General features: G+C 41.7%; 2 protein-coding genes, 2 long non-coding RNA genes and 1 pseudogene across 8 annotated transcripts; 4 read left to right on the top strand and 1 right to left on the bottom strand.

Moving 5' to 3' along the window:
- The first annotated feature begins 16857 nt into the window (after window positions 1–16857).
- Ocrl (OCRL inositol polyphosphate-5-phosphatase) lies at window positions 16858–68884 on the top strand. Of its 4 annotated transcripts, none has more exons than XM_070039753.1 (24): window positions 16858–17038; window positions 17311–17392; window positions 20934–21013; window positions 22648–22686; window positions 32435–32545; window positions 32927–32992; window positions 33640–33760; window positions 33847–34008; window positions 35674–35775; window positions 36757–36871; window positions 38446–38562; window positions 38662–38849; window positions 40458–40569; window positions 44708–44817; window positions 46139–46274; window positions 52636–52746; window positions 53473–53638; window positions 53894–54129; window positions 60749–60772; window positions 63717–63833; window positions 65086–65170; window positions 66088–66215; window positions 67481–67592; window positions 67793–68884. In XM_070039753.1, the coding sequence occupies exons 1-24, from the start codon at window positions 17002–17004 to the stop codon at window positions 67915–67917; spliced, it is 2682 nt and encodes an 893-aa protein (XP_069895854.1). In that variant the 5' UTR covers window positions 16858–17001; the 3' UTR covers window positions 67918–68884. The 4 variants fall into 4 exon arrangements, with proteins under 4 accessions (XP_069895854.1, XP_069895852.1, XP_069895855.1 ...); XM_070039751.1 differs by having other exon boundaries at window positions 32903–32992; XM_070039754.1 differs by lacking the exon at window positions 32927–32992.
- Window positions 68885–81339: 12455 nt separating this feature from the next.
- Window positions 81340–85864, top strand: LOC138839362 (uncharacterized). The gene is made up of 3 exons (XR_011375955.1): window positions 81340–81398; window positions 82864–83061; window positions 85520–85864. It is a non-coding gene; the product is annotated as an uncharacterized lncRNA (long non-coding RNA).
- A 5558-nt stretch (window positions 85865–91422) lies between these two features.
- On the top strand, window positions 91423–97334 carry LOC138839363 (uncharacterized). The gene is made up of 3 exons (XR_011375956.1): window positions 91423–91476; window positions 94237–94375; window positions 95652–97334. It is a non-coding gene; the product is annotated as an uncharacterized lncRNA (long non-coding RNA).
- Window positions 97335–114516: 17182 nt separating this feature from the next.
- Apln (apelin) lies at window positions 114517–124018 on the bottom strand. Of its 2 annotated transcripts, none has more exons than XM_070038938.1 (3): window positions 123600–124018; window positions 117685–117852; window positions 114517–116975 (listed from the first exon to the last, which is right to left on the bottom strand). In XM_070038938.1, exons 1-2 carry the CDS (start codon window positions 123664–123666, stop codon window positions 117686–117688), a joined length of 234 nt encoding a protein of 77 aa, XP_069895039.1. In that variant the 5' UTR covers window positions 123667–124018; the 3' UTR covers window positions 114517–116975; window position 117685. The 2 variants fall into 2 exon arrangements, with proteins under 2 accessions (XP_069895039.1, XP_069895038.1); XM_070038937.1 differs by having other exon boundaries at window positions 114517–115781; window positions 123600–123738.
- A 4709-nt stretch (window positions 124019–128727) lies between these two features.
- Window positions 128728–128827, top strand: LOC138840520 (U6 spliceosomal RNA; annotated as a pseudogene).
- Window positions 128828–134759: the final 5932 nt, after the last annotated feature.

Below are 134759 nucleotides of genomic sequence, written 5' to 3'. Positions count from 1 at the left end.
GAAGCAAATACCATCCGAAGTAAAAACACATTATTATTAATTTCACACAGCATATATTCCTAAATTATTAATGTGAAATGTGATGCAGTTTCTGCAAACAGCAGGATAGTACATAGTTGATGCCAAATAGGTATTTCACACACACACACACACACACACACACACACACACACACATTCATATCCTAAATTATTTTAAGTTTTAAAACTTTGAAATCTTAATATGAGAAAAAAAAACCTTCTGACTTTTCTTTTTTAGCTCTTTATGGTCATTTACACCTTGGTGTGAATGAATATTAGATCTTGTACACAGGCTGGTTTTGAACAGAGGAAAAATAGGCAGTGGGCAAAACCCAGGGGATTGAAGGGTTGTGTCCATGAGAAAAGAAAGTAAATCTGGTGGTACTAGCTTGCTTCTGATTTTACTTTCAGTGCATTCACATTTACTTTAGATTCCCCTGCCCTCCATTGCTCAAGTTTCTCAGGTTATAGTGCAAAGATGTGCTATTCAATGAGCATAGTGTCTCAGCATAAAAACAGCTAATATCTCTGGAGTGTCAACTTCAGGAAAAAACAAGTAGGATAGAACTAAGTCACTTAACTGGTTGTTTGAAAATTATTTTTTCTGTTAAATTTGCAGATCTGTTAAGGAATGAACTACAAAGTGTGAAGTCTCTCCAAAGAAAATCTTGAGTATCCCAGATAGGCAACCTATCCATTCTTAACCATGTGTGCAATTGACTTAGGACCAAGGGGTCTTTACTGGACAAGTTGGAAAAGGACAGAGTAGAAGAATACTGCAACATGTGTCACCTGACTTGACTGGAGAAGGGCCCTTTCAGGCAGCAACAGTGGGAGGATTTCTTTTTGCACCAAATAGAAGCTAAGGAAAGATAAGCTTCCCCTCCCTACTTCTTGCCTGGGATCTCAAAGTACAAGGGCATGAGAAATATTTGTTGTGTATTTCTGTTTTCCTCTTTGTAAGGTTACTTTGGGCCACTGTATTTCTCGTTGCCAGTATATAGTGTCTTAATTACAGGTTTAAATGCACTTTTGTGAGGAAATCTAGAAAACTCATATACCTTTATATTTTCTTTTATGTGAAAACATGTCCCCCATTCCCAAAAGAAAGAAATTTACAAGCTGACTTTTCAGACAAAACATATTTATCCATTGACAATTTTCCATATACATATATTGTGGTCCTTCCTTTTCAAGAAGACAGACTAAAAGTACTACAGAGTATGTGTATTTGGCTGGAAAGGTCTATGCTTAGTCAATAGACCTTGCTAGAGGATCCATGTAAATATTGCCCTTTAGCTTATGGCTAACAGCTGCTATTTACAGAGCATGCACTATCCTTATTTACAAATCTGCCTGAATTCATGATCTGTAGACTTTCTTCCACTAGCCATTCTTTTTCTGATCCTACTCCACACCTTGCTACATCTGTTACTACTTTACCCTGCCATGTTTTTTCATTTGGAATAGTCTTTGATTGCCCTACCCCATTGGGGTTGGAGAACAAAGCAAATATTTATAAAGAAGCTCGAGACCATACGTGGGAATTTCAAGATTAATCTCAGTCTTTTTACAATGTATTTGTTCTTTTTGATAACTTTTGAGCATTGAAGATATGCAATAGTTATTTTGACATAGCCAAACTTGTTTAGTAACTATGAGAATGCATGTCCATTGGTGATATTAAACAATTTTATGAAGATTAGAAAGGCAAAGCCAAGAACTTGGTGTTCCTTCTCTAATCCTGTATCTGAAACTTGTCATTGAAACCAAAGTATGACTTAAAACCACGTTGTTATCCCACAAATCAATGTTCTTGAAAAGCTGGTACAAAGAGTCTGGTCACAGTATCTTGCTTACAGTTATAGTAGCATTCTGCTTATGTCACTTATCTCTCTCAATATTTTTTTATTTTAAAAGGAAAATGAACAACAACAAAGAAGGGAGTAACAATTCTCAACAAGAAATATACTCATAAACTTACTCATGTAATGATAACCCCTCTTTACAGCATCTTTACAATAAAAATATTTTCAAAAAGGAAAATGAGCTGATGTGCATGCCTAAAATCCTATCTACTCAGGAGGTTGATTCTTTTTTTTTTTTTTTTTTTTTTGGTTGGTCGTGGGGCCTGAACTCTGGGCCTGAGCGCTGTCCCTCAGCTCTTCAGCTCAAGGTTAGCACTCTATCACTTGAGCCACAGCATCACTTCCACCTTTTTCTGCTTAAGTGGTGCTGAGGAATCGAACCCAGGAACTCATGCATGCAAGGCAAGCACTCTACCACTGAGCCACCTTCCCAGCCCCATCAGGAGGTTGAAATCTGAGGATCACAGTTCAAAGCCAGCCCAGGTAAGAAAGTTGTTAAAACCCTTATTTCCAATTAACCAGAAAAGAACCAGAACTGTAGGTATAGCTCAGATGGTAGACTGACAGATTTGAGTGAAAATGCTGAGAGACAATGCACACAGGCCCTGAGTTCAAGCTCCAGTACCAGTATAAAAAGATACAATAGTGGCATCTTTGAAAATATTTTCTTGGTGCTGTCTAGGTAGAGGAAAATGTAATGGTGTGTACTGATTCTCTAGCACCTACTAATGTAGCAGATACTATGCTAGATGAGAAAAATGTAAATTTAGAATGAATAGATCATTTAAGATTCCATAGCTAATAAGGAACAGAAGCCACACTGGCTACTGAATTCACAGACTGGCTTGGAACTCATTTTCACACTTCATGTAATCCAGCTCCCTGTTTCTTCATAGGGCTTCTGACTGTACAGTGGAAATCCTAATGAGAAAATGACTGAGAAATGTTTCTCATCTATAAAATAGGGACACTAATATTTCATGAAATTCTTGGGAGGTATAGCAATGTCACAAGCTAAGAAACTAGTACCAAAAACCAGAAACAAGAATATTTTTTTGCTTGTCCTGGGACTTGAACTCGGGGCCTGGGTGCTATCCCTGACCTCTTGTGCTCAAAGATAGCACTCTACAACTTGAGCCACAATTCCACTTCCAGTTTTTTTGTACTTTATAGGAGATCAGAGACTCATGGACTTTCCTGCCCAGACTGGCTTTGAACCACTATCCTCATATTGCAGCCCCTGAGTAGCTAGGATTACAGGCATGAGCCACCAGCACTTACCTAAGAATATTCTTGGTAACTGTTATTTGTGATATCCAATAATGGAACCATTATATTTATCAACTGGAGAATTAATTGTGATATATTCATACAATGAAATAATATACATCAATGAAATGAATGGCATATATATGCTAGTACATATGTGATATAACATTGAAATAAAGTATAAAATAGTATGTATTATATGTTTCCAAAAAGACCATATCTAGACTATATTCATAAATGATAAACAAATGAAAACAAAAGGATGTCTATCAAAACACCATGATAGTGGCTATGTTCAGGAGTGGTAGAAAAGAAAAAATAAGCCGGGAGCTGTTGGCTCACACCTGTAATCCTAGCTACTCAGGAGGCTGAGATCTGAGGATCGCGGTTCAAAGCCAGCCTGGGCATGAAAGTCCGTGAGACTCTTATCTCCAATAAACCACCAGAAAACCGGAAGTGGCGCTGTGGCTGAAGCAGTAGAGCGCTTGTCTTGAGCTGAAGAGCACAGGGACAGCGCCCAAGCCCAGAGTTCAAACCCCACTACCGACAAAAAAAAAAAAACCTTTTCCTGTGGTGCCAAATATCAAATACATAGCCTTGTGCATTCTAAGCAAATTCTCTACCACTGAGTGAAACCTCCACCCCAAGCTTCAAAATGTCATTGTACAGGGGCTGGGAAGGTGGCTCAGTGGTAGAGTACTTGCCTTGCAGTCATGAGCCCCTGGGTTCGATTCCTCAGGACCACATAAGCAGAAAAAGCCAGAAGTGGCACTGTGGCTTAAGTGGTAGAGTGCTAACCTTGAGCTGAAGAGCTGAGGACAGTGCCCAGGCCCAGAGTTCAAGCCCCACAACCAACAACAACAAAAATGTTATTGTCCAGTAGGGCACAAACCTTGACCAATTGAGAGACAGAATTTTTTTTTCTGCTGGCACTGTAAATTGAATTCGGGTCCTGGATGCTATTTCTTAGGTTTTTTGCTCAAGGCTAGTATTCTACAACTTGAGCCACAGTTCTGCTTCTGGCTTTTTTGGTGGTTAATGGGAGATAAGAGTCTCACAGTCTTTCCTGCCAGGGCTGGCTTCAAAGTGCAATCCTCAGATCTCAGCCTTCTGAGTAGCAAGGATTACAAGCATGAGCCAGCAGCACCCAGCCAAGTCAGAAGCTTTTTATGGAATTGGAGGTGAGGATAGAGTGCCAGAAAGGGACAACATCCTGGAGGCCCTGAGTTCAAGCCCCAGTGCTGCCATGAAGAGATGCAGTAGGAGAAAAAGGAGGGGGGTAACAGTGCTCCATAGGAAATGTACTCATTATCTTACTCAAAAAACTGTAACCCCTCTTTACAGCATCTTTACAATAAAATAATATTAAAACAAAAGAGATGGGAGAAAGGGGAAGAAAGGGGGAGTGAGAGAGGAAGGCTTCTATAACTCATCAGAGAATGCTGGCCCAATGCCAGCCCTGGTTTAATGAGAGAGGTGCCTTCCAAAGTGCTAACAATATTTGATTTCTTGACTAGGTACAATTTACATGAACATTTGACAAAATTATTTGTTAAATTATGCTTATCTCTTATGCACATTAAAGGAAGGAAAATGTGGACATACTACAGGAAAATAAGGACAGATGTTTTATAAACATTTACAATAAAAAGTGTGACTATAAAGTGCGGAGTGATAAGAATGATCAGACCCATCATGCTCCTTTATTCTGTAATAATATGTTACAAAATAGACCTTGAGAAGTTTCAAGATGTTTTATAAGAGGTACATCAAGATCCTGTTGTTCAGAAGAGGAAGCATTGTTTTCCACATGAGAGGTATCCACATGAGAGAAAAGCTTCAAAGAACAAGAGAAATTGAAAAATAGAGGTGAGCAATGAAGAAATACATGATTCTAGCAGCTGCAATCACAAGAGACTGGGAAAGACAGATCAACATTAACAAGGAAGACATAACATTTGATTAAGAAATTAAATTGGAAAAAAAAGAAATTAAATTGGCCAGGCACCAGTGGTCACGCCTGTAATCCTAGCTACTCAGGAGGCAGAGATTAGAGGATCCTGGTTCAAAGCCAGCCCAGGCAAGAAACTCTGTGAGACTCTTATGTCCAATAAAACTGAAAGTGGCACTGTGGTCAAGTGGTAGAGTGCTTGACTTGAGCTGAAGAGCTGGGACAGCACCCATGCCCAGAGTTCAAGCCCCATGAAAGACAGAAAGACAGAAAGGAGGAAAGGAAGAAAGGAAAGAAGGAATTAAATTGGTTGTTTACATTCCCACCAACAATGAAGTAGTGTTCCTTTTGGCTACATCCCTTCCAACATCTGTTGTTACTAGATTTCTTGATTATAGCCATTCTAACTGGGGTGAGGTGGAATGTCAATGTCTTGATTTGCATTTCTTTTATGGCTGGAGAAGATGTGCATTTCTTCTTGTGTCTATTGGCCATTCTTATTTCCTCTTCAGAGAAGTCTCTTTAAGCCTTTAGCCCACTTATTAATTGGGCAGTTGTTTCTTCTTTGTTTTTTAATTTATTTTTATTTTATTTGTGAACATATTGTATAGAGGAGTTACAATTACATGGGCAGGATAATGCGTACATTTCTTACCAAGCATTACAGCCTCCTCCTTTGTTTACCCTTCACATCCCTTCCCAGCCTCCCCCCTCCCCCCCCAGTCCCAATCCTTCTCCTTCCCCACCCCCACCCCCGCCCCCAAACCGACGTTGTAAAGCTCGTTTTGGACATGACAACTTGTACTTCTCATTGTTGCAACAGGTCCTTATCCTTAAACAACTGTATCCTTAAACAACTGGTTTTTCCCCATCTCCTCCACAAGTTATACTGACATCAAATATAGTGAAAGCAGGGGTTATACTGTGGGGGAGGGACATACAAAGCAACAAAGAGATAATCTTATAAATGCGTTAGAAACACATGCATGAAAGAAAAAAACATTAAAATACACATCTAAGGGTTCATTTTCCTGACATCACATTATCTGACCTTTTCCGCTTGACTCATACATATACTAGATATTACAAATAAGGGAAACCATGGGACCTATGTTTCTTTGGGCCTGGCTTACTTCACTTAATATAATTTTTTCCAAGTTTTTCCATTTCCTAACAAATGGGGCAATGTCATTCTTTCTGATGGAGGCATAGAATTCCATTGTGTATATATACCACATTTTCTTGATCCATTCATCTACTGAGGGGCATCTGGGTTGGTTCCATATCTTAGCTATGGTAAATAATGCTGCAATAAACATAGTTGTGCTGGTAGCTTTAGTGTGATCTTGTTTGTAAACATTTGGATAAATGCCCAAAAGTGGGATTGCTGGGTCATAGGGGAGTTCTATGTGAAGACTTTTGAGGAACCTCCATAATGCTTTCCAAAGTGGTTGAACAAGTTTACATTCCCACCAACAATGAAGTAAAGTTCCTTTCTGTCCACATCCCCTCCAGCATCTGTTGTTGTTAGAGTACTTGATTTTTGCCGTTCTAACTGGAGTGAGGTGATATCTCAAAGTTGTTTTGATTTGCATTTCTTTTATGGCTAGGGATGATGAACATTTCTTCATGTGTCTATTGGCCATCCTTCTTTCTTCTTCAGAGAAGTTTCTCTTTAAGTCTTTCGCCCACTTATTTATTGGGCAGCTGTTTCTTTGCGGATTTGTTGTTGGGGGGTTTAATTTTTTGAGTTCCAAGTATACTTTAGATATGAGACCCTTGTCCGTTGTATGGCTAGTAAAGATCTTCTCCCAATCCGTGGGTTTTCTATTGATCTTGCTAGCTATGTCATTGGGCAGTTGTTTCTTTGAGGATTTGTTGTTAGGGGATTTAATTTTTTGAGTTCTAAGAATATCTTGTTCAAACACTTTGGAAAGCACAGTGTCCTGGGTTCAATTCCCACTACCAAAAAAGAACAGACCAAAACACTTTGGAAAGCAGTATGGAGGTTCCTCAAAAGACTCCACATAGAGCTCCCCTATGACCAGCAATCCCGCTTTTGGTCATTTACCCAAACAATCACAAACAAGGTCATACCAAAGCTACCAGCACAACCATGTTTATAGCAGCATTATTCACCATAGCTAAGATATGGAACCAACACAGATGCCCCTCAGTAGATGAATGGATCAAGAAAATGTGGTGTGTGTGTGTGTGTGTGTGTGTGTGTGTGTGTGTGTGTGTGTGTGTGTGTGTGTGTGTGTGTGTAATGGAATTCTATGCCTCCATCAGAAAGAATGACACCACCCCATATGGAAAGACTTGGAAAAAATTATACTAAGTGAAGTAAGCCAGGCCCAAAGTAACATAGGTCCCATGGTTTCCCTTATTTGCAATAACTAGTACAAGTCTAGGAGAAGCAAAAAAGGTCAAAAGCTATGTACATATGACCATATAAGATAATGTTAAGCAATATGAACCCCAAGACAGGGACACAAGTGGTTTTTTTTCTTTCTTGTTATTGTTTTTAACGTACTTATAATGCAATATGTGATTCTCGTTTCTTTTATATGTTCTTCCTCCATGGTATAAGTCCTGTTTTCACTGTATCTGATTCTGGTGTCCTGCATCGTGTGTGTGTGTGTGTGTGTGTGTGTGTGTGTGTGTGTATTTATTTATTTATAATTTGGGGAGCAGAAGGGATATAACAAAATACTTAAATAAGGATACAGGTTGACCCATTGTAACAATGAGATGTACAAGATACTATGTTGAAAACGAACTTTACAATTTGGGGGGCAGGTGGAGGAAGGAGTTGAGGAAGTGTGGAGGGAAGGGATGGATGGTAGGGGAAAAACAAAGGAGGAGGTAACGATGCTCAATAGGAAGTATACTCATATAACTGTAAACCCTCTGTACAGTATTTTTTTTGCAAATTCTTTATTGTGATTAAGTAATTACATAATTTCACAAATTTTACAGTATTGTGGGATAGTGATGTTTAGTTAAATTCACAAACACATTGTAACTTTCAAGGGGCAAATTGTCTATCGCGGTCTATAAAGTTTATGAGTTCTATGAGCCTTGACAATACAGTTGTTTCTTCCACATCATTCCTTTCCTTTTATTTTTACAATAAATATATATATATATTGGAAAAAGAAATTAAATTGGAAAGTCAGGTGCCAGTGGCTCACTCTTCTAATCCTAGCTACTCAGGAGGTTGAGATCTGAGGATTGAGGTTCAAAGCCAGCACAAACCATGAGACACTTATCTTCAATTAACCACCAGAAAACTGGAAGTTTTCTGTGCTGTGGCTCAAAATGGTAGAGTGCTAGTCCAGAGTTAAAGCCCCATAACAGGACAACAGATATAGATAGATAGATAGATAGATAGATAGATAGATAGATAGATAGATAGATAGATAGATAGATAGATAGATAAATAGATAGATAAAGAGAGAGAGAAATCAAGAGATAGAATTGGAGCTAGATGCTGGTGGTTCATACTTGTGATGGTCAGGAGGCTGAGATCTGAGAATCACAGTTGGAAGCCAAACCTGGACAAAAAATGTCTGGAAGACTCTTATCTCTAATTAAGCACCATTTGTAAAAATAAAATGTTGAAATTGGAACTGTAGCTCAAGTGGTAGAGCACTAGCCTTAGGCAAAAAAGCTCAAGGACAATGACAGGACCTGAGTTCAAGCCCCAAAATCGGCACAAAACATTTTTGATTAAAAATTAAATTGATCAGAGTAGTACTCACCTAATTCATAACTTTCTATAAAGGATGCATTCCACAAGTACCAATGAAATGCTACTGTTGTGTATTTCTCACTGTTATGGCAAGACAGAGAGTTCATAGGCACTTTACACTGCCAGTTGGTATCTGGACTTGATTTGAGAGGCACCATTTGACTTGAGAACAATGATCTAGACTTGTCTATATAACACTCAGTCAATTCAATATTTGGAGATCTTTTGTAATTTCATATTTAAATTCAAAAGATTCACCATATCCTCCTTCATAATCCTATATTGACTTTGAACTCCAGGATTCATAGAAGACTAAAATAACAGCGGTAGAGAGAAGTCAACTTATATTTTTGATATAGTTGGCACTGACTTACCCATTCACACCGCTATCCATTAAGAGAATCAAATCCTTTTCATGTAGAGGGGAGCATGGATATTGCTCTCCAACATAACTTCATCTTGTTAGGATCACAAAACCTTCAAATTCTGTTATTTTCCTCTTTGCCTCCTTCTCATCAATTCTGAGACATTTATCTGTTGGACATGGAAGGCAGCCATGAGAAACTAATTTGAATTTTTTTCTGAGCCAGTAATGGGACTTGAACTCAGGGCCTTAGCCCTGTCCCTCAGCTTTTTCACTCAAGGGTGGCACTTTGTCACATGTCCTACAGCTCTGTTTCTGGCTTTTTGCTGGTTAATTGGAGATGACAGTTTTTCTGACTTGTCTGCCTGGGCTGAGTTTGAACCATATTTCTCAGATCTCAGTCTCCTGAGATGCGAGCATTAGGAGTGAGCCATTGGCAGCCAGCCATAACATGTCTTGATCAGCAAAGACTCTTCTCAGATCTTCATAAATCATCACACTGTATCCATCACAGTGCTGATTAAACATTGCTAGACCCTGCAGCATTTATAGACAGAAATTGCTCTGAGGACCCGATGTTTGGAATTCTTCAATTCAGTGCTTTAAAAACATTGCATTAATCATTTTTTATGTTTTGTTTCTAAATGATGATATCTCTAATCTCATCATTTTACTTTGCACATGTGAATAATTTTTATTCCCAATAAGTGAGAAAGCAAATTGAATTTAGCTCTAACTCTGGGTTTCCAAAGTACTTGAGAAATTTTTATGTGCTACCTAAGTATTTTGATCAGCTTAAGGGTCTGATGAGTATCATCTTGAGACTTTGTAGACTTTTTATCATTTATGCTCTGAATTTCAACATCAGTATCTATCTGATTCTTTGGGGATATATATTAAGCATCTTATGGCCATTTTTATAATTTAATGCTGTATGAAGGTCAAAAGCAAGTGTTGAGGTGATCAACTGAGTACCCATCAGGCTGCCACTAACTACTGCACATGTTCAATGCCAAGAGGAATGATGAACAGAGCATAAAATTTGCAATAAATGGTCTTATGGGATAACTCTGGGAAAATGGAAAAAATATATTTGTGGGCTGGGGATGTTGTCAGGGATAGAATGTCAGACTAGCATGCACAAGTCCCTGGGTTGTTTTGTAAGTCCCAGCATACGCACATGCACCCTCGCACTCGCGTGTGTGCGCGCGCGCACACACACACACACACACACACACACACACACAAACATATTCAAGACAGATATTTGGAACCTAAAAGACCAGGATGACTCTATTATAGTCTTTCAGTTCAGCATTTCTAGTTTGTGAAAAAAGGAGGCTGACAGATCTTGGATTCACTAAATAGAAAGAAGAGTCTCATCAAGGATCTAAGAGTGAAGAGTAGAAATAAAGTAGCCAGGACCGGGTGCCAGTGACCCACCCCTGTAATCGTAACTACTCAGGAGGCTAAGATCTGAGGATTGGAGTTCAAAGCCAGCCTGAGCAGAAAAGTCCACGACACTCATCTCCAAAAAACTACTGAGAAAAAGAGGGAAGTGGTACTGTGACTCAAGTGGTAGAGCACTAGCCTGGAGCACAAAGAGGCTCAGGGACAGTACCTAGACCCTGAGTTCAAACCCCAGGACTGGCAGTAAAGGAAAAAGAAAGTAGCCAGCGTAGGAATACAGCGGGAAATGAGAACTGAAAGCATCTTAAGGAGACTACTCCTGTCTGTTAGGCCTGTCACTAATTTACCAGAATAGGTAATATGCTATGGTTCTTAAGTAATGAGCATTTCTCATTGCAATTTTTTTCTAGTCCTGAAGCTTGAACTGTGGACCTAGCCACTGTCCCTGGGCTCTTTTGCTCAAGGCTAGCACTCTACTACTTGAGCCACAGCACTACTTTCAGCTTTTGCTGTGATTTAATTGGAGTTAAAAGTCTCACAACCTTTCCTGCCCAGGCTGGCTTTGAACTGTAATCCTCAGATTTCAGTCTCCTGAGTAGCTAGGGTTACAGGTATAAGCAACCAGCACCTGGCTTCACTGCAAAGATATTTTTTTAGCTAGACTCTGGTGGCTCACACATGTAGTCCTCACTAAAGTGGAGCTATGGCTCAAGTGGTAGAGTACTAGCCTTGAATGAAAAAGCTAAGGAACAGCTTCCAGTCCCTGAGTTCAAAAAAAAAGACAAGAAAAAATATGTAATTAAAATAGAAATGTATAACTCAAAATACAACACCAAAATGTAAAACAGGATTATTAAAATAAAAACAGCGCTTTCTTCTTTATGCTGTTTTGCATGGAAAGCAATGTCAGTGTTGGATTTGTTTACTTTTCAACTAGTGGTAATTTTAAAAATCGATGAATCATTTATGCCTCTACTCAGCCTACCTTCCAGCAGCCTCTAAGGGCCGACTCACCTATGTGAAATCTTCCCAGCATCATCTGTGTCAGGCAAGCTTGGTTTTGTCTTTGCAGGCCCAAGTGCTCTCACTCGTGTAGGCTTCAGCCAGCATCATATTAAATGTATTAAAATGCATCCACATTTTGCATTAAACTTTTATGTTTTGTTATAAATTTTTGAAAGGGATCTGGTAATTTTGCTTTGGAAATTATTCGTCTGTGCATAACTAATTGCATTTATAGTAGCTATGATTTCTCTATAGTAACTATGCAGTTTTGGGAAGTGAAAAGATTCAGCCTAAAATCTATTTGCAAATATCATGAGCTTTAGGGTTGGAGGTATACACAGTGCTTAGCTAATGTGAGAGAACCAAATAAATCACAGGAAAAACACCAGAGTACCACAAACAATAAATTCATAAAGAATGGGGCTGGAAATAAATTAAACAATAAATAAACTTGGTATAATATCCTGTTTTCTTTCCATTTAATTAAATTTGTTTTATTAATTTTTGACTTTTTTTGGCAGTACTGGGGTTTGAACACAGGGTCTATACTTGCTAGGCAGGTGCTCTACCTCTTGAGCCATGCCACCAGCCAGAATTGTTATCTTTGAGTTTCCCATTTTGTTAGTATTTGACTGCCTTGAGAGGTTAAAGATTTATTTATTTATTTATTTTGTTTCTGTGCTGGAGATCAAAGTCATGGCCTCCTGCATGCTAGCCATGTACCTAACCACTGAGCTATGTCCATTGCCCAAGATTTCATTAAAAAAATTTTTCTCTGAAAATACTGAAATTCTTGATATTTGATGATAGTTGTCTCATGGATCATATACAGGTACTCCACTTACGGGGAGGGTCGTAAATGTTAGGAAACTGAGTCATGAAGGGATTAGAATATAGAAAGAGCAGAAAACGACCTCAACTGACCAGATAAACTTTAATGGAAAGTTGAAGAGCCAAGGTGACCTGAGGAGAGTAAGGAGACGTGAGGCATGGTGTAATGGCTGCAGGAGTGGAGGGGCTGAAGTAGGGGTAAGGGGTGAGGAGTGAGTTGCACAGTCCCCAGTAGCTAGCTCCTGGTTTCAAAGAGTCTCTAGAGTTCATGGCCCTAGCAACCTACTGTTTGAGCAAACCTCCTGTCCTATCTCTCTGGCGCCAATCACCTGTGATGGTGGGGGAATGGTCATTTGTATTTAGATTAAGATTCTGGGCTGGAGAATTTCAGGAAGGTCCCCTGGGGGAAAGGTAGTCAGTGGACCTAGCCCTTGGGAGCAATATTGACTTATGAGAACAAAGCAGATTCCCATCAGTGAAGGTGATGTGATGCATTGTTACTTGAAGTTAAAGATTCACCTATTTACATTTTATTCAATGACCATTTAATTCTTTGCACCACATGTTAAATGTAATTATCATTTCTTTTGTGAGAGACCTCAGTGTATTGTAACCTCACCTCAATATGTTTTAATTTCTACTACACAATCTCTTGTGTTTCACTCCAAAAAAAAGGCCAGGCACTGTTTTAGGTGCTGGGGTGATACCTTAGGCTTGGAGGAAGAAGTAAGTAACTTTTTCTCTGATGCTGATTCTTCCATCTCCTTGGAACCTTGTGCTTCCCTACTGAGGGAATTTGCTGGCTACCTTTCAGTCTCTCTGTTCTAGCATCTTAAAAGGCCCTCTTTTGTTGACTTCTTCCCCTTTGCCTTAAAGTGGCTTCGGGCTTTGACCCTTCTTATTAATTTAATTAAAATCGTCTTATGCTCCTTTTTATTTCCAAATGTCTTCAATGTGTGGTTGCTTATCTCTGATTTCTCACAACACAGTCCTCTCCTCCATTCTCTAATCTGCTTATTGAAACCACATATATTTAGTAGGGCCACAGGAACATCATGATAAATCCAAAAACATTTTCTTCACCTTTATTGTTCTTGGACTATTATTAGTATTTTATACTGCTGGCCCTCCCCTACAGCTTCCTTCTTTATTTTACAACTTAATTGATTGCAAATGATTCCTAATGCAGAAAATCACATGAAATAACAACCCAAATACATATCCCAATCTTGATATATCAACTTCAAGCTATGTTTGAGGAAATAACAATTACAGATATCCTTGATATTCTCTGTATATTCTTCCTCAGTCTCTGTCTATCCCCCTCTTAAATTTAGTCATCATGCCCTATCATGTTTTACATCTGTAACTATAAATCTATGTAACTATGAGCCACAAACAATATTTTCAGACTTTATGACGTATTTTATGCTACATTTTCTCCAACTTGCTTTTCCTTAACATTACTTTTGAGATTTAATTCTATTATTTGTAGCTCAAGTTCATTCATTTTAATTTCAAAATAATATTTAACTTCATGAATACCATGACTTATCCATTCACCTGCCAACAGGCATTTGTTTTGCTTCCATTTTTTGAGATTACAAATAGGGCAGCAATGAAAATGGTTCGTCTCTTTGTGGACAAAGATGAGTTTTGCCAGGGTACATACCTAGAAATGGAATTTCTGGTTGACAAATTACTCTACCAACTTTCTTTTTAGGTTTGGATGAGAGTTTAATCTTCTCTGCACCCTAAACATATGTTATTTGATTTTAAAATTTTTGCAAAATAAATGCTTATAATTTCTCATTTTATTTTTAAATTTCCCTGACTAATAATAAAGCAAGACATACTTTTATGTCTTTATTGCCTGTTTAGGTCTCCTTGATAATGAATGTTTATTCCTATATTTTGTGAAATTTTCCAAATTTTTCAGGGGAGGGGGTGTTGCTGGGGATCAATCTTAGGGCTTTGTATGGTCTAGAAAAGTACTATGCTATTCAGCTACAGCCCTAATCTTTACGGGGTTGTTTTTTGTTGTTCTTAGTATTTGTTAGTGTTGGTTTGTATTTGAGACAGCATCTCTCTAATCTATCCCATGCTAGCTACAGATTTCCAATCCTCCTGCTTCTGCCCCTGAATGCTCCACTTTTGGCTTTTTGGTGGTTAATTGGAGATGAGTATCATGGACTTTTCTGCCTTGGCTGTCCTCAAACAGCGATCTGATCTCAGCCTCTTTAGTAGCTAGGATTACATATATGAGCCCTTGGTTCCTGGCTGATTTTTAATTTTAAATAAAATGGGATAGGAAAGCCTCACTAAATAAGTGACCTTTGAGCAACGACCTAAAAGACCTGAAAGTAAATGTAGTGGAAACAATCATAAGGCAAAAGATAGTGTCTGTCAAGTCCTGGGTAAATTAAGGAGCCAGTAAGACAAAGAGCAGGTTGCAAAGAGTGACAGGAGAGAATAAGTCAGAAGGCCAAAAAATTATAAATTAGATAACTCTATAAATTATGTTTCATTGAAAATTATCTTCTCCCAAACTGGAGAAGCCCCAGTTTGGAGCTTGACTTTCTTTGGCCATACTGGGCTTTGAAATTGGGGTCTTGCGCTTGCTATGCAGGTGCTCTACACTGAGCTAAGCCTCCAGCCTCTTTTTGTGCTGGTTATTTGCTTTATGCCCATACTGATCTTGGCTGTGATCCTCATATTGTGCTTCATTGTTTTACTGGGGATGACAGGCACTCATCACTGCACCCAGCCATTGGTTGAAATGGAGTCCTGAAAACTTTTTTTGGGGGGTCCAGTCGTGGGGCCTGAACTCTGGGCCTGGGTGCTGTCCCTCAGCTCTTCAGCTCAAGGCTAGCACTCTACCACTTGAGCCACAGCGCCACTTCTGGCTTTTTTTCTGCTTATGTGGTGCTGAGGAATTGAACCCAGGGCCTCATGCATGCAAGGCAAGCGCTCTACCACTGAGCCACCTTCCCAGCCCCGGAGTCCTGAAAACTTTTATGTCCAGGTAGTCTTCAAACCTCTAGTCCTCCAATTTCTGCCTCCCAATTATCTAGTGTTACAAGCTTGAGTCACTGAACCCAATAAATACATACATTTTGAAAATCAATGCAAATAAATATATCACATTTCCTATTTTAAGATTATCAAAATATTCTATTTTCTCCTTTTCAGTGCTGAGGATAACAGCTAAGCATGTGCTCTGTGACTAAGCTATGCCCTCAGGCCTCTGTTCTCCCCTGTTTTTTTTTTTCTGAAAGCTGTGAATTTTCACTTTTCACAATTAAATCTTCGGTCTACCTGGAATTGATTTTTCCAAGTATGCTGTGATGTAGATTTCTAATTTTATAATTTTCCATGTGGAAAAATCAATGTCCCCAGTGTGATTTGGTGAGTAATGTATTCTTTCTTCACTGGTTTGAAATGTTACATACACTGACTATCAATTTTCCATAGATGTGTGGGTCTGTTTTGAGACTCTATATTCTGTTCCATTGGCCAAATTACAGTGTTAAATTACTGCAGGATTAAAGTCTGTCTTAGTAGGTAGTTTACATTCTGGAGCACATGAATAACACAGTTGAAACATTATTTGGAGGGCTTGGGGATATTTTGTGGCTGCTACCAGAGTGAAAAATGATAGGGAGATTAAAGCAGAAGGATATAGTTGTGGGAAAATACGGTAATCCAGATAGTATATCGGAAGGACTTACGATATTGAGGTGACAGAGCAAAAGAAATTGGGAAAAAAAGAGTCAAAGAAAATTTTCCAAGATTTGTTGGTTGGTTGGATGCAGAAATTAAGTCCAAGGAGAAAACATGTGGGTTTGAGGCTTTAAGGCTGGGTGACTGAGATGATGATGTAGATGCAATGCTACTTGTTAATAATGGCTTCTATTAGGTAAGACTTGACTATCTCGGGTTTGAATAGAGAGGGGCTATGCATCTGGGATTTGCCTGCTTGGATGTAACATGGACGCGATGAAAAGGCTAAGCAAAGACCTGAGCTTTGGGTGCTTTTCTGATTAGAGGATAGAAGAAAGGAGAGAAGAACATCTGGCTGGTAAGATAACCAACACACTGTAGCCGTAGTAAGGAGGGTTTTTTTTTTTTGATTGAATGAAGTGGTTCCTATTGGTCCAACACATTTGAGTCCTCTCATAGGTATGGTTGTGGTTTGTTTCTTGGTTCTAACTTTCATAGTACAAACAGTATTTATTTAAATGTGTTTTTGGTTGGAGTTGGTAGAGACAGCGCTAAGTCGTTGTAGTTCCCTAGTTTGGTCGCAGGGGGCGGACTCTGCGGCGGCCTGGAAAACCGGTGGGGGCGAGAGGAGCCGCTCTCTCTCTCGGGTCGGGATCTTGTCTCCCCGCTCCCTGGTTCCTAACGTTAGGCGCGGAGCCTGTTCTCTCCGCGTACCTCCGGGCGGGTGGGTGTCAGAAGGTGGGAGGCAGAGCCGTTGAATTGGACCTCATTCTACAGCCTTGCTGAGCCTGGAGGCCGCCGGGATGGAGGCACTGCTCCCGGCTGGAGCTCAGCCCCTAACTGTATCCGCCTGAGATAAGGGGGAGGGGAGGCCGCGTAGGGCAGGGGCTTGCGGCGGGGCGGGGAGCTGGGGGACTGCAGAATCATGCATGCTGGGGGGCACCGCGAGAGTCAGCCATTGAATACCGCGGAGGAAGAGGCCGGCATGGGAGGCGATACTTGGAGAGACTGGGGAGGACAGCGTGGGGAGGGCAGGAGACTCCCTACGCTGGGCACCGCGTCGCCCAGCCCCAGCCGCACTTCCAAAAAGGAGACCCTTGACTGGCGCTCACATACTATCGAGGGTTTGGAGATGAGAGGTCCTCTCCGGGAGCCCTGTTCCCTCACCCTAGCCCAAAGGAACGGACAATACGAGTAAGTAACTACCTGATTCCCACGGAGGAGCGGAGCCTGCCATTACTTCCCAAGCCCAAACTGCTCTGAGCCACCACTGTCCTCTCACTGAGGCCATGTGGGCAACAGGTTCATTCCCAGGTGTGAAGTGCTAGTACCCTCCAACAGGGCACTCGGACCCCTCCCCCCCAACTTCCAACACAGTACGTTGCTCCCGGCATTGTGGGTTTAGTGGAAGGACTCAATGGGCGGAGAATCAGGAAGCCTGGGTTTAGTTCCCGCACCCTGAAACTGACAATTGTTGCGTAACCTCGAGCAAGTCAATGAGGTTTGCTGGCCTTCGTTTCCTCTTCAGTTAAATTAAAATTAACTGCCATAATTTACACCTTTTGGAGTTATAGAGAGTAATAAATGTAAACGTGCCCCCCCCAAAAAGAAAAACTGCTGAGGAAATACTTCATTGTTAATGTTACAGACTTTCCTTAACCCCATTCAGCTGGACTCCCCCTCTCCATTTTACTTGCTGGAAGGCAAGGCCATAAATTTAAGAAAGCGTGGGTAGAGGCTAGTAACTCAGTCACTTGATTGTTGGAAGAAAAGCTAATGACATGGATAGAAATATAAATGACCACTTGGCATTTTATCAGTATGTGTCACGACTTCTCCCTTGGGTACAGGAGCTCAGTAAGAAACTGTTGATTGATTCAGCAAAAGATTACTTTGATAAGTTATCACCATGGTCCCTAACCTCGCTGCCTTGCCACTGATGCCTCATCTTAAAAGTATCCATGGTAACCATTACATGTCTTAGGCACCCCTGTGTCCCAACCCTTTCCCTTGATTTCACTGATTTTTTTTTTTTTGGTCGGTCATGGGGCTTGAACTCTGGGCTTGGGTGCTAGCTCTGTGCTCTTCAGCTCAAGGCCAGCGCTCTACCACTTGAGCCATGGCACCACTTCCGGTTTTCTAGTGGTTTATTGGAGATAAGAGTTTCACGGACTTTCCTGCCCAGGCTGGCTTTGAAACCTGATCCTCAGATCTCAGCCTCCTGAATAGCTAGGATTATAAGCGTGAACCACCGGCGCCCGGCTTCACTGATTTCTTGAAGTCAGTTTTTTTCCCCATTTGAAAAGTTGCTGAGCACTTAAATCCTACCATCTCTTAACATTAGATACTACCTAAAAGTAGGTGTTTTATTACTCCCTATTTAAAAAAATCTGTTTCAACTCATTTACATAGAAGAAATTACCACTATCATAGCCTTAGTTTCCTCTATAGACTATAGACACCATAACTCAGTGTCAACTGATTCTGTGAAGTAGCTCTTTCCTAGGTTCTGCTTGTCAGTTCTGTTGATAGGAGAAATTCATATGGTTTTCCCTGGATTTCATAAAACCCAGGAAGACCAGTTTTAATAATAAAACTAGATTTGGCCAGGTTCATGCTTACAAGTCCTCTCTGGAAGCAGAGATCAGGATGATTGTGGTTCAAGATAAGCCTGCACAAACAGGTCAAAAGACCTCATCTCAAGAGAAGAAGCTGTGAGGGTGGTGCACCCTGTTACTGCAGCTACAAGGGAAGCATCAATACAAGTTTTTACCCAGGCCCTATTAAAAAAAACTGTGACAACAAAATGGCTACTGGTGTGGCTCAAGTGATAGAGCACTTGCCTAAAATGTACAACAGCCTGAGTTCAAACCCTATACTGCCCCCTGAAACCCTAAAGCAACCAAATTCAAAAGAACAGTGATTTGAAAACTCCAAAGGTTAGAATGGTTGGAGAGCTGGGACCCTTGTATCTTGGTTTTCTTCTGTAAAAACAAAGTTAGGACAATTGAATTAAATCGCCACATTGGGCTGGGCACCAGTACCTCACACCTGTAAACCTTGGCTACACAGGAAGCAGAGATCTGAGGATCAAGGTTTGAAGCCAGTCCCTGCAGGAAAGGCCATGAGACTCTCATCTCTGCTTGACCACCAAAAAGTCAGAAGTAGCACTGTGGCTCAAGTGGTAGAGCACTAGCCTTGAGCAAAAGAAGCTTAGGGACAATGCCCAGACCCAGAGTACAAGCCCCAGGACCAGCAAAAAGAAAAGAATTGCTACATTGCTCAAATGACCACACCTCTACTCAGGTAATAAGGGAGTGAGCAGCTGGCCTAGTGATAAATGCCTCATCCTATCTGGATTTTGTTTCTTAGCTTTCCTGTTTGGCTACTATGTTTTTTTCAAGCCCCATACTGGGGCTTGAATTCAAGGCCTGGGGTTCTCACTTGCCTTTTTTCCTCAAGGATAGGACTCTAGCACTTGAACCACACCTCCACTTATGGCCTTTAGGTGGTTAATTACCTATAAGAGTCTCACGGACTTTCCTGCCTGGGCTGGCTCTGAACCATGATCCTCAGATCTCAGCCTCCTGAATGGCTAGGAATACAGGCGTGAGCCACCTGTGCCTACCTAGGTAGTTGAAATTTAGAATGTTGTTACCCAGTCACTTATACCTTAATTCTAAGCTGTTAAGGACAAGTAATTAAAATTTAATATTTCAGGAGTGCATATTGGTTTAGAATCCTTGCATTTTATACCAGGGAGCTAAGTTCACTCATATTTGTATAGAAATGCCAGCATGAAGTTGGAAACCAGAGTATAAACACAAGAGATATGAAGGCAATCTGATTACAAAATTTCTTCATATATATATATATATATATATATATATATATATATATATAACTTATTATATAAATATATAACTGGAGTTATTTTCATTGGTCAAACTGTCTAGCCACCCACTTTTTATTCTACCATGAACTTCCATACTTATTTGAAGAAATAGAACCATTCTTTGGGGAAATCAATGAGAATTTACTTGGAAAACAAATTACTTTTCTTCTTAATAAACACATCAGTGGCAGTGGCTCATGTTTGTAGATACTCAGGAGGCTGAGCTCTGAAGATCACAATTCAAAGCCACCCTGAGCAGGGAAGTCTTTGAAACTCGTCTCCAATTAAGCACCAAAAAATGCCAGAAGTGGAGATGTGGCTAAAATGGTAGAGCACTATCCTTGAGCAAAAAAGTTCATGGACTTTGCCAAGGCCCTGAGTACAAGTCCCAGGACTTGAACACACACACACACACACACACACACACACACACACACACACACGTGCGCACGCATGTCAGGTTCTGTACTACAATGAAAAGATAACCATAATCCCTCTTGTAATGGAGTTTACAGCTAGCTGTTACTTCTGAACTCTGATGTATATGCTATTGAGGTATATAATCTGTAATGCATGCTCTTAAATTTGCATGTTTTTTGACTTAGATTATGTTCTTTATGGAATATTGGACTGTGAGTATGAGATATTTGATCATAAAGAACATCCTTTTAGCCATTGAACAGTATCTAGTCATAATGCTCAGATCTAGGGAATTAAATGCAAGTCTAATAAATGTATACTAGGTTAGGGTTAGGGCTAGATTTGCATGGCAAATTGTTTTGTTATTAAAGTTTTGGAATTCTCAGTAGCTATTCATTGATAAATTTTTCTATTTCCTAGGTTAATAATCCAGTCTCAGGACAAGGAACAGCACATTCAAGATACCATTCCTATAAATAGCCACTTCAGATGTGTTCAAGGTACTACCTTTAATTTTATTTTTCCATGTTCATTATTGCATTATGTACTGCCATACATATTAAAATTTATCACTGCATGCAAAATAATATATGTTACTTTCTGCATACCAAGTTAATATTACTGATCTAGCACTAAGAATGTGGCAGGTGTTTTGTCTGAGGGAGTGATGACATTGACAGGTAGTTCCTTCTCTAGTATTTTATTTTATTTTGTTTTGCTTTTTTGCCAATCCTGGGGTTTGAACTCAGGGCCTGGCCACTGTCCCTGAGCTGCTTTTGCTCAAGGCTAGCAGCACTTGATCACTGGAGCCACAGTGCCATTTCTCGCTTTTTCTGTTTATGTGGTACTGAGGAATTGAACTTGGGATTTTATGCCTACTAGATAAGCACTCTACCACTAAGCCACATTCCCAACCCTCTAGCTATTTTAGTGCACACATAACAATTCATTGTATGCTATAGTCACCTTGTTGTGCTGTGAAACATTCTTACTCATTCCTCCTATCTTCCCTCTCCCATTGCTTCTACTATCTTCTAAAATATTTCACACTGCATTTGTATGAACTCAACTTTGGTAGCTTTCACATAGAATTGAGAACACAATATTTTTTTCTTAATGGCCTCCAGTTCCATGCTTGTTGTCACAAATGGAGGGATTTTATAGCTGAATAATTGTATATATAAACTACACTATTTTGTTTTTCATTTGTTCTATTTTTGTTTTGCTGTACTGGGGTTTAAAATCAGGGCCTGTATTTGCTAATCAGGTACTCTACTACTTGAGCCATGTTTCCAGTGTTTTAGTTATGTCGAGATCTCATGTTTTTCCTCAGATCACTTCCTAAGTAGTTGAGATTACATATGTGCATCACCATACCTGTTTAATTATTGAATTGGAATCTCACTTTTTGCCCAGGCTGGCCTTAAATCAAGGTCCTCTCCATCTCAGCCCCCAAGTAACTAGACTGACAGTCCTACACTACATTTTCTTTATCTCTCCTACAGACAGCCCAGTTGATTCTACATCTTAGCTCTTATGAATAATGTAATAATAGTTCTGAAGGTACAGGTGTGCTAGGCCTTGGGTCCACAGGTGTTCATTGAAGCTGGAAAGAAGAAAACTTGAGGCACATTCTGCTATTCTGCTATAATAATAAACCAAGAGCAGAGGTAACAGGGTCATTGAAATAAATTTTTATAGTCTAGATTTGAGTTGAGAAAATAATTCACCTTTGGGCTGTCAGAGGCAAAAATACATGGAAAGGACACAGATTATATTAAATCATATTAAATCAGCATATGAGAATCCAGGAAATTAAACTTGTGTTAATTGAATTAGCATGTTGTATTGTTTCCTACTATTATTTTATCATTCCTTGATTTGCTTTGAGGAACTACATTTGCTACTTGATCCTTTCCTTTATTTGAATTACTCAGACTCTTCAGAACCCTCTCTTAAAAATCTTTGATAAATGTACTAAACAAAAATAAAAATCAAAGGATGTTTGTTATGTGTTCTAAGATATAGAAGTAGTGACTGAGAAGCAGTTTTTTAGTTAGGTAGGTACTTTTATTGGTGTAATAAATGATTTTATCTTCCCTGATCCTGTTTTCTTTCCCCTCTCCCACTTCAGAAGCAGAAGAAACTCTTTTAATTGACATTGCTTCGAACAGTGAGTACCTTTATGAATGGGGTTGGTTTTCATTCAAGAAATACTTACTTAAATATATACTGTCATTAAGACATCTTTTGGGGCTGGGAAGGTAGCTCAATAGTAAATTGCTTGCCTTGCATGCATGAGGCCCTGGGTTTGATTCCTCTGTACCACATAAGCAGAAGAAGCTGGAATTGGTGCTGTGGCTCAAGTGGTAGAGCACTAGCCTTGAGCTGAAGAGCTAAGGGACAGTGCCCAGGCCCAAAGTTCAGGCCCCACGATTGACAAAAAAAGACATCTTTTGGAGTACATCTTATGTGTTACCATCTTACTCTGTGGACTCCATGTTCTTAAGGCAGCCGTACAAACTAGCATTATCTCTCAAAAGTATTTAGGCTGAGCCTTAGGAAAAGCAGGTGGCTGATAAGAATCTTTACAAAAATGGAAAATATGATCTACTGAACAATTTTGAGCTACCATAGAACTGATGGTGGGAAGGGTAGGAAATTGCTTAAAGCATTTAAGGATTATGGATGGTTTGTCCATGTGTGGGTGTGTGGGTGTGTATGCATGCTTTAACTCAGGGCTTGGGTACTATTCCTGAGCTTTTTTGCTCAAGACTCTCTTGCTCTACCATTTGAGCCGCAACTCCATATCTGGCTTTTTGGTGCTTAATTGTAGATAAAAGTCTCACAGACTTTCCTGCCCAGGCTTGGAACTGTGATCCTCAGATCTCAACCTCCTTAGTATCTAGGATTGCAGCTGTGACCTATCAGTGCCCAGCTTGTTCTTACTTTTTAAAAATTATTTTAAGGTTTTTTTCCACCTTTTTATGCATTCATGTTGTCATCATATTTTACTTATTTGTGTTTTGTTTTGTTTTTGTGTTCTGAGGCTTGAACTCAGGGCCTGGGTACTATCTGTGAGCTTTTTGCATTCAAGGCTAGTGTTCTACCACTTGAGCTGCAACTCTGCATCTAGCTTTTTGGTGCTTAAGTGTAGATAAAAGTCTCACAGACAGCCGGGCGCCGGTGGCTCACGCCTGTAATCCTAGCTACTCAGGAGGCTGAGATCTGAGGATCGCGGTTCAAAGCCAGCCCGGGCAGGAGAGACCGTGAGACTCCTATCTCCAATAAACCACCAGAAAACCGGAAGTGGCGCTGTAGCTCAAGTGGTAGAGCGCTCGCCTTGAGCTGAAGAGCTGAGGGACAGCGTCCAGGCCCAGAGCTCAAGCCCCACGACCGACAAAAAAAAAAAAAAAAAAAAAAAAAAAAAAGTCTCACAGACTTTCCTGCCCTGGCTGGCTTCAAACTACAATCCTCAGATCTTAGCCCCCTGAGTAGCTAGGATTACAGGTGTGAGTCACAGGCACCTGGCTCACTTGTTTTTCATATTATTTTTGATTATATTTTTTATCATCTTTAAGTAGTTGTACAAAGGAGTCAGCACTCAACAAATCAGTTTACAAATACAATGCATCTTGATTGATGCTACTCCTTTCATTTTTCTCCCCCTTCCATATTATGTTAGCAGGCAGCAGAGTCCTTTGAATTGCTTGTCCAGGCATTTTTTTCTTTCTTAAAATAATTTTGGTTTCTTAAAGCCACGTCATCTCAAGCTATCCATTTATTAGAGGGAACATGGTGTTCTCTTCCCACTGTTTCATTTCTCTGGTTTACATCTGTTTGAAGCAAATCACAATTGGCTTTCTGTGCAAGCTGGCCCTTATTTATCATCCAATTGCAATGTCATGGAGAAGAAAACATGGGCACTTGAGTCCTTCCATGACTACTGGGTGGTTGCTATGGAGAAGTATATCTGACCATATAAATCTAAATCAAATGGGTTGCCTTATCTTTTGCTCTGCTGGAGACACAGGTTATTCATAACTTTCTTTAGACACAGCTCTGGCCCATGGAACTATTAGTTTATACTGAATAGCTTACATAAGCCTTTTCTAGTTTGGGATTTATTATTCTTTTGCTTTGTTTTAGTTGCTACTGCTACTATTTTATTGTTGTTGTTGTTCTTTGTTTGGGGGGATTTTTTTTGGTAGAGGTAATTTCTTCCTAAATAGTCTGGGCTGGACTTGAACTCAAAGTCCTCCTACCTCACCCTCCCTGGTGGTAGGATTACAGGTTTGAATCATACTTGACTTAATCTTTTCTTTAATCATGGATTTTAGAAGTCTTAAGGACCCATCTTGAATACTAAATAAACCTAGCTGCTAGTTTCTGTTGCAAGTATCAAAGAAGAAAAACAAACCTCAATATCAATGTCTTACTGTGCTCAGACAAGAAAAGACAAAAACAACATTTAAAAAAGAAAGTTAGAACCAAGGTACTTCTGTAGTGACTGATAATGCTGCTGAAATAAGATACTGAAGTGTCTTGTTCTTGGTGTAGAAAGATATTTGATTCAAGCTAAGAAGTTAAACTGAGCCGATAACCACTGAATTTATATTAGTTGTGTTGAAACCTCTCCTACATAGAAATTAATCATGTGTTGTGATGTAGAATCCAAGTTACTGGATCACAGGGGAAAATAATTAAGTGACCACTTATCAACACGTTTATTTCCACCCATTTATAGTATACTTCATACATAAGCCCCTGAGTACACAGTATTTTGCAAGAGGGGAACCCCAGGTTTTTCAGGCAGGCCAAATCTTAATGTAAATATATAGCTATTTCCTTCAAGTCTCATGTATATGTTTATATAATAGGTATCTATGTGTTTTATGTTTTTTTTGTTTAAAGTATTTGTTACTAAGGATTAAACACAGGACATTTTGTATACTAAGCATGTGCTATAACTCAGAACCCATATTCCTTTTTTTTTTTTTTTGGTCGTGGGGCCTGAACTCTGGGCCTGGGCGCTGTCCCTCAGCTTTCAGCTCAAGGCTAGCACTCTACTACCTGAGCCACAGCACCACTTCTGGCTTTTTCTGCTTATGTGGTACTGAGAATTGAACCCAGGGCCTTGTGCATGCAAAGCAAGCACTCTACCACTGAGCCACTTTCCCAACCCCCATATTCCTTTATTTATAATTAAGTATATATATTGTGTGTATGTGGGGGGGGGGTATGGAGGAATTAGCTAGGTAGCAGTTGGCTCTGATTTTCAAGCTGGATATGGGTTAATACTGCCTGAGGTGTATTATAAAAACTATCAGTGGAGGCAGGCATGGTTGCACGGGCCTAAAATTTCAGTACTCAGGAAACTGAAGCAGAAGAAGTATGAGTGGAAGCCAGCCTAGGCTAGATTGAGAGATTATCTAAAAAAGAAGAAAAAGCTGGGTGCCAGTAGTTCATACTTGTAATCCTAGCTACTCAGGAGGCTGAGACATAAGGATCATGGTTCAAAGCCAACACAGGCAGAAAGTCTATAAGATTGTTCTCTCTAAGGAAATACCAAAATGCTCAGAATGAAACTGTGATTCAAGTGTTGAGTGTTAGCCTTGAGCAAAAATGTTCAGGGACAGTGCCCAGGCCAGGAGGAAGATGAGAAGGAGGAGAAGGAGGAGGAGGACGTATGAAGGAGGAACAGGGAGGAGGAAGAAAGCATTAAAACAAACTACTAGTGCCTGAGCTTCATCCCTAGGGATTCCGTTTTACTTGTCCTTTGGTAATTGTAATGAATCCACAGTTGAGACCTAAGAGGCTAACGGAATATTCAGATAAAATGGAGGATATAGGAATATTAGCTGATCACAGATGATTTCAGAAGGGAAAACAAGAGTAGACAGTTGGATTATGGGGTTTTCTTTTCTGTTTTCCAAGCATCTAATATTATTTTGTAAGTAGTCTCTGGAATCTTCTGGCCAGTTAAATAAGTCAGTTTTAAATTTTCTAAAATCTATCTAGAATTATAGGAGAGATACTGTGTATTCTTGTTCTAAATTTCTGTCAGGTAGAAACTGCTGCTTTATCTGAGAAAGAGAGGACTTACAATGCATACTCTAAAAGAATTTTTCCTTATGTCTTCAAGGGTCCTCCTAATTGGCACTTTATTCATTATTCATGGCCCTTGTTTTTCTCCTTACATTGATACCCTCATTAAATTGCAGATCTCTGGTCCACATGGATACTTTCATCTCTTCTCTTTTGATCAGTAATTTTATATTTCTTTTTGAACTCATTCTATAGAAACAAAAATTACAGAAGAATGAGAGCTAAAGGTTCAGAAGTAGACTTCTACCATAAGAAACTAGAATATTTTAATTTCATTTTTCTCATCTCTGTTATTTTCAAGAGTGGAATAGTCTCAACAGTAATTTGTGAAATGCCTTCTGGCTGTAAATTTTGGTGTCATTAACAACAGTAGAGTGGCCCACCACTCTTGGACTTTCTCCATACTAGCATTGAAAGTCTTGAGTTGTAGGAAGCCTCTCAGTACCAGTCAACCCTGAGACTATTGGTTGCTATAAAATATGGGAAGTGTTAGGTGGCCTGTATGTGTAGCCTACTTCTTGCTCTATGGGAACTTACAGTTTCCAGAGTCATAGAACAGCAACACATGCTTATAGATTACCTGGATCACCATTTCCAAACAGTTGATTCAGGGAGTAACTAGAGAGCATCAAAAGAGGAGAGATGGGTTGGGCACCCATGACTCACACCAATAATTATACCTACTCAGGAGGCTGAGATCTGAGGATCATGGTTCAAAGCCAGCCCAGGCAGAAAACTCAGACTTGTCTCTACTTAAGCATCTAAAAGCTAGAAATGGAGCTGTGGCTCAAGTAGTAGAGTGCTAGCCTTGAGCAAAAAAAGCTCAGGGACAGTGCCCAGGCCCTGAGTTCAAGCCCCCACAACTGTACAAAAAGGAGAAATAGTGTGTTAGACTAAAGAATTGAAGCCCTTAGTAATTTTGCATTGAATTCTACTACTTTACAATAGGCTGTAATTAAACCAAACAACTCTTGGACATAAATCTCTATGTTTTTGTAAAATTGTGGAAGACATATTTTTTTTAATTTCTTTTTTTGTTTTTTATTGTGAGAATACTGTACAGAGGAGTTAGAATTACATGGGCAAGATAACGAGTACATTTCTTATCAAGCATTGTTGCCTCCTCTTTGTTTCCCTTCCCATCCCTTCCCATACTCCCTCCGTCCCCCCACCGGATCCTGCCCCCACCCCCCACCAAAATTGTAAAGTTTGTTTTTCGACATAATGACTTGTACATCTCATTATTGCAATGGGTCCACCTGTATCCCTAAACGAAATGTTTTTTCCCTTCCCCTCCACAAATTATACCGACATCAAATACAGTGAAAGCATGGGTTATACTGTGGGGGAGGGACATACAAAGCAACATAGAAATCATCTTATAAATATGTTAGAAACAGTTGCATGAAAGGAAAAAAAAAAACAGAAAAAAATATTTGAATACTTATCTTGGGGTTCATTCCCCTAACATCAGCTTATCTGACCTTTTCTGCTCGACTCAGACATACACTAGTTATTGCAAATAAGGGAAACCATGGGGCCTATGTTTCTTCGGGCCTGGCTTACTTCACTTAATATAATTTTTTCCAAGTCTTTCCATTTCCTAACAAATGGGGCAATGTCATTCTTTCTGATGGAGGCATAGAATTCCATTGTGTATATATACCACATTTTTTTATCCATTCATCTACTGAGGGGCATCTGGGTTGGTTCTATATCTTAGCTATGGTAAATAGTGCTGCAATAAACATAGTTGTGCTGGTAGCTTTAGTGTGGTTTTGTTTGTGATCATTTGGGTAAATGCCCAAAAGTGGGATTGCTGGGTCATAGGGGAGCTCTATGTGGAGTCTTTTGAGGAACCTCCATACTGCTTTCCAAAGTGGTTGAACAAGTTTACACTCCCACCAACAATGCAGTAACGTTCCCTTCTGTCCACATCCCCTCCAGCATCTGTTGTTATTAGAGTTCTTGATTATAGCCATTCTACTGGAGTGAGGTGGTATCTCAATGTTGTTTTAATTTGCATTTCTTTTATGGCTAGAGAGGATGAGCATTTCTTCATGTGTCTATTGCCCATCCTTCTTTCCTCTTCAGAGAAGTTCTTCTTTAAATCTTTAGCCCACTTATTTATTGGGCAGTTGTTTCTTTGAAGATTTGTTGTAGGGGTATTTCATTTTTTGAGTTCCAGGTATATTTTAGATATGAGACCCTTGTCTGTTGTATGGCTAGTGATCTCCCAATCCGTGGGCTTTCTATTGATCTTGCTAGCTATGTCCTTAGCCATGCAGAAGCTCTGCAATTTCATGCAATCCCACTTGTCCAACCTTTCTTTGATTTGTTGTGTTTCTGGGTCACTATTAAGAAAATTTTGTCCTGTGCCAAGGAGACCTAGGGTTTCTCCTATTCTATCCTGTAATGTTTTCAGAGTGTCTGCTTTGACTCTGAGGTCTTTGATCCATTTGGAGTTGATTCTGGTGCAGGGTGATATATAAGGATCTAGCTTTAATTTTCTACAAGTAGTTAACCAATTTTGCCAGCACCGTTTACTGAAGAGGCTGTCTTTCTTCCATTCTATTTTTTTAGCTCCATTATCGAAGATTAGATGGCTATAGGTCTGTAGGTTCATTTCTGGATTTTCAATTCTATTCCATTGGTCCTGGGGTGTGTTCTTGTGCCAGTACCAAGCTGTTTTGATTACTATGGCTTTGTAGTAGAGTTTGAAATTTGGTGTTAATATTCCTCCAGCACTGTTCTTTCTGTTGAGGATCGTTTTTGCTATTCGGGGTCTTTTATTGTTCCATATGAATTTTTGGATTGCCTCTTCTGTTTCCTTGAAGAATGAGGATGGAATATTGATAGGTATTGCATTGAATTTGTAGATAGCTTTGGGAAGTATTGCCATTTTAACGATGTTGATCCTTCCAATCCAGGAGCATGGGAGTTTTTGCCACTTTCTTTTTTTTTTTTTTTTTTTTTTTTTTGTCGGTCGTGGGGCTTGAACTCTGGGCCTGGGCGCTGTCCCTCAGCTCTTCAGCTCAAGGCGAGCGCTCTACCACTTGAGCTACAGCACCACTTCCGTTTTTGCCACTTTCTAAGTTCTGTTTTGATTTCCTTTTTCAGGTTTTTAAAGTTTTCATCATAGAGGTGCTTCACCTCTTTGGTTAAGTTAATTCCTAGGTATTTTATTTTTTGTGGGTCTATTACGAATGAAGTTGCTTTCCTGATTTCAGCCACACTTTTCTCATTGTTGGCATACAGCAAAGCCATTGATTTTTGAGGGTTAATTTTATACCCTGCTACTTTGCCAGTTTTGAATCACCTTGAGTAATTTGGGAGTGGAGTCCATGGGATTCTTTAAGTACAAGATCATGACATCTGCAAAGAATGAGAGTTTTACTTCTTCTTTCCCTATTTGGATCCCCTTTATGTTTGCATCTTGTCTTATTGCTGTAGCTAGGCATTCTAATACTACATTGAAGAGCAGTAGAGAGAGTGGGCATCCTTGTCTTGTTCCTGAGTTTAGAGGAAATGGCTTTAGTTTTTCACCATTGAGTATAATATTGGCTGTAGGTTTGTCATATATAGCCTTTATTGTATTGAGGAAGGTTCCATGAATTCCTAATTTTTCCAGAACCTTCATCATAAAGGGGTGTTGGATCTTGTCAAATGCTTTTTCTGCATCTATTGAGATATGTGGTTCTTATCCTTGCTCTTATTGATGTGATGAATTGTGTTAATTGATTTGCGTATATTGAACCAGCTTTGCATCCCTGAAATGAATCCTGTTTGATCGTGGTGTATGATTTTTTGGATGAATTATTGAAGTCGATTGGCCAAAATTTTGTTGAGAAGTTTTGCATCAGTGTTCATCAAAGAAATGGATCTATAGTTCTCTTTCTTTGATGAGTCCCTGCCTGGTTTTGGGATGAGGGTTGTTATAGCTTCATAGAATGAATTCAATAGTGAACTTTCTCTTTCAATTTCATTGAAGAGTTGAAGGAGTATTGAAGACATTTTTTTTTGTTTAAAGTGATGAGGTTATAGGTACTTTTTTTTTCAGGATACTTAGAAATTCTTCCACAGTTCTCTCCATTTCCTCTTTTTGTGCCAGCATTGTTTCTTGAACTTGGGCCTCTCACTCCTACTTGGCTGATACTCATAGCTGACACTCTACTACTTGAGCCATGCCTCCAGTCCTACATTTTGCTGATTAATTGAAATTGGAATCTCATAGACTTTTCTGCCCATGCTGGCTTCAAACTACAACCTCCACATTTCAGCCTCCTGAATAACTAAAATTACAGGCATGAGCCTCTCATATCTAGCTAAAATTTTGTTTTATAATTTACTTATAGACAATTAAATCTGAACCTAAGCCTGTAATCCTAGTTACTCAAAAGGTTGAGATCTGAGGATCAAGGTTCAAAGTCAGCCTGCGCAGGAAAGTCTGTGAGACTCATCTCCCAAAAACCACCAGAAAACTGAAAGTGGCGCTATGGCTCAAGTGGTAGTGCACTCGCCTTGAGCTGAAGAGCTCAGGGACAGTACCCAGGCACAGAGTTCAAGCCCTACCACTGACAATAAAAAATCTGAACGTATCCATTTTACTTTCTTTATTTCCATCACATTAAAGTATATGATGTAGATAATAGGAATTTGAAGTTTGAGGGTAGTAGTATGAGTGAGGAACTTATCTTTAGCAAGAATTTGGAGATAATTTGGAATAATATTAATATCTTTTGCAGGGAAATAGACCTAGAAAAAATATATTAAGTCCTGTAAGCCAGGTCCAGCGAGACAAATGGCCCATGTTTTCTCTCATATGTGGAAACTGGATCTAAAATATAAACATGCATGATAACATATCCAGGGCTCTATGCATATACACAGAAGCAAACTGACTAAAGGATAATATCTTTAGGGGAAGATTCCAAAGGTATAATTCCTCTGAACAACTAATGTACAGTTTATCAAAGTGAATGTTTTGGGGGATGGGCAAAGGAGGGGGCATAGGAATGGAGGGAGTGAAGGGTGAGCAAATGTAGTGATTATATACAATGTACACTATGTAAAAAGTAAACTACAGGGGCTGGGAAGGTGGCTCAGTGGTAGAGTGCTTGCCTTGCATGCATGAGGCCCTGGGTTTGATTCCTCAGCACCACATAAGCAGAAAAAGCTGGAAGTGGTACTTTGGCTCAAGTGGTAGGGCGCTAGCCTTAAGCTGAAGAGCTGAGGGACAGTGCTCAGGCCCAGAGTTCAGGCCCCATGACCGACAAAAAAAAAAAAAAAGTAAACTACAGTAACTTAGAGGTAGGGCTGGGGGGGGGGGAATATGAGGTAGAACAAAGGAAGGAGTGCCAGCGACCCAGCAGCCTTGTACTCATAATCTGATTTAGGTACTTGTAATCTCTTTGTACAACTATTTAATAATAATATTTTAAGATAATAAAAGAATTTGGATGTCATCATATGGATGTGAATATTTCTAATCTCTAACATGTGAAGCACATATACAAGAACAAGAAATTCAGTATAGTAAACAGTATTCTTAGAGCTGATTAATCACATCAATAAACAGCCTATTAAGGGGCTGGGAAGGTGGCTCAGTAGTAGAGTGCTTGCCTTGCATGCATGAGGCCCTAGGTTTGATTCCTCAGCACCACATAAGCAAAAAGGAAAAAAAAAAACCCAGCCCATTATAGTAACTAAACCATGGTTTTTTATCTTCTGATCTCTCAATCTGGACCTTATGAGAATGTAATAATTTGAGAATATGATCGAATAACATGTATTTGGGTGTTGATTCTTCTTAGGTGGTTGCAAAATTCGGGTTCAGGGGGACCGGATCAGAGAGCGCCGCTTTGAAATCCCTGATGAGGAGCACTGTTTGAAATTCCTCGCTGATGTCCTTGCTGCTCAGGAAGGTAACTCAAAACTCAGTGATTTTCTTTCTATTATACTGACATGCCCTTGGATCCTCGGGATAGCCAATTTTTCTTTCTTCAGGAATGAACCCCAAGGATAGATTAGAAAACAAGTCTGTCCAGCTGCAAGGACAGTGGGCCAATTTCCAGAATCTATTGTGTCATGCACAGTTTCCCTCCTTCTGCCCACAGATGACTCCAAAGCTGTCATTAGTTCCTTAGTTTTTTTTTCTGTTACTTGCAAGAATGGTGCTGGCCCCAAGTATTAGGAGTACTGAATGAATTGCTTTATGTTGTGGTAAAATCCATTTCAGTCCAGGGCTCCTCAGTTGCTGACCCACACCCTTATCATTCCAGCTCAGTCACAAATTCTTGTTCCAGAGCAAAAGGATTCCTCAAGCTGGTACCAGAAATTAGACAGTATGGACAAACCTTCAGATTTGTCAGGTATTGGAAGAGCCTCTCTTATCTCTGGGCGATATGATCATGTTAGTCAGTAGATTTTATTAGGCCAGATGAGATAATGATATGGAATAAAGGAATGTCAGTCATAATCTCCTGTGGTGTGGTTGTTATTGACTCTGTACTAATCCTTTCTGTGGCATAGTAGCTTTTCAGGAGCTGGCTTAGCAAATTGTTATAAAGTACTAACTCTGCAACCAGACAGCCTGGGTTTGAATCCTAAGTCTCGGACTTACTAGTTATATTATCTTGGTGAAGTTACTCAACAACTCTAAGCTTGCATTTACATTTCTGTAACATGGGAGTATTTTTAATAGTGCCTGCATTATGGAGTTTTTGTAATGATTAAGAGAGATGATGATATAATCCCTGTCTGTCATCCTGGCATTGTGCTGAGTCTTCAAAGTATTAGCTGTTATTTTTTAGGTTCCAGATGAATGTATCCTTCCAGTTGTAGTTAGTGTTAGTGCTTTAGGGATGGGTATGCTTCTTTCCCTAAGCTAAATAATTATTACCCATATGGGACTCTCATGTTTTTATAACACTACTGACTCAAGTAGTGAGCCCTGTCTATCCTGGCCATGTTGAATGTTAGCTTTTCCCCCTTTAACTTTGGGTCTTGTATCTTTCAGGACTTCGTGGATTTGAAGACAATTTCTCATCAATGAATTTGGACAAGAAGATAAATCCGCAAAATCAGCCTGCAGGTATTCATCGGGACCCTCCACCCCCACCACTTTCAGTGAATAAAATGTAAGTACTAGGTTGAAGCCTGTTTCCCCTGTAGGAGACTTATATTTTAGGCAGTTTTACTTTTGAATTCCTCATTTACTTGGTAGGCTTCCACGTGAAAAAGAAACTTCAAGCAAGGAACAACCCAAAGTGACAAACACTATGCGAAAGCTATTTGTACCAAATACTCAGTCTGGGCAACGAGAGGGCCTCATTAAACACATCCTGGCAAAGCGAGAGAAAGAATATGTCAACATTCAGACTTTCAGGTTTGCTATTTTCTACTTACTGAGTCCGAAGAGTTAGGCCTTTTGATTTTTAATGTATCAATTAAGAATAAAAGCATTGTTGGTCATCAGTGGCTCATGCTTGTAATCATAACTATTCAGGTGACTGAGATATGAGGATGATAGTTTGAAGCTAGCCCAGGAAGGAAAGTCCACTAATCTCATCTCCAATTGACCATCAAAAAGCTAGAAGTGGAGCTGTGGCTCAAGTGGTAGAGTGTTAACCCTGAGCAAAAAAAAAAAAAAAAAAAGAGAAAAAATAAATGCATGACAAAAGTCATTTGATTTAGTTTTCTGGCTCTGTGCTTATCCATAGTAAGTTCCTTTGAGTTTTCTAACTACTACTAATATCATGTCTACAAATGTTTCTATCCATTCTTAGGGAACCAAATCAAGCATGCCTATAAAGGAGAACTGTCCCCTATCACATTCTATAAACAAGTATATTTGTCTATCTAGTCTAGATTTTTTTCTCATCTGATACTGGAAAATTAAAGTCCATCATTACCGTTGCATCTTAACTTATTTTAGTAAGTTAACAAAAGAAAATTTTATCCAGTGTTCTTGTTTTTCATTTCACCTTTCCTTGTTAATATTCTCTTTTCTGGACTTGGTATATGTGGTGAATAGAGTGGGGGTAGGATATGACATGGTATGTATTCCTAATGTGTGAAGTGACAAAACATCTTTTGGTTATTTATGAATATAATGTGCCTTTTGAATCCAAGACTTCCATATGCTACATTTGTTCTTATTCAATCATATCTATGTCCCTATGCTAAACCTTCAATTTCTTATATTGTACACAGTGCTTATATTTCTATGTAAGCAGTTAAAGACAGTCATGAGTTTTCTCTTCTGCTTTCCTCACTGACTACTGTTTATCGGCCTCATCAAAATTTCCTACATGTTCTTGTAACCCTTCAGGAAGTGAATGAATTCACTACAGCTTGTTACAGAACTATTAGTCATAGGCTACTTTTCAGGATGAAGATACCTGATTCTCATCCGTAAGCTCTCCCTTCAAGTATACTTAAGTTTGAAAGAAAATATGAAAGACTAATTAACTTTGTATTTTTAAATAGAGACTTGTTTCCTTGTTTTATATGCCAGTCCTGGGGCTATAACTCAGGACCTGGGCATTGTCCCTGAACTTTTTTTTTTCCTTCGGTCATGGGGCTTGAACTCTGGGCCTGGGCACTGTCCTTCAGCTCTTTCAGCTCAAGGCTAGCGCTCTACCACTTGAGTCACAGCGCCACTTCCGGCTTTTTCTGCATATGTGGTGCTGGATTAGAATTCAGGGCCTCATGCATGCAAGACAAGCACTATACCACTGAGCCACCTTCCCAGCCCCCCTGAACTTCTTTGGCTCAAGGTTAGCACTCTTTTACTTGAGCCACAGTGCCATGTCTAGTTTTTTTTTTTTTGAGTAGTTTATTGTAGATAAGAGTTTCATGAACTTTTCCTCCCCCAGGCTGGCTTCAAACCATGATCCTCAGATCTCAGCCTCCTGAAGTAGTTAGGATTATACACGAGAGCCACCAGCATCCAGCTTTGGTTTCGGCTTGTAGGTTCACTTAATATAAAATTTTTGAAAAAATATACCCATGCCTTTGTTTTCCAATTGTTTTTGGTGTTATATATTAGATTTTTCATTGGAACTTGGAACGTGAATGGCCAGTCTCCAGATAGTGGATTAGAACCTTGGCTAAATTGTGATCCAAATCCTCCTGATATCTACTGCATCGGGTAAAGAATTCTTCTGGAACTTCCTTTTACTCTATATTTAGTGTTAGTTTGCATGGTATTTGTTTTCTTTTTTTTTTTGTCGGTAGTGGTGCTTGAACTCTGAGCTTGGGTGCTGTCCCTCAACTCTTCAGCTCAAGGTGAGTGCTCTACCACTTGAGCCACAGTACCACTTCCAATTTTCTAGTGGTTTATTGGAGATAAGAGTCTCACGAACTTTCCTGCCCTACTGGCTTTGAACCATGATCCTCAGATCTCAGCCTCCTGAGTAGCTAGGATTACAGGCGTGAGCCACCGGGCGCCTGCTTGTCTTCATTTTTTCCCCCTAAAAACTGTTTAGTAAAAACCTATGGACTAAATGTGAGGATTAACTTCTGGGTAAATGCATGTGATCAGAACAGGACAGATCTAATATGGTAAAATAAACATCTAGTGTTTTGAATCTCATAGAAAATGAATCTTGTTTAGCCAGGTGCTGGTGGCTCATACCCGTAATCCTAATTACACAGGAGGCTGAGCTCTGAGGATCATGGTTCAAAGCCAGCAGGAAAGACTGTGAGACTCTTAATCTCTAATGAACCACCAGGAACCAGAAGGGATGCTGTACCTTAAAGTGGTAGAGTGGTAGAGTGCTATCCTTGAGCAAAAGCACTCAAGACAGTTCCCAGGCCCTGAGTTGAAGCCCCATAACTGACAAAAAACCAACAACAACTGAGTTTTAAGGTTAATTATAACAGTGACTATTGCTGTTGCCCCTTGTGGGAGTTTGGTAGTTTATTTTTGACCTAGCCCTATGAGTTTATAGTGGGAATTCCTTAGAAAACTGCTTTTCCTTACTGATAAATTAGGAAAACAGGATAGGTTTTAAGATTTATCTCCTACCTTCATTTTATTTTATGTTTGCTCTGATCTCTCAGCAATGAAAAAGGAGGTAGCCAGAGATAATTATGGGATACATACACATTCCATACCCTTTTTCCTCAGATTCCAAGAATTAGACTTGAGCACAGAAGCCTTTTTCTATTTTGAATCTGTGAAAGAGCAAGAATGGTCAATGGCTGTGGAGAGGAGTTTGCCTTCTAAAGTCAAGTATAAGAAAGTAAGCTACATTTCATTATCTTCTTTAGTATATGACTAAATGGAACTCACTGGAAGTTATTCCATTATGTGTAACTTGTTCCAAAACAATGGTATGATTTAATTGTTCACTATGTTAAATATTGGTATGTATAAACTAATCTTCATACTTATTTCCTAGGGGGGGAAAAATCCCCAAGCTCACCAAGCTTATTTTTCATTGCCTAGATAGGTTATAGGAGAAAAAATACTGTTCTTATAGGAATAATAAACTGAAAATAATTACATGTAAGGAAAAATGATCTGTGTAATGGAAGTTTTAGATTGAAATTGTTCACTGACATAGAACTAGATGACTTACAAAAAAGCAATATAAAGCATGACAGGGTACATAGACTATAGGGAGTACATAGACTGTTTTGGAATCTGTACACGAATATAAGTGTTGCAGAATTTAAACAAGTTCTAAACTTGGTTGTAGGTCAAGAGTAGAGTTGACTTTCACACAGTGGTCCAATTTGTTGATCTTAAACTACCAGAAGAGTTCTTTCATTACAGGGCTACCATATTAAATTCTTAAGGGAGTAATCTGAGTAATTTTCCTCTGTTTTTGAACAGTTTGTGCAGGGAATGTAATTCTCCAAGTGTTGTTCCTCTCTAGTTACAGTTCACAGGTTAAAAATAACCAAAGTCAAAAGTACTGCTGTTTATTGATTTAGATTTCTTAAACATTTAGAAATAAACTTGAAAGGCAAGATGGGCAGAGAAAGCTGGAAGAATGACTTTATCTTTGTTATTTGAATTTTTTTTTTGTCAGTCCATGGGGCTTGAACTCTGGGCTTGGGCACTGCTCCTGCACTCTTCAGTTCAAAGTGAGAGCTCTACCACTTGAGCCACAGTGCCACTTCTGGTTTTCTAGTGTTTTTTTTTTGTTTTTTGTTTTTTGTTTTTTGAGATAAGAGTCTCATGGACTTTCCTGCCTGGGCTGGCTTTGAACCATGATCCTCAGATATCAACCTCCTGAGTAGCTAGGTTTACAGGCGTGAGCCACCAGCACCTGGCTGTTATTTGAAATTTTAATGCACTCATTTTTTTTTTTTTTGGCGGTCGTGGGTCTTAAACTCGACATGGGCGCTGTTCCTGTACGCTTCAGCTCAAGGCGAGCACTCTACCTCTTAAGCCACAGTGCCACTTCTGGTTTTCTATTGGTTTATTCGAGATAAGAGTCTCATGGACTTTCCTGTCCTGGCTGGCTTTGAACCATGATCCTCAGGTCTTAGCCTCCTGAGTAGCTAGGATTACAGTTGTGAGCCACCGGCACCCAGCTTAATGGACTCTTAGTAGGCAGGACTACTGAAAATGAATAAAAGAATAAATCTGAAATTGAGAGTACTACCCATTGCCGTACAGATCTATACCAGAGAAGGTGGTTTCTACTATATGGGGTCAAATGGGAAATAAGAGGCTTTAGATTCAGATTTGGCTATCAGTATTTCATTTTGGTAGAACAGTTCTACCTAGTTCTATCTAGGAAGCTAGCAATATGGAAAGAAGTTATACTAATATTAACACTATATAATTCCATGGAACTCATAGGTTCAACTAGTCCGCCTTGTTGGGATGATGCTTCTTATTTTTGCCAAAAAGGATCAGTGTCGAAATATCCGTGATGTTGCTACAGAAACAGTTGGAACTGGAATTATGGGGAAAATGGTGAGGTTCTTTGAAAAGGAGGTTGACTATCATTTATGTTCATATGAAATTCCCTTTCTGGTTGTATATACTAAACTGAAAAATTGTTCTTGCTAACAGGGAAACAAAGGTGGGGTGGCTGTGAGATTTGTATTTCATAACACTACTTTCTGCATTGTTAACTCCCACCTGGCTGCCCATGTGGAAGACTTTGAGAGACGGAATCAAGATTATAAAGACATCTGTGCAAGAATGAGTTTTGTGGTCCCCAACCACACCCTCCCACAACTGAATATCATGAAACATGAGTGAGTGGTTAACTCTTCTGTGACCTTGAAATAGTTGGCATAAAAGAGATTAAATGTGTTTAGAAACTAAAGATCTATGAAGAGTGAAAGGTTAGCATTTAAAGATTAGGATTACAGAAGAGAGGGTGTTTTAAGAAAGACTGATTTATTGAGGTAGATAAATGAGATTTGATATCAGAAGACAAGTTAGTGAAGCATCTAGAATAATACTGAAGGGTGTATGTGAATTGAAGACATTTTTATTACAAAATAGAAATGTTCGTTGTAAATGCAATAAACAATAAAAATTAATGTGCAAAATAGGATTTTTTTTTTTTTGTTGTCGGTCGTGGGGCTTGAACTCTGGGCTTGGGCGCTGTCCCTCAGCTCTTCAGCTCAAGGCAAGTGCTCTACCACTCGAGCTACAGCGCCACTTCCGGTTTTCTGGTGGTTTATTGGAGATAGGAGTCTCACGGTCTCTCCTGCCCGGGCTGGCTTTGAACCGCGATCCTCAGATCTCAGCCTCCTGAGTAGCTAGGATTATAGGCGTGAGCCACCAGCGCCCGGCTCAAAATAGGATTTTTAAATCCCTTATTTCTTATTATCTGCTCTCCTCAGAGAGTCCCTCTCTCCAGAGGAAACTCTAATAGTTCGATATATATCCTTGTAGATCTGCATTATATAATGTGACAGGCAATAGTCACATGTCACTACTGGCATTTGAAAGGGGTTGCTCCATATTGAGATGTTCTGTAAGCATAAACTAAAAGCTGGATTTCAGATACATAGTAGGAAAACTATAGACTATGTCAACTTTCAAAATATGAAATGAGGCATTAAGAAATTTTAGCTGTGAAATTTGTTTTCACTTGTTCCTTTCACTTTTTAAGTGAAACTACTACATAAATAAAAATTATATTGTGGCATGAATATAATCCCATTAAGCAGTGCTATCCTAGACATAGACATATACAAAGATGAACATATTGTTTGTAAGGTTAAAGCTATGTTGACCTATTTACCTCTTTCCAAATCAGTGTATACAGACTTAGATTATTCTTTGTTATAGTTGTGACTATTAAAAATAGGGGTGGCAGAGAGAGGTCCATGAAGAATGGGACTTCTTAAGCAAAGAAGCAGAAATCAATTAAGTAGTGGATTGGGTGGGTGTTGGTAGAAAATTGCTAGTAAAACAATACTGGTGGTCATTCAGACCATATAGGCCTTAGCAGATAGCCTGCAGAACTTCTGGGCTCTAGGAAGCAGAAAATATTCAGAATGTCTTTTCCCTACAGACTTGACAAGCAGCTAGGTAAAATTTTGAAGCTTGTTCAGCAAATAAAGTATAACTTCTCAGACCATTAATTCTTAGACTTTTGAATCTCATATGTATGCTATTTCCCTATTTTCATTCTTTATATGTGGGGTACTTATTTTCTATCCAGTTTATAATCCTTTGTCTCTCTCAGATATTAATAATACTTGCCCCCAAAGGATTAATTACAGCTTGAACCCCATTATCAAATAGTGATGTCATTATAATCTACCCATTTTTTTCTCTCCTTTCTTCCCTAGTAGATTTTTATTGTAATTACTGCTACTTCTGTTAATATATTTCTTGATCCTCAGTGTTGTCATTTGGTTGGGAGATTTGAACTATAGACTTTGCATGCCAGACGCCAATGAGGTAAAAAGTCTTATTCATAAGAATGACCTTCAAAGACTATTGAAATTTGACCAGGTAAGTAAACTTTTTAACAGTGAAAATTGTTACGATTATGAATTAGACACATAGTATTCATGTCTCTCTCTCTGTGGGATTTTTATGGTACTGGGATTTGAACTCGAGGCCTTTCTTTTCCTAGGCAGGTACTCTACATCTTAAGGCATGCCATCAGCCCTTTGTGCTGTGGTTATTTTTGAGATGAGGCCTTGAATTTGTGCCCAGGCTGGCCTGGACCAAAATCCTCCCACTTGTACTCCTGCATAGCTGGGATGACAAGCATCTCTACCATACTTAGATTTGATTAACTGAATAGGGGTCTCACAAACTTTTTGCCCAGGCTAACCTTGTGTTCCTTCCAAGTAGTTAGGATTATGGGCATGAGCTACTGTGCCCAGCTAAGAGAAATCTTATTCCAGGAAAAGATGAAAAGTCATATCTTGCAAAAGAGTATTACTAGTGATGTATTAAGTGCATTCAGGACTTCTTGTGCTTTGATTAGGTACTTGGATAGGAGGAGAGGAGATAATGTTGGTGATAAAAAATAAACAGCATTTGTTTAGTAAGCTATTATCAAGTGGAGATTTCCGAGATTTGTATAAATAGTTGGAGAATGGTTGGGGTTAATTGGAGAACACTTCCTGGAGAAAGTGAGCTTTCAGCTATGTCGATATGAATTGGCAGATGGAACGGAGAAAGTTGTTCTATGATTACTTGGCAGGCAAACAAGATCTGGGAGGTAAAAGAGAGAGGCCCCTGTGAGGGAGGTTGGAAAGCAAAGAAAACTAATGGGAACTAATTAATAAGTTGGGGCAAATGAATATTTCTCTGTTTTATTGTGGATTAATCATATTAATTGTAGGTACCAATGACGGTCAATGTGATAAATCAACACAAACATACAGAGTGCACTAATCATGTCTGGCCTCTCAGGGCTGAGGATGTGGCTCAGTGGTAAAGCACTTGCTTCACATGTGCAAAGCCCTGGGTTCTATGCCTAGTACACCCGTTCCTCCAATGTAGACTCTCTTATCCACTCTCTTCTCACCCTTCCCAACCTCTGGCAATCATTATTCTACATTCAGTTTAAACTTGGTTTTTTATATTTTGTATAGGAGACAGAACATGTATTATTTGCCTTTCATTCTTTATATTGCTGAATAATACACTCACGCACACATGCACACACATACACACATACATGCACACATTTTTTTCCATTCACCTACTTAAAATTTTTGTTGGTCATGAACTCTGGGAGTGGGTCCTGTACCTGAGCTTTTTAGCTCTCAAGACTAGTGCTCCACCACTTGAGCCACAACACCACTTCTGGTTTTCTGGTGCTTAATTGGAGATAACAGGCTCACAGTCTTTCCTGCCTGGGCAGGCTTTGAACCTAGATCCTCAAATCTCAGCTACCTGAGTAGCTAGGCTTACAGGTGTGAACCACCAGCACCCAGCTTCATTCACCTACTTTTATGGGCACCTATGTTTATTCCATTCCTTAGATATTATGAATAGTGCCATGATCTACATGAGCATGCAAGTATCTTTGTGATACATTGATTTTATTTCCTTCGGAGCTATACACAGGTTCATGGTGCTGGCACAAAAAATGAATGCTAACTGGGCACTGGTGGCTCACACCTATAATCCTAGCTACTCAGGAGGCTGAGATCTGAGGATCACAGTTCAAAGCCAGCCCAGGCAGGAAAGTCCGTGAGACCCCTTTCTTTTTTTTTGTTTTTGTTTTTGTTTTTGGTCGGTCGTGGGGCTCGAACTCTGGGCTTGGGTGCTGTCCTTGCACTCTTAAGCTCAAGGCCAGCGCTCTACTGCTTAAGCCACAGCGCCACTTCTGGATTTTGAGTGGTTTATTGGAGATAAGAGTCTCACAGACTTTCCTGCCCTGGCTGGCTTTGAACCGCAATCCTCAGATCTAAGCCTCCTGAGTAGCTAGGATTACAGGCGTGAGCCACCGTGCTGGCTTCCATGAGACTCTTTATCTCCAATAAACCACTAGAAAACCAGAAGTGGCGCTGTGGCTCAAGTGATCACAGGGACAGCACCCAGGTCCAGATTTCAAGCCCCGTGGCAGATTAAAAAAAAAAAAAAAAAAAAAAAAGAATGCTTACTGAGCAAAGAAAGTGTTTTGACTTGATCCAAATGTCTTGAAATCCTTATGACAGCCTTTTAGACCTTTAGGCAGTCAAAATTTAGGTGTTTTACAGTAGAATGGCTTTTGTAGTGGCCTTTCTGGGTTGTGTACATTCACATTGACATTGGAAGGACAGTTTCTTTACAATTCTTCATTTTCCTGTCTCTAAAAGAGACTTGGTTGGAATAATTATGAGTCTTATGTAATTCTTATAAAATATATGAGTGAAGATAGCTTTCAAAATAATTTAACTATTCACCAAATTTGGTTTGGGGAATTATCCACTCCATGTTTGTATACTTAAAAAAATGTAATTGTGACACATGGTTCCTATCTAGCTTCAAGGAATTTATGATTATTCAGAGTTCATGTTTCCTTTTTACCCCTGGCCACCATTTGCAATAAAAAATAGCAGTATGATTAAGAACTACATATGATCCTTCTATACCACTCCTGGGCATACATCCAAGGGAATGTAAGTCAGCATACAATATCAATACTTGCACACCCATGTTTATTGTACCACCATAAACAAGCCAAGCTATGGAGCCTAGGTGCCCAACAACTTATGATTAGATAAAGAAGATATGATATAAATATACTATGAATGTATTACTCAGTAATCAATAAGAATTAAAATATGTCAATAGCTGGGCGCTGGTGGCTCACATCTGTAATCCTAGCTACTCAAGAGGCTGAGATCTGAGAATTACGGTTCAAAACCAGCCTGGGCAGGGAAGTCCGTGAGACCAGAAAACCGGAAGTGGTGCTGTGGCTCAAGTGGTAGAGTACTTGCCTTGAGCAGAAGAGTGCAGGGACAGCGCCCAAGCCCAAAGTTCAAGTCCCACTACCGACCAAAAAAAATAAAATAAAAAAATAAATTATGTCATTTACAGGAAAATGAGTGGAACTGGATAACATGTTAAGGGATGTAAGGCAATCTCAGAAAGAGAAATATTGCATATTTTTGCTCACATGCAGCTCACATACATAATAATACATGATTGTAAGAGAAGGACTGTTTTGGGGGATCAAGTAGGAGGAACGAAAGGAAAATGCATAGGTGTATATAATAGAATTATATGTATATGAAACTTGCATAATGAAACCCACTTAAACCTGCTAAAAAGAAGGAAGGAGGGAATTTAAAAAAGACTAATAGATGGGGTAAACTTGGTCAAAGCACATTATTTGCATGTATGTAAATATCACAAAGCCCATTTGTACAATTGACTTATACAATTTTTTAAATTAGCAGTGTAAACCCAGGTGCCAGTAATCCTCACTACTTAGACTGAGGTCTGAGAATTGAAGCTCAAAGCCAGTTTTGGCAGAAAAGTTTTTTTTTTTTTGGTCAATTGTGGGGCTTGAACTCTGGGCCTGGGAGCTGTCCCTCAGCTCTTCAGCTCAAGGCAAGCACTCTACCACTTGAGCTACAGTGCCACTTCCAGTTTTCTGGTGGTTTATTGGAGATAATAGTCTCATGGCCTTTCCTGCCTGGGCTGGCTTTGAACCAGGATCCTCAGATTTCAGTCTCCTGAGTAGCTAGGATTACAGGTATAAGCCTCTAACGCCCGGCTCAGAAAAGTCTTTTAAGACCCTTATCTCAAAATTAACCAGCAAAAAGCCAGAAGTGGAGGTGTGGTTCAAGTGGTAGAGGACCAGCCTTGAGCAGAAAAGTCAAGGCCATGAGTTCAAGCTCCAGTACTAGCACACACAAAATGTAGCAATGTGCTAATAATGAATTTGCTGTCTGAGAATGTTTACCTGTTATGTGAATGCTGACAGTTAATTCTTAAGATACAAAAATTATATTCTTGTATTTGTACAAGCTGTGAAATGGGGTCCTTAGTGTTGATGAAACAATGGCAAATCAACCTGATTGTCATTTTTATTAAGGTGTATATAGACATATGTGTTCGATAATTATATTAAGGTTATACTGCTTATATTGCTATATTAAGGTTACACTGCTTATATAACATTTCTGTCTATCTGTAGCTAAATATTCAGCGCACACAGAAAAAAGCTTTTGTTGACTTTAATGAAGGTGAAATCAAGTTTATCCCCACTTATAAGTATGACTCTAAAACTGATCGATGGGACTCCAGGTAAAGTAATAAGAACCTTCTCACAGAACAAGTTAAAGCACTATATTATTCTTATCTTCTCACCCCTACTATAAGTAGATACAAAAACCCTCATGGCTCAGTGCTATTGCAGAAGAGCAGAAGAGTTTTAAATTCCTATATACCCAAAAGTGAGCTTATCTTAAGGAGAGTATTATTTATGGGTCAAGGCTTGCTTGTCTTTTTTCTGTCATCTCAGCAGACTTGCTTAGATCTTTGCTTTGCTAATCTTGGCCTTATTTCTTACCTAGTGGCCACTTCTGGCTCTTTCTCCCACACTGTGTCTCAACTGTTTAACTCCAGAAACCAGAAAGTAAAAACAAAGAGCTATGAAAGCTGTTAGTCCTTAATCTTCAGAATACATTAGACTCTTGGGAAGTTCTTAAAAATAATGATTCCTACATCCCACATTTGCCACTGTTGTGGAAAAACTGAGAACCACTGTGTAGGAGTCCCTTTCATCTCCTAATAGGTACATACCTATCCTGGCCAGTAGGTCTGTGGTAACTATTTGTCCTCTACCTACTATTTCTTTGATTTCTAGCTGATTGAACACAGAGACAAGAAGAGAATCCCTGGTCATACTCGGTTGCTTCAGACTGTGGGAGTACTGGGGTGGGGTGAGATGAGTCTGCATTCTGGTGCTCCCAGGGAGCAGCTCAGCAAATGAAAAGTAACACTGGTAGATTTTGTACACTGGGCCATGTGTCTTCCTCTCAACTGACTTGAGATCTGACCGAATAGCTACTGATTGTTCACTTTCTAGATCGGGCTTACAAGGCTTGGTTATTATAATAGCACAGGTTTTGTCCTATCCTTGGTATTCTATAGACCGTTCTTTGCTCAGATCTGCAAGCCTGGATGTTAGTTCATCCGCATCCAAGAAAGTAGATTAATCCAGACATTAATCTAGTCTAGGAATAGTGGATTAAATTTTTAGACCTGATTAGCTGTCTGTTGTAGAGTGTCACTGTAGTTCATAGAGCAAAGGAAGAGGAAATGATGAGAATAGAATCCTGATGTGAGCGCTTTATGAAGGTGCTGTGTGTGTGTGGCCCTAATCTTAAGATGACCACTGAGTCCTTTATTACATAATTATTTACCGGGTGCTAGGTGTTCAACAGCAGACAAGCAGACACAGTCCCTTCATAGAGCTTGCAATGTAAGGAGAAAGATAATTTAAGAAGGAATTCATAGTTCATGGGAGCATATAGCTGGAGGGCATAACCCAGATCTAAACCAGCTTATGTTACTATGTTCTTTTGTCTTATGATCTCTTTATAACTCTTTTCTTTATTTACAGTGGTAAGTGTCGGGTCCCAGCGTGGTGTGACCGAATTTTGTGGAGAGGAACAAATATTAATCAGCTTCATTATCGGAGTCACATGGAACTGAAAACTAGTGACCACAAGCCCGTCAGTGCTCTCTTCCATATTGGGGTAAACACTTTTTCATTCATCTGTGTGTTAAGTACTTATTTCTATACTTATTTCTAGAGCATTATTTAGACTCAGAATGGAGTAGTAATGTAGTGAGCTACCAATAGTCTGTAACTAAATGATCATTTGTAAGGTTGAGGATTGAGTGCCCTAGATTCTCCCAAATGTTGTCCTTAACTCTGTTCATGTGTCAGGCTTCTAATGACAGAAGTTTCTCATGGTACATAGTGGTTGGGTGAGATAACCTGAGCCTCTTAAAGTGAGTAGCCTGAAAGAGTATTAGATGCTACCTTTTCAGCTGAGTGCTAGTGGCTCAACATTTGTATTCCTAGCTACTCGGGAGGCTGAGATCTGAGGATCACAGTTTGAAGCCAGCATAGGCAGGAAAACTATGAGAATCTTATCTCTAACGAACTACCAAAAACAAACAAACAAAAAAAACCCAGAAGTGGAGTTGTGGCTCAAGATCCTGAATTCAAAACCCAGAACTGGCACATACACACAAAAAAGAAGCTGTCTTTTCAAAGATAAGTAATTTTTCATCAGTTAGCTGGTAATGAAGAGAAGCACCAAGAGGGGGAATGTGTTTGCAAGCTAGAGCATGTGCACAGAATAATGAGAATATAACACAATTTGCACATTACTATAAGAGTGTCACCTACTACAGTGAGGTCTTCTTACCCAGGAGCAAAAGGTTTGAAGATTTTCCTTAATTTGCTTACATCTTGGGCTGAGCTAATGACCAGTTGTTTAATGTTTTGACTCTGTTGTGGATAAGGATTTTTTCAGGTTGTATTAACTGTCATTGGTGTGCATATTATGGCTTATAATCTTGCTTGTTAAAACCAATATATTGATGTTATTTCTCATGGATTTTTCCATACTTGCGGTCATGTTGTCTGCCAGATAACATCTAGTATACTATTTAGTAGAATGAACATTGCAGTAGACTGCTTGGATTTGCATTTCAGCTCCTCCACTTTGTAATGTTCTTACCATGGACAATGTATGTAACACTTGTATGCCTTGTTCTCCTTTCTATAAAGTATGTGTAATAATGATACCTACTTGTGAAGATTATCAACTTAAGATGTACAGAGACATACAGGGTAGATTTCTTTCCTCTAGTGTATATGTCAGGGGGGCTTCCTGAGATAGGTATCACCCATGTATCTTATTTTGATTGTCTTTTAAAGAAAAATGGCTTAAAGCTTTTCCTTGAGGAACAAAACTCTGGCCTCAGAATATATTTTAAATTTTATCATGATAAACAGCAGCTTTATTTTTTGGAGATTTTTGTATTGTGAAGACTTTCTAAACCTGCAATATTAGAGATTAAATCTATGGCTTTGTGCATGCTAAGTATGTACTCTACCACTGACCTACAACCCCAGAACTTGTTTTGAAATTTTAAAACATAGTGATCAATAATAGTAAGCACTCCTCATAGAGCAGCTAGTAGTAGCTGTGTGCCAGGAGGTGTGGTGTTAGGCAGTTTGCACACATCTCCTTTACTCCCCACAATAACACTTTGACTTAACTATTTCCCTTCAACAAATAAGCAGATAGAGAACCAGGGACTTTAAACTCCTTCTCTGAGATCTCTATCTTAAGTCTGTTTAACAACTAATCCTGTGCTTTTTCCACCACCCTCCCATGTCCCTATAGTTCTAAGGTACTCATTGACTAATATGCCTTCAGATGCTACTTTTAGCCTATTTCTAGTTTAGACTTGGAGACTACCTTAATCCATTTTAAGAGGATGTCTTTCCTGAAACATCAACCTCCCTTGTTTAATCAACTATGCTTAGATTTTCTGTTTGTTTGTATTTTTGTTTGAAATCTTAAAATGTTTTTAAATGCTCCATCCACATTATTCCATAGCTCCCAGTAGAATACTTAATTTCATTCCAGGCATGGTCTTGATCATGACTTAAGAGGTAGAGTGCTTGCCTGGCAAATATCAGGCTCTGAGTTCAATCCTTAGCAGCACCAATTTTTTCCCCTAGGCTTTTCATATATTTTTGTGCACCTTTTAAAAATTGTTTATTTGGGGTGGCTATTAGGATTTGAACTCAGGGCTTCATACTTTCCAGGCAAGTACTCCAGATCTTTTTGCAGTAGTGATTTTTTTCTACCAGTACTGGGGCTGGAGCTCAGGGCCTCAATTCTCTCACTTGATGTTTTCTATTGAAGGCTAGGGCCCTACCACTTAAGTCACACCTCCACTTTTGGCTATTTGCTGGTTAACTGTAGATAAGAGTCTCTCAAACTTTTCTGGCTGGGCTAGCTTTAAACTGTGATCCTCAGATCTCAGCCTCCTGGGTAGCTAGGATTATATGTATGACCTATCATCACCCAACTTCTGGTGATTTTTGATATGAAGGTCTCAATTTTTGCCTACACTGGCCTGAACTGCAATCCTCCTATTTATGTTTTCCACAGCAGCTAAAATGACAGGTGTATACCACTATGCCCAGCTTTTGTTGTTCAAATGGGATTTAATGAACTTTTTTGACCAGGATGGCCTAGGACCATAATCTCATTGATCTCTGGATTATGGGCTTGAGCCACTGCATTCTAGCTTCTATCTTTAAAAGAGGATTTTCTTTTAGTTATTAATTTTTAAATTATGCATCAATTTAGAAGAATATTTTCTTTAATGATCTAAATGGAATTTACAGTGAAGACTAAAGTTCAATCCCTCTTATCTCTTAATTTCCTAAACCATTACTCCCCAACCAAGAAAACTCCCACCATTATTTACTATGACTTTCTGTGATGATAGAAATATCCTGTAGTTGTGCTGTCCGGTCTAGTGGCTTCTACCTGTGCTAGCTATTAAAATGCAGCTAATGAGACTGACAACTGAATTTTAATGGTGTGTAATCTGTAGTAATTTTAATTTAAACATCCATATGTGGCTAGTTGCTATTCTGTTGTAAGGTGCAGCTTTAGACTTCTCCATATGCCTTTCTGTGTTCCTCCGTGACATTCCTTTTTAAACATTTTTTATTTATTTTTATTTTGTTGTTATTGGTTTTTTTATTGTGAAAATACCATACAGAGGGGTTACAATTACATGGGCAAGGTAATGAGTACATTTCTTAACAAGCATTATTGCCTCCTCCTTTGTTTCCTCTTCCCATCCCCCGCCCCAGCCAAAGTTGTAAAGTTTGTTTTTCGACATAAAGACTTGTACATCTCATTGTTGCAATGGTTCCACCTGTATCCCTATTTAAGCGATTTATTTTCCCTTCCTCTCCACAATTGTTGTTGTTTTAGTGCTGGTTCTGTGGTGCCTGACCCTGAGGTTTTGTGCTCAAGGCTAGCATTCTACTACTTCCAACTCCACATCCAGTTTTTTGGTGATTAATTAGAGATGAGTCTCAGCAGTCCTGCTCAGGCTGGCTTTGAACTGTGGACCTCAGATCTCAGCCTCTTGAGTAGCTAGAATCACATATGTGAGCCACCAGTGCCTGTACCTAAAGATAATCAGTCTTCCTACCAAAACTGGGACTTGAAATCAGGACCCTCAGATTAAAAGTTTGATGTTCACCAGGTGCTGGTGGCTCATGCCTGTAATTCTTGCTACTCAGGAAGCTGAGATGTGAGGATCACAGTTCAAAGCCAGCCCAATCAGGAAAGTCCATGAGACTCGTATTTCTAGTTAATAACAGAAAAAGCCAGAATCTGCTCAAGTGATAGAGTGGTATCCTTGACCAAAAGGAGCCCAGAGACAGTGCCCAGGCCCAAAGATCAAGCCCCAAGATCAGCAAAAGAAAAAGAAAGTCTGATGCTCTACTGACTGAGCTGTTCAATCTTTCTTTTTAACGTTCAGTAATTGTCTTAGAGAGCTAACCATAGTATCTAAAGATCTAGCTCATTGTGCTTTTTTCTGAATACCTAATTTTATTGGTAGTTTCCTGTTCTGAAATGAGAATCTATCTGGTGGCAAAATTCTTTGTTGCTCCCCCATTATCCTTAGTATGTCATAGAATTATGTTAACCACTGAGAAAAAGTTTGCTTTTATTGAGTAACCACTTCGGATTTTGGAGTCTTGGGCATACTATGATTAGAGGCTTTAAAAACCACATATATTTTCAACATCATTGACACCAATGACTGACAGCATAGGAGGAAATGTTATGTGGCTAATTAATTTCAGAAGAACATGTTGTGGTCTGGCTTAGATTAAGCTGAGATAGGGTTCCACCCCTGCCCTTGGTACTGTGAAATTCTCAGATTTCAATGGATATAAAATTTGTCTATAGACCTTTGAAAAAAATGTATAGATACATGAGCCACATCCTTCAAGATTGTGATTAGGCTTAGGCACCTGTGATTTTAAGATTTATTTAGGTTGATTCTGTGTCATAAGTGAGACTTTGGAAAGAACATAGTAAGTGGTCCAGATGTCACTTTGGTATTAACTAAGGCAGTGAGCAAGTAAACTGATACTTTATTTTGTCAGTCGTGGGGCATGGGCCCTGTCCCTGAGCTTTTGCACTTCAGACTAGTGCTCTACCACTTTGAGCCACAACTCCACTTCCATTTTCTGGTTGTTAATTGGAGATAAAGAATCTCCTGGGATTTTACTGCCCAGGCTGGCTTTTAAGCTGCAGTCCTCAGATCTTAGCCACTGGGATTAAAGGTATGAGCCACCAGCACCTGGCTAAACTGATCTTTTGTATCTCAGTGTTCTCAATTGACAGAATATACTTTGCTCTTTACATAGCCTTGCAGAATGTGAAAATGAGAAAGTATGTGTAAAATACTGTTTGAAATAAAAAGTTACTTTTTTGTAATATAAAATTCATCTAAAGGGTGTAACTGGTCAAAATGTGTTATGAACTAACGTTGAAATAAAACCTATTAAACTACTTAAAAATAATTAAAAAGTGATCCTCAGTTCTCTAAGCATTATGGTGCAAATGTCTATTTGGCTCAACTTTGATGTTCTATTTTCCACATCTGGTTTACACTCTTTTCTTTCTGAGTGTGTGTGTGTGTTTGTGTATGTGTGTGTGTTTTTTCATTGACAGTTAATACTGTACCACTTTAGCCCCACACTTCCACTTCTGGCTTGGTGGTGGTTAATTAGAGATAAGAGTCTCATGGACTTTCCTACCTAGGCTAGCTTTGAACTACAGTCCTCAGATCTTAGCCTCCTGAGTAATTAGGATTACAGACATGAGCTATTGGCATCTGGCTTCTGGATTTTTTAACATGCATTTTTGTAACGTTTTCTATTCTAAGAAGAAAACTCATGTTTCAACTTAAAATGTTAGGTTAGTTATATTCATTTTTGGTATTGGTTTGTATGATATTTTAATGTTTAAAAAAACATGGGTGTATCAGGTAGGAAATTTTTGGATCTGTTAAAAGTCTAGATGGCCTGTTTGTTGTCATGGTTTTACTCTAGTCTATGACATTTTGTCAGCCATTTTCTTTTTTTGTATATATTTTTATTGTAAAAATACTGTACCAGAGGGGTTACATTACCTTACATGAGTATTGTTACCTCCTCCTTTGTTTTTCCCCTACCATCCCTTCCCTCCCTATTGCAGCCATCTTCTAAAAGGGCCACAGGTTCCATTTACTAACATAACATACTTTTGCTATTATGATATGATTTTTGGCATTGCACATAGCAGCTAATGGAGTTCAGTGTTTTAATCCCATTTTCTACAATTTCACTCCTTTCTGACAATTGTTAAGTATATTTTCACATAGTCATTTTATGCAATGTGAAAAAATCATTTTTACCACTATCATCATATTTTCTCCAGTGCCAAATGTCTTAATAATGGAACAAAATTATTTGTCCAAAATATTTTCTTTTTCTTGTGCAGGTAGTGGGGTTTAAACTCAGGGCCTGGACACAGGCCACAGGTGCTCTACCTCTTGAGCTGTAGCTCCACTTCTGGCTTTTATTGCTGGTTAATTAGACATAAGAGCCTCACAGACTTTCCTGTCCAGGCATGGTTTGAGCCACCAGTGTCCAGTCCAAATATTTATTATTACCATGCTTCTTAACTCAGACATTTAGTTTTTATCCAGTTAGCCTTACCTTTAAGTATATGTTTCTAGTGTTTATTAATTTGGCTTATGTTTGCTATTGTAACTTTTTAATTGTTAGAGACTCTTAAGAGAAGTTGAAAGTTGAAAGACTAAATAAGGATCTGTTTTCTTGCAGGTGAATGTTGTGGATGAAGCAAACTATTAAAAGTTGTGGAGGACGTTGTTCGCACCTGTTTATTTTAAATGATTCCTCTAATAATCAGGTTTAAATAGATAATGCCAAAGGGAGATGAGCTAGGTGTATATATACTGAAAAGAGGGTTCATTTTCTTTTAGGTGAAGGTTGTGGATGAACGGAGGTATCGGAAAGTCTTTGAAGATATTGTACGAATCATGGACAGAATGGAAAATGACTTCCTTCCTTCTTTAGAGCTCAGCAGGAGGGAGGTGAGCAAAAATACATAGCCACATCTCTACTGTCCTTGGTGGCTAGCATATAGGAAACTTATTTAGAAAAGGAATCAAGGCAAAGTAACTAAGACCATGTAAGCTGGAATCACACTGCCTCTGTTCTGTTCCAGCACTATTATTTAGCAGACACAGAAAGTATTCTATTCACTTCGATTAGCTTGCTTTTCTGGCTTAAGGAGCTGTTGTGCAGATTACATGAGTTAATACATGTGAAACTCTTAGAACAGTGCTTTATACCTAGTAAGCTCTCAAGCTAGTCTTTTTTTTTTTTTTTTTTTGGTCGATCATGGGGCCTGAACTCTGGGCCTGGGCGCTGTCCCTCAGCTCTTTAGCTCAAGGCCAACATTAAGCTAGTCACTCTTATTCAATATTTCAGGCTTGCTGAGTAATTTGTATCTCAGGGCCCATGGACTTGGTTATAGAATGAATGCCCTGGACCAAGGTTGTATCACACTATTAGGATCCCAGGAGCAATCTGAGTTGCTTAGAGAAGGAAGAAGAACCACCTAACTCCTCTATGGTCTGACTTTTATTATGTAGAAAAGTTGATGGTATGGAGTTGACTTAGTCAGTGTGTGCATATGGCAGTTATTTGTCTGGTTAGTAATTATCTTATTCTTTATTCATATTCTATATGGAATAATCCAACTGACTGACTTCCCCTACTAGTGATGCATGGTGTGTTTGTCTGTTACTCCCCAGTTTGTGTTTGAGAATGTGAAGTTTCGACAGCTACATAAGGAGAAGTTCCAGATCAGCAACAATGGACAGGTTCCCTGCCATTTTTCTTTCATCCCTAAGCTTAATGACAGCCAGTACTGCAAGCCATGGCTTCGGGCTGAACCTTTTGAGGGCTACTTGGAGCCAAGTGAGTTTTTCCTTTACCATTGTCTCTGACTGTCATCTGAAGATTTCCACCCCCTTGATTTAACTTCTTGTTTTCTAACCACATGTCTCACTGTCACTGTCATATTCTTGGTGATATCTCTTTTGGGTGTCCAAACTCTTCTCCTTTATTGCTTGGTGATTTTTTTAGAAGACACTAGTTCTGTTAATTCTCATAACCATTTTGCACTTCCATTGGAAGTTTCTGTCTTACTATATATTATCTCTTACATTTCAGATGAGACAGTGGACATTTCTCTTGATGTATATGTCAGCAAGGACTCCGTGACCATCTTGAACTCAGGGGAAGATAAGATTGAAGATATTCTTGTACTTCATCTGGATCGAGGCAAAGATTACTTCTTGACCATCAGTGGAAATTACCTCCCAAGTTGTTTTGGCACATCTTTAGAGGCTTTGTGCCGAATGAAAAGACCAATCCGAGAAGTTCCTGTCACCAAACTCATAGACTTGGTAAGAAGCACCCTTTACATACAATTTTCATAATATTTAAGTAATGACTTCATTATTCACTCTCTCTTTTGGACATGGGAACTGTTACATGCTATGGAAGAATCACTTTATTCTAATACTGCTTTGTTTAGATTAAGCCTGAGAGGCTAATTTGTAGTTAGCTCTAGTTGGGAATATAATTATATTAAACTCACTACGTAATATTAAAATTTCCCTTTGAAGGAATAATGCTTACTTATTTTCCTACTCTTGAGTCATTCTGTATAAATTGCCATGTATGTTAGGCAGAGTGTGTGTGGTGCAGTAATATCCTCATTAAGCATGTGAGAAAACATAGGCATAAGGACATTAACTTACCTAAAGACAAATAAGTTTAAAAAAAAAAAGACAAGCTAGTGACCAATCTATCACCCAGAGTTTCTGACTCCTCTATTATTTCTCTATATATTACATTATATCTAATCACAGGAAAAGTTCACTGTTTATGAGGACCTAGACCAATAGTGGAACCCTGAAGTACCTGCATACAGTCCTTGGAGGTACTTCTTACAAGTACAGGTTTCTCTGCCATGCACTTCTGGCATCAATAATGATATCAGGTTAGGAGCTCAAGGGTTATACATTTAATCAGAATCCCACATAGTTATCATGTTTTGAGGCTTAGTATTCATTTAATGTGACTCAAATAAGGAAAGGATGGTGATTTTGTTGCCACTCCCCCAAGCCAGGTTATAATGGTGATGTCCTCATGAGGAAAATGTGTATTATTTTCAGTATCACACAGTTGATTTAATAACAAGTTCATCATATTAAAAACCTTATTCTAAGTGAAACTATTATTGGGTTGTATGCAGTACTTTTGGGGTTATAGAAGTATATTCTTGGTCTTTACCAAAGAAAATGAGGTGAAGTATTAGCCACATATTATAGTTAACACTAGTATTCTTGATCTTTTTGGCCCAGCCAAGGCAAACAGTTATAGCAGGGAGGGCTAGTACAGAGAGCAGGCTGCTGGCTTGTCTGGGTGTGATCTGTTCGGTTGCCATGGAATTGTTTTAGCTGTGACTCAGATAGCAGATGAAAGCATTTGAGTCCAGTCATTACCATTCTTTTCTTAGAGTTATACTTGTTTCCCTAGAGTCCTCAAGACTGAGTATTTTACCTTTGAGAAAAAGTTATTTTCTTCAGAAATTCATATCCTGCTATTCTGTTGTATCTTATCATCGTTTTTTCTTCTTCCACCATATTTTTCTGTCTTTCAAATTTAGTGTTTCCTCTTTTATTATACATTTAGAATGATGGTTTATTTTTGTACCTTCATCCCTTTATCTCAAACATCATTTCCTGGATGTCCTTGTCCCAGCTTTTTTGGGGGGGAGGGGGTCAGTTGTGGGGCTTGAACTCTGGGCCCTGGAGCTGTCCCTGAGCTCTTCAGCTCAAGGCCAGCACTCTGCCACTTGAGCCACAATGCCACTTCCAGTTTTCTAGGGGTTTATTGGAAGTCTCATAGATTTTCTTGCCCCAGCTGGCTTTGAATCGTGATCCTCAGATCTCAGCCTCCTAAGTAGCTAGGATTACAGGCGTGAGTCACCAGTGCCAGGCTTGTCCTAGCTTTATTTTTATTTTTTTTATTGTGAGAATACTGTACAGAGGAGTTACAATTACATGGGCAAGATAACGAGTACATTTCTTATCAAGCATTGTTGCCTCCTCTTTGTTTCCCCTTCCCATCCATTCCCATACTTCCCCCTCCCCCCACCCAATCCTCCCCCTACCCCCCACCAAAGTTGTAAAGTTTGTTTTTGACATAATGACTTGTACATCTCATTGTTGCAATGGGTCTACCTGTATCCCTAGTTCAACGATTTGTTTTTTTCCTTCTCCTCCACAAATTATACCGACATCAAATACAGTGAAAAGTGGGTTATACCATGGGGGAGGGACATACAAAGAAACATAGAAGTCATCTTATAAATATGTTAGAAACAATTGCATGAAAGGAAAAAAACAAAAAAACATTTGAATACTTATCTTGGGGTTCATTGCCCTAACATCAACTTTTTTTTATGAGAAGTGATAAATATGTGGGAAAAGAAACAAAAGAACAATACAGTGAACCCCTGAACACCGTACATACATATGAACAAAAAACATATTTTTGTTGTGCCATTTGAAATTAAATGGTATTAGCATATCAGCTTACCACTTAATACTTCAGCCTGAATCTCTTAAGAAAAAGGATAAATCCCACATATACATACCACCAATATTACACCTGAAAAGATGAACAGTTATCTAGACAGTCATGATAGTGTTCTCCTGGAATCCCAGCAAAGACTTGAGGAACTCAAATTTGAAGCCAGCCTAGGCCACACAGTGGGTTCTTAGGTAGCTGAGCTACTAAGACACTGTCTCACAAAATCAAACATGAAAACCAGTAATCCCAGTGCTATTTGATAATATTTAGTCTTCTAATTGAACTCATAATTTCTTTTATAGCTTTTTATAAATCGAAGTGTTGATGCCAAGGACTTGTTTATGCTTAAGCAATAGCCCTATTCCAGACTATATCCCCAGTCCTTTCATAGCCTTTTTTAGGCCAAAATACAATCTGGGTTTGTGTAGTCTACCTGGTGAGGTCTATCTAATCTCTTTTAGGGTACAGAAATTAAAGGGAAAAATCCTTTAATGCCATCAGTCCCTCTTTTTGGTGCTGGAAATAAAGCCATTTATTTTTAAAAGAGTTCCATACAGTTGCCAAGTCAATGCCATTCTACTTCCTAAATTCTGATTGTTTGTTAATATTTTGTATGTTCAAGTCCATAAGGGCTTGAACTGAGGGTCTGGGCCTTACCTCTGAGTTTTTTCTTCCCTTAAGGCTAATGCTCTACCACTCTTGAGCCACATCTGTGCTTCCTGCATTATGGTGGTTAATTTTCTCTTTTTTTTGACCTTCTGATTTTTTTTTTTTTTTTGGTCAGTCATAGGGCCTGAACTCTGGGGCTGGGCGCTATTGCTGAGCTCTATCAGCTCAAGGCTAGTGCTCTACCACTTGAGCCACAGTGACACTTCTGGTTTTTGAGTGGTTGTCTCACAGGGACTTTCCTGCCCAGGCTCGCTTTGAACTGTTGCTCCTCAGATCTCAGCTCCTGAGTAGCTAGGATTACAGACGTGAGCCATTGGTACCTGGCCTGAACACTTTTTTAGGCCTAATGTTTGTCTTTTTTTTTTCTAAGAACCAAGATGCTATTTCAGATCTTATGACACAATACCATTAATAGTGCTACCTATCCTCTCTTGTAATATGTCCTATATTATGGTGAAGCCAGGTTCTAGTTGCTCATGCCGTAAACCTAGCAACTCAGGAGGCTGAGATTTAAGAATCATGATTCAAAGCCATCTCAGGCAATAAAGTCTGTGAGACTCTTATCTCCAATTTACCACCAAAAAAGCTGGAAATGTAGCTGTGGCTCAAGTGGTAGAGCACTAGCCTTGAGCAGAAAAGCTCAAGGACAGCGCCTAGGCCCTGAGTTCAAGCCCCAAGACCAAGAGCAGGGATGGGAGGGAGAAACTGAGGGAAATTAAAGGAAAGGGTGACATTGTCAAAAAAAAGAAATGTACTTATTATCTGACTTATGAAATAGTAGCCCTTCCATACAACGTCTTAATAATAGTAATAATTTTTAAGTATACTTGCTTATGCCATATAGCTAAATTCCAAATCGCAGTTAATAGAACAGTTGGCTAGAGATGACCCAAGCATTATCAATCTTTACTGACTAACATCCACTGTATTTGCTGTGTCAATGTTTTGGAAAGTAATTTAAAATGAATGTGCTGGAGCTTGAAATTTATATGAACAATAGATCTTTCTATATAAGGATTGTTTACTCCAGCCCTTATATGCTATAAAAAATCTATTGATTGATGAGCTAATCTATGTAAAAATCACTGTCAGAACCGGCCTATTTTTATTAATGAAATGTGATGCATATAACATTAACATGATCTCGAAGTAAGTATAGTACATATGAATAAAATAATTTAGAAAAACAATTTGGGCTTGATGATAGTATTTTCAGTCAAGGCCAAGTACTTAAGAAATATGTATACAAAAGGGACATCTTCAATAAAGGGTAGAAAAGTCAAAGTGAAAAGACAATATATGAAATATGTTAAGATTTCTCTAGAATGACTGAAAAATAAGGATGAGAACTTGTGATTCTGAGTCTATAAGATGGGAGTAGGCCATGGATAATATTGAAGTCAGCATATGAGCTTATGCTTGAGACTGAGGACAGCTTCAGAAGTTTCAGAAGGCTTTGAAGATTAGCATGAGGTTATAAAGTGATGTGTTAGAAGGAACATTCTGGTGTTGCTTATAGAACTGTCAGATCTGGTTATAGGTTTTGGGTTAAATATAAATATGAAAATATTTGAGAGCTGGATAACTGTAATGGCTTGGGAGCATATTGACTAGAAGGATATAAAAACCAATAATAACTTGGTGATGAATTCACCCCTATTGAATCACTTTACTTACTGTTTACTTTGCCTTACTGATCTGACCACTTATTTCTTGTCCTGTTAAAAGTATGGTTAGGCCGGGCGCTGGTGGCTCACGCCTGTAATCCTAGCTACTCAGGAGGCTGAGATCTGAGGATCGCGGTTCAAAGCCAGCCCGGGCAGGAGAGACCGTGAGACTCCTATCTCCAATAAACCACCAGAAAACCGGAAGTGGCGCTGTAGCTCAAGTGGTAGAGCGCTCGCCTTGAGCTGAAGAGCTGAGGGACAGCGCCCAGGCCCGGAGTTCAAGCCCCATGACCGATAAAAAAAAAAAAAAAAAAAGTATGGTTAGTTATATTATACGAACTAATGCTTTTGAAAACTTCGGTTTCGGGCTGGGAAGGTGGCTCAGTGGTAGAGTGCTTGCCTTGCATGCATGAGGCCCTGGGTTCTATTCCTCAGCACCACATAAGCAAAAAGAAAAAAGCCAGAAGTGGAGCTGTGGCTCAAGTGGTAGAGTGCTAGCCTTGAGCTGAAGAGCTGAGGGACAGTGCCCAGGCCCAGAGTTCAGGCCCCACAACCGGATCCAAAAAAAAAAAAGAAAACTTCAGTTTCTATTCAGTTTGGGGGGAGGTTATTTTAAAATTCTAATCTCCCATGTCTAAATAACTACTTTATTATTTTAGCTGCATTTATTACTAGAAACATTCTTCTTCCAAGAATACAGGCTGGGGTAAAGAATGATTTGCATTGCATTTGTGATGTACCATTGTTGCCTCGCTGGGGAATTTGCTTCCCCTTTCACTTTTTTAATGTGAACATCACATAGCTTTTTGCAAAAAAAAAAAAACCAGTCATTTCTACCTTTTCTTAAAGATCATTGAACTAAATAGATTTTAATTATTGTAGAATCACTCTAGTAGGCTTTTTATTCTGGCAGTTTACTGATATTACTGTTTACAAAATTGGGACTAGTGTTGGATAAAATATTCTTTACATCTACTTAATGCTTGTACCCAGAAGAGTAAAGTATCAATGAAAATTTCCTGCTCTCCATCAGTACTTAATTGGTCCTTTTGATACTTTTTAAAAAAATTCTTTACAGTTTTTTTTTTTTAATCCATTCCTTTTCTTGGGATGCGGGAGATTGAACCCAGGGCCTCACACATACCAGATAAGCACGCCACCACTGAGCTATATCCCCTGCCTATCTACTAATTTGATAGCTTACGCCACTTGAGCCAAATATCCAGCCCTGACTATTTTCATTCCATATAGAATTTTCAATGAAGCCAGGCACTGGTAGCTTAAACCTATAATCCTAGCTACTTAGGAGGCTGAGATCTGAGGATTATGGTTTGAAGCCAGCTCAGGCAGGAAAGTCTACAAGACTCTCATCTCCAGTGAATCACCAAAAAGCTGAAAGTAGAGCTGTGGCTCAACTGAGAGAGCCCAACTTTGAGCAATAAACCTACTTTCCCCTTTTCCCTGCTTCTCTTTTGTATCTGTTATACCCACGAGAAAAGCAAAAATAGGTGAAATGATGGATTTTCTGATCTACAAAGGCCTAGAATGAGATTCATTTACATTTCAGAAGGGTTTTCAAATCTGAAGAGTCTGGGGTAGGACTACCAGAAGGGAGTTGACTATGGGGAAGTGGAAACTCACTTGGAGCACTGATTAGGAGGCTAACTTGGGTGGAAGGATCTGCTTCTGAATGGCCACTGTCAGCTCCACAGACACATTCTTCCAATGAGGTGGCATTAGGGCAAGGTAAGAGGTACACAGTGAAGCAGAAGAACAGGAAGTGTCATCAGTAGGTATTTGGCTGAGTCAGCTGGCACCTGCCAGAAGGTTCAAAATAAGACAACACCTATGTGTTTGTTGAGTAATATTTTCAGTAAACTGCATAAAAAGTCAATGTATATATTACAGAACTTTGCATATGGGCAATATATTTCATTTTCAAGCCCTAATTTTTTGAGGAATCCAAAGCTTTTAAAAATATATGTGTCTAGGAAGCTAGAGAGTTCTAATGCTGATCTGTTTCTAATTCTGTAAATTAATTCTAATTTTCTATCTGCCAATGACTTTTCTCCTGTGCTGCTCTCAGGAAGAAGACAGCTTCCTAGAAAAGGTAATGCAATCCATTGCTGCTTGAGAATTTCCTTGTGCTTGATTAACACTTAACTCTGGTCCTGGAATTTGTCCCTAGGCCTTCCCCTATCAGAGCCCTCTGACGCGGTGAGAATCCCTTATCATCCTCCCTGCTACCTTTAAGTATGTTCACAGTATATGAAAAATGTTTGTAGGCTTGTCAAGTTATTGAGACCAAGTACATAAAAGCAATACAACTCAAGGTTCCAGATTTATGTATTTTTTTTCACAGAATCCAGCATCTCATGCATACTAGCAAATGCATGAGCTATATCCCAGCCAGATTAACACTTTTGAGCTGAGAAATAAGTACAGAACTATCTTTTATGTGTTTGGTGCTGGGGAATTAAAATCAGGACCTTGCATATATGGGATAAGGGCTCTACACTGAGCTACATCTCCAGCTCCTGAATTGGGGGAAGGTACCACTTAGCTGCCTCCTTCATTTCTGTTGCATTGAGAGTGATTTGGAGTTAGTGTAACAATAATTTCTAAAAGGCTACATTCATACAGTCGAGAATAGTTTGGAGTAAAATTGTGGAGCCAAATAAGAGCATCAGGGATCATTTGATTCACTCTTCTTCTTATAATACAAAGGCCCCCAAAGGTTGAAAACCCTGTGGTTTCCTGAGTGTCTAGTGAAGTGCAACTATTACAGTTCTCACAGCCCATCCATGTTCAGCTGGAGAGTTCTGGGCTCCACACAAGAAAAGGTGCATGGGTTTGGTAAACATCCTACAGCACTTTCATAAAGTATCTAGCATAAGACATCCCCATGTGTTGGATTGGAATGCATTTTTGATGGTGGATATAATACTCGGTTTTTATGCTTTATTAGCATTGACATTACAAAGACTAGGCTTATTAGGTAGTGTCTTGTGGAAAGAAGCAAAATGTCTTGGTTTCCCTTTGAAAGTCAGAGTGCATTATAATTTGTGGAATTTAAATTTCTTATTATAACTTTCTCAAGACTTCACAGACACAGTATGACATTTTGTATTACCACACGTGAATTTGAAAATGGATAGTGTGTATAACCTACTGACATTTTATTAACCTTTTTAAACCATTAAGATTTGAGACAGCTGTTTTCCAGACTTTTCCTGTTAAGAACAGTCTATGTTCTGTCTGTTCATAAGTGCCTGGTGTTGTTTTAATGCCTCAGTACAAGAAAAGTTTCAGTTGGATGTCAGATTTTTTGAAAGTACATCAATTGGTGCTGAATAATTTATATATGGTAAATGTGGAGGCATCTGCTAAAGAATCTGTACACACATTTCATTTAATCCAGAGAGTTAGCAGAGTGCCTTGTGAAAAGTTTAGTCTCAGATCTCATGTGGATTCCCACATTTAAAATGTGCCACCAGAATGAAGTCAGTGGGTGGTCCACAGGTAGAAGTTATGGTGACTATATAGAATAGGAATACCAATGATAGAATCCCAGGGAAAGAAAGCAGAGTAAGTGTAAAAATAGATAGAGCCAGGGTCCAGTAGCTCTCACCTCTAATCCTAGCTACTGAGGAGGCTGAGATCTGAGGAAAATGGTACAGAACCAGTTCAGGCAGAAAAGTCCATAAGACTCTTATTTCTAATTAATCAGCTGAAAGCCAGACATGGAGGTGTGGCTCAAGTAGGAGAATGCCAGCCTTGAGCAAAAAAGCTAAGGAACAGCTCCCAGGCCTGAGTTCAAGCCCTAGTACCAGCACAAAAAAATATTTAGGGAGAGACATTCCAGGGTGAACAGCTATTATACCCCCTTTTCTTCTTTATTTCATGTAGAAAGACACAGCGGCTTTAAAATGTCATTAGTGCTTATTAGAGACTTCCAAGCTGCTGTAGTGTACATGTTCACTGTGATGTTAGTGAAATGCTCATTTCTTTTCCCTTTAAAGCTTTATGACTAGAGATTGTGGATGGAATTTACAGGGTGCACAGTTGGAAAAATATCTTCTAAAGTTGTGGAAAAGAGAGGAGTGTGGAAAAAAAAATAAGATCATGGTTTTCTCCCATAAGATTTTTCTGAAGGCTGCCTTCAGATACCTTTCAGCCTATTTTGGATATCTTTTTCATATATTGATATTGTTTTGGTACATAAACATAAGATAACTAGGTTGGGTTTCTTTGAGTGCTAGGGGAAAACTGAGTTTATCTCCTAACCATCTTCAAGTTTGAATTTGATGTAATTTATGTCATGTCTGGATTTTTCTCTTATGTTCTTTCAGAAGAAACTAACAAATAGTAGAAAGGTAGGTATAAGGAATAAAATCCTCTAGAAATCTTTTAATTTATACAATAACTCTTGGAATTACACTGTAGTTTTCAGCTGCTATATTTCAGTTTGTTATTTTCAGATCTTAAGACTTACAAATTTTAGGGCTTAACAGTAGAAATTATATCAAGCCTAAAGTATTCATGTATGTAGGTCTGATGTCAAGACTTTTCTTTAATCCCTGAGTACTAAAGAACCTCAATTAAAACAACACTGAAAATGGTAAGGTTTGTGATAAGACCTGAAGAAAGAGTAATTTAAAAGCAAACAGAAACCTAAGTGTGAACATGGTCCTTTAAAAGACAATTTTACTGACAATTAAAATTTAATGGTCCAAACTCACTGTTTGTATGTGTACTGTACTGTGACAGTATCACCGGAACATTGGTCCTTTGTTACCCTTGAAAGGATTTACAACACACAATCTACTCACATGAAAAATACCATAAATTAAACTGAGTTCCTAATGTGTGGATGAAGTATTTCAGAAAGAGGATCCTTTAACTGTGGAAATCATATTGAGTACCTTCCGGTTAGGGATGTCCCCAGTGAGAAAAGGAAAAAGAAAGTCTTAAGAGATGAGGATTTTATTGTACCAGGAAATTAGGTCTATCATCTGAGATCCCTTTGATTCTCATCCCTTTTCATCTATTAGGAGAAATCCCTTCTTCAAATGGTTCCCTTGGATGAAGGTTCCAGTGAGAGACCCCTTCAGGTCCCCAAGGAGATCTGGCTTCTAATAGATCACTTATTCAGATGTGCCTGTCAACAGGTAAGTGAAATAGACCTTCCCTGAAACTTCAGAGTATATGCAAGTCCTGTAGGAAATTATGATACCTCATATCAGCATAGTGTGTTTAATTTCTCCAATCATCCTCCGCACAGCAGTACTCTAATACCATGGTCTCTAATACCACAGGAGTGCTCTAATACCATGGTATACCTACTGATTGATTCCTTATTCTTTCCCAGTGGACATCTGAGTACCTGAGTCTGTAATGCCTACTTTAGCTGCCATGTAGCCATTACAGATTTTGAAGTCCAAAACATACTTCAAGTCCAACTTTTAATTTATCAGAACACATTCTACCCCTAATCATTCCCCCAGAAAAGAAAACTCTGGTGGACTAAATTAAAGGGTGATGTTCTGTAACCTTCTAAATAAAGGCCAATAGCACTTGAAAACAAGACTTATCATGAATATTCCATTTATTCTTCCCCTGCTATCCTGTCTATATCTGATTGTCTTTGTGCTATTTGCACTCTGCCAACTTGTCCAGAGGCTCTAAGTGGAACACCTGGCTTCCTATTTTACAGGTATAGGCTCAAACCACTGAAGAAGAATCTGTACACACATTTCATTTAATCCAGAGAGTTAGCAGAGTGCCTTGTGAAAAGTTTAGTCTCAGATCTCATGTGGATTCCCACATTTAAAATGTGCCACCAGAATGAAGTCAGTGGGTGGTCCACAGGTAGAAGTTATGGTGACTATATAGAATAGGAATACCAATGATAGAATCCCAGGGAAAGAAAGCAGAGTAAGTGTAAAAATAGATAGAGCCAGGGTCCAGTAGCTCTCACCTCTAATCCTAGCTACTGAGGAGGCTGAGATCTGAGGAAAATGGTACAGAACCAGTTCAGGCAGAAAAGTCCATAAGACTCTTATCTCTAATTAATCAGCTGAAAGCCAGACATGGAGGTGTGGCTCAAGTAGGAGAATGCCAGCCTTGAGCAAAAAAGCTAAGGAACAGCTCCCAGGCCTGAGTTCAAGCCCTAGTACCAGCACAAAAAATATTTAGGGAGAGACTTTCAAGGGTGAAGATTATTTTCTTGTTTGAAATAAAATTTCACATGGATTACAGAGATGCTATAGGAAAACAATGCTGTTTTCATACTTCATCTGTAATCATTAACATACATACACTCTTTCCTTTTGCGTCCTGCTGTCCTTGTATTCCCTGGCAATCTCCAGAATCTCAGGTGATTATCGTGCCTTGTTCACTTCATTTTGACTTCTTTTGTAGGAGGACCTGTTCCAAACCCCTGGAATGCAGGAAGAGTTACAGCAGATCATTGATTGTCTAGATACCAGCATTCCAGAGATAATCCGTATCCTTTCTACCCAAGGCTTAGAATTCAACATGGGTACATATACAAACTCCTTTTCTCACCTACATTTAATTTTTGTTTTTCTATATTTTCTTTGTAATTGCCTTTTGTGAGAATTATCTAATATCTAGTTGTTTTTTAATCCCTATAGGTATTTTGACTTTCCACTCAAGTAAGAGGAATCGAGGAGTACCTAACAACTTTTTTATTGGCAGTTCTGGGGTTTTAAACTCAACATCTTGTGCTTGATATTGATAGGTAGATAACACTACTACTTTGAGCCATGTCCTAGCTCTTTTGTTATTTTTCAAATAGAATTCTCATATTTTAGCCTGGTTGGCTTCAGATTATGATCTTCCTACCTATACCTCCCCGTAACTGGGGCCAAGGAGTCCACCATCATACCTGAATTAATTGGTTAAAATGAGGTCTTGCTAAATTTTGCTAGCCTTTAGCCTCCATCTTATCAGTCCTCACTGAGGACTGAGTAGCGGAACCACTGCCCAGCCTAGTAACAACAACTTTGAATAAGTGTGAAATGTAGCAGCCACAGCAATGGTACTGTTCTCCTTTGACCAGCTATTTACTCTCCCACCCCTTCATGTACAGTGCTAAGGGTAGGGAGAAAGATGGTAAATACTGGCAGCAAGTTTATAGGATCAACCTAGTGGAAACTATTGTTCAGCAGGCCTTAAGAGAGAAGTTGGGCCAAACCTCTAAAGGGACCAAACAGTTTCATAACAGTTTAGCTGTAGAGTACTTGGACTAGTAAATATCAAACCCCATTAGGATCAGTGTGCCCCAAATAAAAGGAGGAAAAGCCTCATTATAGAGGTGTTCTTCCTGAAGAAAGATTCAGTTAGGTCTCTGCATGGCCTATTTTTGGAATCTCTTTCCCTTGACTGAAGGTGATACAGCTGGCAGTAATCACTCTGTAGCTGAAGCATTGCTCATTTTCCTGGAAGCCCTGCCAGAGCCGGTCATCTGCTATGAGCTGTATCAGCGATGTCTTGATTCTGCTCATGAGCCTCGGATTTGCAGACAGGTGAGTTTCATTGGTCTAAGGAGGTTTTTGAGGCAGTTCTTCCCGCATTACTCCCAATGAGTAATGATCAGTTCATCAGCTGTATGATATGCTGAGCGTGGGTCTTTGATTCATAACAGGATACCAGTATTAAGAGTTGAGAATCTTAACCAGGCCCTGGTGGCTCACACCTATAATCCTAGCTACTCAGGAGGCTAACATCTGAGGATTGTGGTTCATAGCCAGCCTGGGCAGCAAAGTCTGTGAGACTCTTTTTTTTTTGTAGTTGCTGGTCATGGAGCCTGAACTCTGGGTCTGGGCACTGTCCCTCAGCTCTGCAGTTGAAGGCTAGCACTCTACCACTTAAGCCAGTGCCACTTATGGATTTTTCTGTTTATGTGGTGCTGAGGAATAGAACCCAGGGCCTCATGCATGCAGGGCAAGCACTCTACCACAAAGCCACCTTCTCAGCCCATCTGTGAGACACTTATCTCCAGTTAACCACCAGAAAACCAGAAGTGACACTGTGGTTCAAGTGGTAGAGTGCTCCCGTGAGCTGAAGAACTCAGGGACAGCACACAGGCCCAGAGTTTAAGCCCCACGACGGACCAAAAAAAAAAAAAAAAAGAAAAGAAAATTGAGACTCTTGAGTTTTTTGTTGTGTTATTTCTTATTATCGTTCCCACCTTTTCCCCTTGGCCTAATCTCTGTTCAGCAAACCTAATAGGTTAACTATCTGAACCTTGGGATAAAAGTGGTGAAAGTGATTGTACGTGGAATGCTGACTGAGTGTCAGTACCAGAAGGGTATGGGACCTTTGGAAACCTTCCTTCTATTTCTTCTTGGTTTATATTTAGTCTTGAAATGAGTTTTGATGCACAATAGCTAGGAATCACACCTAGGAATCACACTAGTGAGTATGGGAAGGTGGTCTCCATCAATGGCAAGTGAATTGGAGAGAAAACCACTCAGATTGGCAGATAACTTGGCTTCCTACCTGTATGAGGAGGTGGGAAAAAGAACATAAAATCATGCCTTCATGTGAGACACTAGTTTGAGTCTGTGATTACTGTCATTGTACAGACAAAATCCAAACAATATGACCATTCATATTTACAGTTGTAATTTGGCAAGTATGATGTGGGTTGTGAGTAAAACAGTAGAGGGTAATGACAAAGGGACCGATAAGGGTTGGATTGTAAGCTATTTTTCATCAACTATAAGGTCTTTTTACTCCTTTCTTCCACCTATTTTCCTCACCACTCCCTCCCTATTTTTAAAACTAGATAATTTCCCAGCTTCCAAGATGTCATAGAAATGTTTTCCGTTACTTGATGGCATTCCTTCGGGAACTCTTAAAATTCTCTGAATACAACAACGTCAACGCCAATATGATCGGTAAGGGTGCTTCACAAGATGGCTACATAGGGGTGTTTGTGGAGGACAATCTGTGTGCTTGTGCCTGATAATATACCTTCCTGAATGCTCAGTCACTTCCCTCCTGCACTCCCTGTCCTCTTCTGCCCCTCCCAACCCTGAGGTTTTGCTCAAGTCCTATCTGACAAAAGGTTTCCCTTTTTCTTTCTCTCACCCTTTAGCTACTCTTTTCACTAGTCTTCTCCTAAGGCCTCCACCAAACCTCCTATCAAGACAGACTACAAGTGACCGCCAGCGAGCCATCCAGTTCCTTCTGGTCTTTCTGCTTGGGAGTGATGAAGATTAAGTGTTTTCCTGCCCAAGAGTCTAGAGGAGGAAGATCTTGGGGGTCCAAGCATTTCAGAATGGTTTGAAAAGTTATTCCATAGAAAGGATCGTTTGCAGAATCTCAAGTTCGGTTAATAATGCAGAAGGAAGTTTCCTAATCTCTCCTTTACCATATCGTACAGAGCAAAATACTTCTAGATATATTGCCAAGCCAAAGTTATCATATTTTGATGTTTCTGTGTTTTTTTTCTTTGTAAGGCAAAGAGGTCTGTATTTACACTCCTTTACCCAGGGATGTGTTTGTTGCCCTCCCACCCAACTGTCATGATTGTTCTTGGTACCCTAGGCCTAGATTCTGATGTATTTCCATCCTAGGCCTATAGGCACTACTTGCTATAGCTCAGATTTGTCTGTAGTCCTTTGTTCAATGCACTTTTGACCCACTCCTCTCCATATCACTCCTTTGCACTCCCTTCCACTCATCCTATCACCTTGAAGGAAGCTTAAGTGAGGCTAGTGACTCCTTCAGTGTTCTCAGTGGTTATTAGATCATTTTCTACATGTGGCCATTACATATATTTGTGTATTTGTACTACAGTGGTCTCCATGTGTCACTGTAACATTGGCCTTTTTGTGAATCCACCCTGAATGCAATCGTATTGTCTTGTTTTAGGTCACATTTAGTAACATAACTAGGGACTACAGAGAGGGCATCCCATGATTTGTGAGAATCGCAATCGGAAGGGATACACTTTGCATACTTCAAGAGTGAGTACATTTATGCTTCACAGGTCCTGTTTCCTTTCTCTCTGTCCTGCTTATTATCCATATTTGGTATAGGGTCCATCCTGGGTGTCAGGGGACCCATCTCCCATTTAGGATCTACAGTACAGTATAAGAGAGAGTCTACGCACCTCAGGTCGGCCACTGTGGAACCCCTTCTGCAATTTTCTGACATACTCCAGCACAGACATCACCCCCCTCCCTCAGCAGGGCTAACTCTAGACTCTACATCTGGCCCCATCAAGACAGGATTTAAAGACTCGTTGGCACTCGGTCACTATATTCAGTGCTGTGTAAAAGAGACTGACTAGTGGGACCTGCCATGCATCTTACCTCTCTCACCTTAGATGACCCTTTAAGCTTTTCATTTATTGAAGCTTTGTGGAACAGCCTTTTTAATTAGTTAATTTGCTGAATAACATACAGGCCTCCAGCCACAGACTGCAAAACTGCCTGATGAAACTTCTTTCCTCATTTTTTTTAAACCCACACTAAGTTGATTCATTTTTGCCTATTAGCATTGTATGCAAGGAGCATAATGTCCAGGGTCTGGTGCAATCTTAGGAATTTATTCCATGACTCCTCTAATGCATTCAAGGAGAGACCCAGGAGAGCCTGCACCACTGAATGGTTCTCCAGTTCCCCATCTCTTGAAAGTTGAGTTCTTTAGCAAAACAGAGGGTATGTAGCCTCCCATGTACTTGTTAAACTTTTCCCTAATAGGAGGTAGAGAAATATTGGTGCCAAATAGCTGAAGATCTGATAGGTCTGGAGCGAGGTGCACAGTGAACCTAGTTAATGACAGGCTGAGAACAGAACAGTTCCGCCATATCCAGTAGAGCAGAAAGTAATCTCAGAAAGCAGCAAATGATAGGAGCAAGGGTAGGGTTTTAACAGGAAACTATCATTCCTGTGCCCAATTTGTAGTATCTTGCCAATCTGAGTTCTTCCTGTGACCAAGGATGTGGTTAGCAGGGGCACTGTGTGGTATACATGCAGCGTCCTTTCTTCCTTCATCAGGCCAAAGCACGAAGTTGATGTACTGCCTCAACTTTTCCCAGCTAATCCTGGGATATGGACAAGGTTGAGGGTTTTTGACAATCTCTAGGTAGGAGACACAACACATAAGAAATGTACTTCCCTGCCATGTTTTTTTCCAGCATACCAATCCCTAATCCCTAATTCTTCCATGGTACTATTTCATAAATTAAGGGTTTCAGATCCAAGTTATAGGGCAGGATTCTGCACTCATCGTTTTAGGAAGAAATAGTTTAAATCCATGGGGTGATATAGCATTGGTCTTTCTTTCACCATTTTCTGATTCTTAATTTGAAATTTTTTTGTTATATTTTCCCCAAAATGTCTTGGTCACTAAGCAGTGCTGCTAGTGGGATTCTATATTTCATGTCATCTTTTTTAAAATTATAATTTATTGCAATTTTCTGAATAAATATATGTTGTGTGAAAAATCAGTGTGATCTTGATGAGAGAGAGCTGGGAAGGGGAACATGTCCCACTTTGCTACAGTATCTATCAGCTGTGCCTGTATTATCATCATTTGTCTTCCAAAGAAATATTGGCTACAAGAATTCTTAGGCTAGAATTGTGTCTCAGTGGTAGAGTATGTGAGGACTTGGGTTTGATCCTTAACATCAGAAAAAAAAGAAACAAAATTATTTCTCCTCAGAGATGAGAAGCAATGTACTTTGAAAGAACAATAAAGTAGTCATCTATTTTCAGAGGCCAGCTGTGTGTGTGTGTGTGTGTGTGTGTGCGTGCGTGCACGCGCGCTCATGCGCGCGCACTCATGCATATGTACGCACATTGCAGTCCTGGTCCAGGGGCTGAACTCAGGCCCTAGGCACCTGAGCTTTTTTGCTCAAGGCTAGCTCTGTACCACAAGCCATAGCTCCACTTCTGGCTTTTTGGGTGTTTATTAATTAATTAATTAAATAAGCGTCTCACAGACTTGCCTGCCTGGCCTGTCTTTGAATAACAATCTTCAGATCTCAGCCTCCTGAGTAGCTAGGATTACAGGCATAAGCCACCGGCGCATGGCTATTGTACAACTTTTGAACACCATTTTTGAACTTTTGTCAGGATAAAGTACATAAATTTAGTCCTTAGGAGGTGAGCTTTAGTCTGAGCTCATTAATATATAGAGAGAATTCCCCTGATCTGAATTTTGAATTTGTTGATTCTAAATCCATTTCCCCTTGAGACAGACGAGGCCTCAGCTGAAGGTTTCTTCTCAGCCAGGGCTCTCTTCCAGTTCTTTCCAACTGTGAGCTTGACCCAGATGAATGTGCTGACTCAGTGTTGTCAGGAATAGTTTTTCTAGCCCCGCCCAAAGCATAGATTTGGCAGAAGAAATTATTTCCTTTTCAGAACAATCTTCCCTTTAGCAAATGGAAACTGAGAGCCAGCAGTGTTTACATATCATCAGCAGACTGGGTTTCTGTTATAGGAAAGCCATTATCCCTTCCTTCCTAATGGTAGGGCAAGTTGAAAAATGGGCTCATGGTGTTACCTAGTCATACACTGCAGCTAGGGGATCATGAAGTGTTAAAGAACCTTAGTGATGCTGTAATCCAATCTCATTGTTTGAATGGGAGAGTTTCTGAGGGAATAATGATTGAACCAATTATTATCACTTGATTACTTTTGTTAGTGACAGCATTGGCACAGTCAGGAAAAGGTGTGTGTGTGGGGGGCTTTCCACTCTGTCACATCAACTATGATTGACTACTTTTTTGGGGGGGGGTCCAGTCGAGGGGCCTGAACTCTGGGCCTGGGCGCTGTCCCTCAGCTCTTCAGCTCAAGGCTAGCGCTCTACCACTTGAGCCACAGTGCCACTTCCGGCTTTTTCCTTTTTGCTTATGTGGTGCTGAGGAATCGAACCCAGGGCCTCAGGCATGCAAGGCAAGTGCTCTACCACTGAGCCACCTTCCCAGCCCCTATGATTGACTACTTATACTTCCCACATAATTCAGATGACAAATGCATGGCACCATGACCAGCGTTTTTAGTGGTAGGGAGATTGTCTTACTTTTTGCCCATGCTTCCTATCCTCCTGAGTAACATTACAGGCATGAGGCACCATGCCCAGCTTCAAAATATCTTTAACACTCCTTAGAATAGTGGTCCTCAAACTGCATTGTGCGTCAGTGTTACCTAAGAGCTTATTAAGATCTACCTGAAGGACTGCGTATCACATCCAGAGTTTTGGAGCCATTGGGTCTGAGGAGATGTCTTAATCCATTTCTCTGTTGCTAAAACAAAACACCTGAGATTAAACAAATTTGGAAGTTTGAGCTCAGGGCTTCACACTTGCTAGGCATGCCTCTTAGCCCTGGATTAGGGATTATAGTCATACACCACTATACTCAGCTCACCAGTACTCTCAGCCATCTACACAGTATTGCCTTCCTTTGCAAGCCTACTCATGTCCCCCTCCCATGTGACCAGATCTCTCAGTCAGCTACTTCTGCTTCCTCATGTTCATTCAACATCTTCATCCTGTGACCTGCAGTTTTTCAAACTCTTTCTGTGCTTGTTCATTAATCCCTTTTATGTCATCTCAATTTTTTTTTTTTTGTCGGTCGGTCGTGGGGCTTGAACTCTGGGCTTGGGCGCTGTCCCTGTGCTCTTCAGCTCAAGGCAAGCGCTCTACTGCTTCAGCCACAGCGCCACTTCCGGTTTTCTGGTGGTTTATTGGAGATGAGTCTCACAGACTTTCTTGCCCAGGCTGGCTTCTAACAGTAATCCGCAGATCTCAGCTGAGTAGCTAGGATTACAGGCATGAGCCACCAGAGAGAGCCCAGCTCATCTCAATTATTTTCTGTGACTTTAAAGACTAACTCTAATGCCCCTGACTCCAAATATGTATTTCCAGTTCACCTTTCTTGTTTCCTGCTCACTATGTCCAATTAGTTATTTGGCATCTCCCCTTGGATGTCTCACAGGTATCCTAAACATCCTATGTTCAAAATGGACTTATTTTATTTCAAATAAGACCAGATTGTTCATCCCTCAGCCAGAGAAATGCCAGTGTTATCCATCCAGTTACTTCAGCTAAGCATTAGTGTAGCCTTAGTTTCTTCCCTTCCTACTACTTCGGCCTCTATGTCAGCTTTCTAATCACCTCCTAGTCCAAGTCACCATCATTGCTTGCATGAACTACTGTCACAGCTTCCTACTTGTTCTCCTGTCTAGCCTTACTGTCTTTCAATCCATTCTATGACAGCCAGCCTGACAAGAGCATTCATCTCAGCATTCCTCTGTTCACAATCATCCAGTGACTTCCCAGCATCTGATTTCTTCAAGCAAATATCACATTAAATGAGATTTACAACAAAACCTGAATTTTCCCATGTTCTGTTAGGCCCTGCACTGCTGGATTCCAAATCTTATTGGATTGAAGAGTCATCTGGAGACATTGTTCAAAAGCAGGTCACACAACTACCTGAGAGCATTAAAAAAATATTATTTATTTTTATTGTCAAGGTAATGTACAGAGAGGTTACAGTTACCAAAGTAAGGAAATAAGCACATTTCTTTTTTTGCCAGTTCTGGGGCTTGAACTCAGGACCTGGGCACTGTCCCTGAGCTCCTTTTTTGCTCAAGGCTAGCACTGTACCACTTGATCCATAGCACCACTTGTGGCCTTTTCTTTGTTTGGGTACTGAGGAATCAAACCCAGGGTTTTATGCATGCTAAGCAAGCACTCTACCACTAAGCCACATTCCTAGCCCATAAGTACGTTTCTTCCAAGTGCATTTTGATACAGAATTACAAGCAGTCCTCCCCTTGCCCTTGTTGCTAAATTTGGTTACTATTCCTTGCCTCCCAGTGATCTGAGAGCTCTATCCCAGTTCAGAGCCTTTGAACATGCTGTTTTCTTTACCCAAAACATAAATTCTCCACCTGCTTCACCCTTCAGAATGCCTTAGTCACCATCTTTGCTGTGCCTAACTCCAAGTACCAGTCACTTTCTCTGCTCCTATTCCTGGGCTTTTCTATCACAGCATGCTGTTCCATGGGAATTAAAGACAGAAAACTATTAGTTCTTCATATAGACTCTAACTCTGCCATTTCGTTTGTTTCTTTTTTTCTTTGTGCCAGTTCTGGAGCTTGAACTTAGGGCCTGGATGCTGTCCCTAAGTTTCTGTGCCACAGCATCAAGAAAGGCTTTTTTTGGAGTATTTAGAGATAAGAGTCTCACGGACATTTCTGCCCAGGCTGGCTTTGAACCATGATCTTCAGAGCTCCTTCTTGAGTGGCTAGGATTACAAGTATGAGCCAGCACTGAGCTTTCTAAATATGACCTTCAGCAAAATTTAATTGATTATTCTATGCCTCACTTTCCACATTTCCCCCAGGTTTAATGAAGTGTAATTAATGTCAAATTTTTATATATTTTAGGTCTATTCACATCTTAATCCATTTTGTCATGTTCTAACAAAATACCTGAGGCTGGGTACTTAGAGAAGATGTTTATTTCACTTGGTTCTGGATATCCAAGATCATAACAATGATACTGTTTGGCTCCGGTAAGGGCCTACCAACTACATGACAACATTAGGTACATGCAATCAAGGGCAATACAAGTAAGCAAGAGAGATCCAAGGGCTTGCTTTGTAACAACTCACATATTATGGGATTTATCTAAAGTCATTTGAGAACTGCATTAATCCCTTGCAAAGGCAGCATCCCCATGCCCTAATCCCCTTCCACTCCAATCCAGGGGCCAAACTTCCTACAGGTAAACCTTTGATAGACACACTGAAGCCATATCGAAACCAGTCATCCTCATCTTAAAAGCAATAATACCTTTCCTCATTGATTGTCCTGAGGATTATCCTGTAGTCCTATGTAATCAGGAGGCTGGGATCAGGAGGATGGAGGTTTCAAGGTAACTAGGGCAGAAAAGGACCACAAGACTCCATCTCCAAAATAACTAGCAAAAATCTGGGTTGAAGATGTGACTCAAGTGGTTGACTTCCAGCCATGAGCAAGCACAAACCCCCTCTTCTGCTGCCTTTCAAGTCTCAGAAAGTGATTCCGTGATTTATGCTAAAAATGTAAAGCCAAGGGTGAACAAATGCAGCAATTTTACCCACTAGACACTATGTTGAAAATGAACGATACAACTTATGGGTGGGGATAGGAGAGAAAAGCTGGGAGAGAGTGAGGGAAGGGGGTGACATTGTCCCAAAAAGAAATGTACTCTTTACCTAACTTGTGTAACTGTAACCCTTCTGTACATCACGTTTATAATAATTTTTTTAATGTAAAGACATCTGACAGAAGTAGCCCTCTCAAAGAACTGTCCTACACATTAAAATGTTTTTAGCTTCACTTCATCCCTCCTATTTCTCTCCATCTCGGAAATATGTGGCCTTCTTCCTGCAGAGGTCAAGTCTTCCTCTTTTGAGGCTTTCTCTCCCACCTTCACCAAATCTTTTTGCCCATCACCATGACAGTCCTTCTTATATCTTCAATACCAGTAATTCATTTGACAAGTGTGTATGGAGTGCTTCCTACATGATTGATGCTGTTCAAGATGCTGAGGATATCGAAATAAAGACAAAGTCCATGCTGTCGTGGTGCTTTCATTAGGGGGAGAGGCAGGTATGGAGGTAGACAGGCATGCAAATGAACTTTATGGAGGCAATGGCCATATATCTTGTTCCTTACTCCCATATCTCCAGCTCTGTCTCTAATGTCTGGCACCCCATAGTCTTTGCCATTTACTACTTAGTGGTAGCAGAAGCCAGGGGAAACAGCATGTCTAGGGCTGGTAAAAGGGTAAATGAGTGTCATTTTCTAGAAGCAATATGGCAATGGGTATTAAGAGCCTAGAAATATTGGCTTCTACTTCTAGGAACTATTCTAGAGGTGCACAATGGCATTATTCATTAGAAAAAATAACCTATGCCTTGTGCTGGTGGCTCACTCCTGTAATCTTAGCTACTCAAGAAGCTGAGATCTGAGGATTAAAGTGCAAAGTCAGCCAGGACACGAGACTCTTACCTTCAAATGACCACCAAAAAGCTGGAAGTGGAACTGTGATTCAAGTGGTTGAGTGCTAGCCTTGAGCAAAAAACGTTCAGGGACAGCTCCTAGGCCCTGAGTTCAAATCCCAGGACTGGCCGCACATACTTTAAAAAGCAACCACTAGAAGGTAGGCTGAGGGATTTGTCTAGAAACAGCAGACTACCTTTTCATACCAATCAGAGTTTTGCTTTAAATTGCATATATATTCAGAGTGACTTTAGAGGTGCTTCTGGGGTGACTTTGGAGGAAAATGATTATGTAAAGCCACCCCCAAGCCACTCTTTGGTACCAACCTCAATGATATTTTGTAGTCTTTATTTGTCTAGTTTTCTAAATATTTTACAACAAACATGTATTCCTTTTTATAATGAGAAAAGGATTAAGGAAAACATTATTTCATAAAAGAAAGAAATGTCTGTGTACTGGAATGAATGAGCACAGTGTCCTCAGGCTTGGAGGTGGCAGACCAGCCTTGCCAGCCTGGAGCCGCTGGCCCTCGTCCCTCACATTGCTACCCACTCACTCCCTCATTTCGTGGGCATGTCTCCTCTGCCTGACATTCTCCCCAGCAAAGATGCAACGTTATCTGTGCTCCTTGCTCCAAGTCAAGACCCTTCACCAATAGTCCTTTTGGCAACAATGGCAACAAGCCACTTCTTAAAAAAATATTTTTTTATTGTAAAGATAATGTACAGAGGGGTTACAGTCACATGAGCAAGGTAATGAGTCCATTTCCTTTCAAGCATTGTTGCCTCCTCCTTTGTTTTTCCCCCACCATCCCTTTTCTCCCACCTCCACCCCCAACCCCGCCTGTGCCAAAGTTGTAAAGTTCATTTTCAACATAGTGTCTTATATATCTCATTGTTACATTGGGTCTTCTTGCATCCTTATTTCACCATTTTGTTATTTCCCTTCCCCTCCCCAAATTAGAAAAATGCCTATATAAGAAAATGTGATATATATATATATATATATATATATATATGATGCAATTCTATACCTCCATATGGAAAGACTTGGAAAAAATTATATTAAGTGAAGTAAGCCAGACTCAAACATAGGTCCAATGGTTTCCTTATCTGCAATAATAACTAGTATATGTCTAGGACAAGCAGAAGAGGTCAAAAGCTATGTATATATGACCATATAACCCGACACTAAGCAAAATGAACCCCAAGATAGGGACACAAGAGATTTTATCTTTCTTGTTCTTTTTAATGTACTTATAATGTACTATGTTATTATTTTTTTTGCAACAAGCCACTTCACTTTGAAGAACAGACTCATTTACTGTTTGTGTCTGTGTCCACTAGATGGCAGACAACAGTGAATGTGCCCATTAGAAAACTAGCATTTAAAGCTACAGTTACTTTCTTATTCTGGGATCCTTCCAAGTTTGAGCAATATGATTGACTTTTCTCTCTTCACAGTCTCTTAACAACAGCTCCAAAAATCAACAACTGCAAAACATTTCTTAGGACTAGATTGAAACTGTCTAAAGGCCATGGGGGTTTTATCCCTGTCTTCTATTGAACACCAGGGAGATTTCAAGAACATTTGTCTCCATCATTGTCCCTAAGTGTTCCAAGTTATTTGGAAAGTGCTAACCAAAATCGAGGAGGTAATCTCACTGCTATAAGCCAATGACTTAGATATGTGGAGGGCTCATCTGGAAAGGAGGTATGAAAACAACGGGGAATCCTAGAGGGGGGACACACAGGTGAACTGGGAAAAATCAAAATGATTCCTGTCCAGATGGTTGGAGAAGGAAGTAGAGAGAAAGGAGACCTAGAGGTAGTGAGGTATGTCATAGCTGTATTATATCTCCCCAAATTCATATGTCATTTATATAGCTTCCCCCCCAGTCTCTATAAACATGACTTAACTTGGAAATAAGGTTGGTGATGCATGGGGTAAGATGAAGTCATATTGCAAATGGTGGGCCTTATTCCATTAGAATTGGTATCCTCATAAAAAGGGGAGAATCAGATATAGGCATGCACACAGGGAAGGTGGCCTTGTGAAGGTGAAGGCAGAGATGATGCTTTGTAACTCAAGGAATGCCAAGCAAACTACCAGAACCTAGGGGAGAAGCCTGGACCAGATTTGCCCTCACAACCCTCAAGAGGAACCAAGCCCTGTAACCTCAGTTTCAGGACTTCAGCTTCTAGAACTGGGAGAACAGTTCCTATTGTTTAAGCCTCCCACTTTGTGGTACTTTGTATAGTAGCTCTTTGGGAAAGTGAAATGATGGAGGAAACAGAACTGAATTCCTTTGCTCTCCCCAAGAGTGATAGCTGTTCTACCCATCTGCCACTTCCTTTCTCGACCATTATTCTCTTTTTTATTGTCAAGGTGATGTACAGAGGGTTTTCAGTTACATGAGTAAGCTAGTGAGTACATTTCTTGTTAGCCTTGTTACCCCTTCCCTTCCCCTGTTCCCCTCAAGTTGTACAGATTGTTCCCAACATATTATCTTGTGTATATCACTGTTGCGATATATACATAGGACAAGGGCTCCCCCCTTGTCCTTTGTCTCACTATTCTGTTTTTCCCCTTTCCTTCCCTCATTCCAATAAACGTATATTCAATACCAGGGCATACTTCTTCAAAGAGTTCCGTCCACTTACTATCCCTGCTTTCTCCTCTTCCCCTACCCCTCAATCTTCTCTAAGCCATCCCTCTCACATGACTCTTCAATGTCACCAGCAACTTCTGTGTTGCCAAAGGTCTTTTTCTCAGTCCCATCTCATCAACCTTTTCTGGAACACTTCCTCCCCAGGCCTCCAGGACCCCACACTCTTCCTGGTTTTCTTCCTGTGTCACTGGTGGCCTCTAGCTCTGTTGTAGGCTCCATTTCCTTTTTTTGGGGGGGGGGGGTCTGGTGTAGGGCCTGAACTCTGGGCCTGGGCGCTGTCCCTCAGCTCTTCAGCTCAAGGCTAGCGCTCTACCACTTGAGCTACAGCGCCACTTCCGGCTTTTTTCTTTTTGCTTATGTGGTGCTGAGGAATCGAACCCATGGCCTCATGCATGCAAGGCAAGCGCTCTACCACTGAGCCACCTTCCCAGCCCTCCATTTCCTTTATATACCACTAAATGATATCATATGTTGGGGATGGGACTTTGGTTGACCACCTCTCATCTTTCTCTCTCTCTGCCTGCAGTTGTTACTTGTTGCTAATGCATCCCTAAACTATCTAAAACTGTGTTCATCCCTATCACCTTCTACTTCAGACTCATGTACAGTGACAGCACATTCTATCCAATTTACATTCCATAACCCACTGCTTAAGTCAAAAATTGATCATAAAATCAACTGCCAGCTGCTCATGCCTGTAATCCTAGTTACTCAGGAGGCTGAGATTTGAGGATTGTGGTTTAATGCCAGCCTAGGTAGAGAAGTCTGTGAAACTCTTATCTCCAATAAACTACTCAGAAAAAGCTGGAAGTGGCTCTGTGGCTCAAGTGGTAGAGTGCCAACCTTGAGTGCAAAGAGGCTCAGAGACAGCACCCAGACCCACCGTTCAAGCGCAAGGACCAGAAAAAAAAAAGATAATGAAGCTGGGTACTGGTGACTGTAAACCTAGCTACTTAAGATGCTGAGATCTGAGGATCACAGTTCAAAGCCAGCCTGGCAGGGAAGTCTGTGAGACTCATCTCCATTTAACCACCAAAACCAAAACAAAACAAAAACACAGAAGTGAGTCTGTGTCTCAAGTGGTATAGCCCTAGCCTAGAGCAAAAAAGCTCATGGACAGCTCTCAGGCCCTTAGTTCAAACCCCAGGACCTGCACACACAAATGAAGGTATACAGAAAAATTCCTAAACCATCCTGAAATGAAATAATACTCTCAAGGAGGCTTGTTGTGCATATGCAGCATTAATCTCCCATAAATCTCCTTATTTTTCCTGTGCTCTCAGAGAATGACAGCATTATGCAGCACTACTAAATCCCCATGTCACTTTTCTCCTTAAATGAGTAGCATAAGGGATGGCTCATGATTGGTTGGTGGTACACACATACCTCAGTGTAACAGCCCTAGTTAAGACTCAGACCAAGAATGTCAGGGTAGCCTACTCTTCAAGAGTGAGTTAAGGGCATACTACTGAGCAATCTAAGCCAGAAGCCCTGCCCACCTCTGTAGTGACCAAGGCTCACTTAAGATGTCCAAATGGACTCTGACTAAACCTATATTGGATATATCACTTTCCTGTGTGGTTAATATATAATTCACTTGTGGAGAAGTTCTGCAGAATTATATCTCAATTGCTTTCAATGGTTGGCCAATTCTGGTCCATGGGTCAAATCCATCCCACCATCTGTTTTTTGGTGTGTGTATGTGGGGGGGATTGAACTCAGGGCCTAGGTGCTGTCCCTGAACTGTTTTGTTCAAGGCTAGCAGACTAACACTTGAGCCATAGTTCCACTTCCAGAGATTTGGTAGTTAATTTGACATAAGACTCTCATGGACTGAGCTGGACACCGGTGGCTCATGCCTGTAATCCTAGCTACTCAGGAGGCTGAGATCTCAGGATCATGGTTCAAAGCCAGCCCGGGCAGGAAAGTCCGTGAAAATCTTATCTCCAATAAACTACCAGAAAACCGGAAGTGGCGCTGTAACTCAAGTGGTAGAGCGCTAGCCTTGAGCTGAAGAGCTGAGGGACAGCGCTCAGGCCCAGAGTTCAAGCCCCACGACCGACAAAAAAAAAAAAAGAGTCTTATGGACATTCATGCCTGGGCTGCCTTTGAACCACAATCATTACATCTCAGCTTCTTGAATACCTAGGATTACATACGTGAGCTATACCTGACTGCCATCTGTTTTTATAAATAAAGTGTTGTTTTTTTGCCAGTCCTGGGGCTTGAACTCAGGGCCTGGGCACTGTCTCTGAGCTTCTTTTGCTCAAGGCTAGAACTCTACCACTTGAGCCACAGCGCCTCTTCTGGCTTTTTCAGTTTATGTGGTGCTGAGGAAATGAACTCAGGGCTTCATGCATGCTAGGCAAGCACTTTACCGCTAAGCCACATTTCCAGCCCCTGTAAAAAGTTTTACTGGAATGCAACCATGTTCATTACTTTTCATACTGTCTATGGCTGCTTGTGTGCTATAACAGAACAGTTGAGTCATTGCCAAAGAGGCCATATGGCTTGAAAAGTCTAAAATAGTTACTAGTTGTCTCTTTCTATACAGTTTGCCTATCAACTATCTAGCCTGTGCTGATCTGAGTCCTACCAATAAAGGCGAGGTCCCTTACCAGTGTCTTCAAGTTAAGAAGTTGACCTTGAAAGTAATATATTATATGGTATTTAACTCACAGGAATTCACGTAAAAGTGCTCAGAACAAAAAGGAGATCAAAAGCCCACAATGATTTAATACAGTTATCTAACACCCTACCAGTGAATGAGCACATACCTCGAGTGAGTATGAGATACATGGGAACCGTGACCCTGCTCTTCCTGTATTCAATCTCTACATGCTTCTCATTATGCAAGCGTCTCACCATGCTGAATTGATTTGAATGTGCACGATTCAATAAGTGGTGTTAGGAAAGCTGGATAGTCATCTGGAAGAAAATAAAGTTGGATCCATACCACACAACTAAGCCAAGATGAAATCCCACCATTGGGAATGGAAGAAACTCCCCTGCTTGACAAGGTCAGTAACAGGATGGCACAGGAGATGGCTGATGCTTTGTGGGACCCAGTGATTGCAGGGAGTTTGGGATTGATAGAGTTGGTCGATAGCAGGCAGACCCCTTAGCTAGACAGAAGGTGTCCCAGGAGATTCACTTGGGCCTCTCAATGTGTATCTCTCAGAACTAGCCAGGAAGCAGAGCTAAAATAGACAATCCAAGAGGGAGCAGAGCAGGCCGGTCGCTCACATGAAGAGTGTCTGTTGGTTACACAGACAAACCCCAGCCCCTCAGCTAGCGATCAGGAAAGTCATTGTTCATTTGTTATTGGAATGTAGCTGGGTGTTACACAACCCAGTGACAATGACTATGGCGCCCTCCTTGATTCACAGAACCCCTAGAGGTTCATATTTTGGAAGACTTGCAGCCTGTGGAGCTGGTCTAGGAGCTGAGGTAATCCTACAAAACATGCAATGAGTCCAGATTCATTTTTCAAGTCAATAACAGGAGAACCTGTAAGCAAGGGGGAGAAACAAGGAACATTGGTCTCCAGTCATTATGTCAGTACATAGATTTCCCCCTTCCTCGGGGGCTTAATGAATTCAGGGCCTCAATCTTGCTTGGCTTTCTTGCTCATGGTTGGTTTTCTATCACTTGAGCCATGACACCAGTCTAGCTGGTTATTTTGGAGGTGGCATCTTATGGACTTTAATGCCTAGGCAGGTTTTAAACAATAGTCTTCTGGATGTATGTAGGCTTATAGCCAAGAGACACCAGCACCCAGTATGTAGATCTTCAGTATCTTCTGTCCTGTCAAGCTGAAGCCTGAGTAGTAGTAATTCCTTTGACTCATATGACTATTTACTAAGGCTATCCTGGATAGTTCTGCTTCTCAAGATCCTTGGATTTTGGTGATTTTGACATTTATGTATATATGTATATATATATATATTTGTTGATATATAAGTTAATATATACACATACATACATACATATCCTGGCACAAGTACTGGAAAAATTGACAATGATGAAAGATGTGGTAATCGATCACAATTCTCCAACTACAGTAATAAATTGAACAATGCCTTTGAAGATCTGAATCACAAGCAGTATTCAAACCCCTTATCCTTATTCTATGGGAGAGAGACCATTGACAACACAGTCTTATAGCCCAAAACCCAATGAGTGATCTGTTAAAACTTTCAAAAAGCTGGGCACTGGTGGCTCATATCTATAATCCTAACTATTCAGGAGGCTGAGACCTGAGGAAGCCAACTCAGGCAGAAAAGTCTGTGAAACTCTTATCTCCAATTAGCCACCAAAAAGCCTGAAGTAGAGCTGTCACTCAAATGTAGATTGCTAGTCCTGAGCGCAAAAGCTCACGGACAGCACCCAGGACCTGAGTTCAAACCCCAGGACTACACAAAACAAAACAAAACACACACAAAACAAAAACAACTTCAGATGCATCATTTTCTCTCCCTTCAGATACATCTTCAGATGTATAATTTTCTTTCACTTGTTAAACCAAGTCACCAACCAACAAAAGAAAGCAAGAAATGCATGGAGAACTGAGTTTATTTGACAGAACAAAAATCTCAAATTTCCAAGAATTCTTCACTCCCGTGAACAAGGATAACTTAATCACTCCTGTTGTATACACACATGGAAATGGAAAGCAATGAGGTAGGGGAAAAAATCCGAAACTTCTCAATAAGACTGTGTTTCTGTTCTTCCAAGGAATTGTTTTTCAAAAGACAGTTCAAAGCCTCATCCTGAAAAGAATGGGACACTAGTCAACAATCAGTCCTTAATATTGTCGGTGATAACTAAGCTATCTGACTTCAAATATCCAGTCTGGCTCCAAAATAAAAACTTGCTACCTGATGCAAATAGTCAAAGGGCTTAGGAAACACTGAGCCTAATCAATGTTCCCCTAGACATAGCTACCAGTCACAAAGAACTTGTCATGTTATAAATAGATTGCTTTGAGGACCCTTTAAACCCCATGTTCTTCATTGGGAGCAGGAAATATTTTTCCCTTCAACCTGTTCTACTAAAATAAACCCCTACTAAAATGTTTTAAAAATAGATTGTTTTGAATATACTTTTGAACCCTCAAACTTTTCAAATTCCTTGAGTAAAGCATTAGTTAACAAAATATGATTGTGAACATAAACAATGTGAATGTGAGCACCAATTTTTTCCCAGGAAATCCAAACACAGTGATAATATTTTGCTTTTTAGTTTTTTGTGTTTTTTCCAATTAAAATAACTGCAGCAAGCTTGACCTAATATCTAAGAGTTTTACATTTTTCCTTCTAGTACTTTTATGTACCTTTTTTAGAATTATGATCTTTTATACAGTATCTTATAGCTATAAATATATTGCTTTAAGTGCCACATTTTTACATTTGCTGTTATAAATGTGTGTATTAGAATTCAAAGTTCTATTAGTTCTTGTTGACTTTGTGGATTTTAATATTTATTTATTTTATTTATTTATTTATTTATTTATTTATTTATTTATTTTGGGTCCGGTCGTGGGGCCTGAACTCTGGGCCTGGGTGCTGTCCCTCAGCTCTTCAGCTCAAGGCGAGTGCTCTACCACTTGAGCCACAGCGCCACTTTCGGCTTTTTTCTTTTTGCTTATGTGGTGCTGAGGAATCGAACCCATGGCCTCATGCATGCAAGGCAAGCGCTCTACCACTCAGCCACCTTCCCAGCCCCTTATTTTTTTCTTAATCAATATAAAATTTTAAAATTAGCTGACAGAATTTAATCCTTATTCTTGAAGCCAAGAGAAATCTCATGTAATAAATGCTGAAGAATTACTAAGGCTTCTGAAAAGGAACACACTTTTTACATGGTGACATATTTCATAGATCATACATACATATTTCATACATCATACAACTTCTGGCTTTGTTACCTGTTCTTTTTGTTTCACTATTAAATACTGATATGTACCTTTCTATGGTAGTGAAGTTTGAGTTCAGGGCCTTGCGTTTGCCAGGAAGGCTTTTTACCAATTGTGCCATACCTATAGATGAATACAAAACAGAACAAACAAAACACCGCCTGCAATATTCACTATGACCACTAGAGGGAACTCGTAGGTAACAAGCCAGCAGAAGCCAGACCACCATTTCATTCCCAGCCTTCTGGAGGTGGGAAAGCCTCTTAGGGAATCTTTTGGAGTTCTGGAACGCTGGGATGTCCCTCCCTGGCAAAAAGAATCTGTCCTATCAGCAAGGGCCTGGGCCAAACACTCATGGTCTCTTTTAACAAGAGTAGTACAGAAAAGCAAGAAACAGAAACCCATGATGAGGCCTTGACTCCATCCTACACATCCTACATATCATGTCCTGGTAGAATGGCTTGGCACCACCATACAGACCCAAGCATCAGGCAGACCCAAGCAGAAAAGGCCAGGGCTCTGGAGGACGGCTGGGCTCCTGGATTCAGGTGTCCTCTGTAATGTTGTTGATAAACATTTGACCTCAGGTGATTAGAGAACTCAATACCATGCAAGCAGCCCAGTTACCTCTTAGCTCTTCAGCTCAAGGCTAGCACTCTACCACTTGAGCCACAGAGCCACTTCTAGTTTTCTGGTGGTGTATTGGAGATAAGAGTCTCATGGACTTTCCTGCCCCGGATGGCTTTGAACCGAGATCCTCAGATCTCGGCCTCCTGAGAAGCTATGATTACAGGTGTGAACCACTGGTGCCTGGAACATTTCCCTTTCTTTAGTGTTGTCATTCTAAGTTCTTTATATTGAGGCTACGACTTGAATTTTTCCAGTTCTATCCAACCTCTACCTCCACCCTGGTCCAGGCTGTCATCATCAATCCTTTACAGGAGTGACAGATAAAATATAGGGTACCTATTAAATTTAAGTTTCAGATTGGATGAGAGTTGTGCAAGCCTCAGATCCTGACATCCTGGAAGCCAAGGCCTGAGGACTGAGTTTAAGGCCTGCCTGGGCTATATAGCAAGACTCTGAACATTTAGATACAGAGAATACTTTTTAGTTTATACTATACAATATTTGGGGTGTGCTTATACTTAAAAAGCATGTTTGAAGTTAAAATTTAACCAGACAATCTGGATTTCATTTTGTTTCTTTTATTTCTAATCCTAGCAACCTGACCAAGAGTTCCCAACCCTGCACTGCTACAAAGCATCTACAATGGACATGCAGAAATTCAGATCTACCTATGTTACTGTCCTGCACACAGACCATCCTGGGGCTCCTAACCACCCAGGAATCAGGTCTAAGCCATTGACAAGCCACACAAGACCTCTACTTCCAGCTTTCACTCTCTTCTCCCACAGTTCCCCTCACCCCACATTGGTATGCCCCCTACATAATGAACACTCTATACACCCTTAAATGCACCCCAGGTGCTTTTATCTACATCCACCTCTGTTGTCAAGCAACCACCACCTTTCTTGCCAAGATCTTCTCAACAGGTTATCTGCTTCCCCTGAGCCAAGCACACACTTTTTGCATGATGCAATGGCCCATAACTAGCTAAACGATTGCTTATGTGTCTGTTGTCCCCCAACAGATTATGGCCTCCTTCAAAGAAGTTTTCTTAGTTCAGCTTTGTAATCCCCCTATTAGTCACAGCACCTGGCCCAAAGCTGGGCACTTGGCATGAATGAATGAATGGGCAAGTGAATGAAGAGAAATGATGGATTCTCAATCTTAATTTAGGAAGTGGGTACAGTTACAGTAAGAAGGCACCAGGGGGCAGAATTACCTTAGTTTTCTTTGGTTTGGCACAGTGCTGAAAAATGACTTTTGCTCTTCTTGGATCTTTTTCTCCCGTTCCGAAGAGAGGAATCTCTGTTGTTTTTGTTTTGTTTTGTTTTCAAATCATGGAAACATGACACCAGGAAGGAGCATTTTAGAAAGCATTTGGACCAGTCATCTGTATTCTTATAGCTAAAAAGAACCACCCCTCTTTGTTGTATTTAACCAAGAGATTTTAGGTAGTCTAAAATATCTTTTGGTTTGTTACAGATAAGTCAGAGAGGTTAGGAGACTTAGCCAAGTCACTGGAGACAAAGTAGAGGGGTCGATGGAGGAGCCCTGATGACATTTTGCGGTCTGAGCCCATGTCCTTGTCCCTGCAACCCTATGAGGGCGGTGCTGCTATCAGCTTGCAGATGGGCAAAAGGCCCAGGGAGGCTGGCTCATATCATAGCAGAGTGGGGTTTAGACTCAGGTCTCCAATCCTTTTCCTACCCTTGATTCCCTCACACTCATAAACCTGTTCCTGAACTTGGCAGAGAGTGTTGAAGAGCATTCTTCCCAGGAAGCTACACTGGTGTCACCTTGGCTCCTCCTAGGGGAAAGTGAGTCTGCTTTTCTGTTTGGAGGCTGGCTATTGTGTGATGTTTGCCCTTTTTAAAATTATTATTTTCTTTGGTGGGGAGGAGTAGTGCCAGTCCTGGCACTTGAACTCAGGACCTGGGATCTATCTCTGAGCTTGATTTTGCTCAAGCTAGTGCCCTACCACTTGAACCACAGCTCCACTTCTGGCTTAATGTTGGTGGCTAACTGGAAATAAGAGTCTCAGGGACTTTCCTGCCCAGGCTGGCTTCAAATTGCGATCCTCAGATCTCAGCTTTTTGAGTAGCTAGGATTATAGGCACGAGCTACCAGCACCCAGGTTTTATTATTATCTTTAAGTAGTTGTTCAAAGGAGTTGCCATTTAACGAAGCAGTTATGAATACGATGCATCTTGATCAATGTCATCCTTTATATTTGCCTTTTTGAGCTTGGCTTATCTTAATCAACATGATGATTTGCTCCATTTTCCTGCAAATGACATGATTTAATTTTTCTTTATAGCTGAGTAGTTTTTCATGGTATATATATACCATATTTTCTTTGTCCATTCCGGAGTTCTTGGGTGCCTTGTATGATTCCACAGTTTGGCTATTGTGAACTTAGCTGTAATGAACAAGGATATGCAGGTTTCTGTCTTCCTTCCTTCCTTCCTTCCTTTCTTCCTTTCTTCCTTCCTTCCTTCCTTCCTTTCTTCCTTCCTTCCTTCCTTCCTTCCTTCCTTTCTTTCTTTCTTTCTTTCTTTCTTTCTTTCTTTCTTTCTTTCTTTCTTTCTTTCTTTCTTTCTTTCTTTCTTTCTTTCTTTCTTTCTTTCCTTCTTTCTTTCTCTCTCTCTCTCTCTCTCCTTCCTTCCTTCCTTCCTTCTTTATTTTTGGTGGTTATAGAATTTGAACTCTGGGCCTGGGCACTGTCCCTAAGCTCTTCAGCTCATGAGCCACCAAGCCACTTCTGGTTTTCTGGTGGTTACTTGGAGATAAGAGTCTCATGGACTTTCTTGCCTGAGCTGGTGAGTGCTTTTCTTTCATAATTAATTTACATTGCTTAGAAGATATGCTCAAGGGTGGTAGGATGGGAACATAAAGTATATCTATTTTTAGATATTTTAGAGGTTTTTTTTGAGGAAACTCCATACTGATTTCCATGTGGTTGTACTAGTTTACATTCCCATCAACAATGTATGAGGGAGGGTTCCTCTCCCCTCTATCATTACCAGCATTTGTTATTGTATTCTTCATAGTGGACATTTCCCACTGGAGAAAATGGACTATCACTGCCATTTTGGTTTGCATTCCTTTTATGACTAAAGATGTTGACCATTTCTTCACATATTAGCCATTTGTACAGTGGGGTGTGGTACTTGAGATTGAACTCAGGGCCTAATACTTGCTGGGCAAGTACTCTACCATTTGAGCTATATATATGCAGTCTCCTTTATTAGTTACTTTTTGAAGCAGGATCTCATTTAATGCCCAAGTGGACCTGGGCTGTTATCCTCATCCTGTGTTTTCCTGTGTTGCTGGGGATGACAGACATGCACTGCCACACCCAGCCCTTGATTGAGTTGGAGTCTCATGAGCTTCTTTTTACTTAGGTTGACATATTCCCCTATCTCAGCCTCCTAAGTACCTATGAAGACAGAACTGGGCCTCTGTACCTCACACCATTAATATTCCTCCTTTTAAGAACTGTCCAGTTCATTCACCATTGGATTATTTGTTCTTTCGCTGTTTAAGATGTTGAGGTCTTTTGTATATTATTGATTTGAATCCTTTATCCATTCAATGTCTGTTCAAAGATTTTTCTCCCATTCTGTGGGTTTTCTCTTGATTCTGGTAAATGTTTCTTTTGCCGTGCAGAGACTTCTTAATTTGACACCATTCCATTAGTGTGTTCTTGCTCTTATTTTCTGGGCTACTAGAACTTATTTTTCCCAACCCTATCTCCTCTTCCCCTTTAATTTGTTTTCATATGTAGACTGAGGACAGAGCCACCAGTCTGCCACCCATGCAGATGCCTACTGTTCAAGGGTATCCTATTCTTTTCTCTTCACACCCCAGCTCTTGACGTTCTTGATGGCATTCTTTTGGAACCCTTCACCTGGCAAGGGGCCTGGAGAGGGAGAATCCACACCACTAGACAAGAGTCTCCTGATCCCATGATGTCCTCCTACTGCCTTAAGAAAGTGGTTGCTGTAAGGAGTCTCTTAATAAGCCCACAGGATATCTTGGTCCTCTATGGGATGTGTCCTTAGCTTTGAGGCCTAATTTCCAGTTCTAGGGTCTATAGAAGGCCCACTTATATACTGTTCAATGACCGTTGTATAACTTTTTATGCCTCAGTTTCAATGCCTATCGAGTGGAGGTAAATGAATGTCCCTTATTGACCTATTTTAAATTGGATGGAAATGAACTTAGCATACCAAGTTTCCAGGAGAAAGCAAAGAGATTCACAGGACCCAATAAGAAGCACATGGGCCCAGAGAAAGAGCAATTCATTGTCACTCAACTGGATGCATGCCTCTTGGATGTCACGAGTGTTTTGAGGCTTAGTTACCCTGCTTGTAAACTACAGATAACACAAACTCTCAGGAGTGTAGTAAAGATTAGATGAGATTTTTGTGTTCACTGTATATTAACTGTAAAATCCTGTTCAGAGGAGAAAAGGCTAAGTATTCATCTGAAGCCATCCCTACCTTCCATGACCTTGTAGGGTATATGGAGTAATTCCAAGAGACTGTAATAGACTGACCTGTAGGGGGCAGTAGAGGACAGCGGTTAAGATCATTGTGGTGGAATCAGAAATACTTTGTGGTCCAATTGAGAACAGGGTGCCATGCTAGCTGTGTGACTTTGGATAAGTCACTTCCCTTGTTTGAATTTCACTTTCCTCTAATATAGACATGATGACCAAACATCCTCTGGCTCTGGGAGGAGCCCAGGAAATATCATGTAAGCAAATAAGTTAGCACAGGACATGGCTCATAGAATATACAATAATTATTTGCTGTAGCTATTATTAGAAGTTCAGCAGACATTACAATATGTGAAAAAAAAGAAGAGAAGGGTTTTTAAAGGGGAGTAAACTTGAACTAGGCCTTGAATGTAGAAAAGAAATTAGGAGGCGTCTTCAGATGAAAGAAAACAGTATAGATAAACAGAGCCAAGCATATCTTTTTTCTTTATAGAAAGAAATTCCTCAAAGTTCACATTCATCCTTTCTCTGGGATAGTCTAAAAAGATGGTTATGATGAAGGTGGCATGGCCCAAGGGGGACACACCAAGGAGAAAGATGCCACAGGGAAGCTCAAGTAGAGACGTGGGCCTCTTATTCCTGATGAAATTCAAACCTCCTCCTGGGGTGGCAAAGGGATAACTATAGCCCAAGCTTAGAAGTCTGCTTCCTACTTTGTGAAGAATGTGCTTTGTGGTTATCACGGGATAAATATATGACTCCTTCTAGGGAAGTGGTGTACATATCTATGGGAACTTTCTAGAAACAAAGCCTAACTTCCAAGCATATCCTAACTAAAAAAATATACCAACTACAGCTCTTGTTTTCTTACTTGAAACTTCAATGGATTCCTTCAGCAGTTTAAATGGTCACTACCACATACCACAATTCAGGAAGTAAAGTTCCATCTATCTTAATAGCCACAACTCACTGGATCCATACTGAGTCTTGGAAGACAAGTTGGGTCCAAAGAAAACTGCTAGAAGCACTCTTCTACTTTTAGTCTTGGTTAGAAAAATGTGATATATATTTATCTACCAATTGTGCATTGGTGAGGATAGGTAGGGTTAAGCTGCAGTAACATAGAAACTCTATAATGTCATGGTCTAACACAGGAAAGGATTCTTAATCACATAGCTTAGTGCAGGGTAGATGACAGGTAGGTAAGCTGACTGAATCCAGTAGCTGATAAGAGTTCCAGGGTAGCAGGGCAGACTTCCTTGGCCCAGGCTGTCATAACAAACTACCAAAGACCGGAGGTTTAAATGATCAGAATCTGTTCCCCTCAACTCTGGATGCTGGGGACAATATAAGGAAGGCACTGGCAGAGTAGATGTCTAGTGAAAACTCCTTTTCTGGCTAACAAGTGCCTGACCTCTCACTGTGTCCTCATATGGGGCAGTGAGATGGTCCCCTCTTATAAGGAGCCTAATCTTATTGAATCAGGACCTCCACCCTTATGATTTTATTTAACCTTGATTGCTTCTTTGCCACAAATGTAGCCATAGTAGGTTCATTGCTTCAGCATGAGTTTGGGGGAGGGGAATACAATTCAATTCATAAGAGCATGCCATCTACTGCTATAGTCCAGAAATGACACACAGTACTGCCATTGACACTCTCATGGACAGAATTTGTCATGTGGCTTAAATTACAAGGGAATCTGGAACTATACAGTAATAAGAGAATATTTCTTGGGTGTAATCTTTGCCATACACTGTGTCCTAGCCTTGAAGAAGAACAAAGTCTTTGAAGGTCAGAACAAGAGTAGGAAGCATACCTGAGATTATCTACTAAGTAGGTTCAACTCACTAAGATCTAATTCTGAAGAGAACTCCTTTGGGCAGTGTGGAAAGTAAGGAATTCTCTATATGTGTGGTATTTTGACATTTAGTAGGTCTCTTGCCTGGGACAAGCAGAGATACTTCACCACTGTCATGTCCATTTATACAGATGAGGACACTGAGGCTCAGAGCGGTCAAATAACTTGCTTGAGGTCACACAGCTGGTGAGTATGAAATAATCTATTATTAGGCACTAACCTGGGGAATTCCCCTATTTTTTGTGGTGATTGTTGACCCAGGTCACTTAGGAAGTGCTACATCAACTCCTCCTGCAGTTTAGATCCTGTTTACGGACAGTTGTGGTAAACAAACAATGCCCTGGCCACTGCCAAGATTTCTCTTTGATTTTGGATGTGACTCAAAGTTCTGAAGCTCAGTCCTTGAGGCCTTGCTTCGAGACTGGTGATTGCAGCAGTAGCCAATCTCAGCAGGGAAGTCATGTCTACAAGGTTTTTTCTTTGCTCTTAAGTTAGGATCTCAGATCGTGGATTCTATGTAGCCCATTCCCAAACATCATATCTTTCCCTAAGGAATGGCAAGAACACGTTACAGGTGCAAATACATCACACAGTGCTCTCAAGTAACTGAAATCAGTGGATTTATCTATGTATCTTCTTCTGGAGCATCCCATATGTGCCAGGTACTGCTTGGTGTTGAGACCATAGAAGTGGTCAACATAGCCCGAAGCCCTATGCTTTCATGGCATATGAAATTCAATAAAGAGGAGCAGGATATAAAGAAAGTGATTATGGAAATGTAAAAGCCTGTGATATGCAGCCACTTCCCTGCTGAGAGTTGCAACATCTGTACTCAAGTAGGTTTCGAAGCTGTGTGTGTGTGTAGTAGTAGTAGTAGTAGTAGTAGTAGTAGTAGTAGTAGTAGTAGAGGGTGCATCTCAAACCTTTCCACTTCATATGTCTTTTGCTTTGAGCATAGGACTAACAGAGTCTTGGTCATAGTAATTCTAGCTCTTCTATTTATTCAAGGCTATGGCATGGGGTTGGTGAGCCTGACTCTAGCATCAGATAGACTTGAAGTGGCTTGTTGAAAGAAAGGAGAAGAACAAAGGGAAGAGGAGAAAAGGAAAGGACTTGGCCTTTGCCCTGAATAGTGGATTCTGGTAGTTCATATAGGAGGGAAACCCATAAGCCATTCTGTACTTGGCCTAATGTTAAACTCTTCATCCTAAACTTTGTGTTGTCAAAGAAGGAAGGACAATAGAAGAAGTGAGGCTCCAGTTGGACTGGGAAGGAGAGGAAGGATAAGGATAAGGTGGGCACACTCCTTCCCAAGCCACGTGGGATGGATTGGCTGTGTGTTGGCTGGTAACAGAGACTAACAGGCCAGTCAGTCCCAGGCAAGATATTGAGCCCCCAAAGTGAGGACCTTGGAGCAGTCAGAAGGAAAGCACCAGAGGATCTTGACTAGAAGTTTACAGAGGCCATTGTGCAGCCCATGGTCTCCAACTCTCATTCTGTTCTCTTTCTTGCCTTCATCTTTGCACTACCTCCTACTTTCTTTCCCTTCTTTAGGGTATCTTCATCATCTTCCTCCTTTTCTTCTGACATCAGTTATTTCATTGGCAAAATAAGGATGCTCCTACTAGAGGCTACACGTGTTACCTATTCTGCCTTGCTTTCCAATTCTGAGATCTGATTCCATGTTTAATGCTGCCCCATGCTGCTCTTATTCCTGGTGCCCCAAAGAGATGGCTGAGTCCCTAGGTCTTGGGTGGCTGTTTGCTTGATGGCTGTGAACAGCTTGTTACCTAAGCTGTAGACAGGTGAGGATGCCAAGCCTAGATGTTGCTTTGCTTCTAGAATCAAATGGCTTCCTCTTAGCATCATAGTCCCTTTAAGATGAGAGAGAAGCTACAAGGAGATCTTTGATGTAGTTCAACTGAGAAATCCATCAGGAGGCAGCAAGCCCGGAAATGCCTGAGAGTAGGGCTCCACAGTTGGCTGCATTGACAAGCCTTGCCTGGACTTTGTTTTCTGATGGCAAACATTTCTCTGACATAAACACAGGCAGAGCAGGGGAATAACAACCTTCAGTCCACCAAACAAACAAAACAGGAATGAGACCTGCCTTACATGGGCGGATGGCTCTTTCTCCAGTGATGCAGTTCAAGGGGCCTTCACTGTGGAATTTCCTGCCTGGAGCATGATGGATTTTCCATTCTTGCCCTTGAATGAGCACTGTCCTTACAGCTCAGTGGATAGTCAGTGGAGCTCTGCCAGGCCCTCTGGGAAACAGGCAGCATTGTCTTCTATGGCCTTGGTCAAGGGTCATGCCTCCTTGCTTGACTAACAAAATTAGTCAGGAGTTGGGTGAGTGCTGCTGCTGTATCTTCTCCAAACACTATGACACCCCTTGCCCTCATGTACCCAATGACTTGACTTGACTTGACATTTATTGCAGTCCACTCTTGGAATACTTGCCTTCATGTATCTGATACTCCAGCTGTACCAGATCATTCCTGCTATCCATGAAGGGTCAGGTGTTGTTGCATTCGGGTCTACTGATTCTTTTTCTAGCTTGTATCACCCTTCTATCATCCCATTTCTTCCCATCCAAGAAGCAGTGTAGCAAAGGGTTAGGAGCATGGAATCTGCTAGGTTTGATGCAAGACTCTCCCCTTTCCCAAATGTGTGGCCCTGGGCAAGTCAGCCAACCTCTCTGAGCCTCCATTTCCATGTCTGTTAAATGAGTGTGCATATGGCATTCATTTCACTGTGGTAACTCCTAAATAAGTTACTATTTGCAATATGTTTAGGAGAGTATCTGGCATCTAGTAAGCACTATATAAGGGTTAGGAATTAATGTGTAAGTCCTAACTCTTTCAAGGTTAAGTTTATATGAATTATTGTCCATGAAGTCTTCTTGGTCTACTCCAGTAGAATTTCCTCTCCATTCTCCAATAGCCTTGTCATGGATCTGTCCTCAAGAGCTAACTGAATGGTATCCTAACGATGTATGGGCACGTGTGTACAACCCGAGGAAAATGACCTCCTCTGTAACTTCCAGAAGACCAACACCCAGCAAATGCTCCATAGGACCTTGGTAAGTGATTGAAATGAAGTGAAAAGGGTTGGTAAAAGGACCTTGGGAAACAGCACAGCTGGACTTGACCCATCACCAGCATGTTATATGTTGATCTACACCTGGGACCTTCTTTATGTATTTTGGGGCAAAGTTGAGAGGAAAATGAATAATGGGATAAACCAAGCAGCCTCCATCCAAAGTAGTGTCATTAGATTCCATTAAAACATGACTAAGCCAGGTGCTGGTGACTCCTGCCTGTAACCCTAGCTATCCGGGAGGCTGAGATCTGATAATCGCAGTTTAAAGCTAGCCCAGGCAGGAAAGGCCTTGAGATCTTATCTCTAACTACCAAAACAACCCAGAAGTGGAGCTATGGCTCAATTGGTAGAGTGCCAGTTTTGAGCAAAAAAGCTCAGATACAGTGACCTCACCCTAGGTTCAAGCCCCAGGATCAATGTACACACAATCACTAAAACCACTAAAGTTTTATATAACATAAAATTGCATTCAATGTTAACAATAATTTACCATTAACTACAATAACCAGAAATATCATTCCTCATCCAGGTGACAGCTCCAGTATATTAAATGAGTTGTAGTAAGGATTTACAAATTAAGATTGAATTTTTTTTGGTTGGTCATAGGGCTTAAACTCTCAGCCTAGGCACTGTCCCTCAGCTCTTCAGCTCAAGGTGAGCACTCTACCACTTGATCCACAGTGCCACTTCTGGTTTTTTGGTAGCTAATTGGAGATAAGAGTCTCACAGATTTTCTTACCTGGGCTCACTTTGAACCATGATCCTCAGATCTCAGCCTTCTGAGTAGCTAGGATTATAGGCGTGAGCCACCAGTGTCCAGAAAGATTTAAAGACAGATTTTTCTCAAGTAAAGAGATATTGTTTCTTTTGAGCATATTGGTACCATATAGAATGCAGGAGAGATATCACTAGAGTGGGAAATTTATCTGTGGCAAATGCTTTTTTTTTTTTTAAAGGATGCCTAAATCGTTGCATGCCTTCACTGAGGGGCCACAGTGGAAGTTCAGATTAGCTACTACATGATTTTTCTTTATTTCCCATTGTGATTTTGTATCAAATTTTCTACCTTTAATCCCAGAATTCTGACATTACAATAAAGCCAGATCAGTTCTGAGCTCAGAACCAAACCCGTACACATTTCCTTCCCTGAAAATTCAAGCCACTGGTGTCCTTCTTGTACAGCTTACCTAGTCCCTGTTGAATTTGGGCCTCTAAACCCTGCCCAGTCACTTTTACCTCTTTTCCTTCTGGTTTAGGACTTGACACACCCAGAAATTCCTCAAATCAGGCCTCCTGTCTATTGTGGCTTGACTGAGGCTCCACGAGAGTGCTGAACCATTTAAAAATGTATTTTTATTGTTATTATAAAGGTGATATACAGAAGAGTTACAGTTAACTCAGGTAAAGTGTACATTTCCTTTTGAACAGTGTCACCCCTTCCCTCGAACTCTCCCAGTTTTGCTGAACCATGTCTGCAGTGCTCTAAGCATCCTCTTAGGCTTTAACTATGTTATATGATTTCTGATCTTTGCCAGTGCTACCGATTGGTGAAATGACTTCTCTATGGGCTGCAAGTCATGGTAGCTTTTTGTATACCTTACAGTACCTAGTATGGTAAGGGTGGAGGCTGGCTATCATGTAATAGAAGCTTCCTAATCCTTCATGGGTAAATTGGTGGGTCATGTTGAATCAAGGAACAGGAGGTGGGAATTAAATCTGAAGGTACTCTAATCAGATTTCTCTTAGCTTTTTCACTTCTAATCATATATGTGGATCCCTGGGAGCAACCAGGCTCTGCCATCTCTCTGGCTCCTCTTTCTGCCATATGACTGTTTCATTCATTCTCCTTTGTCATCCCATTCTCTCATTTTTTTTCTGGAGTGGTGGGATGTGTGGTATTAGAATTTGAACTCAAGGCCTCATGCTTACTTAGCTTGCATGCTCACAGCTGGCACTCTACCTCTTGAGCCATACGTCCAGCCTGACTTCTTGCTGGTCATTCTTTCGAGGCTTGCAGAATGCTCTGGAGGGATGGCCTTGAACTGCCATTTTCTGGATCTCAGCTACCTGAATAGTTAGGATTGCAAGTGTGAGTCACAGTGCTCAGCTTCTCTCCTGCTTCTTAAAACAATTTTAACAAGTTTCATTGTTCTATTTTCATCATGTGTACTTTGACCGCATTCCCCCTCCTTCACCTTCTCCATTTGCCCTTCCCTCTCTCACTGATGCTGGCCCCCTAATATAGGCAATTGGAAATTGCCTCTCTTAAAATTTCTCTTGGTCGGGCTGGGAAGGTGACTCAGTGGTAGAGTGCTTGCCTTGCATGCATGAGGCCTGGGTTCAATTCCTCAGCACCACATAAGCAAAAAGAAAAAAGCCGGAAGTGGCGCTGTGGCTCAAGTGGTAGAGCACTAGCCTTGAGCTGAAGAGCTGAGGGACAGCGCCCAGGCCAAGAGTTCAGGCCCCACAACCGGACCCCCCCCCAAAAAAAAGAAAGTTAGGTCATTGAAGCACTGTCCTTGAAGGGGATTATGGGACCCCAATCTCTTTCTCTTGCTATCTTTCACCTCCCACCATGAAGTAAATGCTTCTCCTCCACCATGTGCTCCCACCACAATGTGCATCCTCCCCACAGATCCAAAGTATCCATGTACTGAAGCATCCAAAACTGTGTGCCAAAATAAACCCCTTCTCTTTATAAGTTGATGATCTCAGGTATTTGTTATAGTAACAGAAAGCTGACTAACAGACCTGTCCTAGGAAGGTCATTCAAAAAAAAAAAAAAAAAAGACAACTTTGAGCAGACTAGATAAAGCCTTTTCTGTGAACAACAATGTTAAGACAGATCAGTTCAGTTACTAGGTGTATCACTGATAATAAAGCACCAGTATTTGCAAATATATGATTTTGCCTTACAAATGAGGTTGCATACAGCATTGTCTTTACTATAGATAAAGATGGAGTTTGATTTACCCTTAGAAGAAGGTGATTTGTACTCAAGCAGAACTTCTTCAAAGGAAGAGAAAAGGGATGGGTGGGTAGAGGGTCCCTACAAGTTCAGTGCTGGGAATTAGAAGGATCTTAGCTTAGCTTCCCTCTGCTGAACTTTAGTAGTCATTAAGGATCACTAAGCGTTGGGACCCTGATCACTACAAATTGAATGGGGTGATGATCACACCCCAAGTTCGTCAACAGGAGCAGTCTTAGGGTGGTTTACAGTGCAGATAAGACATTGCAGAGTGCTAGAATGGGGTATCCAGTTGGGAAAAATGAGAGATTCTTTGAACTGAGAGCCTTTGAATTACCAAGAGCCTATGACTGCTTATAAAATCCCCTAATACACTCACAGACTCTTTAGGCAAAGGCATGGAGAGAGCTGGAGCCAATCCCCTTGCTGTCCCCTGGCTTTCCTAGGCCTACAGGTACTCTGGTGCTGGTTGAACACATTGCCTGCTCAGCCTCTGGGGTGATAAGAATGGCTGAGCTTGGAAGGAATTCACTAGGGCCTTATCATCCCTGTGCTCTAGAACAGTCTTTGGGGCCAGAGGGAAGCTGCAGCTTTTGCTCTTGCAGCTGCAACGGCAGTGAAGAAGGCAGGAGGGCATCCTGAGGCGGGAAATGCCTGTCCATGTCATCCCCAGCTGCTTCCGCCTTCCTCCTTCCAGGATTCCATAGCTTCTCTGTATCCCTGCCAACCCCTCTCCCCTACCTCAGGTTCTGGCAGGCAGCTGTGTACTCCCCCCCTAGGGCCAACTCACAGGCTCTCTGAGGGACTGTCAGCTCCTCATTGTTCTTGGGGCTTCTCCGGCATTCCTTTGGTTCATGAGGGGAAATGCCTGAAGTTTGGCCCCCCACCTCCTCAGAGATGCTTGACCCCTCAAGGGACTCTGCTTGGGAGGATCTGGCCATGTCGCAGAGCTAGTCACACTAAGGCCACCTGCTGGAAACCAACATGACGCTGAAGGGCTAAACTAGGCTTTGGCCCTGCTCCTACCTCAACAGCCAGCCGTCTTTTCCTTGTCTCTCCTGAGCAGTATGGTTCCTCCTCTAGTCACTCCCATACCCACATCCCCATTACTAGTCCTACCCATTTCCACATAGTCTCCACACACTGTCATATGTGTATACTACCCCCAACCTGACCCATTCTTTCAGGGATGTCTTCAGGTGCAGCAGAGTTACAGGTACATGACTGAGCCTCCTCCAAGAAGCCTTCTCTGACTGACACGCAAATTTCTTGGAGGGAGCTGTCCCTCAGCCCCTTCCTGCCTACTGAATGCCAAGTTCATAAGTCCTGCGAAAACTGTGCAGAATGGAAACAACAACTCTCTCCCTTCTGGAGTTCACTTCTAGCATGGGAAAGAACAAGAAGCAAGATTTAAGATTGTAACCATAATATAGATTAAATAGTAGATGAAGTGCCAGGTGCCCGTGGCTTACAACTGTAATCTTAGCTACTCAGGATGCTGAGATCTGAGTATCATGACAGGAAAGCCTGTGAGACTCATCTCCAATTAACCACCAAAAAAGTTGGAAGTGGAGCTGTGACTCAAGTGGTAGAGCATCAGGTGGATAGCATCCAGGCCCAAGACTATCACAAAAAATGTAGAGGTACATAAGAGATTTTAAATATAGGGGTGGGTAGGAAGTCTACTGATAAGTTGTCATTTAAAGGAAATAGCGAAGGACAAGAGACATTAAACGATGTTGATACCCAGGAAAAGAGGATTCTAGATCCAGGGAGTACAGGTGCCAAACAAGGAGCCACATACACCAGATCAACAAGTCTAGCATGGTCCAACAAAGCCATGCATTCAGGAATTGGGGCAGTTACTCTGTCTCTTGCTATCCAGTCTAAATAAACAATTACAGAACTTTTGTTGTTGATGTTGTTGTTGTTTTGTTTTAGACAGAATTTTATTATGTAGTCTAGGTTGTGCTGGAACTTATGATCCTTCTGCCTCAGCCTCCTGAGTGTTGGGATTATAGGTATGCATCACCATACCAGGAAATTACAGACCTTTTATTCCTTAGTTTCCATGGCAAGTAGTAACCACTGCCTCCCTCCGCATCCTAACTCACAAGATGTTCTTACTGTTATGACTAGCAAGTATGCCATATTATAAATCAATAACACACATCCTGCTGGGTGCTGGTGGCTCACGCCTATAATTTTAGCCACTGAGGAGAATGAGATCTGAGGATTGTGATTCAAAGCCAGCCTGGGCAGGAAAGTCTGTGTGACTCATCTCCAATTAACCACTAGAAAATCAGAAGTGGCACTGTGGCTCAAAAGTGGTAGAGCACTAGCCATGAGCTCAGGGGACAGTGCCCAGGCCCTGAGTTCAAGCTCCCATGACTGACAAAAACAAAATCAAACAAACATAAACCCCCACATTCATCCTGATTTGGAGACTAGATTAGCCCTGCAGTCACCCCAAGAGGGGCAGCATTGCAGGTAGTGAGAGGTCTTAATTCCTGGAACACATCCAGCTCCCTCAGCTCAGTGTCAGCAGAGAAGTTAGCATTCATCCCAGAATTCCTTGCTGGGGCTAATGAGGAGGTCTGCTTGCTGAAGAGTATTTAGTACACCCAAGTTTTAGTTACCCATCTTCTCCAGCTTCAGTATCCTTTTCCTTTGTTAAAGAAAAATAATTATGCCTTCTTCGACAGCTTGTAGAGAAGACATAAGATGACCAGTCACACATATCTTTGCATATAGAAGGCATAAAAAACAGTCAACCCGAAATGGTGCCTTCTAAACATGTTTACCTGCCCCATAATGGAAACTTCTCCCTAGACCTTTCTCATAAGCTCTATGATGGTTAGCAAGGCAAAGCCCCAGTGGTCCTTGGGAAATGAGAGAGACCAAGTTAGAGGTGACCCAGACATTCTTAAAATTCTGATTTTTGGGGAGTGCCCTTACAAACCCAAGAGTCCTGGGGTTTAGCTTGGCTGTGGGGACTTGGGCAGTTCTCCTCCATCCTTGGCTCTCAGCCTCTCCATCTGGACTATGATGTGGACTGACCTAGATAGAGGCAAGGTTATTCACATTGTGTTCTACAGAAACCTCGGGGGACACTGGCAGTGTGGAGGATGAGATGGAATGGATACTGCTGCAGTTTATACATGCCATGACTTTAAAAATATTAGAGCCAGGCACTGATGGCTCATGCCCATAGTCCTAGCTACTCAGGAGGCTGAGATCTAAGATCATGGTTCAAGGTCAGCTTGGGCAGAAAAGTCTGTGAGACTCATATCCAGTTAAACCACCAGAAAACCGGAAGTGGTGGTGTGGCTCAAAGTGGTAGAGTGCTAGCCTTGAGCAGAAAAGCTTAGGAACAGCACCCAGTCCCTCAGTTCAAGCCCCACAACTGACAAAAAAAATTAGTTTGAAAACTCTGAATCCATGCCCTTTAACAGGGTGAGGTGGCTCTTTGGCCTCAGAATACATGAGCCCAAATGGCCTAGGAGCAGCCACAGCAAAAAGGTGCCCAAGGCACCATTTTCTCCCACCCCAGCTAGCCTGTGTCCAGTTCCTGCCTTGACCTTTCCCCTGACATCACTAATGGTCCAAACCTAGGCTGCTCCAGCCTGAAATCTTCAGAAGCAGTGTGGACAACGGACTTGGAGCAAAGAAGGGACTAAGGAAGGGAACAAACCCTGGCCCTCTCTTCTCTTAGGGTGAGAATGACAGGGGCCAAGCCCTGGGGCTACCATGCCAGTGGCTAGCCCTCCCAGGGTATTTTTGCTGAGTGTACAAGGTGGGGACCTAATCTACATTTGGGACAAAGCCTAGCCTGGTGCTTGAGTGTTGTTGTCATGGAGACTCAGAAAGGTGTTATTAGCATCGTTTCAACTTGGTGGCCCTGTGTGGTCCAGTGCTGTGCAATCTTAGCAGTAGTGCGCCATCACCCTGGCAACCCATTAGCCTAGTGTTGTTACCATGGAAACCCCAGCAAGGGCGATCAGTCCCAGAACTTCTGAGCAGATATGAGCTCTGGGATCCGCCCATAGCAGCCCCATTCTGCAGGTCTCCCACCTGACAGTGGCCTCTCCTTGGACACTAAAGATAGTTTAAAGTCTTTGCTGAAGTAAGCTCAGAGACATGTGACAGAAAAGAATTTGACCCTATAAAGTGGCAGGTCTAGGCCTGGTTACCATGGAAATATTGCTTTGAAGGATCTCAAAGCATGATGTACAACTAACTTTTCCAGGAAATTAGGGCTAATGGGAAAAAGAAACTACAAATCTACGCTTCATAACACTAGCCTATGTATTCAATCGTTCAGCATTTAGTGAGCACCTGTTCATACAGTTGGCACTGTGTAGGCCCACTACCCAACTCTCCCCAACTGAATAGAATGTTGAGGTGCAAGGAAATACTTTACTTCCTGTTTCAACATCCAGGGTCCTTGGGCAATTCATTCACCTTCCCTGGTTCTCAGTCTCTTTATCTGGATTGCCAAGGATTTTCAAAGTGTGTTCCATAGAAGCCTATGAGGTCAGAGGGGTACAAGGAGAATGTTTCCTTCAAAAGATTTCTGTTGCCAGGTGCTGGTAGCTCACACCTGTAATCCTGGCTACTCAGGAGGCTGAGATCTGAGGATTGTGGTTCAAAGCCAGCCTAGGAAGGAAAAGTCCATGAGTCTCTTATCTCCAATGAATCACCAGAAAACCATAAGTGGAGCTGTGGCTTAAAGTGGTAAAGTGCTAGCCTTGAGCAGAAAAGCTCGGGTCAGTACCCAGACCCTGAATTCAAGCCATATGACTGACAAAAAAAAGCTTTCTGTTTTTAGCCTGCTCCCCACCCAAGTCTCCTGGGAACCTAGATGTTTGTGTGTGGTTTGAATTACCAAAGGCTTGGTTAAACTTACATGAAGATTCTAGATGGTACAGCTGTGTGAAGTCAGAACAGGCTACCTTGGGATGTAATGAGTTCTCCATCACTGGAGGTATTCAAGCAAAGGCAAAACAAGTGCTCAGTGGAGATTGTTTAGAGACTGTTAGAGGATAATGATTAAGAACACAGATTCCATAACAGGTATGATAGCATGTACTTGTAATCCCAGCACTTGGGAGACTGAGGCAGGAGAGTTGTGAGTTCCAGGCCATCCTGGGTTATATAGCAAGACCTTATCTCCAATGACCAAAGGAGAAGAAAAAAGAGTATAGGTTGCAGAGCCAGACAATAGGCATTTAAATCTTGGTCCAGTATATTACCTTTGTGACTTCGGATCATACTTGAGCCTAGGCTTCCTTGTGCATGAAATAGGGATAGTAAGGTGTCTATATTGTGGGGTGCTTATGAGGATTAAATAAATTATATATATATATATGTATATAGATGCAAAGCACCTAAGTTCTCAACAAATATTAGTGGTATTTATCTGCTTTTTTTCTTGGTGCCAGTATTGAATCTTGAACTCAGGTCCTTGGTATTATCCCATAGCTTTGTCATTCAAGGCTGGTGTTCTACTACCTGAGCAACACCTCCACTTGGGTTTTTGCGATTAATTGGAGATGCAAGTCTCAAGGACTTTTCTGTCCAGCCTGACTTGGAATGCAGATCCTCAGATCTCAGCCTCCTGAGTAGCTAGGATTACAACATGTGCCATTGTGCTTGACAGTGATATTTCTCTATTCACTGTTCAGCTGCAGTCCTTACCAAGCCTGGGATGCTGCAGGATAGTTTGCTACAAACTTTTTACCCATTCTATCAAGGGTGGGACTCTGCTGAGCTGGCTACAGATAGCATGTCAGTGCTTTTTTTTTTTTTTTTTTTTTGGTCAGTCATGGGGCCTGAACTCTGAGCCTGGGCGCTGTCCCTCAGCTCTTCAGCTCAAGGCTAGCGCTCTACCACTTGAGCCACAGCGCCACTTCCAGCTTTTTCTGCTTATGTGGTGCTGAGGAATTGAACCCAGGGCCTCAGGCATGCTCTACCACTGAGCCACCTTCCCAGCCCCACGTCAGTGCTTTTAACTGTATACTTGCATGCTTGCTTCAGGCAGTGGTTGTCTTTTCAAAATGCTTTGTGATGAGCTCCCCATCACCAGAGGTATTCAAGCACTTGGGCATGCTAGGCAAGCACACTACCATTGAGCTATACCTCCAGGCCTCAAAATGCTTTTGAAATCAGTGTCTTCATCCAACCCTAAAGACCACATCTCCTATGTTATAGATAAGGAAAGTCAAGCTAAGAGGGGGACAGTGATCCAGCTCTCAAGTGACAGATCTAGGGTGACAGCTTCCTCTCTGTCATACCACCTCTCACTCCTCAGCCCCATGGGGAGGACAACAGATGAAAAGGTGCAAGTCTTAAGTTAGGCAAAGCAAGAGCCAAGCCTAGTGACAGGGTGAGAGAAACTGGCAGAAAGTATCTCCCCTCTGTGAATACTTCTATGAGAGTACAAGGCCACAGTCCAAGGAGCCCAAGAGGGGATTTCCTGGAAATGCTGTGGCTATGGCTGTGTGCCCCACCCATGGGCAAAGGACAAGGACAGGCCTGCCTGCATATAAGTAGTCACTGGGAGCTGATTGCTGCGAGCTGAACTTGGCTCCTCCAAATCTCCCAGCCCTCTGAGCTCATTCAGAAAGCTTTCCTATTGGGCAAAGTCCAAGGGGGGTCATTAGACTCTGATCTGATATTCCTCTCTTTGATCCAGTCACTCAAGTACTTAGCTGATGGCTGATGGCCTCATCAAGGGGTTTTGCTCGCTGAAGCCAGCAAGGTAGGCTAGTATTTTCATGCCATTTGGAGGAGTGATAAAAGAAGTGGTTACTAAAAGAAAAACTAGGCTATAAATAAAAAAAATAAACTATAAGCTCAAGAACAAAAAGAATAGCCTAACTCATGGCCTTCTGATGCTCTAGGTAAAAATACACCTTATAGCTGAGAGTGGTAAGTAGACAGGTGTAACACCCTTGAAAAGCTTTGATAACAGAGTTGGCAGAGAGAGACAGCCTTCTAATTAGAAGGTTCTATGACTAGAATCATCTTGCAAGGGGGCATAAGCACACACAGAGGTAAAGAACAGCCCTGCATGAGGGCCTTGAAAGGGGATGGGAAGCTCATGAGCATGTGTGGAAATTAAAAGTGTTGTCTCCAGAAACTGTGGGCTTTCCCACAGGAGCAGGAGACCAGTGGTAACATGGGGATGGGGGGCACCGAAGGAAGCACTTCTTGGGACAGGTACAGAACCAGATAGCATTGGCTAGTCCTATAAGGATGCTGAGGCCCAGATTTTGTCTTTTGCCAACATGGCCTTCACCTTACAGTACCTTGGGTGCAATTTCTCTCCCTCTCGCACCTACATACTATGCACAAGCATCATCAGTATTTCCAGTCATACCCATTTTGGGAGGAGTGGTTGCAATTCTGACATTCGCCAGCAGGGGGAAGCCTGTCACATCACACTGGATTTTACCCAAAGACTAAGCAGGCTGGAAGGAGAGAGACTCCAGTGACCTCAAGGAAAGAAAAACATACAAGGAGCTTGCAAAGCATACTATTTGGGCACCAATGGCCACTCACTTCTAGAGGGTAGGGAAAGGACCTCAACCATTCCTTACAGAGCATTATCAGGAGGGGATGTCTTAGCTACCATAGCTACCATAGCAAATCCTGCCTAACCAGTGTAAAGCTGGACAGGGACTCCACACATGTAGAAGTGCAGTGGAATCTCTCATTAGGCACATTACAGACTCCCTTAAAGCTTGCTTCCTCATCTGTAAAATGAGTTTAGGTATAAGTTGTGTCTGCTTCTTCCCTCTTCTTGGACACGGATTTCCCTCTCTGCTTGGACATGAACTCTGCCTGCAAAGACTTCCTTCCTGTTTACTTCCAACTCACTCTAAAAGTCTCAGCTACCAGTTCTGGTAGAATCAGCCGATTTCCTAGAGGCCTGGACTCACCCCTTCCCGAAACTTTGCCACCACTTCTGGTCAAATAGTCCATTGTAATTTTAAAAACTAACGTCTATCTCCCTCTCTGGGTTACAATAAATGTGGTCTATGTCAGGCCCTCAGTAAGCACTTAGTTAATGGTGAGAAATAATGTTTTGGGTTTTTTAGGGGGATGGGGAGCAGAGAGAAGCTGGGGATGGAACTCAGGGCCTTGGTCATCCTAAACACCTGTTCTACCAGTGAGCTACAACCCCAGCCTGAGAAAAGAATTTCTATAGCCCTTTAAAGATTACAAAATGGGCTGGGAGGGTTGCTCAGTGGTAGAGCGCTTGCCTTGCATGCCTGAGGCCCTGGGTTTGATTCCTCAGCACCACATAAGCAAAAAGAAAAAAGCCGTAAGTGGCGCTGTGGCTCAAGTGGTAGAGTGCTAGCCTTGAGCTGAAGAGCTGAGGGACAATGCCCAGGCCCAGAGTTCAGGCCCCACAACCGAACCCCCCCCCCAAAAAAAGATTACAAAACACTTTCACTGTACCCTGGAGGTAATTCTCCCTCCTTGTGTCATACATGCATGCCTTACGACACTCTCACTGTACCAAATATTGTGTTTTCTTTTCCACAAGTGGGGATTTGCGCTAGCTGGATAGGCCTTGAGCTTGCTGGACATCACTCTACTATTTAAGCTATGCCCTTAACTCTTTATCAATTTTTTTTGCCAGTCCTAGGGACTGAACTCAGGGCCTGGCCACTATCCCAGAGCTTTTTTTCTCAAGGCTAGCACTCTACCACTAGAGCCACAGTACCACTTCTGGCTTTTCTGTTTATGTGGTACTGAAGAATCGAACCCAGGGCTTCATGCATGCTAGACAAGCACTCTAGCACTAACCCACATTTCCAGCCTTCTATCAAATATTTTGACTTCTGAATTTCCCATCAATATGGGACTGTGAAGAAGCTAGGAATTATTTTTTTATTGTGAAAATACCGTACAGAGGGGTTACAATTACATGAGCAAGGTAATGAGTACATTTCTTATCAAGCATTGTTGCCTCCTCCTTTGTTTCCCCTTCCCATCCCTTCCCATCTCCCCCCCCAACCCTCCCACCCCGCACCAAAGTTGTAAAGTTCATTTTTTTGACATAAGGGAGCTAAAAAAAATAGAATGGAAGAAAAAGAGCCTCTTCAGTAAATGGTGCTGGCAAAATTGGTTAATCACTTGTAGAAAACTAAAGCTAGATCCTTATATATCACCCTGCAGAATCAATGCAAAATGCATCAAAGACCTCGAAGTCAAAACAGACACCCTGAAAACATTACAGGATGGAATAGGAGAAACCCTAGGTCTCCTTGGCACAGGCTGAAAATTTCTTAATAGAGACCCAGAAACACAACAAGTCAAAGAAAGGTTGGACAAATGGGATTGCATGAAGCTGCAGAGTTTCTGCATGGCAAAGGACATAGCTAGCAAGATCAATAGAAAGCCCACAGATTGGGAGAAGATCTTCACTAGCTATACAACGGACAAGGGTGTCATATTTAAAATATACCAGGAACTCAAAAAATTAAATCCACCAACAACAAATCCTCAAAGAAACAACTGCCCAATAAATAAGTGGGCGAAAGACTTAAAGAGAAGCTTCTCTGAAGAAGAAAGAAGGATGGCCAATAGACACATGAAGAAATGCTCAACCTCCCTAGCCATAAAAGAAATGCAAATCAAAACAACACTGAGATACCACTTCACCCCAGTTAGAATGGCTATAATCAAGAACTCTAATAACAACAGATGCTGGAGGGGATGTGGCCAGAAGGGAATTCTACTGTATTGTTGGTGGGAGTGTACACTTGTTCAACCACTTTGGAAAGTAGTATGGAGGTTCCTCAAAAGACTCCCCTATGACTCAGCTAGGGATTATTATTTCCATTTTAGAAATGGTAAATGGAGACTCAAGAAGGTGAAGTGCTAGACTCAAGTTTGGCCAGTGGATTGGTAACTATCCTGCCCTGGGAAGAGTGGGCAATGTCACCTTCAGCATGCTTATGTCCTCACTCCATCCGACCAACACCTGCAGAGTTGCAAAACACAAGACCTTTGGAGATCAAGAGACAAACTTGGGTTCCAATCTTGAAAGTCCCATGTGGAGTGACTCTCAAGGCTGGGGGAGCATCTGGCGAGCCTTCATAGTAGGCTTTGGCTAGCAATTGAATGACCAGGGCAACTCGGGAGAGGGGGAGATGGAGAACCCTAGAAAGGAGGTCTAGGGAAACAGGAGAAGCATCTGCCAATGCATAGGTTCAAGTCCAGAAGAGAGCCTGGGTGGGGGTGGGGCTACATGAGGTGCTATGGCAGCAAAAGACAGCAAGGGCTGTTACTTGCCACACACCTCCTTTCCCTGGAGCTTCCCAGAAGCAAAGTGGTGAGCAGGCCTCTATCACTGCCCTGCTTGGGAGGGGGGTCTCTTTCAGTGGATATCCAGGGTAAGCCAAAGGACTCTTTCCTATGCCTGGGTTTTGGAAGGTTGAGCGAAGGTTGAGGGAACTTTCTTTAGAAACGTGCATAAAGACTGGGACTTAAAACTTGTGAGATCATTTGAGAATGGAATGGGGGTGACAAGGGCTATGGGACTGAGCCAGTCGGGGAACTAGAGTGGAGGATCTCTGAGGTGCTGAAGTGGGAGGTTGAATGGGAAGACCTCCCCTCTAGCCCTTTCTGTGCCTTGGCACCTCATACTTATCCTCCTTTTCTTTCCACATCCCTCACACCTGAGCTGAGAGTTAACAAGGCGGCCAAAGTAATTCCAGACTATGAGAAAATCTGGGAGCCCAAACACAGGATGGGGGTGGGAAAACCCTCATCATGCATGCCAGAGCCAGCAGTCTGTCATCCCATGCTTGCGCTGGAGCGAGGTAGAAATGTCCCTGCTTAGCTGGAAAGATGGGTCTCCTCTTCCCAGAAGACTTCCTACAATCCTGCAGACACAAGCACTTTGTTGGTCTTCATGGATGGAAGGGGCCAGAGTTCTTCTCCTACAGTTGCTAGACAGTGAACCAATCGAACACAGCCCTGGAAGGAATACTTGACATTTGAACAGGGCCTTTGCCTCTCTTTGAAACAAGGCCTCTTAAAGCACATGGCACAGAAATCCTTAAATGAATGAATTGGTCTCCCAGTGCCTAGTTTCCTCAACTATAAAATGGGGCTGTGAGCTGTAATCCTAGCTGCTTGGGAGGCTGACATCTGAGGATCACAGTTTGAAGCTAACCTGTACAGAAAAGACTGTTAGATGCTTGTTTCCAATTAACCACCTAAAAGCCAGAAATGGAGCTGTGGCTCAAGTGGTAAAGTGCTAGCCTTGATTGAAAAAGCTCAGGGACAACACCTAGGCCTAGAATTCAATCTCCAGCACCTGCATAAATAATAATAAAATAAAATGGGGTTGTGATAAAGACTAAAAACAGTGTACAAGTTGGCTGATATTTAGCTACATTATCTCATGCTGGTCACTTTGAGTCCCAACTTACCCATCTGTAAAAATGAAGGGGCTTCATCAGCTGTACTGAACATTGATTAAAATGAACTAAGCAACTCAAGGGCAGCAATGGGAGGGAGGGAATGAGGGGGAAAAAGGGAACAGTTTACACTAATCAAAAGGAAAAAAGTGTACATATCACACAATGTGGAAGAAATAGTATTGTCAAAGCTCATAGAATTCACAAACATTATACACCATGATAATGACAATTTGCCTTGTGAAGGTTAAAATGTGTTTGTGACTTTAAGTATCACTATCTCATAATACTGTGAATTTTGTGAAATTTATGTAATCACTTAACCTCAATAAAAATTATTTTTAAAAAATGAAGAGGCTTTTACTGGGTGCTGGTGGCTCACACCTGTAATCCTAGCTACTCAGGAGGCTGAGATCTGAGGATCGCGGTTCGAAGCCAGCCCAGGCAGGAAAGTCCGTGAGACTCTTATCTCCAATAAACCCCCAGAAACCCAGAAGTGGCGCTCTGGCAGCTGAAGAGCTAAGTGACAAGGCCCAGGCCCAGAATTCAAGCCCCATGACTGACAAAAAAAATGAAGGATCCTCAAATATTGGGTGGCCTCCTGGCCTCCTGCCAGCCTGACCTTCTAGAATACTACTTGGATATCGAGATCAAAGACAGTTATCCCATAAAAATACATGGTGGGGGGAGTAAACCCCTAAAAGAACAACAGAGCTAGCTTCATGGCAGCTACTTTGTGGCCACTGAACTAATGCAGCTGCAGCCTACCAATTATCTAACACTTGGAGACAACCAAGAAACACTTGCTTTGCACCATAGGAAAAGTGAGACATGAGGCTTCCAGCAGCCCTTGGGGTAAAGAGAAGCTGGGCAGATCCATATAACCCAGCAGTGCATTCCATGGTGGCTGAGCTTCCCATTTTCCCACTGCATGTCCACTTCTCCCAGAGCTCTTCCTTGTAGGTCTCTGTGGCAGGCCCTAAACCCCCTCCAGAATGTAACTGGAAGGGCCTGAGGCACTCCCACAACAAAGCACTATTCATCAAAAGGTGCTTCACCTTCATCTACCTCCTCAAACTGGCCTGGGCAGGAAGACAGGCTAAGGCTCAAAGAGGCCAAAGAAAGATTGTGCCAAGTGTGCTTAGCAAACCCTGTGCAGACCCAGAGTCAGAACAGAAACTTGGGTTTGTGGACCTTGTGTGTAAAGGAATCATAAGTGCCAGGTAAGTGTTCTGGAGCAGGTGCCTGGCACTGCAATTCCTGGCCACGGTGCTGGAATAACGTACTAAGCATGAGCACTTAGTACCTCTGGGAAGGGTTGTTGACTGTTGCCCAATCTCCGTAAGAGAGAGCTGTGGACCAAATGTGTCCCTGAAGAGGCTTTATATATTATTTAGAACACTGGAAGTTTCCAGAATGGGAAGTATACCCTTTGTGAGAGCAGGGCAGTGAATGACAATAGGAAGATCCTAGGCTGGAGGCTTGACTTATGGATTAGCAGCTCTATGCATTTGAACAAATGACTCAGCCTATTTCCCCACCTATAAATTGGAGGGAATGATGCCTGGCCTGTCCACATTTCCAGAGTAGAGTTAGAGCTAACAGAGCGAATAGCAGCTCCTACTGTAGTCAGCTGCTCCCAAGGGCCAGGCACTGGGCCAAACTCTTCACTTGCATCAATGTGTCCAATACTGACCACAGGCAGCAGGAGGAACCACAGGGTCAAGACCCTGGCTTCAAGGTCACACAAATGTATAAATGTGCCAAGATTTGAAGTCTGGTCTGACTCTTCTTGTCTTCCCCTTCCACTGAAAGCACTTTGCTAGTATGAGTATTATCATATAGGGCTTGTTATGATATAGGGGTTATATCATAACAAGTGTATTGAATTTTTTTTAACTCTAGCCTTTCTGCAGACTCTAAGTCTTCCCTTTGAGCCTCAGGCAAGGGTCAGCAGTTGAGTTGGAAGGGCTGGCTGGTTGCTTTGTTTGTGATGGAATTAGACAAACTATGGCCTGTCACCTGTTTTTAACAATTAATTACAAGCATATAATGATTGTACAAAGGATTTTATTGTAATACATCTATACATACATATAATGTGCCTTGATAAAATTTACTCCCTGTATTACTTTCTATTATCCCCTTACATTTTTTGTTGGTTGTGGGGCTTGAACTCAGTGCCTGGGTATTGTCCCTGACCCTCTTTGCACTCAAAGCTAGCACTCTACCACTTGAGCCACAGTGCCACTTCCAGTTTTTGAGTGGCTTATTGGAGATAAGATGCTAAGTGAAATGAACCCCAAGACAGGGATACAAGAGGTTTTATCTTTGTTGGTGTTTTTTTTTTTCGTTTGTTTGTTTGTTTGTTTGTCGGTCATGAGGCTTGAACTCTGAGCCTGAGCACTGTCCTTCAGCTCTTCAGCTCAAGGCTAGTGCTCTACCACTTGAGCTACAGCACCACTTCCGGTTTTCTGGTGACTTATTGGAGATAAGAGTTCCATGGACTTGCCTGCCCAGGCTGGCTTTGAACCTTGATCCTCAGATCTCAGCCTCCTGAGAAGCTAGGATTACAAGCATGAGCCACCAGCGCCCGGCAGTTGGTGTTTTTGTTTTTTGTTTTTTTTTTTGGTCGGTCGTGAGGCTTGAACTCTGGGCCTGGGCGTTGGCCCTCAGCTCTTCAGCTCAAGGCGAGCGCTCTACCACTTGAGCTACAGCGCCACTTCTGGTTTTCTGGTGGTTTATTGGAGATGGGAGTCTCGGGGTATTTCCTGCCTGGGCTGGCTTTGAACCGCGATCCTCAGATCTCAGCCTCCTGAGTAGCTAGGATTACAGGCGTGAGCCACCAGCGCCCGGCTGTTGGTGTTGTTTTTAATGTACTTATAATGTACTGTGTGATTTTTATTTCTTTTGTATGTTCTTTCCCCATAGTATAACCCCTGTTGTCACTGTATTTGATGTTGGTGCCCTGTATCTTGTATATACATTTTTCTAATTTGGGGAGGGGAAGGGAAATAACAAAATGTTGAAATAAGGATACAGGTTGACCCATTGTAACAATGAGATGTACAAGACACTGTTGAAAATGAACTTTATAGCTTGCCATTTTTTGGCACCCAGGCCAAGTCCCTTGTTTCTGCCACAGGTTTTGAAAACATTTGGTTGGAAAAGATGTATTGCATCTATAAATGGACACATTAAACAAAACTCCCTTGTACAGTTGTTTGAAGGTAATGATTTTTTTAATGTTATAAATGCTTGGGGGCTGGGAATGTGGCTCAGTGGTAGAGTGCTTGCCTAGCATGCATGAAGCCCTGGATTCCATTCCTCAGTACCACATAAACAGAAAACGCCAGAAGTGGTGCTATGGCTCAAGTGGTAGAGTGTTAGCCTTGAGCAACAAGAAGGTCAGGGACAGTACCCAAGCCCTGAGTTCAAGCCCCAGCATTGGCAAAGAATAAAAATAAAAAAGGTTGGTTAAAGCACAGCCATACCCAGTGATTTAAGTATTGTTTATGGCTATTTTGGGATAACAACGATAGACTTGAATAGTTGGAACAGAGACTGTATGATCTCTAAAACCAAAACTCCTATCTGATACTTTATAGAAAACATTTGCTGATCCCTGATTTGAGACATTAAAGTAAGTGACCTGGGTGCCTATTAAGCCTGAAACTAATGTCCAAGGCAGCAGCATAGAGCAGCTCTGGCCAGTGTCCTTCAAGCACTGGTCACTATAAAGGGAACAGTGGCTTTTCAAAGGAACCCTGGAGAGGCCTTTCTTTTGCAGGGGGAAGTTCCAGCAAAATGCTGGCTGGGTCAGTAGTTTTCCTGGGCCAGGAGAGGAAGGTATTGACCAAGACTTTTCCGACATCTTTGGCAGTTATCTGGCACAGGCTCACTAGAGTCAGGAAGAAACAAACCTTACTTAGGTTGAGAAATTTCAGTTGAAAAACCTTTAGGCCTAAAAACAGAATTATATAAGTCCCTCAGAATGGTTACTCAGGCCAGGGCCCATGAGACCCTTGCTTACAGAAGCACAGTCCAGGCCCAATTGGAGATAGCAAGTCAGCTAGGACTTATGGCAGAGTCTAAAGCTTGAAAGCAGCTTTTAGCTTATTTGATACTGCACCTAAGGTCCTCAAAATCCAGGTGGGTGGTCTGAGTGCAATTTGCCTGTCTAATCTCTGGCACTGAAGAGCCTGCCTAATTTCCAGATGGAGTGGAAGCAGAGTTGTATTTCAGGTGCTCTGCCCTCACCCTTCAACTTCTCAGTCCAGGATCCACTTGTCCAGAAATAAGCAGTTTTTCTAGGGCTCTGCTTCTATTGTATTTATTTGGTCAATCAGCCTATCTCCAAAAGATATAACCTATATGATTTCCCCTGTTTCGGTTTGAGGTATAACTCTCTTTACAGAAGACCACCCATTTTTCTTGTCATCCCCTGGCCCAAGGAGGCTTGGCTTGCTTCCACCCACTAGCATCCCATTTACTAAACCTGTTCCATGGTCCCAGGTGGCTGTTCCCCTTTCCTTATTCCCACCCTCACTGCCTACCAGCCTCCTGTCAACTTAACCAAATGCTATTGGGCCTTCTAGTGCAAATTTGAGTGGCTTGTCCCCCACTCACTTTCCCTTTTTTCCCCTTTTGCTTTTCCTTGTACTCCAAAATTCTGTTGCACTGATGAGAAAATCCAGCACTCTTCGTACTTTATCTCTGGTTAGAGGATTGCCTGTTCTACTATAGAAAGTTTCTGCATGTTAAACTTCAAAGACTAGAATCTTGATTCACTTACAGGCTGAGAGACTAAGCCAGTGGCTTCCTCTTTCTTAGCTAATTCTCTCATTTGTAAGCTAAGTGCTGGTGCTCTTTGTGGCCAAGTTGGTAAAGTGATGTAATGAGTTAATATTTTTAAAGAGCTCTGCAAATTGTTAAAGGTCTGTGCACTTTATGGGCAGCTTTTCTGTTGTCCTGCCCCACCCCCACCTCTTTCTTCTTGGCTTCATGTGAAATTAGAGCTCTGAGGGTGAATAGGGAAATAATAGACCAATCAGTATAAAGCCAGCCCACCCCAAACCCAGCTCTGCCTAAAGCCAGTTGTTCTCTGATGACTAGTTTGCCTAAAAGTCAAACTAGCAATTTCTTAAAAATAAAGTATTTTGCACCAATTTTCCTAAGAGGCACTTCCAACAAAATGTCATATTTTTAAATAACTATGTAACCATATGCAGCATTTTGTCAATGATGAGATAGTTTTACAGATTGTGGCTGACTTTTTCTTTTTTTGTTCTCTTATTGAACAGTTTTATGACTGTTGAGCAAGTTTGTCTGAAGGTGCTTTCTTTAAAATGATGTATCTGGGGCCTTAAATACTTGTCACATCTATAGAATTTCCTACAGGATGCACCAAATGTATGCATTTCGATCACTCCTATCTCCGTTGCTTTGGGTTTTGCTCTGCATTATGTATGCTTGCGTGCCCCTAATGGGTTTTTTAAGCAAATTAGCATGTACCCAATGTTTCTTTGTGTTCTGGAAGATATTGACATTTTGACAACAAACACGAAGATATAGGAGATATGGGGCAGGACTGAATTGAACTCTCTGTATCTCGTTTTTCAGGCTATCTCATTTATCAAGCAACTTTACTTTGTGAAACATAAAAATGATACATACAAAGTGATTACAAAATATATTTATTGCTGAGAACATAACATTTTTCAAGAAAGGCAAACTGGTAAAGAAGTCCCAAAAGTGTTCAGAAGTAGAGAAAATAGAAGACACCCACCAAGGCTACAAAACAATTTGTAGTAGAAATACTGTCTTGAATCAACATGCTCTTAAGTAAATTGCTTTTGAGAAATCCTTTTAAGTGACTGCTAAAAAATTAGGACATTCCAATAGATGCCAAAAGACTTAAAAGTGGGTTGTATTTTATGTGCACTGGTCATTAAGCACAGATTCCTTTGTGAACTTGTGGTGAATCAGTTGAGAGACCAGTTGACCTAAAACCAATTTGGGATGCAGGCACTTACTGCCCCCCCCCGTCTTGCACGTGCAATCTTTGGGCACAAGAACAACCCTGGCCCCCAGGGGGAAAGGAACGCCCATCCTGAATGTGACCTCCAAGAGTAAGGGCAAGTATCAGCTTTTAACTCTTTATTATAAAGACATATTTACATAGAACAATCTTTACAAACACAGTGAACACAATTATGGGAAGAGGGGACAGTTTCTTAATGAGAAGGGCCTTAATATCTTTGTATAAATTAGCATAAGAATCATACATAATCACTTTAAATAAGACAGCCTCCATGCCCATCCAGGCTCCCCCTTTGCCACACCTCCCCCCAACATCTTTCCTCTTTTTCAGCCTCTTTTCTCCCCTTCCCCTTGGGGCTGGGCTTAGCTACAAGTCATTGCAGGCTGATGAGGCAGGAACTTCAGAAAGGACAAGGAGGAAGAAGGCTAGGTCCCTGTTGAGGGACCAGTGGCAGAACAGGCACTGGGCAGCTTCTACTCTAAGCCCTGGGGTGATGAGGCTGTGCCTTGCTCCACAGGGTGGGCTCAGACACAGCAGCAGCAATAGCAGCAGCAGCAGCATTAGCAGCAGTGAGAAAGAAAAGGATTTAGGGGATGTAGACAGGCAAACACCAGGGTTATTGTGGGACGTGGGGGGTCCTGCTTCCCACTGGCCCCACACACATGTAGGTGGGCATTAAGTTTTGTCTTCTCTTTGTCCCTCCTGAGAAGCCTGTGAAAAGGATGCTTGCTCACGCAAAAGGCAAGATGACTCTACCCCCTCTCTCCTTCAGGGAAGAGTTGCAGAAAGCTCCTCATGGAAGATGGGACGTCCTGGTAGAGAGGTGTACCCCATTTGTACAAACTCCCGTTTCTCCTTCCTTCCTTCTCTCCATCTAGTTCCTCTTCTCTTGTTGTCCACTCTTTGCCCTCTGCCCTCTAAGAAGAGGCCACTGGAAATAAGGGTGGAGGATTATTTAAGGCTACTTCTGGTTCTGGACAACAAGTGCTGTTGAGGTGTAAGGGGTCCCAATTATGGAACCATCCAGCCCAGGATGGAAATGGAGCAGCCTGAGAGGTGGGAGCAGCTCCACCCCCATTCCCACACAGGGCAGTTCACAGGTAGCTTGCCTCTCCTCTTTTCAGCCACCAGTAACCCTAACCCTAGGGAAAAAGGCACTTCATTTGTTTTGAAAGGACATCATCAAGAGGGAAGGAGGTATCATAAAGTGGGAGTTGGGAGACCTGGTCCCTATTCTGGCTCTGCAGTGGCCCAAGCAGGTCAATCCCCTCTCCTTTTGCATAAGAAGGCTGAGCTAAGAGATCTTCTAAGGTCCTTTGGGTCCTGCTTTTCTGTGATTCTTGGCAAAAACAAACCTCCTACTTGGCTTTCACTCCCTGAAGGGTATAGAGTCATGACTCAGACACTGAATTAGCTGGGGCTAAGTGGGGGTTGAGAGTATTAGGAGACAGCAGAAGATGAGAGAAGTGACAAACTACCTCATGGCCTCCTCTCCTTCATCTCTTCCTTAACTTGGCCAAACACAATGATGAGGCTACAGCTGCTGTTTCTGTTGTACTTTAGTCTTCAACCACATTCATCAAAGTGCCATGTCTTCCATTTCAGCGCCCCGATGCAACCTGTCTGGATCCCAACAATCTATGCCTCTAATTAGAACCTCTTATTATGCATCTCTGTATTCTTTTCTAGAAGCTGGCTAAGGGGTTCAGCTGACAGGAAATAATAGAGGTGCAAGATCCCACTTCTGAGAAGGGAGTGTTTCCACCCAGATGCCAGAGCACACATGAGGAGGGAAAGGGTCAAGTGAAGGGCAAGGCCAGAGCTAGGTGAGGTAGGGACTCGGGCATCAGTGGACCAGAGAAGAGCTGAGTTTCCATAGTCAGTCCAGGGAGTGGCCAGAAGGATGTGCTGAATGGATCCTTGTGAGAGAAATGGAATCATCTGAATAAGAAGCAGGACCACACTATTAGAGGAAGCTGGTGGGTGAAAAGAGCTGGGATCATCAGGAGCTATACCAGCTGCAGGATGAGAGTTGAACAGATATGAAGGCTCCACAGAAACAGATGAATCTGTGGAGTAGAGAGAACTGCAGAGAGGGCAGGCACTTGGGGGGGCATTTTCAGTCCTAAAGAGACAAAAACAAAAAAAAAAGACGAGAGAAGTCATAAACATAGGTCAAAGGACACCTCACCCTCCACTCCAAGAAAGGACAGGAGATAGCTTTCATTCCATGTTTCATTCCAACCCTTGAACCTAATGCTTGAGGTGCTATATTAGCTAGTCTCTGTCCCAGCGCAGTGATAGCAGGCCGGACCTCCAAACCGAGTTCCAGCTCTCTCAATGTTTTTCTCCTTTCCGTAGCTCTGGACGACCACAGCCACACTTTCCAGGATCTCACACTCTCCTTCTTCCTTCTGCCCGCTAAATCTCAAAGCGTTGCCTCCTTCCCATTCACACCCTGGACCTGGGGAGGTTCTGCACTGTACACCTGTGCATGCCTCTCCAATCAAGGCCTGCTAGAACTTCCAGAACTGTCCAATGGCCAGCCTGTCCAGCCCTAGGCAGCAGCAAGGTAGAGGACAGTACTCAGCACTTGAAGGTGGGGGGAGCCACCAGGAGATGAGTCCAGTGTCAAGTCCATCTCGGGGCCTCAGTCTCCTACTCTGAGAAATGGAGGGGCGAAACAATGTTTAAAAATCTGTGGTTGGTGCTATGCTTCCTTGCTGGGTGGACCTGGCCAATGGTAAGCCACAGGGTCACTAACAAGTCTGTATTAGGCTGTCCCTCCCCATCCCTGTTAGTTCTCCCCCTTAACCAGGGACTCTAGTACCTACTTCAGAAAGGCATAGGGCCCTTATGGGAGAGGCGAGGACGCTGGCGGCGAAATTTCCTCCGGCCACCCTGCCAGGTTCCCGGTCCATTCCTTGAAGCTCTGGGCTGCACCAGGTAGTGAAGGTTGCCTTCCTCCATCCCATTCCCATCTGAAGGCAGCATCAATGGCACTGTAAGAAGAGGGAAGCCTGTTAGCCAGGAAGACTGTTGGAAACAGTAGGAAGCAGGAGAGGATGTTTTTCTTTACTATCCTGGTGAAAAAGGTGCTGTTTGTACTGTGTCCTGGAACAAATGGATGCACTCACATGTTGTCACTAACATAGCTGCTTTTATGTTCTTTTGAGTTCTGTTTCTGACAGGCACAGCTGGACACTTCCTTTACAATGTCATTGAGAGGTATACTCTGGGACAGCAAGCCTATACTTGGCTATGGTGCAGGAGGCAGACCCTCATGGTACACTAGTGACTTGTTCAAGCCTTTCACAAATACAAAAATCACAGTGACTCTTCTTCCATTGACCCACCACTTGGATCCCACAGTTATCTGATGGAATTACATATGCTCCACTTAGCCTCTTTGTTTCTTGTCTGTGGGATTTTAAAGCAAATCTCAAACATTATGTCATTGTAGGCCTACATCCTCTGGTAGGCTGGATGGCCTAATTTTGTGTGCTAACAATCTCATCTCTCACACCTGGGCAGTCCTCAGTGGTTGAGATCTCTGAGGCACATGGGCCGTTCCAGAGACTTCCCTGTGTGTCTGCCTGGGACATGTCTAACTAGCCTGCTTTCTGCTGCACTCTATGACCAGATTTTGAGGCTATGAAATCTTGTTTGAATGAATGAATGATCACCTATAGCAAGCATGAATGTGTACCAGGAGAAGGGTGGGCAACTGCAGCTATTACCTCCCCACTATGGCCTACCACCTATCATTCACAGAAAACACCTTCTATCCTTCTGTTCAAACCCCTGCTGGCTTCTGTTTGAGTCTCCCTAGCTCCTCTTCTACTTCTTTCCACATCTGGCTTGCAGTAGAAGTTGTCTGATGCTAGCCTGAGCCCTGACAGTGCAATCCAAGCAGAGCTGGGCGTACTTGGACAGGATGAGGGAGAAGGCACACTTGCCAGCTCTCATGGAGCCTGCAATCCAGCCAGGGAAACCAAGCTGGCACCCAGAGGTAAGCCTGCCCACTGGGGGAAGGCAGTGTAGGGAGATGAAATGGTGCTGGAGAGGAGGTGAATGGACACAGTGCTTGTGCAATGCACAGTGTGGGGCCGGTCTGCAGAAATAATGGTGTGTGAGGCCAGGAATAATGAATAATACCAGGGTCTCTTCCCTTCCCACCATCAGATTTGCCTTCAACTATAGTCCTGTCCCTTGGGCCTTATTGCTATCCATCCAGGAACTCCCTAGCTCACAGTTTCCATATAGTCTTCCATTGGCTGCTCCCTCTTCCCTTGCCTCAACACCCCCATGTCTCGTTTCTTCCTTGGACCCTTGGCTCTTGTGAGTTCTCCTTTGCATGCATATGCTTTCCAGGTATTTCACTTCCTTTTGGTTCAAAAGTGGGCAAGGTTTATCCTTGGAGCCATCTTTGCCCAGCCTATAGGACATACTCTCCCTCCCCACTCACAACCAGATACCATATTCTTTCAACCTGCACCCTCTTTTCCTTCTTCTTCAGGGAAAACCACCAGGCTCATTAGTACCCAGCTGTTCAGTAGGGTTATTTGGGTTCACCAGCCACAATTTCATTCTGATAGCCAGGATAGGTTAATGTGACAGCTCAGCCCTTAAACTCTAACCCATGAGCATTAAAACAAGTTATATTAGCACTTTGGGGAAGAAAGGAGAGCCCAAGGTAAGAGGTTGCTTTTGTCTGGCTGATCTAGAGGTCCCTTCTTGCTACATCTCTGAAAGGGCTGGGGTTGGAGAGGAAGAGAAGGGAAGAATGTTCATCAAGTTCCACCCATGCTGCTCCAGTTCTTGCCCAGAGTTTTGAGATCTTTTCAAGGCTTAGCTGGAGCACTTTTGGTGGATCTGGATGAGGCTGATGATGAGGCAGATCCAGAGATACACTTGGGGCATGGTGCAGTAAGGATTGTGTAGTGCATTGGCCATGCATAAGGGAATGACCCTAGGGGCCTCAAAAATACAAGTGAAACCCTAGTTCTCACATCTGTGCCTTCAATTGATAGTGGTAGGGGCACAGGCCACTGTGCCCCAAGGGTGCATTGGGCAGGAGGAGGGCATGCATGGTGTTAGGAGAGAGACAGTTATCAACCCCATGTGCTCAGCAGCTTAGACTCTCTGTGGCAGTCAGAAAAGGAGGGCTGGGGGAAGGGTTCTATAGGAAGGGTGATCAACAGCCAGGATGGGGAGCAGGATGAATGGCTCAGACTCAGGCTAGGATTCAGTCCAGGAAGATGTCTAGACTCCAGGCCTGCAGACAAGAGCCATACTAAGCTCATAGAGTATTACACACACTCTACTGCAGCCATCCAGAAGACCCTGGTCTCTTGCATTCTATTCTCTTGGGTGGAGGACTCCTTGTCTTCCTCATCACAGGAAGTCTGCAGACTCCTCCCTTGCTCTAAGCCACCTGCTACCTACTTTCGCTGCTGAGTCTGGCTTTCCCTCAGGTAAGCTGACACCTGAAACCATAGCTTTGTCCTTTCCAAAGGGAAAAATTAGAGGCTATTGATTCTCATCGCTGCAGAGGTCCTAGCTGTACAAAAGAATTCTCTTTCAGATTGGGAGCCATCCCCAGTACACTTCATCCAGTTCATTTGCAGCTTTAAAGGAAGGCTCTATCCTCCAAAGAATCTCAGGCCTGAAGGGCTTAGAACTATTGCTCAAGGAAGTGCCTGCAGCAATAAAGCTACAGCATCTCTACACTGAGAAAGGCAGTCAAGGGGAGAACAGAATTGGATTTCCATGCCACCTGAACACCAACCCCCTCAATGCACAGAGGTATATGCACACTTTTTAGGAACAATGCCAACTTCACAAGGAATGGTAATCTGTTTTCTGTGTCAGGATTCCATCTGTCATGATTCCTGAAAAGCCCACTGTCAGGAACTGGTAGTGACCCCTCTGCTGTTGGGTGACTCTGGCTCCAGGATGAGAAGCCCAGCTTCATGCCCAGGTTTTCTCTAGAGCCCGGTGCTGCCTTCTGGTACCAGCTTTGCTGCTCTGGATGCATCAGGCTCTGGTAGCCTGGCCCTACACTTGCCTCAGTCTTTTGCTGTTGACAGCCTTGGCTTAAGTTACATGGGTGCTTAGCACTTAGGTTTGGGCATAGAATGGAAATGCCCCCCTAGTGTCTATGGGACTGGGGTCCAGTAGGCTGTCCTCAAACTGACACTGTGACTGAATAAAGCAGGGGCTGGTAAGGGGGAGTAAAGGGGGAAAAAGAGGTGCTCAAAGACCAAGGGACACTTGGCCCAGACCCAGCAGCTCTTAGACAGAGAAGAGCAAAGTATATCTCAGGTCAGGAGGCAGTGGAGGACAGCGGGTGGTGAGCGGGGAGGGCAGTGGAGGGGGTGGGCATTCCAAGTCAGGACAGAGTGTGGGGAGAGAAGAGGTAGCATGTTTTTCAGGTCTGGAACTTTGACTGGAGCCTCTGGCTGGGGAGAGCACATGCAAGTCTGGGCCAAGGACAAAGTAGTTCTGAGGCCCAGGCAGCAGGAGAAGGAGACCTATGTACCTAGACTTTGTCTGGTGGCCACCTGTCCTACTTTGGCTCTAGGAGAGGACAGGAGATGACAAGGCAGTAGGAGCCTTAGAAATTTTTAGCATCAGGCTTAAGCAAAATGTGAGGGCAATGTATATTCCTAAATCGGGGTGGGCAGATGAGCTAATGACAAAGGAAAGATTAAAGGAAGAGGTGGAAAGATCTAAGCCAGAAGCATGCACTGTTCTAGCAGGATGACTAGCTTCTCTTCCCTTGAAACTGCACTACCCCATTGGCTGGATCCCCATATGGCTCACTTTCCCATTGATCAAGGATTTCCTTGTAGCCTGGGGGAGGGGACAGAGTATACAGATCAGGCAGCCCCAGCTTCCTGTGGGTCACCGTTTCCACACTCACTCTTTTTCTTCCCTGATGGCACCACCTTGGAGGCTTTGATGGCTAAGGTTTCATACAAGGGGCTTGTATTGCTATTTATACTGGATGGGAAGTTCTAGGATGGAGGGACAGGAGCTTTTGGGATCTTTATTCTTATCTTTTGCTCCCTTGCTGACACTGCCTGGCAGACAGGTGTTTGAGCATAAAGTCTGCTCTTCTCATGGGGCTGGGAAGGTGGCTCAGTGGTAGAGCGCTAGCCTTGCATGCCTGAGGCCCTGGGTTCGATTCCTCAGCACCACATAAGCAAAAAGAAAAAAGCCGTAAGTGGCGCTGTGGCTCAAGTGGTAGAGTGCTAGCCTTGAGCTGAAGAGCTGAGGGACAGCGCCCAGGCCCAGAGTTCAGGTCTCATGACTGGACCCCCCCCCAAAAAAAAAGTCTGCTCTTCTTCCCAAGGAGGTAAATGACTCAGTTTTGGAGTCCTGAGGAAAGAAACCACTGGACAGCTGCCTGGAGGCAAAAGGTACCAGACCGAACCAACCTGCCTTCCTGAAAATCCTGACAGTGCCCTAGAATCAGGGCAGTGCCAAGGAACAAAACAGAGAAAGGAAGGTGGCCTGTGAAGACAGGCAGGCAGAGTGGGTCAGACCTGTAGAGGCTCCTGGGCTTCAGCCCATCATCCTGTTCTAGAAGGTTTAGAACCAAGTAGGACTCTCTGCCCTTGATCTAGGAAACGTAGTACTCTGCCCTCTCCCCTTCCTCCCTGTGGCCTCAGCCCTGGCACTGGCATTAGTCCTCCTAGTCTTGGCCTTCTCCTTCTGTAGTGACAGGCAGGCAGTAGTGGCAGCCAGATCACAGGACTGTAGCAGTTGGAGGTGGGAGTTGGCGGGCCCAGGAGATACTGACGCACAGAGGACAGGCAGCCTGGAAATCAGCTTGGGGCAGGCCAGGGAGTACTAGTGCCAAGTATTACCAGGTTGGGGTTTGGTACAGGTGGGGGTGAAAAGAATCTTCCCTGAGCTGCATCAGGTCAAGTGGTTGTGTTTCTTGGTTTGATGCCTGGAGACAGAATTCAAAAGATGCAAACCCATGCCTGGGGGAGTGGGGTCTGAAACAAGGATATAGAAGATCGGAGTACCTGGGGTGGGTTGGAATCTGTAGCGGAGGAGGGTGTCCCATGCTAAGCAGTGGAAAAGACCAGAGAAGATCTTAGCCTAAGGCAGGAGAAGACCAGTCCAGTCTGGTCCAAGCCCAGCCTCGGGGAGGGCTGTCTCTGCTCATATACAGGCTGAAAGGAACAACAGCTGGGATCCACGCTGCTGCCACCCCACCACACGCTCCTCCTGACTATGCAACAAGTGTCACGTCTCCATGCTGGCACATAAATCCCTAGTGGCCAGCACCCCTGGACTGGCCGGCCGCCCCTAACGTCTAAGAGCCAAAAGACCTTCAACACGGTGGGGGGGCAGTCCACTCAGCTGTGGTCAGCTCTTTTCCATTGATCCACGCGGACAGTAGGGCACATTCCCCGCCCCCCACCACCACGTGGGGTGCAGTGTGCAAGACATCGGGAGCTCCTTGGCCAGTGAAGGGCGGTCAAGAGGGGGCCAGGCGATCACTGAGGATGCCCAAAGACATGCCGACCCCCAGCCCACTCCCACCCCTCCTGCCGGAGGAAGCAGCTGGTTGGGAGCTCTGTCAATCAGCCTCCCGGCCCGGCGTGGCGCGTGGCGGCTTGTGCCTAGCTCGCGCCTGGCTCTGCGGGAGGCAAGGAGAGCGTGAACTGGGGGCAGAGGGAGGGGAGAGCAGGGGGGAGCGCCGGTGGGCGAGCGTGCACTCACTCACCTCCACACACCGCAGTCAAGGAGAGCCAAAGCAGCAACAGTGCCTGCACGCAGAGCCGCAGATTCATGCTGCAGTTTTGTACTGATGGGCGGGTGGGAGAGTTGAAGACACGGAGGAGCTCAGAGGCAAAGAAAGGAGAGAGCCCAGAGCGGTGCGGGATGAGTGCGGGAACCGAGGTCTTATGGCTGGGGTTGGGGTGGGGTGGGAGGGGTGCGTGCGTGGTGTGCACCCCTGCCACGCCACAAGCGACCAGCTGCTGTACCCGCACGCTCGCGGCCTCTCCTCTCGTGCAGCGTCTCTTTGCCACCGCGCGTGGCGGCGCCGTGAAGCTGGCCTCCGGTGATCCGGGGGAGAGGAGGTGACGGCAAGCCTGTGCCAAGCGGTTGGCTTTCCTCCGCTGGGACTCCAACTGCCCGTGGTCCAGCTGCCAGCGAGAATGCGCCCGCTCACTCCCGTGGCTGCATTTTGTAGTTTGCGGCTTGGCTGAGAGCCCACTTGGTCATGTGGTCATTGGGAGGGCTGACGGGGGGGGGGGGGGAGGAAGAGGGAGAGGAGGGAACAAGCCTCCTTTGCACCGCCCCCCCCACCGCCCCCCTTCCCTCACGCACTCTGCTGCTCCAGGACGGGCATAAGAGGGATCCCCGAGGTGGCCCCACAACAAAGGCTGCACATTGGCTTGGACAACCCACAAGCGCTCCTAAGACAATGCCCGTTTGGCTGAGGGCCAGGGGGTTAGTGGAGACCTAAAAGATTTCCAACACAGGAAGTGTGGAGGGGCGTGCTTAACCCTTTCTCACCTGGCCTCCTTCAGAGCGGCCACAAAAACTGTCTACTTGGAGAAACATCCCATCCACACTGACCCCATTCATTCCTCCTCCCTCCCACCTCTGACTCTATGGTCCTTCTTATCACTCTGCAGCCCCAAGAGTTTGCTCAAGAGCTTTCAACACTAGTCCAATTATTTTCACTTCACCTTCAACTAAATTGGAATGGGAGATGATTACCCTGGTTTGTGCCCAAAACTTGATTCATTGTTCACACACTCATTTCTCTTACTGTCTCCCAGGAGGTATCCTCTACTTGGTCTGCAACACCTCCGTCAACATCCCAGCCTATGAGCTCTTCATTCTTACAACTGACCCTCAAATGCCAGGTCATCAGAAGACTTCCAAGGTAACAGTAATCTAGGAGAGACTTCCCCTTGGTTTTTTTCTCACTGTTTAGGATGTACAAGTCCTACCACATGCCACTCTCTTTGGAACTGTCCCCTATCCACTTCCCCATCATCATAAAGAGAGGTTGGTTTATCCAGGTCCACGCAGTGGAGACTGCATTTCTTTTTACATATACCTGGCATGCCTCTTTATAAGTGCCTCCTGAAATCTTCTCCCCTTCTAGACTAAACTAGTCCCTTCTACAGCCTGGGAGCTTCCAAACAGAGACTGCCTGTTGCATCAGATAGGAAACACCCAGGATGGGATCCTATGTTTTCACTCTTCTGTATTTTTCTAAAGTCCCCACCAGTATCATTCTCTACACATAGATGGCACTCTCTCAACACATGTTAAATCAAATGTGTTTCCACCTTGCAGCAAAACCAGGCAGCTTTGTTTAAAGTTTAAGACCAGATTCAAACAAAGGCATATTGGACAGTGCCTATGTGGGCCATAAAAGACATGAAATATTACAATGAAATATTTTTGAAGTGTTACAAAAATGCAGCAATCTACTATTTAGTATCAGTTTCCTGCCACCAGAATGTCTTACCTCCACAAAAGAAGGATCTTTGTTTTGTGCTTGTGTCTCTCCCTAAACCCAGAAGAGTGTTTGGGGGCATAATTGGTGCTTGATACATAATTTTAAATATATGGACGTACTATTCAAACACACTCCTATTGCCTAAATCAGGGGATCTGGAATAGAATTCTTGTTCATGGGCTATGATCCCATTAGCGCCCCCCCCCCAAATCACAAAGTAAAGCATCTCTCTTCAGCCAAAAGACCCTGGTGCTGAGCAAGTGGGCACAGTACCACAAAGTAATTCTTTCTCTGCTATGCCCATGGAAGCCTGTTCCAGAAGAAAAAACAGCTTCTTAATGTAAGGCCTTACAGGTCTTACATGTACAATAATGTCTGCCCTATACACTTTGGTATGTCATGGGATCAAATGCAACAATGCACATGAAGGTACAGTGCAGATCATGAAAGCTTTGGAAGGTCATTTTTACAAAACATCTGGGTCCTACCCATGCACACCTAAATTAATGCCCCCCCCTATCTAGGTTAATAGAAGCCTTCAATCACACCTCCACTATGAAGCTATTGTTCAATGGTTAGAGAAGTATTTCCCATACATAACCTACTAATGTATTTTAAATGAAGTTTAAATTCAGTTCCTTTGTCACACAGGCCACATTTCAGTTATTCAGTTTTCCAGCTACTCTATTGGACAGCAAAGAACAGAAATGTCGATCATGGCATTGATGTTGATCATGGCATTTGATGGCTCATTCATTCTGCTTGTTCTATAATTCTTTTTCCTACCTAGACTAATCCTCAACTGTACAAGGTAAGGTGAAAAAAAGGGAAAGATTAAAAATGAATGCAAAGCAGTTATAGATTGAAGACATTCATTAAGGTAAGATGAAAAGAGCTTAACATTTAGGAGAAACATTTCAAAACTGAGTCCTTCTCTCCACTTGACCAAACTCCATTCATTTTTCTAGTCCCAACTCCAAGACCTCTTCCTCCTTCTTTTTCAGGCTATTCCTTGCCCATTGTGAGGACAAAGGTCCTCCTCATGACAGCTATGGCCACAGTGTGTGTGTGGCGGGGGGGGAGGGGGGGGTCATGGGGCTTGAACTCTGGGCCTGGGCGCTGTCCCTCAGCTCTTCAGCTCAAGGCTAGCGCTCTACCACTTGAGCCCCAGCACCACTTCCGGTTTTCTGAGTGGTTTATTGCAGATAAGAGTCTGACGGCCTTTCCTGCCCAGGCTACCTATGAACCTCAATGCTCAGATCTCAGCCTACTTAGTAGCAAGGATTACATGGCCACAGTTTTCATCAGCACTACTCGAGAACATAGAAAGCATTTTTAATGGATGTACCATCCTCTTTGGACCATGTTCTATACAGAAGGCCAACCACCATTGTATGCAAATGCAATTGTGATCACAAACTGTGAATCCTTTGTAGACTCCCTGGAATGTCCAGTTTTCCTATGTATCTCCACCATCCAGATTTTAGGGTCACCAGAATGTGACAGTGTCTAGTTTGTACTCTGTTTGTCCAATAAATACCTAAGCAGAACTCTGTGTTGGCTTTTGTTCAGGAAGATGATACTGTTGACTTAATAGTGCAGAAAATGTGTTTGAACATTTGTTTGGGAGACCATGTGCCTCCTGCCCTGATGAAGCAAGTCACTGTGAAACACACTGTTGCCCTTGAGGATCAGATCTACCATCAGAGGTTAAGACTCTGTTTCCAGTCACAGTGAGGGACAATTTGGGACAGGAGTAGGACTCTGAATTGTGGGAAAAAGAGATGCTATATCTGGGCTATGTGACTTGTTCCCCTCATGGACATTATACATAAATTATTCAGATCTGCATAGTGACCTATGTCATCACCACCAGCTACTAAAGTTCAACTGACTCATCCATGTCTGTATACTGTGGGTTTATGTGAACAGTGCAGTAAATTAAAAAGAAGGCAGATTTACATAATAGATTTCAAATCTTGCCTCAACCTCATTCATTGGCTGTGTGATATGGATGAGTTAGTTAGCCTCATCATACTTAGTTCCTTCCTTTGTTAAATAAGTGCAATAATGGTACCAACTTTATGTGCTATGGTTTCAATGTCTATGTCCCTCCAAAAGAGGAGATTTCTTTTTTAATGCCAGTCATGGGGCTTGAACTCAGGGCCTGGGAGCTGTACCTGAGCTTTTTGCTTAAGGCTAGCAGTCTACCACTTGAGCCATTTTTCCACTTCTGGCTTTTTTGGGGGTGATTAACTGGAGATAAAAGTTTCACAGTCTTTCTAGCCCAGGCTGGCTTTGAATCATGAACCACAAATTTCAGCCTCCTGAGTAGCTAGGGTCACAGGCATGAGCCACCAGTGCCAGTTAAGAGGAGCTTTTTGGAAGGTTAATAATCATGAGAGTTCCACCCCTACAAGTAGATTGGTGCTCTTATAAAAAGAGGTTGGGGGCTGGGAAGGTGGCTCAGTGGTAGAGTGCTTGCCTTGCATGCCTGAGGCCCTGGGTTCGATTCCTCAGCACCACATAGGCAAAAAGAAAAAAAGCTGGAAGTGGCGCTGTGGCTCAAGTGGTAGAGTACTAGCCTTGAGCTGAAGAGCTGAGGGACAGAGCCCAGGCCCAGAGTTCAGGCCCCACGACCGGCCCCCAAAAAATAAAAAACAAAAAATAAATAAAAAGAGGTTGAAGGGAGCAATCTAGTGTCCTTTTTGCCTTTCTGGCTTCTGTCATGTGAGGGCACAGTTCCATTCCCTCCAGAGTAATATAGCACTCAAGGTAGTACTTTGGAAGAGGAGAAGAGGGCTTGGGAACTTACACCAGACACCAAAGATGCTGGTACCATGATCTTAGAAATAATTTTTGACTGCTTATAAATTATTAGTCTTGAGGCTGGGAAGGTGGCTCAGTGGTAGAGCGCTTGCCTTGTGTGCATGAGGCCTTGAGTTCGATTTCTCAGCACCACATAAGCAAAAAGAAAAAAGCTGGAAGTGGCACTGTGGCTCAAGTGGTAGAGTACTAGCTTTGAGCTGAAGAGCTGAGGAACAGTGCCCAGGCCCAGAGTTCAGGCCCCACAACTGACCTAAAAAAATTATTAGTCTTAGCTATCTTGTTATAGCAGCAGGAACAGGTGAAGACAGACATTATTAAATTAGATAATGCAAAGTAAAGTACTTAGCATAACCCCCCCCACACACACACACAAACACACTATAGTTACTGCTTTAATGTTAGTCTCCTTTTCATATGCTCTCTCTTGACTTCTGGGTTTAACCCTGAGTCTCCTGGAACTGATTTGGAAGGAAAGACTCTGTCTCCCCCTTGCTCCATTTATATCTATTTTCTTAGTAACCATTAAAGCTGCATCCTCTACTTGCCTTGGCAGCACATATACAAAATTGGAATGATACAGAGAAGATTAGCATCCACTGCACAAGGATGATCTGAAAATTTATGAAGCATTCTATATTTTAACATGTATTTGCATGTAGAAAACAAAAGAACTGCTGTCAGGCACTGGTGGCTCATGCCTTTAATCCTAGCTACTGGGAAGGCTAAGATTTTAGGATCACAATTTGAGGCCAGCCCAGGCAGAAAAGTCTGTGAGACTCTTACCTCCAATAAATTACTAAGAAAAAGCCAGACATAGTGCTGTGACTCAAGTGATACAGCACTAGCCTGTAAGACAAAGAGGCTTAACGGCAATGCCCAGGCCTTGAGTTCAAGCAAAAACAACCCCAAAAAAACAAACAAAAAAAACCCTGCTCCCTATCTTATTTCCCCAAAGCACCAGTGACTTTTGGCGCTATTATTTTTGTCAGTCATGGGGCTTGAACTCTGGGCCTGGGCACTGTCCCTCAGTTCTTAAGCTCAAGGCAAGTACTCTACCACTTGAACCACAGAGCCATTTCTAGTTTTCTGGTGGTTAATTGGAGATAAGAGTCTCACAGAATTTCCAGCCTGGGCTGGCTTTGAACCGTGATCCTCAGATCCCAGCCTCCTGAGTAACTAGGATTACAGGCATGAGCCACCCACCAGCACTCAGCTATTAGAGCTATTAAGATGAGTGCATTTGATCCAGGGAATAAATACATGATAGTGGTTTGAAGTTATACCTTCTAAGTGTGATTCTCATTCTCATTCTAACAGGGCCTTTGGAAAACAATATCCTACACCAAGGTAACACCAGCTTCATGGAAAAAGCACTTGAGTCACTTTGATATGACTTCTCTACACAGCACTCACCTTGTTTCACAATCAATTGAGGAAGAGAGTCTGTCTGGCAATCTCCAACCCAACTTTCAACATACAGGTCTAGCCACTGAAGCCTCAAAGCACAATCCTGTCATATCCTATTCCTTTCTGCCTGCCCTCAATGATAATGATGATGACAATGACAACAATAGCTACAATTTCTTGTGCATGTACTGTGTGTCAAGCAGTAGCCTAAATGCTTCAGATGAGTTAACTCATCAAATCCTCATACTCATATAAGATAGGTCTTGTTCTTTAACATCACCATTTTGCAGATGATTTTTATCAGAGATTATATCATTTTTCCAGATTGGCCTAGCTTCAAGACCCATTCTTTCCCCTTTACTGGGCATCAAGAAGTAATGTTTCATTTCCTGGGCCCATATATCACTACTGGCAATTAAACATCTAATTCATAAAATTTTTATTTGGGAATCAAGAAGGCATGGTGGGTGAGTACATGTCTTCTGGAACTAGGTGGCCCAGTCACTTACTAAATAGATAACTTTAGGCAGATTATTAACCCTTTCTGAACATTAAGTTCCTCAAGTAAAAAGTAGGCCATCACCTAGCTCCTTCAGTTCTTGGAAGGGTGAATAAAGTACTTGGCAGAGTGCTTAGTTATCATAGTGAGGGGAGCATTGTATAACTCTTGTGAATCTTACAGATATTTGTTACATGTGTCTTACAAATACAAGAGTAAGTCTTCTGGGGCATGGGTCACATATACTTCTAATCCTAGTTACTCAGGAAGCTGAAAGCTAAGAATCAGGACTTAAAGCTAGCTCAGGCAGGAAAGTCCCTGAGACTCTTTTCAATTTTATTTTTTCTTTATTTTTCTTTATTTTTTCTTTATTTTTTCTTTATTTTTTAAATTTAATTTTATTGTCAAGGTGATGTACAGGGGTACAATGTAAGGTATTGAGTACATTTCTTGTTAAACATTGTTACCCCCTCCCTCATTTTTCTCCCACCTTCCCTCCCCCCCAAGGTATAAAGTTCATTTCCAACATAATGTCTTGTGAGTATCGCTGTTGCATTGGTCTCACCATTTTGTTTTTCCCCTACCCTGTCCCAGATCAGATAACTGTATATACAAGACTCAGTGTACCAAAATCAAATAGCATTGACAACAGGGTAAACCAAAGGAAAAAAATGAAAGAAAAAAGAAATAACTTCATACAGTGCATTAAAAACAACAACAACAAAAGAAAACTTTTTTCCATATCTTGGAGTTCATTTTGATTAGTATTATCTTATATGGTCATATATACATAGCTATTGAGCTATTATGAGCCTCTGCTAAGACTATCCTAGACATATACTAATTATTACAAATGAATGAAACCATGGAGCCAATATTTCTTTGGGTCTGTCTTAACTCTAATCAATCACCAAAATTTCTGGACATGGTCTTTGGCTCAAATGGTAGAATGAAAAACCTAAGGATAGTGTTCAGGCCCTGAGTTTGAGCCCATTACTGGTACCAAGAAAAAAAAAAGAGAGAAAAGGAGAAGGAAGGAAGGAAGGAAGGAAGGAAGGAAGGAAGGAAGGAAGGAAGGGAAGGAGGGAAGGAAGGAAGGAAAGAAAGGAAGTATTCTCACTGGGAGTGCTCTTACCCTAAGTAAATGTTCAATGAATGAAAGAAGGAATTGTAAAGTCACACTAAGAATGATTCTAAGTTTGATACCTATCAAGCATCTTTTAGCTGAGTCTTCACCAGTAGTTGAGAAATACTCGAAACCATGACCCTCCACCCTTGATTGTGTAATCATTGCTTTGATAGAAATAATGCAAATAATGGAGGGAGGAAAAGACATATAGATAGTGATAAGCCTTGCCAGCAACCAGGAAAATTTCATACTCAAAAGAGTCATTCCCATGCCCTTCATTATGCAGAAGGAGAAACTGAGGTCCCAAAAGTAAAGTATCAAAGTTATACAAAAAGGCGCTGGCAAACTTAAGACTGGTATCATGGTCAAAGTCACTTCAACGGTCTGCTGTTCTGTTGTGCCTTCCTGGCATAGCCTGGGGCTCACTGGCATTGTTGAACATGAACTTTCATTGTTCTTCTACTAAGTATTTGTCTTGCCTATTCTATTGACCACAACTGAGCTTTCTCTGTATCTATCAGAGCAGTCAGCATAATGCTTTCCATAGAATAGTGGAAGTTCAAGCCATATTCACAGATCAACTTTCCCACTGAGGTATGAGACCATTCTAATCAGAGACCATGATGTTAATTATAAGGAACCTATCCTGGAACTTTGTGAGTCAAGAGACTCTAGTTACTGTTTGGAGGAAATAACCTTGTTGTTGAATTTTGTCAAGCTTTCTTCTACAGCTAGCTGTATGATGCTCTCTCCCTTGTCTTGATGTCTAGTGCTTCCTAACCCTCATCACCAGAGTAGTAATTCTGTACTTCCAAAGAGGTTGCAAATGCCCTAGAAATGCGTAATCCCCTTGCATGAAATGTTTCTTCCAATTTCTTTGCAAATGATGTGCCTTTCAGGTTGTTTTATATGTTTAAGAGGGATCAGAGGTTCCCACAGATACACCTCACTTACCCAAAAACCATGCTCCTCAAAAATGTTCTAGCAATAGAATTAAGATAATTGGCTATTATTCCAACTGTCTGTGAAGATGCAACTGTTCATTAGCAGGATATGTCATAAGAGAAATCCATCATGAAGGTAAAGAACCACTCCTCTGCCCCTGACCCTAGCTCAGCCCCATCAAAGTGCCCTTTTCCCCCTGCATCCTGCCTAATTCCTTCTGATCCTTTGGCCTCTCCCAGCATCACACTGGTCCCTTGTTCCTCCTGTTTGTCTTTCAGAGCAGTTACATTTCCTTTTCACATCCTCTATGACGTCTCCCAGGAGCCTCCATCCTTCCTCTCCCCTAGGATCTATAAATACTCTGGTCTCCAGGGAGGCATGTAAATTCTTTCCTCAGCCAGCTAGGCCCATTGAGCTAGGTAGCCACTCCCAAATGAACAGGTTTGTGGGTATTGAGCCAGGGCCAAGAAAGACTGTTGGAGAAGACTAGGGGACCCATTGGATCTTATCTCTGAGACAGTGAGGTCAAAGACAAAGAGCTAATGACCTCCACACTGCTCTATCCCAAATCCAGTTTTTACCTTTGAAGTGATCAGAGCTAGACACTAATCACTATGTGGTTTCAAATCCTGGCCACAAACTGAACACTTGGATGGTTCTTACTATTTTATCTTTCATATATTAGCATGAAGAATCAAATACTTTGCTTAAAACATTTAATCTTAAAAAGGCAAAATGTTGGGGGTGGGGTGTAGGAAAAAAAAGAAAATTAGTCATTTTACAGAAAAACTTCATGCATTAGCTTCCCAGTGCTACTGTAGCAAATTACCACGAACTTCCTTCCCTACAACAAAATTATCCATTTTCATTGATAGAGACCAGAAATTTAAAATCAAGGAAGTTATAGGGCCAGGCCAGTAAACCATGGTTTGGAAGACAAATGTAATTCAGAAAATCATCCCCAACCTTGCAATAGTGAATATCTGTGGATTTGTCCTGGGGAGGTATTTAATGTTCCCAAGCCCCTTGTACTTTAATAAAAACAACTTGTGTTAGGGGAAACATCATTGTCATTCTCACCCTAGAGATGGCTTGCTTTCATCCTAGTGAATGTGTAATCCTGTTCCTAATAAGCAAGATGAAGAAGACAAGAAAATAAAGTTGCAGGATGAAGATAACTTCATAAATATGAACAGAAAGAGCAGGAGAGAGGAGGGGAGGGAGAGAGAGAGAGAAAGAGAAAGAGACAGACAAAGAGCAGCGAAAAAGAAAACAACTAACTCCAGGCTAAAGAGTTGATAATCAATCCATAAGGTAAGGGTTCATTAATTAGCTTGGCTGATTTTTTTTTTTTTTTTTTTTTTTGCCAGTCTTGGAGTTTGAACTCAGGGCCTAGGTGCTGTCCCTGAGCCTCTTTGTGCTCAAGGCAAGCACTCTACCACTTGAACCACAGCGCCACTTACTGCTTGTTCTGAGTAGTTTATTGGAGATAAGAGTCTTAATGGACTTGTCTCCCTGAGCTGGCTTGAACTGCCATCCTCAGATCCTAGCCTCCTGAGTAACTAGGATTACAGGGGCGAGCTACCAGTGCCTGGTGTTGGCTGATTTAAAAAAAAAAAAAAAACATTGAGATACCACCTCACCCCAGTTAGAATGGCTATAATCAAGAAATCTAATAGCAGATGCTGGAGGGGATGTGGACAGAAGGGAACCTTACTGCATTGTTGGTGGGAGTGTAAACTTGTTCAACCACTTTGGAAAGTACTATGGAGGTTCCTCAAAAGACTCCACATACAGCTCCCCTATGACCCAGCAACCCCACTTTTGGGCATTTACCCAAATGATCACAAACAAGACCATACTAAAGCTACCAGCACAACTATGTTTATGGCAGCATTATTTGCCATAACTAAGATATGGAACCAACCCAGACGCCCCTCAGTAGATGAATGGATCAAGAAAATGTGGTATATATACACAATGGAATTCTATGCCTCCATCAAAAAGAATGATATTGCCCTATTTGTTAGGAAATGGAAAGACTTGGAAAAAATTGTATTAAGTGAAGTAAGCCAGGCCCAAAGAAACATAGGTCCCATGGTTTCCCTTATTTGCAACAACTAGTAAATGTCTGAGACAAGCAGAAAAGGTCAGATAAGTTGATATTAGGTGAAATGAACTCCAAGATAAGTATTCAAATGTTTTTTTTTCTTTCATGCGATTGTTTCTAACATATTTATAAGATGATTTCTTTGTTGCTTTGTATGTCCCTCCCCCCACGGTATAACCCCTGCTTTCACTGTATTTGATGTTGGTATAATTTGTGGAGGGGAAGGGAATAGGTGGACCCATTGCAACAGTGAGATGTACAAGTCATTATGTTGAAAAACAAACTTTACAACTTTGGCGTGTGTGTGTGTGTGTGTGTGTGTGTGTGTGTGTGTGTGTGTGTGTGTGTGTGTGTGTGTGTGTGTGTGTAGGATGGGAAAGGATGGGAACGGGAGAAAAAGGAGGAGGCAACAATGTTTGATAAGAAATGTACTCATTATCTTGCCCATGTAATTGTAACCCCTCTATATGGTATTTTCACAAT

Source organism: Dipodomys merriami, unplaced genomic scaffold (genome assembly GCF_024711535.1).
Source record: "Dipodomys merriami isolate MVZ:Mamm:240054 unplaced genomic scaffold, mDipMer1.0.p SCAF_3, whole genome shotgun sequence".
Lineage (NCBI taxonomy): Eukaryota > Metazoa > Chordata > Mammalia > Rodentia > Heteromyidae > Dipodomys > Dipodomys merriami.
Note: the sequence above shows the minus strand (reverse complement) of the source record. Positions and strands in the feature narration are given on the sequence as shown.

Coding starts and splice junctions, on each gene's coding strand:
- Ocrl (XM_070039751.1), top strand. CDS start 17,002: ATGGAGGCACTGCTCCCGGCTGGAGCTCAGCCCCTAA. Junction 34,009..35,673: donor GTCAACATTCAGACTTTCAG/GTTTGCTATTTT, acceptor GTTATATATTAG/ATTTTTCATTGGAACTTGGA. Junction 40,570..44,707: donor GACTATTGAAATTTGACCAG/GTAAGTAAACTT, acceptor GTCTATCTGTAG/CTAAATATTCAGCGCACACA.
- Apln (XM_070038938.1), bottom strand. CDS start 123,666: ATGAATCTGCGGCTCTGCGTGCAGGCACTGTTGCTGCTTTGGCTCTCC. Junction 117,853..123,599: donor CTTGACTGCGGTGTGTGGAG/GTGAGTGAGTGC, acceptor CTCTTCTTACAG/TGCCATTGATGCTGCCTTCA.